This window comes from Sceloporus occidentalis, unplaced genomic scaffold (assembly GCF_023333645.1).
Source record: "Sceloporus occidentalis isolate IW3139 unplaced genomic scaffold, rSceOcc1.0.p SCAF_417, whole genome shotgun sequence".
Classification (NCBI taxonomy): domain Eukaryota; kingdom Metazoa; phylum Chordata; class Lepidosauria; order Squamata; family Phrynosomatidae; genus Sceloporus; species Sceloporus occidentalis.
The window spans coordinates 227,015-363,634 of NW_028317397.1; the positions used below are offsets into that span (position 1 = coordinate 227,015).

Here is a 136,620-nt window from a genome sequence, read left to right on the forward strand (position 1 = left end):
CCAGCAACATCGGGGACTGCCTGAAGGAAGAGGCCCCTCCCTCCTCAACTGTCATCTCGGCCTCAGAGGGAGCCATCAGGCAGACCCAGCAACATCGGGGACTGCCTGAAGGAAGAGGCCCCTCCCTCCTCAACTGTCATCTCGGCCTCAGAGGGAGCCATCAGGCAGACCCAGCAACATCGGGGACTGCCTGAAGGAAGAGGCCCCTCCCTCCTCAACTGTCATCTCGGCCTCAGAGGGAGCCATCAGGCAGACCCAGCAACATCGGGGACTGCCTGAAGGAAGAGGCCCCTCCCTCCTCAACTGTCATCTCGGCCTCAGAGGGAGCCATCAGGCAGACCCAGCAACATCGGGGACTGCCTGAAGGAAGAGGCCCCTCCCTCTTCAACTGTCATCTCGGCCTCAGAGGGAGCCATCAGGCAGACCCAGCAACATCGGGGACTGCCTGAAGGAAGAGGCCCCTCCCTCTTCAACTGTCATCTCGGCCTCAGAGGGAGCCATCAGGCAGACCCAGCAACATCAAGGTCTGCCTGAAGGAAGAGGCCCCTCCCTCTTCAACTGTCATCTCGGCCTCAGAGGGAGCCATCAGGCAGACCCAGCAACATCGGGGACTGCCTGAAGGAAGAGGCCCCTCCCTCTTCAACTGTCATCTCGGCCTCAGAGGGAGCCATCAGGCAGACCCAGCAACATCGGGGACTGCCTGAAGGAAGAGGCCCCTCCCTCCTCAACTGTCATCTCGGCCTCAGAGGGAGCCATCAGGCAGACCCAGCAACATCAGGGACTGCCTGAAGGAAGAGGCCCCTCCCTCCTCAACTGTCATCTCGGCCTCAGAGGGAGCCATCAGGCAGACCCAGCAACTTCAAGGTCTGCCTGAAGGAAGAGGCCCCTCCCTCCTCAACTGTCATCTCGGCCTCAGAGGGAGCCATCAGGCAGACCCAGCAACATCAAGGTCTGCCTGAAGGAAGAGGCCCCTCCCTCCTCAACTGTCATCTCGGCCTCAGAGGGAGCCATCAGGCAGACCCAGCAACATCGGGGACTGCCTGAAGGAAGAGGCCCTTCCCTCCTCAACTGTCATCTCGGCCTCAGAGGGAGCCATCAGGCAGACCCAGCAACATCAAGGTCTGCCTGAAGGAAGAGGCCCCTCCCTCTTCAACTGTCATCTCGGCCTCAGAGGGAGCCATCAGGCAGACCCAGCAACATCGGGGACTGCCTGAAGGAAGAGGCCCCTCCCTCTTCAACTGTCATCTCGGCCTCAGAGGGAGCCATCAGGCAGACCCAGCAACATCGGGGACTGCCTGAAGGAAGAGGCCCCTCCCTCTTCAACTGTCATCTCGGCCTCAGAGGGAGCCATCAGGCAGACCCAGCAACATCGGGGACTGCCTGAAGGAAGAGGCCCCTCCCTCCTCAACTGTCATCTCGGCCTCAGAGGGAGCCATCAGGCAGACCCAGCAACATCAAGGTCTGCCTGAAGGAAGAGGCCCCTCCCTCCTCAACTGTCATCTCGGCCTCAGAGGGAGCCATCAGGCAGACCCAGCAACATCAAGGTCTGCCTGAAGGAAGAGGCCCTTCCCTCCTCAACTGTCATCTCGGCCTCAGAGGGAGCCATCAGGCAGACCCAGCAACATCGGGGACTGCCTGAAGGAAGAGGCCCCTCCCTCTTCAACTGTCATCTCGGCCTCAGAGGGAGCCGTCAGGCAGACCCAGCAACATCGGGGACTGCCTGAAGGAAGAGGCCCCTCCCTCTTCAACTGTCATCTCGGCCTCAGAGGGAGCCGTCAGGCAGACCCAGCAACATCGGGGACTGCCTGAAGGAAGAGGCCCCTCCCTCTTCAACTGTCATCTCGGCCTCAGAGGGAGCCGTCAGGCAGACCCAGCAACATCGGGGACTGCCTGAAGGAAGAGGCCCCTCCCTCTTCAACTGTCATCTCGGCCTCAGAGGGAGCCATCAGGCAGACCCAGCAACATCAGGGACTGCCTGAAGGAAGAGGCCCCTCCCTCCTCAACTGTCATCTCGGCCTCAGAGGGAGCCATCAGGCAGACCCAGCAACATCGGGGACTGCCTGAAGGAAGAGGCCCCTCCCTCCTCAACTGTCATCTCGGCCTCAGAGGGAGCCATCAGGCAGACCCAGCAACATCGGGGACTGCCTGAAGGAAGAGGCCCCTCCCTCCTCAACTGTCATCTCGGCCTCAGAGGGAGCCATCAGGCAGACCCAGCAACATCGGGGACTGCCTGAAGGAAGAGGCCCCTCCCTCCTCAACTGTCATCTCGGCCTCAGAGGGAGCCATCAGGCAGACCCAGCAACATCGGGGACTGCCTGAAGGAAGAGGCCCCTCCCTCCTCAACTGTCATCTCGGCCTCAGAGGGAGCCATCAGGCAGACCCAGCAACATCGGGGACTGCCTGAAGGAAGAGGCCCCTCCCTCTTCAACTGTCATCTCGGCCTCAGAGGGAGCCATCAGGCAGACCCAGCAACATCGGGGACTGCCTGAAGGAAGAGGCCCCTCCCTCTTCAACTGTCATCTCGGCCTCAGAGGGAGCCATCAGGCAGACCCAGCAACATCAAGGTCTGCCTGAAGGAAGAGGCCCCTCCCTCTTCAACTGTCATCTCGGCCTCAGAGGGAGCCATCAGGCAGACCCAGCAACATCGGGGACTGCCTGAAGGAAGAGGCCCCTCCCTCTTCAACTGTCATCTCGGCCTCAGAGGGAGCCATCAGGCAGACCCAGCAACATCGGGGACTGCCTGAAGGAAGAGGCCCCTCCCTCCTCAACTGTCATCTCGGCCTCAGAGGGAGCCATCAGGCAGACCCAGCAACATCAGGGACTGCCTGAAGGAAGAGGCCCCTCCCTCCTCAACTGTCATCTCGGCCTCAGAGGGAGCCATCAGGCAGACCCAGCAACTTCAAGGTCTGCCTGAAGGAAGAGGCCCCTCCCTCAACTGTCATCTCGGCCTCAGAGGGAGCCATCAGGCAGACCCAGCAACTTCAAGGTCTGCCTGAAGGAAGAGGCCCCTCCCTCCTCAACTGTCATCTCGGCCTCAGAGGGAGCCATCAGGCAGACCCAGCAACTTCAAGGTCTGCCTGAAGGAAGAGGCCCCTCCCTCTTCAACTGTCATCTCGGCCTCAGAGGGAGCCATCAGGCAGACCCAGCAACATCAAGGTCTGCCTGAAGGAAGAGGCCCCTCCCTCTTCAACTGTCATCTCGGCCTCAGAGGGAGCCATCAGGCAGACCCAGCAACATCGGGGACTGCCTGAAGGAAGAGGCCCCTCCCTCTTCAACTGTCATCTCGGCCTCAGAGGGAGCCATCAGGCAGACCCAGCAACATCGGGGACTGCCTGAAGGAAGAGGCCCCTCCCTCTTCAACTGTCATCTCGGCCTCAGAGGGAGCCATCAGGCAGACCCAGCAACATCGGGGACTGCCTGAAGGAAGAGGCCCCTCCCTCTTCAACTGTCATCTCGGCCTCAGAGGGAGCCATCAGGCAGACCCAGCAACATCGGGGACTGCCTGAAGGAAGAGGCCCCTCCCTCTTCAACTGTCATCTCGGCCTCAGAGGGAGCCATCAGGCAGACCCAGCAACATCGGGGACTGCCTGAAGGAAGAGGCCCCTCCCTCTTCAACTGTCATCTCGGCCTCAGAGGGAGCCATCAGGCAGACCCAGCAACATCGGGGACTGCCTGAAGGAAGAGGCCCCTCCCTCTTCAACTGTCATCTCGGCCTCAGAGGGAGCCATCAGGCAGACCCAGCAACATCGGGGACTGCCTGAAGGAAGAGGCCCCTCCCTCCTCAACTGTCATCTCGGCCTCAGAGGGAGCCATCAGGCAGACCCAGCAACATCGGGGACTGCCTGAAGGAAGAGGCCCCTCCCTCTTCAACTGTCATCTCGGCCTCAGAGGGAGCCATCAGGCAGACCCAGCAACATCGGGGACTGCCTGAAGGAAGAGGCCCCTCCCTCTTCAACTGTCATCTCGGCCTCAGAGGGAGCCATCAGGCAGACCCAGCAACATCGGGGACTGCCTGAAGGAAGAGGCCCCTCCCTCTTCAACTGTCATCTCGGCCTCAGAGGGAGCCATCAGGCAGACCCAGCAACATCGGGGACTGCCTGAAGGAAGAGGCCCCTCCCTCTTCAACTGTCATCTCGGCCTCAGAGGGAGCCATCAGGCAGACCCAGCAACATCAAGGTCTGCCTGAAGGAAGAGGCCCCTCCCTCCTCAACTGTCATCTCGGCCTCAGAGGGAGCCATCAGGCAGACCCAGCAACATCGGGGACTGCCTGAAGGAAGAGGCCCCTCCCTCCTCAACTGTCATCTCGGCCTCAGAGGGAGCCATCAGGCAGACCCAGCAACATCAAGGTCTGCCTGAAGGAAGAGGCCCCTCCCTCTTCAACTGTCATCTCGGCCTCAGAGGGAGCCATCAGGCAGACCCAGCAACATCGGGGACTGCCTGAAGGAAGAGGCCCCTCCCTCTTCAACTGTCATCTCGGCCTCAGAGGGAGCCATCAGGCAGACCCAGCAACATCGGGGACTGCCTGAAGGAAGAGGCCCCTCCCTCTTCAACTGTCATCTCGGCCTCAGAGGGAGCCATCAGGCAGACCCAGCAACATCGGGGACTGCCTGAAGGAAGAGGCCCCTCCCTCTTCAACTGTCATCTCGGCCTCAGAGGGAGCCATCAGGCAGACCCAGCAACATCGGGGACTGCCTGAAGGAAGAGGCCCCTCCCTCCTCAACTGTCATCTCGGCCTCAGAGGGAGCCATCAGGCAGACCCAGCAACATCGGGGACTGCCTGAAGGAAGAGGCCCCTCCCTCCTCAACTGTCATCTCGGCCTCAGAGGGAGCCATCAGGCAGACCCAGCAACATCAAGGTCTGCCTGAAGGAAGAGGCCCTTCCCTCCTCAACTGTCATCTCGGCCTCAGAGGGAGCCATCAGGCAGACCCAGCAACATCGGGGACTGCCTGAAGGAAGAGGCCCCTCCCTCTTCAACTGTCATCTCGGCCTCAGAGGGAGCCATCAGGCAGACCCAGCAACATCGGGGACTGCCTGAAGGAAGAGGCCCCTCCCTCTTCAACTGTCATCTCGGCCTCAGAGGGAGCCGTCAGGCAGACCCAGCAACATCGGGGACTGCCTGAAGGAAGAGGCCCCTCCCTCTTCAACTGTCATCTCGGCCTCAGAGGGAGCCGTCAGGCAGACCCAGCAACATCAAGGTCTGCCTGAAGGAAGAGGCCCCTCCCTCCTCAACTGTCATCTCAGCCTCAGAGGGAGCCATCAGGCAGACCCAGCAACATCGGGGACTGCCTGAAGGAAGAGGCCCCTCCCTCTTCAACTGTCATCTCGGCCTCAGAGGGAGCCATCAGGCAGACCCAGCAACATCGGGGACTGCCTGAAGGAAGAGGCCCCTCCCTCTTCAACTGTCATCTCGGCCTCAGAGGGAGCCATCAGGCAGACCCAGCAACATCGGGGACTGCCTGAAGGAAGAGGCCCCTCCCTCTTCAACTGTCATCTCGGCCTCAGAGGGAGCCATCAGGCAGACCCAGCAACATCGGGGACTGCCTGAAGGAAGAGGCCCCTCCCTCCTCAACTGTCATCTCGGCCTCAGAGGGAGCCATCAGGCAGACCCAGCAACATCAAGGTCTGCCTGAAGGAAGAGGCCCCTCCCTCCTCAACTGTCATCTCGGCCTCAGAGGGAGCCATCAGGCAGACCCAGCAACATCAAGGTCTGCCTGAAGGAAGAGGCCCTTCCCTCCTCAACTGTCATCTCGGCCTCAGAGGGAGCCATCAGGCAGACCCAGCAACATCAAGGTCTGCCTGAAGGAAGAGGCCCTTCCCTCCTCAACTGTCATCTCGGCCTCAGAGGGAGCCATCAGGCAGACCCAGCAACATCGGGGACTGCCTGAAGGAAGAGGCCCTTCCCTCCTCAACTGTCATCTCGGCCTCAGAGGGAGCCATCAGGCAGACCCAGCAACATCAAGGTCTGCCTGAAGGAAGAGGCCCCTCCCTCTTCAACTGTCATCTCGGCCTCAGAGGGAGCCATCAGGCAGACCCAGCAACATCTGGGACTGCCTGAAGGAAGAGGCCCCTCCCTCTTCAACTGTCATCTCGGCCTCAGAGGGAGCCATCAGGCAGACCCAGCAACATCGGGGACTGCCTGAAGGAAGAGGCCCCTCCCTCCTCAACTGTCATCTCGGCCTCAGCGGGAGCCATCAGGCAGACCCAGCAACATCAAGGTCTGCCTGAAGGAAGAGGCCCCTCCCTCCTCAACTGTCATCTCGGCCTCAGAGGGAGCCATCAGGCAGACCCAGCAACATCAAGGTCTGCCTGAAGGAAGAGGCCCCTCCCTCCTCAACTGTCATCTCGGCCTCAGAGGGAGCCATCAGGCAGACCCAGCAACATCAAGGTCTGCCTGAAGGAAGAGGCCCCTCCCTCCTCAACTGTCATCTCGGCCTCAGAGGGAGCCATCAGGCAGACCCAGCAACATCAAGGTCTGCCTGAAGGAAGAGGCCCTTCCCTCCTCAACTGTCATCTCGGCCTCAGAGGGAGCCATCAGGCAGACCCAGCAACATCGGGGACTGCCTGAGAGCTGATGGAGGACTACTTCTGCCGCTGCCCCCCCCCCCCATGTCACCTGGGAAGAAGCTCCCCAGAACTGCGGAGGACTATCTTGCCGCTGTGGTGGCTTTTTACCAGGGGGAGGGGTCAGTGAGAGAGGGGTGTTTTTATGTATTCTTAATTGTTTTATTGATATTTGCTGTGAACCGCCCTGATCTATGGAATGGCAGTATAAAAATAAAAAATTTATTATTATTATTTATTATGATCAGAGAGAACTCATCCCAAGAAGAACCAGGATTGCTCCAGCAACAAATCATTCACAGGGAAATCCCAGGATAATGTCTCAATGGAGATGTTAGTCAGAGGCCCGCATGCTGCTGTTTCAGTCCTTAGTAAAGATGTTATGCTGGGGAGGATATCTTTTGCAGGAAGGCCCCCATGGCAATAGGAAGATTTGCAAAGTCCCTTTGCATCTCAAGAGGGACCCCTCTTTTGAAATCCAATCGGTCTCCATCCCAGTGAGATATTTACATTTATTTATATGGAAATATATTTACATCTATTGGGGATGCTTTGATTTGGATTTCCTGCATGGCAGAAAGGGGTTGGACTGGATCAGGGCCCTGGGGTCTCTTCCAACTCTTCTATGATTCTATGGTTTTCTGAAATAGTCCCGTGAGGCATTTCCGGTTTTCTGTCTTGTGAGATACTGCGTTGTAGCAGCCATGGAGAGTGGCCTGTGGACTGGGACTGCAACCAAGGTAAAACATTTCTTCTTCTTCTTCTTCTTAAATTTGGACTGAATGTTCATGTTCTATCTCTCCATCACCAAAATGTTCCTGATGCAAAGACATTGTCCTCTGCCTACTAAGAGGTCTAACTGGAATGGAGACCGATGGGATTGCAAAAGAGGGGTCCCTCTTGAGATGCAAAGGGACTTCCCTGGACTTTGCATGACTTTAGTATCACTAAGAGAAGTCTTTGGAATTGGAAGTTCCTGCATGGCAGAAGGGGGTTGGACTGGATCAGGGCCCTGGGGTCTCTTCCAACTCTGTGATTCTATGAAACCACCCCCAGCCTTCTCTATTCATGGCCAGCTGCCTCCATAGATGGCGATTTAATGTGCGGAGACCTCTTTCTCATCTGGGATGAGAAATTGCTATCAATCCATCGCTGGACCCCCGGCGTGTTCAGTAAATGAATGAGTCCCTCGCACAGACTTCTGCCGAAAGCAGTAACATATCTGTTTCCTTCCCTGGCGAGCGTTTGCTCCATCTTCCCCTCCGCCCCAGAGACAGCCATTTCAGGGAAGACTGCTGCTTTTCATCATCTATTTTTATCAAACATTGATGTAATTGCAAAGGAAATGAACCAAAACAAATCTTTCTCAGGGAAGTAGTTTTCTCTAAGGTTTGGAAGGTGCATTTGGAAGAGGGAATAGGAAGCTGGCAGAGGCTTCCCTACAGATGCTCCCAATCCAGGAGCCAAGATGGACGCAACTGGACAAGCCCCTTAGGGAGGGCCAGGAGACACTTGAGGGGGTCAACAGAGATGGGGGACAGAGAGACCCCTCCCAACTAGGCCAGACCCATCCAGCCAGTCCTTGAGAGTAATCACTGAGGAGGGATCTAGGAGCCCTAGTAGACCACAAATTGAACATGAGTCAACAGTGTGATGCGGCAGCTAAAAAGGCCAATGCAATTCTGGGCTGCATAAATAGAAGTCATAGTGCCAATGTATTCTGTTTTGGTCAGGCCCCACCTGGAATATTGTGTCCAGTTCTGGGCACCACAATTCAAAAAAGACATTGAGAAACTGAAGCATGTCCAAAGGAGTGCAACTAAAATGGTGAAGGGTCTGGAAACGATGAAGCCCTATGAGGAACGACTTGGGGATCTGGGTATGTTTAGCCTGGAGAAGGTTAAGAGGTAATATGATAGCCCTGTTTAAATATTTGAAGGGATGTCATATTGAGCAGGGAGCAAGCTTGTTTTCTGCTGTTCCAGAGACTAGGATCCAATGGAGCAATGGATGCAAGGTCCAGGAAAAGAGATTCCAGCTCAACATTAGGAGGAACGTCCTGAGGGTGTTTGACAGTGGGACACACTCCCTCAATGGAGAATTGTGGAGTCTCCTTTCTTGGAGGTCTTTAAGCAGAGGCTGGATGGCCATTTGTCAATGGGATGCTTTGATTGAGAATTCCTGCATGGCAGAAGGAGGCTGGACTGGATCAGCACCCTTCTTGGAGTCTCTTCCATCTCTAAGGTTCTAGGAGTCTAACCCTCATGGCTTGAATCAGCTCTGTGATAGCAGCAGTGCCATGTTCTGTGTGGGTCCATAGGCAGCTGTGTGGCTGTGCCCCCAAAGCACATGGCGCACAAACCCCCTCAACCTATCCTGGCTGCCCTTTTGCCACCCTTGGAAGGAAGCTCTGCTGGACACACACAACGTGGGCAGCATGGTGCATGCTCTTTGCTGCCATGGCTGTGGGGAGAGGCATGAAGGGCCATGTGCTCCCACTGGGGTCCATCTTGGGAGCCTGGGGGTCACCACACAAGCCCCTGTCCAGCAACAACACCCTTCCAGAGAGGCAAAGGGCAAAATGCAGAGCTCACCCGGTGGGCAGCCAGACCTGGGCCTTGCAGCTTTTCCGCCTCTTCTCTCAAGGGCAATGCAAAACTTCCGGTGACTTTAGAGCGTGACTCTCCCAAAGGGACCCGGGGGGGGAGGGCAGTCATGGCCGGCCTGTTGGGCACAGGTCAGAGGAGACCTGGGTTCAAATCACTGTCCAGCCACACTGTCCATCCAAATCACTGTCCCCTGCCTGGCCTCAGGCCCACCTCCATTGACCCAACAGCCATACAGAGGTGGTACACAAAGACTTTCCTGCGACAGCAAGGCCATTTGCGCTGTGGGGGGCGGGAGGCAGGTAGTGGGAGTGGCTGTCCCAAAAGGAGTAACTTTTCTAAGGTGTGACGGGAGGTCACAGGTGAAAAGGGGGACCAGGGAGCAGCCAGGTTCTCCTGAATGGGGACAGTAGGGCAGGCGGCTCTGGTGGGGGGGGCACGCACCCAACACAAGCATGCTCCGGTGGGGTAAGACTCCCTTCCCAAAGTCAGGCTGGGGAGAGCAAAGGTCCCATGAAGCTTTGCTTGTGGGTCACCCATGGGGCCGGGATGGTGGCACTTCCGAGGAAGGAAGGAAGGAGAGTGCCAGGGGCTTCCAGAGTCCTTCTTGTGAACTTGGATTAATGGGACCATACACTCTCCTGCCTGAAGATGCCCAAGAGCAGTGGGTCTCAACCTTCCTAAGGCTGCAACCCTTTAATACCATTCCTCATGCTGTGGTGGCCCCCAATTTCCAATTACCATTGGAAATACAGTACACTCACGCCATACGCGGGCGCACTATACATGGCTCCCAGCTTATGTGGAAGCTGCATGGTGAGAAAAACAATGGCTGCCATGCCATCACATGCATGTGCCCCATTGTTTCCAATGGGACACAAGCATACGCAGATTTCCCCTTATGTGGGAGGATCCGGAACAGATCCCCTACATAAGGGGAGGGCTCACTGTATGTGTTTTCCGATGAGCTTAGGTGCCCCCTGTGAAAGGGTGGTTCGACCCCCAAAGAGGTTGTGACCCACAGGTTGAGAACCGCTGCCCAAGAGGGTTTAAATTTCCCTTTGATTTCTCAGATCTTGTGGGAGAGGTCTCTTGTTCTTCCTGTTCTGTCGCTGCCTTCTGTTTCTCTGCATTGATTATTACAGTGATTCTCTTTGTCCTGTGCCCAAATTGTTCAAGGTGTTTTGACCCTATTTCCGTCCCCTTGTGCTTCTCATCTGTCCTTGACAGTTTTAAGAGTTTCGACTGCCATCCACTGAGGTTTCTATTTCTTTCTTTGGCTGCAAATAAGGCCTTTTTCCATTCCCCCGGACAACGTCTCTGGCTTCAGTCCAGACTTCTTCTGCCTCCCAATCCATTGGGCTCAACAAACCTTTAGTCTTTGTCATTTTAATTGCTAGAATCGTTTAATCCTTTTTAAGGGGGGGGATTGTTTATATTATTGTATCATTTTAATGTTGTACACTGCTTAGATTGTCAAAACAAAAAGCGGGATATAAATAAAAGTTTTAACATAATAATAATATATATTAAATCTTAAATTCATAAATGAAACTGCTATTCTATTGTTAAATCTAATATTTACATGATCTTTAAATTCTACAGCGACGTTTTCAGGTCGTATTTGGCACAATGTTTGGTTTAGTGTTAAGTTTAATTGTCTTATATTAGAAGTTCACAGCCTTTGGCACAATGGCCTCCTTTTTGCAAAGAGAGTGGAGCTTCTCCATCTTCTGCTTCCATTTATGTAGGCTATTCGATTTCTATATTGGTCATCAGGTGATGCCCATCTACACAGGCACTTCTTAGGTTGCTTGGATAATGTTTTTGGATGATGATGCCAAGAAGACTAACCACCACCATCACCACCAGCCTTAGTTTATAAACCCCTCGTTTCCAATGCTGGACTCAGAGCCCTGAGACATCCATTTCTTGGACTCAGACCCCCCCCCCCCGAGTCCATCAAGCGTTTTAACGCATACGGAGCTTCCTTCTTTACAACTGTTAATGCTATTCCTTAATTATATTCCTTGTTCAAAGTGAGAGATCCTCTGTTGTAAGGAACCCAAGTTCCAGCTGTAATAGAATGTAAGCAACCGGAAGCTCCTGCTGCGAGAGAGCGGACCAAAGGAAGGCGCATAGAAGCGCAGACAGGTGGCAGACGGAGAGTATGTGCTTTGAGCCAAGTTAACTAGGGCTGCATCCACACTGGAGAGATAACCCGGTTTGGCACCACTTTAACTGCCTTGGCTCAAGGCTATGGAATTCTGGGAGTTGGAGTTTGTTGTGGGCCCAGAGAGGAGCGGAGCTCCACTCTGGACCCCACAACATACTCCCACTCCTTGAATTTCATAGCCTTGAGCCAGGATGCTGAAAAGCGGTGCCAAGTCAGGTTATTTCTCCAGTGTGGACACAACCTAAGTGGCTTCCTCTGGGCCTGGAATCTCAATGCAGCCACCATTGTGGGCCAAGATCCTCATGTGGCACCTCGAAGAAGTCTTCCTCCAGACCACAACTGACCCTTGGGTTCTTTGGCTGCCCCATGGCCTTCCCATGCCCCCTGACCCTTGGCTGTCCATACCGTCTTCTTTTGGGATCCTCTGGCTTCCCAACTGTGTCCTCCTTCTCCTCCTGGAAGCAGCTTCCATCCTCTAATAAAATGTAGGGCAGAGATGAGGGTCCAACCATTGCTGGTGGGGCTGAGCCATGTGGCCACAGAAAGACCCTCTTGCCCTTCCCAGGGGCAGCTCTTGGGAAGGCTGGCTCTGGACAGAGAAGATCCGTGGGAGTGTGGCCCAAAAAGGGACGCAAGGCCCTGCAAAAGAAATGCAGGTGAGGAGGCCACTGTAAGGGATGCAAAGAGCCACAGCTGCTGGAAACGCAGAAGAAGGGGGAGATGGGGGTGCAGCTCCAGCAGCCCAGGAAAGGTCCTGCAAAACTGAGGGAGGGAGGGAGGGAGGGACATTGGGGCCTGGCCCTTTGGCCCATGGACCTACCAAAGTGGCAGCAAAATTGACAAAACTGTTCTTTAAGGGATTTTGGACTCCAGCTCCCAGAATCCCAGACTATTGGTCAATAGGGCTGAGGCTTCTGGGAGCTGAAACCCAGAATCTCTTAAAGGGCACAGTTTGGGGACCACTGGGTTAAGGCAAAGCACCCCAAAGTTACAGGGAACAGCCTCTTGCGCAGATGGAGCGTCCTTCACCAGTGAAGAAAAGGGTTAAAAAGCTTAGTTAAACATTAATAAGCTGAAAAGTCCCATTCAATTACTTTTAGATTAGAAGGGAGACATGTCAGTATTGCATTTCTGCTTAAGTGCCCCTCAGTTCAGGGGAATCACAGAGACCACAAGGGCTCTTAACACAGTTAGCGGTGGTTTCACTCCTTGTATCCCCCCCCCCCGAAGCCTGGAAGGGAAGGAAGAGCCCCACCAGCAGGGATTTTGGGACCCCCCCTTTCCCCTCCATCACTCCCCTCCCCTCAGACCCCTCTGGCTTTCCTGGACCCCTCCCTGACCATCTCAGTCCCCCCACCCAAAGTGAGCACTATGTTTCCCAAGCTGCTCTTTCTATTTGGCGGCTTAAATTCTTCTACATCAAGGAACATGCTCTGGCTGCGTCTGTACTGCAGAAATAATGCAGCTTGACACCACTCTAACTGCCAAGCAATGGAATCCTGGGATTTGTAGCTTTCTGCGGCACCAGAGATAGCCTACAGAGAAGGATAAATAGCTCACAAAACTACAAATCCCAGGAGTCCATAGTACTGAACAGTGGAAGTTAAAGTGGTGCCAAACTGCATTATTTCTGCAGCAGAGACGCAGCCTCGGGCCACAAACTACAATAAGGATTCCTGTTGCTGTTTGCATTTCTTAGAGTAGCAGCTGAGAAATGTGAGGTGGCTTGGCTCTTAAGCAGAGGGTCTGGCTTAAAGAATTGATGGTTTAATCCTGGAATTAGGTCACTGCTCAAACTCCAGCATCATCAGTGACATTAAAAATACATTGAATGTAATTAAGTTGCCCCTTTTCTTTAGGGGGCCAGCGTGGCCTGAGCACTGGACAAAGGCTCTGGAGACAAGAGTTTGAATCCCTGCTCAGCCATAGAAACCTACTGAAAGACCATGAGCAATAAGTCACACTCTCTCAGCCTCAGAAGGCGGCAAAGGCAAACTCCTTCTTAAGAAATAGAATCACAGAGTAGGAAGAGACCCCAAGGGCCATCCAGTCCAACCCTGTTCTGCCATGCAGGAATTCTCAATCAAAGCAAAAAAGTCCTGCTATTAATCCTCACAACAACCCTGCAAGATACATTTGAATCATAGAATCGTAGAGTTGGTAGAGACCACAAGGGCCATCCAGTCCAACTCCCTGCCATGCAGGAAATCCAAATCAGAGCAGAGAAGTAGCAATAGTAGAAAGGTGTTGTGGTAAATTTCATGCCCAGGTAAGGACTTAAACTTGGGTCTCTCTATTGCAAGTTCAGCAATATAAACATTATGCCATTAGCTCTCTTAGAAGGGAGATTCCTATGCTGTGTTTGCATCATTAGAATCAAAGCAGCATGCATCATCATGTGCAAACTAGATGCCTGGATTGGAGGGGCTGGCATATGGCAACCCCATCCAGCCCAGACTCTTTGAGGGATAAAAAGTAACTCCCAAGGAGCCTGCGAAGGCAACACCAAGCCAGCGGAGCAGAGACGCTGGAGGAGGATGCCCCAGGAGAGGAACACCCTGGGAACGTTCAACTGGGCTGGGAGCCAAAGGCAGGTCCCCTCCCCTCCCCATTCCTCCCATGAAGGCACCGGAGGACGAGGGGGCAGTCCGAGGGGCAGCCAGGCAACCCATTGGGACAGTCGCCAGGGGGACAGTGTGTGCTGACCCACAACATCTATGTGTGCGCATGATCAAGAGGCACCTGGATACACACAACACAGCACACACACACATGGATCAAAGGTCTGGACTCCAGCTCTGAGGAATGGCTCAGGGAGCCAGGCGGGCTTAGCTTGAAGAAAGCGGACAGCTGGTATGATGGAAAGCCATCTTTAAATATCAGAAGTGGGCTCATCATTGGGGAAGGTGGAGCTGGATGGTCCTCTGCAGCTCTGGAGGACTAGTATGTGGGCCAATGAGGTCAACTGACACAGAAAAGAAGAACATGCTGACTACAAGAGTGGTTTGACGGAGGAATAGGAACTGCCACCTCGGAGGGTGATGGGTGGTGGGCTCCCTTTCTTTGGGGGGTCTTTGAGCAGAGGATGGGTGGGTTTCTCAGGGCTTCCTAGACCAGCATTGTGCTTGTAAGAGGAGCTCTGGGTAGGCAGACCTCATTGGATCAGTCTTCCACCACTTCCTCCTCCTCGGCTGGGCCCCAATCCCTGCAGAGTGGGGGGGCTCTACAGCCTCAGCCCAATGACCCCCACCTTGGACAAAGTAAGACCCACGGCTGCCCTGACTGGAAGGAGGGAACTATGGCCTCCCAGTTGCTTCTGTCTGCTCTCCTCTCTTCCCTCCCCAAAATGTTCCTTGGGGGGCAACCCTGATGTTGGGTGTGGAGAATGTGTGGGCTTGCACATATGCACAGCAGTGGGAGGCACTTATGGAAGTTCAGCACAATTAAGTTTGCACACTGCAGTAATTTCAAACTAGGAGAAAGCCTGCCTAGGGGTCCCCAAATGTCCCCCTCTGGGCCTGGCATCCTCTGGCTCAGTGCCCAAAGGGCTCTCTCCCAACCACAGCTTGTGGGGGAAATGGTGGCCACTTGGCACCCAAGATATTTCTCCTCCTGGGAGGCCAAAGGGGTCCCATGTGCCTTCTTATTTTTTGGCAAAGTGGGCTGCAAACCATACGGAGGGCAGGTGGAAGAGGGAGAAAGGAAGGGGCCAGGCTGGACGGACACAGGAAAGCTGGACCCACACAGAGGGGACCACTGGCAAGATGGGGGGATGCCACTGACACCCTACCCACTGCAGCTGACCCCCGGCCCCAGCCAGGGGCTTACAGAACCGACTTGTGCCGCCGCAGCTCTTCAGGCCAAGAAGGAAGACTAAGCGACTCAAGAGCCAGGCGCTGGACAGATGGCTTTTTCCTTGCAAATATTTATTGGGATCTCACTCACCCACCAAACACCACGAGACTGACCAGGACAGGAAAGAGGGCAGCTGGGTGAAGGCGACACCGAGGACAACTTTTCTGTCATGAGAACCGAGAGATGGCTCTTTTTGGGATGCCCTGAAGACAAACAAAGCTCTGAAGATGAAGCTCGAGGAGTCCCAAGGAAGAGAGAGACAGCATCCCATGTGTGGCACCGGCTGGAGTGGCACCACTGGTCCCCAAGGTGCTCATCTTCCTGTCGCCCAGAAAGCAGCCCCCTAGCATTCGCAGCCGCTGCCCCACTGCAAGAGAGGAGCGGCAGGACCATTTCCCCTCTTTCTGCCAGGAACAACCTCAGTTGCCTTCATCGCAGGGCAGGAAGAGGGCACCCTGCCCCAGTGGCAGCAGCTTCTTTTTTCCTTCCCTCCTTTCTTCTTCTTTTCCTTCTTTGCCTGAGGGCCCAGCTTTTTCAAACCTTTGGGGAAGAGCAAAAGGGAAGGGGAGAAAAGAGGAAGAAGCCCCGAGGGGGAGCAACCGCAAGCAGCAAATAAAGCCCCATAAAGCCCTGCCAGGCTCACAGCCCAGCAAATTTCCAGCATGTAGCCCCTTCCCAAAAACAAAGCCCCCTTTCAAGTCCATAGCCCCCACATACCAGAAAGGCCCCCCTGCAAAGCCTAGTCAGGGGGCCAGGACCGGACCCCCCTCTCCCAAAAAGGCAAAGCGGAGGCTTCCAAATGCCCCGCTGGGAGCCCAGAGGGGAAGAGAGGAAGGGAAAGGGGCACATGGGGCTGGCAGAGGAGACCCCCGGCCACCATCTTCTCTCAGCAAAGAGATGGAAATGCAATCCCCCCACCCCATCCCACCCCGGGCTCCAAAATGTCTAGACGGCTCCAAGGGGGCTGTAGTGGCCATAGGGTAAGTGAGTGCCCTCCTGCCTTCCCCACCTCCCAAGTGCCCCTCTATGGGCAAAGGGACCCCCTTAGGGATGTGCCCCCTCCCCTCCCCTCCAAGTCTTCTCCAGCACAGAGCCAGGCGAGGTCAGTGGCTGGAGAGAGGCCCTCCAAGGGAAGATCCAGGGAGAAGGAAGGCCACCCCTTTTGCCCACAGGGAACACGGCAGCTCCCCACTTCACGCAAGCAGGGGGCCAGGGAAGAGCGGGGGTCCAGCTTGCAGTGCCACCAAGCAACAGGAAACAGTCACAGAACAGAAGGGCCGGAGGAAGGGGCAAGTGGATTGCAGGGCTCCTGGGGGGGGGGGTCAGCGAGGGTCTGCAGGACTCCGCTCGCCAGGCTCTTCCTCCGTCAGGGTCTTGAAGTCCATGGAGAGGGCCATTTCTTCACCCCGGGGGGGGCGCCGCCACTCCTCTCGGGTGAGGATGTAGCCCAGGATGGCCCCAAATGCTGCCAGTAGGAGCCCCAAGGCATTGGCCAGGACCCCTTCGGGGGCAAAGGAACCATAGGTATCCCTGTGAGGAGAGTCAGAAAGCAAAGGGGGGCTGTGTTAGCACATCCCTCACCCCCCATCCCCACACCCTGCAAGAGGGGACCCCAGCAAAATCCCTTTGGGACCAGCACAGGGCCCTGGACTGCAAGCCCCATCAGCTCCAGCCAGCAAGAGCCATGGGAGATGCAGTCCCAGACACATTGGGAAAGCCACGGCTAGACCATATTGGCCAAAAGGGGAGTGAAATCTGAAGTTATGTGGCGGGACCACAGGCCCAGGGGGCTTCCTGCCCTGGCTGACAATCCCCCCCACTCCACCCACAGCCTCGAAGGAGCAGGAAGAGGAGGACTTGCTTGATCTTGAAGAGAAGCAGCTCCAGGATGCCCAGGAGGGCCGAGGCAACGGAGAGGAGGAAGATGGCGGCCCCCAGGAATGCGTGCTGCGGCTTATACCAGCTGCGGAGGGAGAAGGAGGCCCCCGGGAAGAGGAAGAACCCCAAGCCCACCAGCCACTGTGTGAGAAGGAGAGAGGAGGGCATCAGCAGCCACGCATGGGGGCACTCTGCCCCCTGGAGTCCCCATGCCGCCCGTGAAGGGCAGGAGGCCATGAGGAAATGGAGAGAGGGGAAGGGTTCCTTCCACCTTCACCTGTGGCCCCATGGAGGGCTGGGGCACTGGCCCAATTTGGAGCCCAAGCTACAAAACCAGCTGCCACAAAAAAAAAAGCCCCAGGGATTCTTCCACTCCTGCAGACTCCCAAATAGCAAGGCAGCCCCTCCATCGAAGGGGAGGCCAGGCAGGCAGAAACCCAGCGTTTGTGTGTGTGTGTTTTTGTGTGTGCTAAAGAGGGGGCTGTCCCACCACTGGACCCCCCCCCCCCCGCTGCCTCACCTGTAGGAAGTAGAAGCTGAAGGCCAGAATGCCGCACCAGCTGTGGAGGCTGTAGAGGTCAGGGAAGTTCTGCTTCTTGTGGTATTGGAAGACGGCCACCAGCCCTGCGGGGAGAAGGGGGATGCTGGGAAGAAGGGAAGGGGTCACATCTTCCCTCCGCCCCCCCCACTCTTCTTCTGCTTAGTGGGGGGCAAGAGCGTGAGGCATGGGGGGAGCACCCCACCCCCTCCTCTGATACCTGGGGCCTCCTCAGCTCCCCTTTCCCCATGGGGATGTCCAGGCCCCCTCCAGCTGCCAATGACTCACCCACCAAAGCGACGACAAGGGCCAGGCTGTGAAGGAGGCCATGGAGAATCTTGGTGGCACGTTTGCTCTCGCTCCTGAACACGCGGAAGACCAGGAGGGCTGTGGGGCAGAGTAATGAGAGGTGTTAGCAAGGGAGAAGAGGGAAAGCAGAGCCCCCCATCAACCAGGCAAAAGAGCTGGCCCCTAGGGGAAACCCTCCATTGGCCCCTAGACCAAAGGTGGTCCCTGGCCAAGCGTGGGGTGGGGAGGGGAGAGGAGCGAAGGGCAGCCCCCCTTCCCAATTAAGGCTGCAAAAAGGAGGACCTCAGTGCCTGGGGGAGACCACCCAGTCCAACTTGCCAGCCATGGCCACAGCCACGGAAGCCACACGCTCCCCCTGTGCAATACTCACCGTCCGCCTGGAGGAAGACCATCCCGAGGGTCATGCAGAGCGGGTGGACGTTGAACTGGAGCTGAGGGCTGTCCCAGGCCAGGCCTCCCCGAAAGTGACCCATCCAGGCCCCCATCATGGTGACCACGGCCAGGCCCAGGATCTGTGACGCTGCCACCGCATAGCTGAGCCCCGTGGGGCTGTGGGAGCCAGTGGTTGAACCCTCCATCTTGCCCTCAGCCAAGGCCGCTTCCTTGAGTGGGGGGGTCTCAGGCTGCCAGTGAAGGGGAGGGGGCTGGTTGAGCAAAACCAAGGAAAGCAGGTTGCCCCTTGGAGCTTGCAGAGGGGGGATGTAGGAGGCACGTGGTGGCCCCCCTGCCTTGCCCCCTCCTCACATGCGCATGCACACACGCAGGGCGGCTCTGCCCCGTTTTGGGAGCCCAACTGCCTCCCTCCAGGTAACCTGGCCAGCTGCACTCTGTCCAAACCCAGGCGGTCTTTCTGGCCAGAGCCTGCTGCACTCATGTACGGAAGCCCTAGGAAAAAGCCCTTTGGGAGGCTGCAACAGGTAGGAGAGAACCCTGGGGACTGCCCTCCCACTCTTGGGCCCCCTTCCTTTGCCACCCCCCACCTTTTGGGGTTCAAGCCTCCTTCGGTCGCCCTGGATTTGGAAGCCCCTGGTTTGGGCTGAGGTGCTCTTGGTGGCAGCTGCTGGGCTGGGCTCAGGGCAGTACCAAGGAGGCGGAAGAGGAGGACCGTCGCAGGTGCCAGCCAGCCTGCCAGCCAGTGGGTCTGCTCTTTCTGTGCCCGCTCCTGGCCAGAGAGGCAGCCTTGATTCGATCAGAGCGCAGCTAACCAAATTACCAAAAGGGAGGCAGCTGGAGTCCTCTCTCCTTGAAATGGAAAATGGCCCCTGGGCAGAGACATCTGTCCTTGGAAAAGCAGCCCCCTCCCAGCAAACAGGAGCAGCAGCTGCCCTTTGAAAAGAGAGGGGGCCAGAAGGCAGGCAGGCAGGCAGGCAGCCCCCCCCAAGCCTCCTGGGGGTCTGAATGTTCCCAAGGTGCCTCCTCCCAGGCTGGGTCGCCTCCCCATCGCTAGAAGGAAAGCTGTCCTGAGGGTTGGGAGAGGGCAGGGGACAAGCATAAAGATCTTACCTGCTCAATAACTCCCCCCCATCCTGCAAGCCCCCCCCCCTTGCCACCTCCACCAAGAGGCCCTGATCCCAGGAGCCCACAGAACATGGATGGCAATGGGGAAGGGGGGCACAAGGCCCAGGTACCAGCTCTGCCACCCCCCATCTGCCCCAGGAGCAAGGCCATTGCAGGGCCAACATCAGAGGTGCCATTACTTGCCCTTCCTCCAATGCAGTCCATGCCACCCTACAGGCAAGGAACTGAAAGCACAGCAGCCAAGCAAGAGGAGACATGCTCCACATGCTCCAAGATACTCAACTGCTCAGTCGGTGCCTGTGAAGTCGAAGGCTTCCATGGCTGCCATCCATAGTATTTGTGGGCTTTGGGGGGCTCTGTGGCCATGTTCTAAAAGAGTTTGTTCCTGACGTTTTGCCAGCATCTGTGGCTTTGGCATCTTCAGAGAATGCTGGCATGGAAGTGGGTGGGCTAGGTCCTCCCAACATAGGGCCACACAGTATATATACCCCCACACACACACAGTGTACATGGACCCTTCTCTTCCATGCCGGCATTCTCGGAAGAAGCCAGCCACAGATGTAGGAGAGATGTCAGTCATAGACTCTTCTAGAACATGGCCACGTGGCCCCCAAACCCCACCAGCCGCAATTCAGTGTTGAAGAAGCCCTGGGCATTTCGGGCCCCAGGGCCTTCCTCAGGAGCTGAGAACACAAACAGACTGAACCCATCATGGGCAGCGGCGAGCTTCTCCTTGCTGCTGCCCTGCCGCCCAGGCCTGGAAGGAAGGCCCCTCTCGGCTCTCGGGGGAGGCAGCCCTGGCCAGAGCCATTGGCAGAGAGAGCAGAAGGGGCCCAGCTCTCCCTCCCAAGGCAGGATGGCCAAGGGAGGCCGGGCGGATCCACAGCCCCGAAGCCTGCCCCGTCCCGTCCCTTCCCTTCCCTTCCCCGAGGCAGGGGCCCAAGGCCTCTGGAACCCTCCTCCGGCCCTCTCTTGCTCTGAGCCTCCTGGGGCCGCCCTCGGGGCCTTGGAGGAAGTCGTGGCTGTCGATCCGGGAACCGCAGCCTCCAAAGCCACCTTCCCTCTTCCCCCTCCTCCTTTGGAAGGGCTGGGCCTGGGGGGGCACACTCCCTCGCCCCTTCCCTGGGGAGCCCCCTCCTCCTCCTCCTCCCCCACGGGAGGAGGGGGTCTCGTCTACCCCCCCTTCTCTCTCCAGGGCCCCCGGGGGAGAGGCAGGCAAGGGCCAGACCCCTCCTCCCTCTTCTCCAAGCCCTTTCCCTCACCTGCGCCTGGCTGGCCCAAGGAGTGGCCGCCCGACGCCCGCCCTCCGCCCAGAACGGACCCAGGAACAGCAGCAGCTGCAGGAGGAGGAGGGGGGGGGGGACAGGCCGACGCCCCGCCCCCACCTGGAGGGACCGAGGGAATGGGCTCGGCGGCGCCCCCGGGGACACGCCCCCTCTGCACCATCATCATCATCTTCGGCGTCGTTCCCTGGGGAGAGGCAAGGCAAGGGTCTCTCGGGGCCAGCACCTGTCCTACTTGCGGAACTCACCGCCACGAGGCCAGAGCTCCCCCCCCCCGTAAAAGTGGAGAAGGAAGGAGCCCAGCCCCCAAGCCACGCCCTCAGGGTTGCCCCTGGTTCTCTCAGGTGGGGGGAGTCAGAGCCTCTTCCTCTCTCTGGCAGTGAGGGAGACCCCTCCTGCGAAGGAAACAACCCCCCGCCCTTCCAAGAGCCAGACTTATGCCCCCCCATTGTGTCTCCATGGGTCCCCCTTTCACCCCCCTCCTTGGCCCTGGGATCCCAGAGCCCCAGTTAACACACACACACACACACACACACACACACACCATTTAGGGGGCAGGCCCTCCTTCATACCCAGCAGGGCTGTGCCAAGGATAGGCTGCTGCAAACAGATGTGTAACCAGATTGGAACCCAGCACTCGTTTGAGAGCATTGCTTTATTTCTGAATGTCTCTGGAAAACCTCTCCCTGCCCCCCCCCACACCAACGGGGCCTGTCTTCCACCCCTCCATTGCCTCCAATGTGGGGCGTGCCTTCTCCCATCAACCTCCCCCCCATACACCCCCAACCCGGGCGGGAGGAAGGGGGCACAGCACAGTGTCCTTCTGTGCCAGAGGCTCAGAACTTCTTCCTCCTCCTCCAGCCTTCAAAGGCCCGGGGGGCTCCTTGCCCAAAAGAAATGGTAGCTGGGACTCTGGAAGGCAAAAGGCAAGAAAAAGGAGGATGTCAAAGGCCAGCCGGTGCCCACTCTCTCGCCCCCCAGCCCCTCCCAGGTGACCCCCATGACCCCCTCCCCATCACTCTGCTCCCAAGGTGAGGCTACGCAGAGGGCTCTCCCTCCATCTGCTCCACTGAAGGGTCAGGGTCCAACCTTCTGCTGCCTGGTGACTAGGGTCCTACCGTCCGTCCGTCAGCCCCCAGGTCCACTGGGCCACCACCACCACCACCCCGCAGCCACAATCCAGAAGCCAAAGGGGTCTCTGCACTTGCCTGGGAGGCCACTTGCAGCGTCCACCCTCCCTTTCTCCCCAAAAGGAGAACAGAGAATGCAAGCGCAGGAGTCCGAAGGCATGGGCCAGAAACACAATGCAAAACAAACCAATAATACAGCAGCCAGAGGTCAGTTCACTTTCTGGAGGCTGCCTGAGCATTGTTGCCCTTGTTTGAAAAAGATCTTTGCCCAGCAACAGAATCCTAAAGGAAGGGCAGACGAAGCCCCAGGATGGGATCCCCCCCAAAGGCCCCCCAGGAATGGGGGACAGAGGGAGGGTCCTCCTCCTCCTCCATCCTGGGAAGAACAGCCCTGTGCGGCTCCTCTGGGACTCAAGCTGCTTGCAGGGATGGCGCGCGTGTGCTTGCGTGTGCGTGGGGGGGATCAGTGCTGAGTCCTGTCATGATGTGCAATTCAGGAGCCCACTGTCCCCTGCTTTTTCACCCGTTCTCTTGCTCACCCCATCCTCCATGGGGCCCTTAGTGTGGAAAGTGAGGAGCGGCCCCCAAGCCCACTTCTAAGGCCTGCCAAAGGTCTCAGGAAGCTTTGCCCCTCTGCATTTCAAAGGTGCCCGGGATCAAGCCACACAAAAACATGGAACCCGTGTGTCCTCCCCACCCGGACAAAGAAACCCACCGGGATCTGTAGACCCACTTCTCTGATGCCACAAAGACGCTGGGCGGCACCTGCTGGAAGGTGGCCACCTCCTCCTCGTCTTGCTGCTCCTGTGCACTCCCGCTGGGACCCACTTCCATGGCATCTGTGGCAGCTGGCAGCACCTCTTCCTGGCCCTCTGCCACATCCATGGGGACAACGCTGACACTGCTGCTTCCAGCGCTGTCTTTGCCGTGCGTGGACTGGACCTGTCTTCCCTTTGTGCTAGTGCTGTCAAAATGGAGGCCGAGAGACAGTCCAGAAGGTTCTTGAAAGAGTGGCGCTAGCTGACCAGAGAGTAGGCAGAGAACTGAGGAGGGGTGGGGACCCCTCCCTGTGGGTGGTAATGCAGGGGGTCCCCAGGGAAACCCCCCCTGAGAGGTAGGCCACCCTTCCTCTGGCCAAAGGCTCCCAGGAAAGGAGAGAAACAGTTCCTTTGTGGAGCCACAGCCAAGAGGGTTCTGGGCCCACACCTTCTGCACCTGGGCAGCCCCCAGGCCTTTGTGGTGAGCTGTGTGATTATGCCCCTATTGGCCTACCTCCCTCCAAAAGCAAAGCACACTCCAGCCCCACCCCTCACAATAACGCAATGGGGGGTCCTGGGGGTTAGCAAAAGAGGCACAAATGGACACATAAACAGAGAGCCCCCCCCCAGGGAGGAGGAGGGCAGATGGAGGGAGGGTGGTGCTTCCTTTGGTTCCTGGTCCCCTCTTCTACTTTGGGGGGGGGTTGGAGAGGCGACCACCATGACATACCTTTTGGGCCCCTTCCTCCTCCTCCTCCTCCTCGGGGCTCCTTCCTCCTCCTCATGGAAGCAGAAGTCTTCTGGGTATTGGTGTTGGGCGACCAGGTGCTCCTTGCGTTCGGAGGGGCTCCGGAAGGCCTCTGGGCAGCCCTCCACCAGGCAATGGAAAGGCAGCTGAGGAGGAGGAAGACAGGGAAGGCAAAAATCAAATAGAAAAATAGCCACTGTGTTTTCTAGCTAGAATGCCTGAAGCTGAATTAGGGGAATGGACTGCTTTTGTAATAGATAACAGAACAGGCCAAAGAGACATCTTCGCGGCTCTTCTAATGTTTAGTTGTTTGTGGGTTTTTTGGGCTATGTGGCCTAAATGTCGTTGTTTGGAGGGAGGGAGGGAGGGAGGGAGGGAGAGTGGGTAAGGGGGAGGTGGGAGAAAAATAAAGTGTTATTATTGTTATATTATTATTATTAGTATTATTATTATTATTATTATTATCATCATCATCATCATTCCTGTCATTCGAGGCTTGTTAAGGAATGCTGGAATGCCATGCTGGGATAGTGAGTGAAAACAGTCCTGATAAGGGGATTGACCGACCCATTGACTTCCCTGCCTTGTCTGTTTTAATAATTTTAACGGTATTGTTTTATTGCTATTGTTTATAATTATGATTTATTGGTTATAGTGGATGGATGGGTTTCTGGGACATTGTATTTTATTGTATTGTAATGTTTTAATGTTGTTAGCTGCCTCAATCTTAATGGAGAGGCAGAGTATATATTTTATTGTTATTATTGTTATTGGTGATGCCCACGCAAGGCTTCAAAACAGGGGTAGGCAACCTGCGGCCCGCGGGCCGGATGCGGCCCAGTGAGGCCTTGGGACCGGCCCCAGCCTGGTCCTGCCACTGATTGCCACCGGGGCCTTTGGCCTATCAGGAGGAGGCGGGCAAGGGGGGCAAGGGGGGCAAGCAGCAGGCAAGCGGGGGCAAGGGGGGGCAATTGTCTATAGAAGCCTCAGAAACATGCATTTATATTAACATTTTTTTAAAAATTAGCAATTTTTTTTGTGTGCTCTCCATTTTTTTTAAAAAAGTGTTCTCCATTTGAAAATTTTGTCCTACATTTGTCCCGGTTTATTTATTTATATACTTTTTAAAAAATAAATTATTTAATTATTTATTTTTTTGGCTTCGCGCCCCCCCCCCCCCCCCCCCCAGTTGTCTGAGGGACAGCAACCCAGCCCCCGGCTCAAAAAGGTTGCCTACCCCTGCTTCAAAACATGTGTTTCTGTAACCAATGAGTGAATGAAACGTATCCATGTTTAAATTCTCAGTAGCAATCAATATATAGCTTGGATGTTCTTTGAATCCCTATAAAAGGGCATGTCACCTCTTGGGCTGGGCTTCAGGCCTTCGGAAGATATTCCTCTTGAAGGATTGACATTTTTACTAAGCTCAAGAGCTGCAAATTATAGTACTGAAATGAGGGCAAGGGCTGCTAGGATGCTGGGTGCCAGGTCAGGTCAAGTGCTCTGCTCTGCAATGCAACAACCCTGAAGCGGTTCCTGCTGTAAGCTGTAAATCCAAATAAAAGGAAGCAACGCAGAAACAGTTTGGAGGCAGTGAAAGAAAACAAATAGATATTAGCTTGATTGATGGATAGCACAAGGGCGAGAGAAACATATATGTTAGAGGTAGGCTTGAACATCCAGTCAGTACAGAGGGGTGTAAATGTTCAATTTATATGTAACCAGTGAATGAAATGCATAGTTTTCTTTGTTTAAAATGACTTAAAAGACCATGTCTCTTGTAAATCAGGGCTCCAGAAATTGGGAAGCTTTTCCCCTCTGGAGACGCTGCTGCAGCTGAAGAAACGCGTTTCCTTTTCGGTTGGGCTCCTGGTCTCCCTGGTTTTAAATGATACTGAAATTAAATCTGCAAGAGTGTCACCCGTTGGTCTGGGCTTCAGACCTTTGGAAGACATTCCTCTGAAGCCACCTGGCTAATAAAACCTGCTGGCTTTCTTGCCCTTCTGGGTGTCCCTGGTTGGATATTCTGCAATGGCTGCAATGCTGGGAGTGTTGGGATGGGAGTCAGCTTCAGTGGCCTGGGCCTGTCTTCCTGTCCTTCCTGCCCCCCAAGTGCCCACCGTTGTCTGTGGCAGGAGGAGGGGGTCGTGCTTCTCCCGGAGGTGGAGTTCGAGGAGGCGTTGTGAAGGGAAGGGCCGTCCTCTGCAGGCGGTGCAGGCGCTCCGGTGGGCCGAGGCGTAGTGGTGCTCCAGGGAGGGCAGCGAAGAGAAGGGCCCCGAGCCACAGCCCTCCCAGGGGCAACACAATGCAGGACCCACACCGCTGGCCAGAGAGAGAGGAAAAGAGAGACAGAGGGTCAGTCAGGGGCAAGAGAAGGATAGGGGGGTCCTCTGGGGGTGGGCCATCCTCCCCCCCGCTCACCAGCTCCCCTTTTCCTCTTCCTTCTCCGGGGCCACAGGGCTGGCCAGGAGGCGGAGGTACAGGTGCCGCTGGACGTCGCCCTCCTGGACAAAGACAGAGAGAAAGGGGTCGGGGTCACTCTGTCCTGGTGGGCCCTTCCGCCCCCTCCATAGTCATAATAATACACTTGTCCCCCGTATTCGCCAGGGTCAGGGGCACATGACCCCCACTGGGAATATGGAAGAGCCCCAAATAACAAAAATGCCATTGCTTTTCCTGAGAGGACACTTCTCTAGGAATCTCTAGGTCCTCCGGGGCAACTCTGTGGCCAACCTCTGCCAGACGCTGACCATAGAGTTGCACCAGAGGAGCTGCAAAGGCCTAAAGGAGTGTCCTCTCTAGGAATCTCTAGGTCCTCTGGGGCAACTTTGTGGCCAACATCTGCCAGACGCTGACCATTGAGTTGCACCAGAGGAGCTGCAAAGGCCTAGAGGAGTGTCCTCTCTAGGAATCTCTAGGTCCTCCGGGGCAACTCTGTGGCCAACCTCTGCCAGACGCTGACCATAGAGTTGCACCAGAGGAGCTGCAAAGGCCTAGAGGAGTGTCCTCTCTAGGAATCTCTAGGTCCTCCGGGGCAACTCTGTGGCCAACCTCTGCCAGACGCTGACCATAGAGTTGCACCAGAGGAGCTGCAAAGGCCTAGAGGAGTGTCCTCTCTAGGAATCTCTAGGTCCTCCGGGGCAACTCTGTGGCCAACCTCTGCCAGATGCTGACCATAGAGTTGCACCAGAGGAGCTGCAAAGGCCTAAAGGAGTGTCCTCTCTAGGAATCATGTCTAGGTCTTTCAGTGAGACTTTGTTAAAGTTGACCATAGAGTTGCACTGGAGGAGGACCTGGAGATTCCTAGAGAGGAGCATATTAATCAGACCCATGAATGACCAAAGCCACAAATACGGAGGGAGGAGTGTAATGATAGTGAATAGTGTTTTATTTTTAGCCCGCCTCTCCCAAAGGATCGAGGCGAGCTGCAGCATAAAATACCCAAAAGGCCTCTTCCTCAGAACTAACTCCATAAACAAACAGCGACGGCGTCATAAAACCCACTATTATTATTATTATAGGTAAATAATAAACACCTTTATAACCTTCAGTGAATTAAGTGACTGCTGTCGCTGCTATTCTTACTATCCGTCCCTTGTTCTGTACCTCGAAGAACTGGTCTCCGGCGGGGAAGGAGAGCCGGGCCGGCCGGAAGCGGAAGCGTGGCGCCGCCATTTCCCCGGCGGAAGAAGAGCGCGCCCTCTGACCTGGGGGAGCCCGAGGGGCGGGGCTTGGGTCGGTGGGCGTGGCCTCCTCCTCCTCAGTGGGCGTGGCCTCCCCCGCTGCCGGCCTGTGCCTGGGTCCGCCATGAGCAGCAGCAGCAGCAGCGGCGCTGGCGGCGGCAGCACTAGCGGCAGCCATGAGTTCCGCGTGCACCACGACGTCCACGAGCTCCTGCGGATCCTGCGGCCCAGCGCGGCCGGGGCTGGGTCCGGGGGTCTGGGGTCCGAGGGCGCCTCCTTCGGGGCGGAGGGCTTCGCGGAGCTGCTGCTGAGGAGCCGCGGCGGAGGCCCCTTCCCTTCCCCGGCCTCCTCGTCCTCGGCCTCGTCGGCCTCTCCCTCAGCGGCGTCGGCGCGGGCTCGGCTGGCGGAGGCCTCCCGCTCCCCGGAGGAGTTCCTGCGCAAGTACGAGGAGCTGAAGGCCCGCAGCGCCCGCGGCCTGGAGCCCCTGCTCTGCCTGCTGGCCAGCCTCCACGGGGAGCCGCAGGTGAAGGCCGCGGGGAGGGAGCCAGGAGGAGGAGGCAGGGAAGCAGGCAGGCCCCGCGGCCCTCACCCTCTTCCCCCTTCTCCCCCGGCAGACGCTGCGCTTCCTCCAGCAGAACGCCCGCGAGAGGGCCGAGGCGGCGGCAGCGGCGGCCAAAGCAGCGGCGCCCCCGGGGCAACAGCAGCAGCAGCAGCCGAACCCAGCCCCCAAAATGAGCGCCAGGGACCTGGAGGAGCTCCGCAAGCAGCTGGGCTCCGTCGCCCCCGGGAACCCCCTCCTCCTGCGGCAGCAGAGCCAGGTCGGACCCCTCCCCAGGGGAGCCTCCCCAGCCACAGCAGCCACTAAAGCCCCCCTCCGAAAGGGGTCCCCACCGTCCATGGGAGAGCCCCCAGCCCCTTCCTTCTCCCGGGGCCCAGAGCAGGGGGCTTCGCGGAGACCCCACCAAAGTCTCCCTCCCCCTGGAGAAGGGATCAATGGGAACCGAGGGCAGGTGGGCAGTGGCTGCTCTTCCTCCGCCTCCTGGAGGGAGGTGTCCAGGGGGGCTCTGTCCTGGGCCCAGTTTGGATGAAGGAAGCCAGGGCACGCTTCTCACATTGGCAGATGACCCCAAACTAGGAGGAGTAGCTAAGGCTCCAGAGGACAGGATCAACATTCAGAATGACCTGAACAGACTAGAAAGCTGGGCCAAAGCCGACAAAATGAACTTCAACAGGGAGAAATGCCAGGTCCTGCACTTGGGGCAGAGATATAGGATGATGGGGGAGACCTGGCTGAAGGAGAGACTTATCCGTCTGAAAGGGATCTGGGAGTCCAAGTGGGCCAGAACACAACAGTGCAATGCGGCAGCCAACAAGGCCAATGCGATTCTAGGCTGCATCAATAGAAGCATAGCATCTAATAGTACAGTCTGTCCTCGCCTTACGCGGGGGATCCGTTCCGGATCTCTCCGCGTAAGGCGAATTCCGCCTATGCTCGAGCCCCATTGGAAACAATGGGGCTCGTGCGTGGCGGCACGGGCGCGCGCGCATATTCAATTGAATGGGACACTGCCCCGCGTGCGCCCCGCGGCTTGAGCACATACGCTCAAGTCCGCGTATGTCAAGACAGCGTATGGCGAGGTTCCACTGTAGCTTAGAAGCCTTGACAATGGCACTCCTCCTCTGAATAAACTATCCCCACGAAAGCCCAAGGATAGGATCGCCTTTGGGCACCATAAGTCAGAAACAACCCAGAGGCACCACAAGAGCCGCGTATTGTGGATGGAGCAAGCGTGTTTTTGGCAGCTCTGTTCCATGAGCAGCGCTTTGCTGCGGTCACCTCCCTCCTCTCTCCTTGCAATGCCTATCTGGGATATCCATGTGCTTGGCCTGACCAAAGGGGCGCATGGATAATAACTTTATGTATGACCCGCCTCTCTGCCCACGAGAATTGAGGCGGCCTACAGATTAAAAAATACACACAACCCTCATATCCGAATAACCCCCACCCTCCCCTAAAACATAAAGTTAGACAATTAACTATGAAAGCAAACATTAAAATACCCCACATGGATGATGGGCAGTGGATGCTCCTGGGCTTAGCTGACAGCCCAGAGGAAAGGATCCAGTTTCAAAAGGACTTTAATAGGTTAGAAAACTTGGCAATGGTAAACCTCCTCAGAATAAAACCTTGCTAAGAAAACCCAACAAGAGGGTCGCTTTAGGATCGCCATGAATCAGGAACACTATTAAACATCATATTGAGGCTAGAGCTAGCTTAGCTTCTGTAGCTCCAGAGAATAGGACACGAAATCATAGAACCATACGGTTGGAAAAGACCCCAAGAAGGGCCCTGATCCAGTCCAACCTTCTGCCATGCAGGAACTCTAAATCAAAGCATCCCCTGAGACAGATGGCCATCCAGCCTCTGCTTAAAGCCCTCCAAGGAAGGAGACTCCACCACAATCTCCATTGAGGAAGGAGTGTGTTCCACTGTCAAACAGCCCTTACTCTCAGGACGTTGCTCCTAATGTTGAGCAGGAATGGATGCAAACCACAGGAAAAGAGACTCCACCTCAACATGAGGAAGAACCTCTTGATAGCAAGAGCCACTTGAGAGTGGAAGATGCTGCTACCCCAATGGAGTAGTCTGGTGGAGTCTCCTTCCTCTTTGGAGGTTGTTTTGGGCATCTGTCCCAAGGAGGGCTTGGACTGCGGATTACTGCATGGCAGTAGAAGGGGCTTGGATTGGGTGGCCATTGGGGGTCTTCCAACTCTGCGATGCCACAGTTGTTGCAGGTGACTGTAGGAGCCCCTCACGGTCCATGTTCAAGAGTCTTAAGCAGGTCCTGCAGCAGAACCCAGGGCCTCCCTCCGCCACTGAGCTCCTGCGCAAAACAGTCCTATTGGCATCCCCTGTTAGCCAAGCTCTGGTTCCTGAGCAGTAATTTGCTGCAGCGATTTTCATAGAATCATAGAGTTGGAAGAGACCCCAAGGGACATCCAGTCCAACCCTATTCAGCCATGCAGGAACTCTCAGTCAAAGCATCCCCATTGACAGATGGCCATCCAGCCTCTGTTTAAAGCCTTTGTTCCTCCTTCTTCTCTGTGTAATATTTCCTCATCCTCCTCACCTTGCAATGGGTCATCCCTGTCTGTCTTCTGCAGCCCCTGGAGCTGGTGCGAAAGGTGCTCCGAGAGAAGCAGAACAGGAGGAACTGTGGGCAGCCTGTCCCCTCCTTCCCCTCCTGGGTCTACGAGCGGCCGGCCCTCCTTGGGGACTTCCTCACTGGCTCTGGCTTGAGCACGGATATAGCTGTGCCTATAGGTGGGTGCGACTCAAGGGAGCGGCTGTGCCACAGGGGAGTGTGGGTGCCTAGCTTCTCTTGGAAGTGGGGGCAGAGCGGCACTTGGCCCTGTGTCCTCCACTGCCGCTTAGGTCCTGTGCCAAGAAACGGGGCATGGAGCCTGTGAGCAGCCGGACCATGGGTCCCGGCCAGCAGACCCCCAGGGCCCTGTGCTGTGCCACTTGGGGTGTTTGTGCTCCCGTTGGGGGCTGTCAGCCCCACAGGAGCCATGAAGGGGAAAAACAGTCCTCCGGCTGAGTTGGGGGGGGCTTTCCTTCCACAGCTGGCCCTTTTCCTGCTGAGCAGTTACTCCCAAAGTAATGTGGTGTCTTCCCCCTCTCTTTGTGTTGATGTGTTTTCATGCTCCCTCTGTCAGGCACGCTGCCACTGGCAGCCCAGGAGTCAGCAGTGGTGGAGGACCTGCTCTATGTCCTGATTGGGGTGGACGGGCGGTACATCACTGCGCAGCCGCTGGTGGGCAGAGAGGGCCGGACCTTCCTGGTGGACCCCAACCTGGACATGTCCGTCAAAGAGCTGGTCACCCGCATCCTTCCCGTTGCCGCCAGTTACTCCGTGGTTACCAGGTATGTGCTGCTGCAGTGGCAATTCTTGGAAGAGCTGCTGCTAGGCAGCTCCCTCCTGAGCTAGGCTCCGGAGAAACTGGCTAGGGGCCTCTCTGTTCCCTTTCCCTCCAGTTTGAGCTGAGGGTTAGCCCTTGCAGTGGGGCTTCCTCCGGAGGGGGTGAGGTGGGGCCCTTTATCTCTGTGTTCCTTCCTGGGCTGCATTTCCTGATCACTCGCATGGCTTCTGGGGCTGGCAGCGGCCTTGTTCTGCAGAAGGGAAGGAAGGAAGGCTTCCCAGGATCCCAGCCACTGTCCAAGTCTGCATGGGCTGGGGGTTGCTGAGGGTCCCAGCAGACACCCCTTTCTCCCTGCACCCACCCACCCGCCCTCCTGCCCCCTTTGCAGATTCATTGAGGAGAAGGCATCCTTTGAGTATGGGCAGGTGAACCATGCCCTGGCAGCGGCCATGAGGACCTTGGTCAAGGAGTACATGATCCTGGCCACCCAACTGGAGCACCTCCAACGCCAGGGGCTCCTGTCCCTCCAGAAGCTCTGGTTCTACATCCAGCCCACCATGAGGACCATGGAGATCCTGGCCTCTCTCGGTAGGAAGAATAGCACCAGGGGTGGAGTGTGGTGGGGTGGGTGTGTTACACCTGGGGAAGGGGTCTGGGGGACAGAGCCCAGGTGCAGCTGTAGTGAGTCTACACATTTTGTGCTCATCTCCTGCCTCCTAAAAGCCAGTTCCTGACTCAACGGACCTTGTTTTATCAGGCTTAAGGTTCAGTTTGGCCGTGAGACACCCTCCTTCCCGGGAGCACAGCAGTAGAGGAAGCAAGGCTCTCTCAGCCCCCCACAGCCATGTCGCCTTTTAAGGGGCACCCTGTATTTGTAGGGGGAGTAAGACCCGAGGGCCTGGCCACACTCCACGGTGCGCCCTTTTGAGAAGAGGGCCCAGTTAACTGGTCTTATGTAAGCTCTTATGGGAGCCACCTCAAGGACAAAGCGGAACGAATTCAAACAAATCTAGACATATACACAGATGCCTATTAGGATTACGCCAAGCAGAGCAGATCCGTTAGTGCTTGTCTGTAAGGGCCGTTTGGTTTGCCATGCTTCTGCCTGCAGGATCGTTCCAGGTAAATTCCTGGCAAAGTCTTTTCATTTCTTCTCCTGGGCCCTGGCCCAACATGGCCCTCAGGAGCCAGATCTTTGATTTTGATGCAGCAGTGGCTTCGTGAGCTCGGTGAGCCTTTATGCGGTTGCTCTGTGTTGTGAGTCTAGTCTCCTGAGGAGTACAGAGGCAATGTGTATCCTGTGTGGTCTTCATTTAGGAGGCTGCGGAAGGGGAGGGGAGTCTTGTGCTGGCTAGCCAACTGGCCTGTCCACCTGGGCAGCCGTTCTCTCAGCAGAACCTGGGGCTTCTCCTCACCGCTTGCCTCTTCTATTCCAGCAACCTCGGTGGACAGAGGCGAGTGCACGGGAGGCTCCACACTCAGCCTGCTCCACGACAAGACCTTCAGCTCCACGGGGGACAGCCAGGCCCAGGAGCTCTGCCTCTACCTGACCAAAGCCGCCAGCGTTCCCTACTTTGAGATCCTGGAGAAGTGGATCTACAGAGGCATCATCAATGATCCCTACAGGTGCGTGGAGGGGAGCAGTCACTCTCTTCCTTTGTCACAGGGTGCCCTGGCCTGGCCAGAAGAGAGCTCCCCAGGAAACCAGGGACGCCCCACACACACGCACCCCACTGATTCTTCCCTGGTTTTGATCCCGCAGCGAATTCATGGTTGAGGAGCATGAGCTCCAGAAGGAGAAGATCCAGGAGGACTACAATGACAAGTACTGGGACCAGAGGTATACCCTCGTACCTGAACAGATCCCCTCCTTCCTCCAGAAGGTGGCCGACAAAATCCTCAGTGCAGGCAAGTCATTCACCCTGATTGGCGGGGGGGACAGGAAGCCCTCCTCCCCAGTATCTGTCTCCCAGTAGGGCATGTGCCCCCTGCGCTCCCGGTGTGGGTGGGTGAGTGAGCGGCTGCGGTGGAAGAAGCCAGGCCTTTCATTGCAAGGTGTTGGCAGTGGAGTTGGACTGCCTTCCCAGTCGTGCACATTTGCGGTACTCTTTTTGCCAAGCCTCTTCCCTCACAGAGCCCACAGGATTCCCTCTTCCTTTGCTCTGGGCCCCTCATCTGCCCAGGAAACTGCATGAGAGGCCCATGGAGGGGGTCTGTCTCCCCAGGCATCTCCCAGTGGCCAGAGTGCTTCCCTGTGTTGACGCACCTTTGCAAACTGGTTTTTGCTTTAAAATAGATATGTAACAAAAACATAGGCAAGTACAAACTCAAAAAAATATGTACACAACAAACATTTTTACTGTATTCACAATACTTATCTCAGGTCTCTAAGCAAATAAGATTAAACAGATTTAATTAGTAATTTCTAATATCTTTCAAATTCATTTTACTATTCCATCCTTTTATCTAAATATGAGTATTTGCTAAATTATTCCATTGTAACCATAAGGGTTGTGGGGAAAAAGCAGCAACGGATAAACCTCCTGATTATATTTATTCTTTCGTAAACCATGTACTGTTGACATATTGTGCCTTTTCTCCCCATTTGTTAAACCTTCTAAGATTTCCAATAATTTTTTACACTTAATTTTTTACTCTGGTTTTTGCTTTTAACTGGGTTAAATATTTGAAACATGTCCGGTTGATACGCGTTTCCATTTTTTATGCCACACTCCTGTTTTTCGCCTGGGAAAGGGCCCTGCAGTGGCCCAGGGGCTCCAGGCTGAGCAGAGCCGCTGCCTTCTCTTAGCAACCCTGCTTTCTTTCTCCCTCCCTCCAGGGAAGTATCTGAACGTGGTCCGGGAGTGTGGCCACGACGTGAGCTGCCCTGTGGCCAAGGAGGTCATCTACACCCTGAAGGAGCGGGAATATGTGGAGCAGATTGAGAAGGCCTACAACTACGCCAGCAAGGTCCTGCTAGACTTCCTCATGGAGGAGAAGGAGCTGGTGGCACGCTTACGGTGGGCCCCGCTCTGCCCTGGCCTTCTTGGGGCATAGCTTTTGCTTGCCAAAGGGTCACCCGATCTGACAGCCGACAGCCAGAGACCTTTCTGGCAAATCTTCCCTCTGGGACCAGGGGTTGGGAGTGGATGCCCAGCTTGCCCTGCAGTCAGGGGAGCAAGTGGGTTTTCTGCCTCAAGCTCTCCTGCCTCCTCCCTGGGAGCAGGAAAGGAGTCTGAGCTTCCTGGTTGGGCAACTAAAAAGCCATCTTTTGCCAGGGAGCAAGACGAAGGAGGATGCACACATGTCCTGATTACAAGAGCTTATTTTTGCTCTTCTCCCTCTTTGTGAGTGTCTGTGCTTCACACCCCAAAAAGGAGCCTGCCTCTGCCAGGCCTCTGGAGGATGAAGGCCCTTGCCTTTCCAGTGTGCTCCTGCAAGAGTCTTCGACCTTTGAGGCTAAAAACCCAGAAGTTTGCCCAGCGTGGTTGGCAGCCCCGTCATTGTCTGCTTCTCCTCCTCTTCTTCCTTTCCTGCAAGAAGGGAAGACAGAAGCTGGACAAAAGAAGGGGACAGCTCTTCCTTTCCTTTCCGTTCTGCCATGACAGTGTCTTGCTCTCCCTCTGGGCAGATCGATCAAGCATTACTTCCTGATGGACCAGGGCGACTTCTTCGTCCATTTCATGGACCTGACAGAAGAAGAACTGAAGAGGCCGGTGGACGACATCATCCCAACCCGGCTGGAGGCTCTGCTGGAGCTGGCCCTGCGGATGAGTACAGCCAATACGGACCCCTTCAAGGACGACCTCAAGGTAAGCAGAGTCCCCCCATCTACGATGGGGCCCCAGGAAACAACAACAACCAGCCAGCCAAATGGCTCCTCTGCCTAAAGGATGCCTGAGAGCTGTCCTGGGTGTCTGCCTGTCTCTCAGGCATTAGGCCATTTCCCCCTTCTTCCCTTTCCAGATTGACTTGATGCCTCACGACCTCATTACGCAGCTCTTGCGGGTTCTGGCCATTGAGACAAAGCAGGAGAAGGCAATCCTCAATGCCGACCCCACGGAGCTCTCACTGAGCGGCCTGGAGGCCTTTTCCTTCGATTACTTGGTGAAATGGCCACTCTCCCTGATCATCAACAGGTAGGCCAGGTGGAGTGGGGCAAGGGGCCTTCCACATACTCTGACCCCGTTCCCCTGAGGATGGAGGATGGGGTGGTAGGCACATCCCTGGGTTGTCTCCCTGCAAAGGGAAGGTGGCTGGGAAACTGCCACCCTCAGGCCATGAGCAGGAAGTCTGCCAACCTCGGCCCAGCAGCCAAGGTTCCCTGACCGGCTTCTGCCTGACTCTCAGGAAGGCCCTGACACGCTACCAGATGCTCTTCCGGCACATGTTCTACTGCAAACATGTCGAGCGGCAGCTGTGCAGCGTCTGGATCAGCAGCAAAGCAGCCAAGCGCTCCTCGCTGCACTCTTCCAAATGGTGAGTTGGTGGGCAGAGCAGGGAATGTTGGCCGCCAGATGGATCCCAAGGGGCCATGGCTCCTCTTTCCAAAGAAGAAAAGGTTTCCCAGCAGAGAGGGTCCTGTCCTCCTGTAATCTGGGTTTAGCTCCTCCTATTTGCTCCTGTAGGCAGGGACAATAAACAAAAGACCGGCCCCTATATAGGGAGGAGCTAGCCCCCCTGAGCCTCAGTCTTGTTCCTGCCTAAGCTCCTAGCAGGATGTTCTCTTTGAGCCAGCGAAGTTTTTCCTTCCCTTCTTCTCCTCTCTCCTGCCTTTCCCCCCTTCCTTGGTGGTGGCTATGGCAGAGAACCCTGAGAGCATGGGTGAAGGGCCATCCTTAACCCAGGCTTCCCTAGCTCAGGGTCTGCCAGCTCAACAGAGGGAGCTGGCTTAAGAGGGAGACCCATTGGGATGTGTTTGCTGTTGCTCTGCAGCTTCTTTACTACAGCCTTGGAAGCATGAAGAAGACTTAAAATGGCAAGGGCTCCCAGGATTGGAGAAAGGTCTTGGCTTTGCCAATGACTCTCCCTCTCCTCCAAAGCTGCCCCCTTTCATGGTGGGAGCACAGGAGATCTCTGCAAACAGCACTGTAGCACATGGGAGCCGTGGGAAGAGATGGTGAGGGGTTTCCCCTCCATGTCTCTGTTTCTCCACATCACCTCTGCCCAGCCTGTTTAAGGCCAGGGATCAGTGAGGAAACTGGCCAGAAGTCATGGAAACTTCCCTCCTCAGCATCTCTGCCCAGCCAGAGTTCAGAGGACAGGCCAGCCAAAGCCATGGCAAAGGATTTCTCTGCACCACCTCTGCCCAGCCTGTTTAAGGCCAGGGATCAGTGAGGAAACTGGCCAGAAGTCATGGAGACTTCCCTCCTCAGCATCTCTGCCCAGCCAGAGTTCAGAGGACAGGCCAGCCAAAAGCCATGGCAAAGGATTTCTCTGCATCACCTCTGCCCAGCCTGAAATGGCCAAGGTCAGAGAGGCAAGCCAGCCAGAAGTCACAGGAGAACGGTGAGTACCAGGGGCCCTCTCTCTCTAGCCACCAAAGAACCTTTGCCAGATCTAATGCCCTCGCTCAGAGCAGGCATTGCCATGAGGCCTCTGCCATGGCCATTGCAGGCACTATGCCTAGCATAAGGTTTGGGACTCTGCCAGGAGGGCAGATGGGGGCATTAACCCTTGGTCTCCCCCTTCCTTCCCATCTCTGGCCCCAATGGCACCCAGGACCCTAACAGGTGTGGGGGATCCTTTTGCAGACTGGGAAACACATGGTGGTGTTGCCAGGGCTCCTGCACATTCCTTTTGAATTCTTATAATGAGATGGTGTGTAAGGAGGCAGAGGATTCCTCCTCTGTGTTGCACAGACACATGGCTCTAAAGGAAGCTGGACTTGGCCCAGCAGGAGCTGAAGCTTCCAACTCTAAAATGGTCTTTTTTGGCTGCCACAGAGCATCCCACAAAAAGCACAAAATGGCTTCATGTCCACCCCAGAGAGAGCATGGCCTCTGCCACCCACTTCTAAACAGAGGCTGGAGGGCCATCTATTGGGAATGCTTTGATTGAGAATTCCTGCAGGGCAGAATGGGGTTGGACTGGATGGCCCTTGGGGTCTCTTCCAACCCAGGGATTCTTTGAGAGACCACATGGATACAAATCCTCCTGTGTTCCCTCCCCAAAAAATTACAACAACAAAAAAGGGATTTTATGGTTATAAGGTTAGCTGCTGTGTGGGTGAGTGTCTTATCCCTGATTGGGTTTTCATGGCATGGTCTGGTCCAAACAACACCATTGTTTACTACCTTTTGGGGCTGGAAAAATGGACTTCCTAGTGCCTTTGCCTTGTTTTCTGCTAGCAAAAACGCTCAGATTTAATATACCATACAGCTCCACATAGAGACTTACACCAGCCACCTATATGCCCACAGCCTATATATATATATATATATATATATATATATATATATATATATATATTCCAAAAACAAACAAAACAAAAATACAACACAGCAAACTATGATTTTACTATTTTCTATAGGAGACTCCGTTTTACTATGCGATTATATTTTATGTGCCTTGAGCTTCCATGGATTTGGTATCCATGCAAAGTCCTAAATCCAACTCCATATCGAGGGCCCACTATACTATTTTAAATTTAGGTTTGTGTTCCTTTGACAGATCCCTTTTGTGGAGAAAATTCTCTCCTCAAAATTCGATACCAGAGGGCTATCCTTGCCAAGCCCCCTGTTCCCATTTCATGACTCCTTAATCAGCAGTTCATTTAGCCGGGAGACCCCTCAACCTTCATACAGGTTGATGATAGTCTGCTACATGGAGTTGGGGTGATTTTTGAAGTCTCTAGACAAGTTCATCCTCAAAAGAAATCAGACTTAATTCTGACCACATGCCCTGTTAACACAGAGTGCATCTATGCTTCTGCATGGACTCACCAATGTCTGCGAGATAAAGGTTAATCCAGTGTCTTCTTTGCCTAACCATGGGATTAGTCTTATTTTACACAGGTTCACAGATGTTCCAGTAAAGAACTGCACATTGTTTTGAAATTTTAATTGGAGGTCAGACATTAACATTCCTCTTTCAGAGTGGTAAGTCTTAATTACTACAAATGAAATCACCTTAATATCACCTTCATTGCTATAACCAGTTGACAAGGTGATCAGTGATAGGCTGGAAGCTGCCATAGGTCCAGATTAGATCAGGTTCTATTCTGATTGATCACATAATCCACTGCTTAGGCAAGTTCTCATCAACTGCTTCAGGTTTTTCAGTGGCTGACCTGCTATAGTCCATCCAAGAGGATATTAAGAAGGGACTTGACCCAACATGGTTATAAGGCAGGTGTCTGCCATCACGTCATTTCTGCTCCATACGAGAGCAGCTAGAATGGCAGCCATCCTCACATTAAGAGGCTGTTGAGGGGAGTTTTCCAACAGGGCCTGCCCACCAGACATCATTTTCCATCTTGGGACGTAAACACGGTCTTAAAGGCGCTGACGGTTGGGCCGATCCAGTCCCTTCGGGAGGCCTCCCTCAAACACCTCTCCCTCAAGGCCATCTTCCTCATGGCCATTACCTCCGCCAGATGGGTGTCAGAGCTGGGGCCCTGTCGGTACGTAAAGACTTGTGTATTTTTAGGCCTGTCTCAGTGTGCCTTCGTCCAGACCCTACCTTTGTGCCTAGGGTCAACTCAGCCTTTCAGGTGTCACAGGACATTCTCCTGCCTTCATTCTGCCCCGATCCTAAGAAGGACTTGGGAAAGACCTGGCACACATTGGATGTGTGCAGAGCCCTCAAAATCTACATCAAGAGGACTTCAACCTTAAGGTCATCTGAGATGTTCTTTTCCTTTCGCCTGGGCTCTTTGGGGTGCAAGGTACCAGTCTCGACTCTCAGTAGGTGGATCAGGTCTTTTATTCAAAAGAGCTACTGAACTCTTGATCTCACTCCACCTGAGGGGTTGATGGTGCACTCAACCAGGAGTGCATCTACCTCTGTGGCCTTGACCACTAGCACCTCCCTGTCAGATATTTGCAGGGTGGCCACAGGGAAGTCGCCTTCGACCTTCATAAGACATTACAAACTGGACATCTCTCAGTCCGCAGAGGCGTCATTTGAAAGGAGGTTCCTCCAACAGATTGTGTCGGGGGCCACAGTCTCCTAGCAGCACCTCCCTCCCATTTCGAGAGGGCTTTTGTAAATCCCAATTACAGGAGGACAGGACCCTCTCTGCTGGGAAAAGGAACGTTGGGTACTTACCGTGACACGTTCATTTCCTGCAGAGAAGGGTCCTGGCATCCTGCCCACCCGGGTGCTGCCTGCGGCCTCCGACCCTGCCTGCCTGTTGGTGGACCTGCCTTGTTCTTCTTCTTGTTGCTGGATTGGTTTTTCTGAGTTCTTGTTTGTTCTTGGACTAGTTTTTTCTAAGGTGTTCTAGTTAACCCTTAGCTGATGTTACTAAAGTTCAGTTCCTTGAGTACCTTTCTAGTCGCTTGGCTTGTTATTGACTGAGACTCAGGGGGGCTAGCTCCTCCCTATATAGGGGCCGGTCTTTTGTTTATTGTCCCTGCCTACAGGAGCAAATAGGAGGAGCTAAACCCAGATTACAGGATGCCAGGACCCTTCTCTGCAGGAAATGAACGTGTCACGGTAAGTACCCAACGTTCCTTTTCCACCCAGGCCTCTTCCTGGCCCACGCGGCAGTGAGGAGCAGGAGGGAGGTGACCAACTGTCTTTCTTGCCCGTCTTGCTTCCAGCCGGGAAGGTGCCAAGCAGGGGAACGTGTGGGGGGCAGAAGGGCAGGTGGAGGGGCACATGTGTGTTCCTGCCCCTCTCTGGCGAAATCACTGGGGGTGCCACAGTGCCTTCCAGAGTCCCACAACTCTGGGGTCTTTGTTGCATGAAGCTCACGGCCTCTTATCCTGCCCCAAAATTCTCCCCCAGGTTTGCCGGGGCTTTCACCCTCCGCCAGCGGATGCTCAATTTTGTGCAGAACATCCAGTACTACATGATGTTTGAAGTGATGGAGCCAACGTGGCACGTCCTGGAGAAGAATCTCAAATCGGTCTGTTGGGGCCTGGTTGGGGGGGGGCATTGCCAGGAGGTGGGGCATGTGGCATATGGGGAGGGATAGGGGTCTTCCTAGGGCAAGTCAGGGTCTTTGTTCAGGGGAATGGGGAGAGGAGCATGGGCGCAGCATGGCTTTCCCACCTTGAGAGCCCTCCCTCCCTCTGTTGCTGGCACTCTTCAACTCCCGCTGGGGACAGAGGTGTGGGAGGGCGGTGTGGGTCACTCAGGGGCTTGTTTGTGTCTCCCGTCCAGGCCTCTAACATTGACGACGTCTTGATCCACCACACCAGCTTCTTGGACAACTGCCTGAAGGACTGCATGCTCACCAACCCAGAGCTGCTGAAGATCTTTTCGAAGATGATGTCCGTCTGCGTCATGTTCACCAACTGCATGCAGGTAGTGGGGTGCGTGCCCCCCCCCCCCCATTTCTTCTGCACTTAAGAAGGTTTGGGGCCCTTTGCTCTTGGGGACTCCCTAGAAGAGTCTCCTTCTTTGGAGGCTGTTTTCCAGCAGAAGCTGAACGGTCACTGGTCACAGGGAGGGCTTGGATGGTGTCTTCCTGCATGGCAGAAGAAAGGGGGCTAGAATGGATGGCCCTTAGGGGTGTCCTCCAACCCTTCTATGAAATGCCTGAGTGTGCCCCAGAGAGGTTGCCACACTGTATTCCGGGCAGGCAGTTTTAAGGGGAAAAGAAGAGGGAAGTCATTGGTATTATTTTTAGATCGTGGGCTTGAGTAATCCAGTTGCTAGAGGAGATCTATTGAATCGGAGGCAATTCCCATTGACTGGAAGGACTTCCCTCCACTGTTTGTGCTGAACAGTTGGATTTAGGGTCGGTGGGCTTGTGGGACTTCTGTTATAATGTTTACACACATATAGATATATGTTTATGAACACACACAGATATGCTGTTTTAATAATCTCCTTTTCCTTCAGGTCTTTGTTTTTGTATGTTTTATGATGGTCTGAAGACTCAGTAAGGTTTGGCCCTCCTTCCCTTCCCTTCCCAGAGATTCTCCCACAGCATGAAGCTGGACAGCGAACGGGGTCGGCTGGCGGCGGAGCATGGGACCATGCGGGGACCCCCGACAGAGCAGGAGCGCCTGGAGGAGGCCACTCGGAAGCAGCTGGCAAACAAGGTGCCCCAACTAGGAACCCCCTGACCTCCCTTTCATGGTCCCCCTGGAAGTCACTCAGGGCTGGACCTTTTTGCAGCCAGACGGTCGGGATATGGTGGGAGCAGTCCTCTGCGGGGGAGCACCTGATCTTTTGGCTACTGAGCTGCCTGGGGACCCCCCCCCCCCGGGCGGATGGAGGGAGGGGGCTGCCTGGCTCACCTCTGTCCTGCCTTTTGGCCCAACAGCTGCTGGCGGAGCACGCCGACTCCCTCCATGTGACAGCAGGCTTTGAAGCAACCATAAACAAGTTTGACAACAACTTCTCTGCCCACCTCCTGGACCTGCTGGACAAGCTGAGCCTCTACAGCACCAGCGACTGCGAGCACAGCATGATCAACATCATTTACAGGTGAGCAGGGAAGGGGGCACACAGCTTCTTCCTCTCCCAAAGGCCTTGAGCAGGGAAGCAGGCAAGCAGAGCAGCCCTCAGGGCAGGAGAATGGCTCCCATGGGCCCTTCTTGGCCTCCCAAAGGGCACCCATTGTCCCCGTCTCAAGAAGGAGGGAGCCAGGCCAGAACAGTCTTGGACCTTGGTCCAGCAAAGGGTTCCCTCCCCTCAGGACCTCACTCTCCCCCCCCCCCCCACTGCGCTTGTAGGTTGGACTTCAATGGCTTCTACACAGAGAGACTGGAGCACATGTCTGCGGAGAGGCGCCAGAAGTCCGGCCCATAGGCAGCTTCCCCCAGGGTGGCCGTGCCATGAGCAGTCCCACATCCCCTATCATTACGCAGACAGACCGTGGCTTGTGCAGTGGAGACTCTTGAGCGCATTTGAGCATTGCGGCTGCTCACTAGCAGTTTGTAAGGCTTCCTGTTACCAAACTCATATGCTTTTTAAAGCAAGGAGGTATGGAACTTTAAAAATAAAATCACCTGCAAGAAAAACTGTGAAAAGTGGCATGGACATTTAGTTTCAGATGACAAAGTGGATGGATCACACTAATTAGAACTTTAAGGGGCAAAGCGAGGGTTGTGATTTAGTTCACAGCAGCAGAAATCCAGAGAGAGGGGGGGGCAGGTGTGTGTGTATGTAGTCTGATCCCTGACTCTGTGCCGATGTTTCCCAAGACAAAGAAAAGTCTGGGGAAAGTCCTTGCTCCTCATCTGGATTCCAGGCTTGGGGAGAGACAGGATCACTCAGGTGCTTCAGCATGCCCCCAAACCAAGCCTGGAGCAAAAATCCAGCTGCAAAGGAGAGGCGGTGGCCAGAGCTGCAGAGCAAAGGCCTGGCACTTCTACAGCTTGTCCACCACCAGTAAATCTTAGTGGAGTCAGTTTGTTTGGCTGGAACATTTAGAGCTGTGTAACATTTAAGGAAGGAAATCATTTTGTATGGAACACCAAGTACCTGCCTGCCTGCAGAGAGTGGGTCCTTCTTAAGGCAGGCACACTGAAGGGTCAAGGCAAGACATCAGGGTGCCACCCCTGTCAAGCCTGCCCACCTGTGTCCAGTCTACTGCTGGCATGAGAGGAGCTCCCTAAGCTGCCCTGTGGACAGAAGGTCACCCGAGACCCTGGCCCAGCCAGGAGACTGGCAGGACTTCCAGGTACCCTGAGATGGCACTTCGGTGAAGAAAAAGAAACCCCTGTTTAATCAGTCGATGAAGAAAGGCCAGCTTGTGGCCCTGTTAAGATCACTCTTGAATTTCCAGGTGGAGACTTTTGGTCTTCCAGATGCAGACGCATCTCCCATTGCCATCATGCATCACCACTGGGGAGGCTGATGGAAGTGCTGGAAAACTGCCATCTCCATTCCTGAGCGCCATCAGGCAGAAGGGCTGAGTTGACTTAATCGCAGTGGACTAGGCAGGCCTCTGCTTCTGTTAAATCAGAGCATAAATCCTGCTCTGGTTGGGACTGGCTGGTTGAAAGCATCCAGGGAAGGTTTTTGTGGGTTTTTCAGGCTATATGGCCATGTTCTCGAAGAGTTTATTCCTGACCTTTTGCCAGAATCTGTACCTGGCACATTCAAATCCTTCTCTGAAGATGGCAGCCACACATGCAGGCGAAACGTCAGACATAAACTCTTCCAGAATATGCCCACATAGCCCAAAAAACCCACAAAATACTATGGATATTGGCTATGAAAGTCTTCGACTTCACACGCAGGGAATGCTGATTTCAAAAGCATTACATGGAAGGGAAGAAGGTGGTCCAACAGTGGGCAGACACTGTCACTCAAGGAAGGGCTATGAAAATAGATTTATTTTCCCTTATTCCAAAGATTGATATTTTGCATATATAGAATTTCAGATACAAGCTTTTATAAAACCCATTGCAGAGAAATAATTTCCAGTCAATTACGGCAACGTTGCTCAGTTACGCCGCAGCAGTGCCATCCATTTCCAGTTGAGTGTGTGACAAAAATCATTTCCCATTTTGGCAGCTGAGCAACCAGTGGCTCAGATATATTGAGTGTGCACGCCCAGCAAGAACTGAGGGCTTATTCAGCCCCATCTGCACACGGGGCACCATAGCCGCCCTGGGTCCGGTTCTAGGAACCACCCCTGACCCCACAGACACCAAGGCGGCACACTCGGGAGGGGGGGGTGCCTCTGCAAAGGAGAAGGGTCCTAGTCAATCCCTGCATTAAATTGCCCTCCAGCTACCTGGAGGCAGTGGGGCAGCAGCAGAAGCCCCCCTGTGAAAACATCACTAGCAGGAAGGTTTGGGGGGAGCTAGGCTGTGCTGTCCCTGCCCTGCGCTCCTCATGGATTGCTCCTGCCAAGGGAAGAGGAGGAAGGTTCCCCCTTCCACAAGTCAAAACCCCAGGGCTGAGCAACCCACTTCTTCCCAGGCAGTGAAAATGGCTTCTGGGGACTTTGAGCAGAAGCGTAGGGTGGGAGGGGGTGGCCTGCATGCCCCCTTGGTGAGGCGGGGTTTGCTGCATGGGGGGCAGCCAGAGATGGCAATGGTGGCTCTGCCCTCTGAGTGGTTCACAATCCCTGTCCCGGTGAGGAGGGAGAGGGAGGAGAAACAGGGACCACATACCCCTGTGGACTCTGCTGCTGCTGAAAGTGTTTGGCTGCTCTTTGTCCCTGAATAAGGCAATCTGAGGAGGAGGACTGGCCATACTCCCACGCCAGCCCAAAGATGGACAAGGGCCACGCACGGTCAGGCAGTGCTGGCGGGGGCCCGGAGGTGCAGTCTGCCTGCTGCTGCTTTTGAGAGGCAGTGGGCTTCTCTGGCCACTCTGGCAACGGTGGGCCCAAAGGCACAGGAAGAGGGGCCCAGGAAGAGGCCGGCAGGGAGGTTGCCCCCGAAGTAGAGCTTGCTGTTGGTGGTGATGGCCCGGTATTTCATCAGCTCCAGGTAGGCCGGCGTGAGCTTGAGCTGCCAGGAGGGAAGAGAGGAGCCCTGAGACTAGCATTCGGGAGGCTAGGAGGCTTCAGAAGAGGGAGCCCACTCTCTTCAGCTGCCAGGCCAAGAACGGCCAAACCCCTCCCCACTCAAACAGCTGGGGCAGAAGCAAAACCTACCTTGTTTGAGTGGGCGGCCTTCTCTGCTGCGTAGAAGTCTGCATCCGCCTTTGCCTTTGCCCTCGCCAAGAAAGCTGCGTCTAAGAGAGCAGAAAGGAAGGCCTGAGTTCCAAGGGCAGCGGTGAATGGGGGGAGGTGCCCGTTTGGGGCCCAAGCCCTTGCCCACCCTTCTTCAGGAGCAGATTTATGGATGTATTTATTTGATTTATATCCTGTCATCTCCCCCTGCCCAGGAGGTCCATTCCGCTTTACTCCAAGCCCTACACATTTGGGATGCCTCTGCAAAGACGGAGGGTCCCAGCTGGCCCCCTTTCAAACCCCGAAGCATGGAGGGTGGTGTGGCCTCTGGCCACGAGGCAGAGGGGGCTCAGCCCTGGCAGGAAGGTCTGGGGAGGCCTGAGCCCTCAGAGACCTCAACTGTGGGGAGGGGGGCTCTGTGCCAGCCTCCTTTCTTACAGTGGGCAGCTATCTGCTCTGCCCCACTCCACCAGCAGCCATGGACAACGCAGCACCCTCTGGCTTGTAAAGAGAAACATCCTGCTTGGCAGCCCTTGGCAAGCCTCTCTTTCAAGCCACTTTCCCCTCCAAAAACCATCCATGTTCAAGCCAGGGAGGAGAAGTAACACCTACAACTTGGGGCAGTGAGTTCCAGGGTTTAACTCTGTTGTGAGCCCTTCCCTCCTTCTCACCGTGCGGGGAGGGGAGTTCATTGAGTCCTGATCTCATGATGGGGGCAGGCCCCATGTTCCTCATGGCTGTTTTGCCCCACCTGCCACTCTTCTAAGCTAAAAGGTCCTTCGTGGAGAGGCAGTCTCTCTGGCTCCTTCTGTCATCTGGGCTGCTGCTCTCCTGCTTTACAAACCCCTTTGTGAGGTGGAATCAATGACCATAAGTGCTCACACACGCTATCACACCCGCGCTTTGGGCTACCTTCCAGCTCAGAGATGTGCTTCTGCGTCAAGGACTTCCTGACCTTCTGCCGGAACTGAATCTTGGCCACTTGCGCTGCCTTCTCAGCTTCTGCGGTTGGAGAAGAGTCATAGGAGGGACCCCAAAGGTCATCTGCTCTAACCTCCTGCCCCACAAGGCCAGTCAGGCCAAAAGCAAGCCAGGAACCTGGCGCCTATTGGTCTGGGTGGGTCCCATGGGACGGCTCAGTCCATCACCCCCATCCCAATGGAGCAAGACATCCCATCATCCCCTCATGGGGCTGTATGTCATCCGAAGGCTCGAAAGATGGAGGGCTTCTGCTGTGCTAGCCTTCCCACTTGCCGCAGGAAGGAAGTCTCTTCCCCAGAGATGGTAAGGGTCCACTGAAGGGGCTGCTGGGGGGGGGGGGGGCATTTACCTATTATGGCCTTTCGCCGCTCTGTTTCGGCCTCCTTCTCCACCACTCTCTGCTTCTGAGCTGCTATCAGGAGCTTTGTTTTCTCTGCCTCCCTGCGGAGCAAAGAAGAAAAGGTTTCTCTGGGGCACCTTTTGAACCTGGCTCTGCCTGGCCTTGACATTGTCTTGCCAAGAGTTCCACTGGCTTTTGTCTGTTTGGCCTTTCTTCCCCTTTTAACCCCCCAGAGTTCTCTTTCAAATTATTGTGATGCAGGAGCTCCTCCAGATGCAGCTGGGTTGCTACTTCTATGGTCCCCTGCCAGTGTCCAAGGCTGAAGGGAGGGCTGGGGACAATGCCTGAACCAACACTAAGCCCCATCTTACAGTGGTTCTGCTCCCTCCCAGGCTCTTCTCATAAACATGCCCTCATGTCTCCCCCACCCCAGACTGCCTGCCTGCCCCAATCTCTGCCAGAAAGATGAGCTGACAGGGGGAGAATGGCTAGGAGGCGTTAGGAAACTCTGTGCTCACCCTGCCTCCCTCCTGACCCTTTCCAGCCAGGACCTCCATACTCCTCTTTCCCAGGCTCCCCCTGGAGCACAGCAGCCCCACTGCCCCAGAGCATGGCTGCAAACGGGGGGGGGGGGGGTGCTGTTCCTGGAGAAGAGGAAGGGGAGTGGAGGGAGCTGTGCCTGAATCCTGCAGGATGGAGAGGCTTCGTGGGCACCAATCCTTCGGCAGGGCTCTCCCGAGAAGCTCTATAAGTACTCACACAAGTTCAAAATTTCTTCGGATGGCCTCGGGGATTTTGGGCTTCGTTACACGAACGGCCTGTGAAGGAGAAAGGAGGATGCTCTGGGTCAAGGGGCACCCCCCCAAGCGCACAGTTCTGGAAAAGGGCTTCCCGCTGCTCAACCCACCTCTCCTGGAAATGGGATTCCTCTATCCCCCTGCTCTTGCACCCTCTGCTCCTTGCTGCCTCCCCTCCATCTCGACTCACAGGTCCTCCCTACACTTCTGGGGCAGCCCTGAGGGGCAGAGAGTAGCCAGAGCAGCAGGAAGACAACTGTGCCCTTCAAGATCCGAAAAGGGACCCTCCTCTCTCTCCTGCCTGGGAGCTCCTGACTTCTGTGCAAAAGCAACAAGGGGAGAAGTCTCAGAGGAGGAAAATGGGAGCACTGCCTCTTCAGCTCTTGCTGCCCCTGTGACTCTGGAGGACAGGGTTCAGATCCCAACTCAGCCATGTAAATCCACTGGGTGACCTTGGGCAAATCACCCTCTCAGCCTCAGAGGATGGCAAATGGCAAACCTTCTCTGAAGAAACTTGCCAAGAAGGGCCCATGATAGGATCGCCTGAAGTTGGAAAGAACTTGAAGGCACACGACAACATCAAACAACAGGAGAGCCACCTGCTCAGGTCAAACCCAGCACAATCCGCAGAGGGTGCATCCTGGGCCTGCTTGTTTGGCCCCTTTTCTCTCATACTCCCACCGCACCATTTGCAGTTCCCAACTCAGGTGACCCAACAGTGGGGGGGGGGGGAGGAATGGGAGCAGCAGCCGCCCCACCTGGATGGTGAGGCCCGGGGCCATCGTGTTCAGGTCCTGCTGCAGCGCCTGCTTCAGGTTCTCATCAATCTGATCTGAGGTCAGGAGAGAAGATATGGGGGGAGTGTCACATGGGGAGGAAGTACACCATCTTGGTCTGGCAGCTGCCCTAATGACTACAGGGGAGGGGTAGCTGCTCTGCCTAGCTGATGGTCTCCTAAGACAGCCCTGTCTTGTCTGTCTGGGAAGCCTCTTTCAGGGACTGCTGTGCCAGGCAGAATCTGGAGGTCTTCCAGCAAAGGAGCAACTGTATCTGCCTAAAGCCCTCACCCGGGATGCCATCCCAACTCCCTTCTTTGTGAGGGTCTCTGTGGAGGTGCCATTGCTGCTTGAGGGGCACCAACCTGTTCCCAGGCAGCAGCACTGCCTGGGAAAAGGCAGGGAAGCCAAGACTGGATAGCTTGAGGGCCTTGGCTTCCTCAGAGCTTGGCAGTGGAACAGGCGGCCTGGCGGGGAAAGTGAGGGGGGAGCCCCATCGTGACCACACAGAGGGAGGAGGTTGCATTGCCTTGAGCTGGGGCTTGGCTGCATGACCTCAAGGGTCCCGGACCCACAGCATCTGTCATGCCTCGCCTTGTGGGGAGCAGCACGGCCGAGGCAGGGTCCTGCTTACCGAAGAGCTCGATGTAGACCTCCTGGAGGGTGTGGGCACTGCAGAACTGGTTGAGCTCATGGTGGATTTTGTTGAAGATGAGGGCTTTGTCGTAGTCCGCAGTGTAATTCCGCACAATGTCATAAACTAGAAATGGGGGAATCAAAAGGAGCCTTGGAGGAACATCATTCCAATTCACCCACCTGGCGGTTCCTAGGCTCCAGAGCTGAGCCATTTACTGACTTGGGAGGGCGGGGGCAGAGCTCAAGACCCTCTGCGCTCCCCATGGCAGCCACCTCTCTCCTGCATGGCTGCAGCCTCTCTGGGCCTCCCCCCACAGGCAGCCACTTCCAGCGCTCTCTGGCAGGAGTCCCTGCAGGCAGCCCCCACCCCACAGACTCCACTGCAGGCACTCCAGCCCCTCTCCCCCTACAATGCCAGATCCCCCCCAGCACCCTCTCTGTGCACTTTCTGTCTCCTTCCCACCCAACCCTTGGAGAAGACCTGCTTCCAGCTAGAGAGAAAGGTGAGGTACCTGCGTGTGGCGATAACATATTCACCACCTCGATCCGATCGATGTAGATCATGACACCACCGCTGCAAGAAGGAAAAAGAAGGTGAGCTTGAGTCCCTTATACAGAATCATAGAATCACAGAATCATAGAGTCGTGCAGTTGGATTCTCCTGGGAGAAAGGCAGGGTGTAAATAATCTATAGGCTGTCCCAGAGGTCCCTCCCTTTCCTTCCCTTGATCACTAAGAGGTCAGCAAGAGGCAGCCTGGGGCAAAAATCACCCCAAAAGTGTCACGATCTGATGCACATTTCTTAGGGCTTTAGCATGCAGGTACGATCACAAGTGTCCAAACCAAGCGTATTAGAGGCATGTTTCTACACTTTGACGTTTTGCTATTTTAAAAAACTATTAACGACATGAAATTATTGCTGCATTGTGTATATGAAGTTGCTGATTTTGAGATTGCTACTACCTGGCAGGGCCTCTTAGATACAGACCAGGGAAGACTAAACTGGGTCCAAGGAGAGGGAGAGGAAAAGTACAAGAGAGCAAGAGAGAGAGAACTGCCAGAGAAAGAAGGACCAGCTGGGATGCAGATGTTTGCTCCAGGCCTTCAGGCACAAGAGCCACTTCAGGGGTTCAGGACCCAAGACCATGGGAGACCGCCGCTATGAGATTGTGTTCCCTAGAGGCCCCTGTGCCTGGTGTGCTGCTTGTTTTGCTATAGCAGCTAGGGGCTTCTCAAGCAAGTTCAGAGCCTCCAGAGCCAGGTGCATTCCTCAGAAGGCCAAAGACAGGGGTGGTGTGACATGCAGCCAGAGAAGACCCTAAGGATCAGCCCCAGGCCATCCACCTGAGAGAGAGGGCCACTGCCCTCCTCAACCCCCTTCCTCCCGTTGGGATGGCCATTGGGGACCGGTCATCCCAGCAGGGGCCAATGCTGGGACCCTTCCCTCGGAGCCAACCCTATGCTCCATCAACGCGGCTGGTGTCCAGAGTGGGCCGAACAGCCTGCCCTGTGGCTGTTTCCGCATTGCCCTGGAAGGCTCCGGGCAGCCTCTGGCCGTCTCCCTGGGTGTCCGTCTGTGGTCTTGCCAGGCTTCCTGCCCTGTCCCAGGCAGAGGGAGGCGGCGGGAAGAGGGGCCAGTGGGGCTGGGCTGGAGGAGGGGGCCAGGGGCCACTGTCCTACCAAGGCCTTCCTGGGCTTTCTGCCCAGGAGGCAAGGGAGCGCAAGGGAGAAGGCCGGCAGCGGAGAGCCCAGCGCAGGAGGGAGCCTTGGCTGTACTTGGTGGGCCTTGCTCCGTCCCTGCGGCCCCCTGCTCTCCCTGCCAAGGGACCCTGGGCACTCGGACGGACGGACGGACGGATGGAAGGGCCGCCGGCTCAAAGGTGGTGCCCTGGAGGAGGCCTCCTCCTTTGGAGGCTGCTTCTGGGCAGAGGCGGGAGGAGGAGGAGGAGGAGGGCTTGGGCCGGGTCCTTCTGGGTCCCTTCCAGCTCCAGGTCCCATGCTTCTGGGGGACGTACCTGGTCCCGCAGGGCACGTTCTTCACCTCGTCCGTCTGCAGCGTCGTCTGGAGGGAGAGCAAGAGGAGGCCGGGGGTGGGTCACGGGACCCCGGGGCCCCGTTTGCCCTTCCCTTCCCTTCCCTTTCCTCTCACCTGAACCGCGCGGAAGGAGGTGACGAAGGGCAGCATGACGTGGAAGCCGGGGCCCCCGAGGCTGGGAAGCAGCGCTCCTCCGCTGAAGAGGAGCAGAAGGAGGAGGAGGGGAGTGAGGGGACGGGCTCCTGGGCCCCTGGATCCCTCCCTGGCTCCCTCCCTGGCTCCCTGGCTGCCTGCCTGCCTCCCTCACCGGTAGTAGAGGGCCAGGTGTCCCTCCCGGACCTGGTGGACGGAGGCCCAGAGCAGGCCAAGCACCGACAGCGAGGCCAGGGCCAGCGCCGCCAGCGCCGCCCCCGAAGGCCCCGCAGGAGCCCCGGAACGGGAGCCGCCGCCGCCTCCGCCGGGGACCATCCTTCCGCCTCCCTCCCTCCCTCCCTCCCGCGGGCGGAACGAAGCAGAGGGAGGCGGCGCCGGCACGGGCCCAGGCAGGCACGGACCACTTCCGGCGCAGCACCGGAAGTGGCGTCCGGAGGAGCGGCAAAGAGACGGACCTCCTTCCTGTCCCAAGATGGCGCCGCCCGAGAAGCCCCTCCGCCTGTAAGGAAAGGAAGGAGGAACGGAGGAAGGGGGCCTCTCCGCCATCTCTCTCTCCCCTTCACTCTCTCCCTCCTTCTGTCTTCGCAGCCTGGCGAGCGGAGACGTCGAGGGCCGGCTGGGCTGCCTCTTCTCCCGCGTCCGCGCAGCGCAGAAGAAGAGCGGGCCCTTCGACGTAGGTCTCCCCGGAAGGGAAGGGAAGGGGACAGAAAGCAAGGGAAGGGAAAGGGAGTGGAAGGGAAAGGAAGGGAAGGAGAAGGGGCAGGGAAGAGGAGAGGAAGGGAAGGAGAAGGCGCAGGGAAGAGGAGAGGAAGGACAGGGAAGGGAAAGAGAGTGGAAGGGAAAGGAAGGGAAGGAGAAGGGGCAGGGAAGAGGAGAGGGAGGACAGGGAAGGGAAAGAGAGTGGAAGGGAAAGGAAGGGAAGGAGAAGGGGCAGGGAAGAGGAGAGGAAGGACAGGGAAGGGAAAGAGAGTGGAAGGGAAAGGCAGGGAAGGGAAGGAGAAGGGGCAGGGAAGAAGAGAGGAAGGACAGGGAAGGGAAAGAGAGTGGAAGGGAAAGGAAGGGAAGGAGAAGGGGCAGGGAAGAGGAGAGGAAGGACAGGGAAGGGAAAGAGAGTGGAAGGGAAAGGCAGGGAAGGGAAGGAGAAGGGGCAGGGAAGAAGAGAGGAAGGACAGGGAAGGGAAAGAGAGTGGAAGGGAAAGGAAGGGAAGGAGAAGGGGCAGGGAAGAGGAGAGGAAGGACAGGGAAGGGAAAGGAAAGAGAGTGGAAGGGAAAGGCAGGGAAGGAGAAGGGGCAGGGAAGAGGAGAGGAAGGACAGGGAAGGGAAAGAGAGTGGAAGGGAAAGGCAGGGAAGGGAGGGAGAAGGGGCAGGGAAGAAGAGAGGAAGGACAGGGAAGGGAAAGAGAGTGGAAGGGAAAGGAAGGGAAGGAGAAGGGGCAGGGAAGAGGAGAGGAAGGACAGGGAAGGGAAAGGAAAGAGAGTGGAAGGGAAAGGCAGGGAAGGGAAGGAGAAGGGGCAGGGAAGAGGAGAGGAAGGGAAGGAGAAGGCGCAGGGAAGAGGAGAGGAAGGACAGGGAAGGGAAAGAGAGTGGAAGGGAAAGGAAGGGAAGGAGAAGGGGCAGGGAAGAGGAGAGGGATGACAGGAAAGGGAAGGGAAAGAGAGTGGAAGGGAAAGGAAGGGAAGGAGAAGGGGCAGGGAAGAGGAGAGGAAGGACAGGGAAGGGAAAGAGAGTGGAAGGGAAAGGCAGGGAAGGGAAGGAGAAGGGGCAGGGAAGAGGAGAGGGAGGACAGGGAAGGGAAGGGAAAGAGAGTGGAAGGGAAAGGAAGGGAAGGAGAAGGGGCAGGGAAGAGGAGAGGAAGGACAGGGAAGGGAAGGGAAAGAGAGTGGAAGGGAAAGGAAGGGAAGGGAAGGAGAAGGGGCAGGGAAGAGGAGAGGAAGGACAGGGAAGGGAAAGAGAGTGGAAGGGAAAGGCAGGGAAGGGAAGGAGAAGGGGCAGGGAAGAAGAGAGGAAGGACAGGGAAGGGAAAGAGAGTGGAAGGGAAAGGAAGGGAAGGAGAAGGGGCAGGGAAGAGGAGAGGAAGGACAGGGAAGGGAAAGAGAGTGGAAGGGAAAGGCAGGGAAGGGAAGGAGAAGGGGCAGGGAAGAAGAGAGGAAGGACAGGGAAGGGAAAGAGAGTGGAAGGGAAAGGAAGGGAAGGAGAAGGGGCAGGGAAGAGGAGAGGAAGGACAGGGAAGGGAAAGGAAAGAGAGTGGAAGGGAAAGGCAGGGAAGGGAAGGAGAAGGGGCAGGGAAGAGGAGAGGAAGGACAGGGAAGGGAAAGAGAGTGGAAGGGAAAGGAAGGGAAGGAGAAGGGGCAGGGAAGAGGAGAGGAAGGACAGGGAAGGGAAGGGAAAGAGAGTGGAAGGGAAAGGAAGGGAAGGGAAGGAGAAGGGGCAGGGAAGAGGAGAGGAAGGACAGGGAAGGGAAAGAGAGTGGAAGGGAAAGGCAGGGAAGGGAAGGAGAAGGGGCAGGGAAGAAGAGAGGAAGGACAGGGAAGGGAAAGAGAGTGGAAGGGAAAGGAAGGGAAGGAGAAGGGGCAGGGAAGAGGAGAGGAAGGACAGGGAAGGGAAAGAGAGTGGAAGGGAAAGGCAGGGAAGGGAAGGAGAAGGGGCAGGGAAGAAGAGAGGAAGGACAGGGAAGGGAAAGAGAGTGGAAGGGAAAGGAAGGGAAGGAGAAGGGGCAGGGAAGAGGAGAGGAAGGACAGGGAAGGGAAAGAGAGTGGAAGGGAAAGGAAGGGAAGGGAAGGATAAGGGGCCGGGAAGAGGAGAGGGAGGACAGGAAAGGGAAGGGAAAGAGAGTGGAAGGGAAAGGAAGGGAAGGAGAAGGGGCAGGGAAGAGGAGAGGAAGGACAGGGAAGGGAAGGGAAAGAGAGTGGAAGGGAAAGGCAGGGAAGGAGAAGGGGCAGGGAAGGGAAAGAAAGTGGAAGGGAAAGGCAGGGAAGGGAAGGAGAAGGGGCAGGGAAGAGGAGAGGGAGGACAGGAAAGGGAAGGGAAAGAGAGTGGAAGGGAAAGGCAGGGAAGGGAAGGAGAAGGGGCAAGGAAGAGGAGAGGGAGGACAGGGAAGGGAAGGGAAAGAGAGTGGAAGGGAAAGGCAGGGAAGGGAAGGAGAAGGGGCAGGGAAGAGGAGAGGAAGGACAGGGAAGGGAAGGGAAAGAGAGTGGAACGGAAAGGCAGGGAAGGGAAGGAGAAGGGGCAGGGAAGAGAAGAGGAAGGACAGGGAAGGGAAGGGAAAGAGAGTGGAAGGGAAAGGGAAAGGCAGGGAGGGGAAGGGGTCTCCCACTCACTCACTCACTCACCCTCCTCCTCCTCCCTCTCTCCCTGCAGCTGCTGCTCTGCGTGGGCAACTTCTTTGGCTCTGCTGGCGACCCGTCCTCCGACTGGGAGGACTTCCGGAGGGGCACCAAGAAGGGTGAGTCGGGGGCAGACCAGAACCGCCCCCAAAGCCCCTCTGGTGGTACCTGCCTGGCGGAAGGCCCTTGGCAGAGAGCACAGGCTCCTCCGCTGCTGCTCCGGGAAGAGCCTGGCTCTGAAGGTCTTTGGCAGGGATTGCCTTCCAGAAGAGCCATGCGTTTCAAAGGCCTTCTTCCCTCCAGCCAGACAGGAAAGGGCAGCGGTTCGCTTATTTACAGCATTGATACCCCACTCTTCAGCCACAAAGGTTCTCAGGCGGTTAATGAGACGGTTCTCTGCCCTCAGGCTTAAATAGAAGATGGGTGGGGAAGGGGATCGGGTCCAGCATTTCTTCTCTTCCTCTGAGGCCTGGACCAGGGCAGGCAGATTGGAGAGAGGGCCCTGCTTCTCGGTCCAGGCCAGGCCCAATAGAGCTGGGCCTACATCTCTCCCTTTGGAAAGGCGTTTGGGCAGAGCCTTCCTCTCTGGCCCTCACGCAGGCTGGCCTCTGTCTCCCGCAGCTCCGATACAGACGTACGTCTTGGGTGCCAACAACCATGAAACGGCACACTATTTCCCGGATGCCGGTGGGTGTGAGCTGGCTGAGAACATCACTTACTTGGGTGAGATGGAAGCCCTGGAACCAAAAGCACAGGGCAGGGTTTCCCTGGAGAGCAGGCAGCCCCCGCTTGTGGGGTTCGGTGGGGCTGCCTGGGGGTCCCAAGTGCGGAGAAGAAGGGACTCCTAAGCTGCTGCTCTTGGATGCCTGGGGGGCAGGGGGGTTGTGCAAGTTCTCTCTTTTGTCTTCAAACCATCACGGTGGGGGTTTTGTCAGTTATGTGGCTGCAGCTGCTTAGAAGCCAAGACCTGGAGGAGGCCAGAAGGGCTACCCAGCCTATGCCCATTCTGCCATGCATTAACCAGGATTGTTTCTTTGGTTTTGTGAAGGACCTTCAGGCTGGAGGGAGAGGGGTGCCCCTGCCCATTGCTTAGAGGGAGGTTTGGGGGCAAGATTTGCTCCTCAGGCTCCTGCTGGAGAGACCAGGAGGGGCTGCCAGAAGCAGTGTTCCAGGCCGCTTCCCACCCAGGGCCCTCCTGGTCCTGCATCCCCAGGCTGTTCCTGAAGAGGTCTGGTGCTTCCTTGGACTCTTCATCAAGCACCAGTACCACCCACCTGGTTCCAGGCCATCTGACAGGGAGGACCATAGCTCCCTCCCTCCTCTTTATCCCTTCCTCAGTATCTTCCGTGGGCTGGAGAAAGGCTGCCTTCCTGCTCGACCCCTTCTCTCTCTGAGATCAAGGGTCCAGTTGCCCAGGGCTCTGGGGCATTCACCGCTTGTGTTTTCTGTTTCCTTGTGTGTAGGGCGCAAAGGCATCTTCAGTGGAGCCTCTGGGTTGCAAATTGCCTACCTGAGTGGGACCGAGTCCAGGCAGGAGCCAGCTCCAGCCCACTGCTTCAGCGCCCAGGACGTGGCTGACCTTAAGGCCTCCTTGCTCTCCACTTCCAAATTCAGAGGTGTGGACATCTTGCTGACCTCTCCTTGGCCCAAAGGCATTGAGACTTTTGGAAATGACCCTGTGAGTGTTTAGCCTAGAGGGGAAGGGTGGAGCTGGGCTCTTGTGCCGTGCTCTGCAAAGCTTCTCCTGCTCTGGTTATCTGATGATGCCTTAGATGTGGCCTGGGACTTCCCAGGGGATGAGGTGGGCAAGTAGTAATAGCAAGTATGTTTCTGTACCACTTATCAATATTTTAAGCCAGTGGTCCCCAAATTTTTTGATTTTGGACTTCAGCCCGCAGAATTCCAGACTATTGCCCAACATGACCGAGTCTTCTGGGGGGTGAAGTCCAAAATCTCTTAAAAGGCACAGTTTGGGGATCACTGCTCGAAGTGGTTTACAAACTGTAAGTTAATTGCCCCCAACAAGCTGGGGGCTCATTTTAGCAACCTATGGAAGGATGCCAGGCTGAGTCGACCCGGAGCCCTTGGCTGGTATTGTGGTTTGTGAGTGAGTGGCTGTAGGACAGGTATTTAACCATTGTGCCACCATGGCTCTTTAGTAGCTTCTTCAGGAGGGCAGTTCTGAAGTCTGGGGAGGTGTCCTTATGTGTGCCCAGAATTTTGAGCCCTGAGAAGCTGAATATTTCCCCATATATTCTATGATTCCCTCTCCAAAGACCCAGGCAGGGAGCCAGGCACATAGGGCAGAGGGTTAGCCAGATGAGGAATGGTGCTTCTGGCCGACTGTGACTAGCAGTAGATGTTCACTTGCAGCTCAGTGTTCAGTGGGAAGGTTGTCTAGTTGTGTTTCATAAAACTGGATACTTTACCTGAAATATAATGTTCTCTGTTGTTCACAAGTGTCTGGTGTTCTGGGCTGGCTTGCTAGCTTGCTTTCTTCCAGTGAATTCTAGTCAGGCTTGGAGCTTAATGGGCATCTTTCTCTCTCACCTGGAGTTTTTGGGGACCAGGGAGCTGTCGCCTGGCACTCTGTCCCTGCCTTTTCCTTAACTTCTCAGAAACACAGAAGGGAAGTCTTGTACACGTGTCTTTGGTTTTTCTCACAGGGAGTTGTCAACAGCAAGACATGTGGCTCGGAACTGGTCTCTCTTTTAGCTACAAGCCTAAAGCCAAGGTACCACTTTGCTGCCTTGCAGAAGGTATATTACGAAAGGCTCCCTTACAGGTGCGTAGAATGTTGGAATGCGAGTGGAATTTTGTTCCCACCAAACCATGCCAACTGGCATACCTTAATGCAGAAGGAGGGGACATTGGCAAGACTAGCTCTTTCTCCTTGGAGCCCTTCTCTGCCCAAAAGAAAGGAGATAGTCCAAGAGCAGCCCCTTGCTCCCATTTTTTGTGTCTCATGCATCTTCCTCAGTGGCCCAGAGAGGAGAGCATCCCTGTGCTGCTTTGGGGCAGCCTCTGCCCTCACTGTGGGGGCAATGCATCCACCTGTGGCCCTTCTCTGGACCTCCTCTCATCCTGTCCTAGCCATCCTGGAACTCCTGGAAGCTGAATTTTTCCAGAGCCATGCATGACTTGGGGCATCTGGAAGGTGGGGTGGGATCAGGCACACAGAGTGTAAGGGAAACATTAATGGGCATCTCAGTGAAAGGGGTAGATTGTTTTTGCCATTCGTAGGAAACTTTGCACAATAATAATAGGATTTATTTATTTATTTATATACCGCCCAATCACTGGGAATCCGAGCGGTTTACAACAGAGGGGATAATAGACGGTTCCCTGCCCTCAGGCTTACAATCTAAAAGACATGACACAAAAGGAGAAGGGAATGGTGAGGGGGGGAGGGGATCAGGTCCAGTAGTTCTTTGCTTCCTCTGAGGCCTGGACCAAGGCAGATGGACTGAAGGGAGGGCTCTTCTTCTTCAGGCTAGCCCTGGTGGAGCCGGGCCAGCCTATTCTCTCCCTCACCAATGACAGTTATGGAGGGAGGGCGCTCTATCTTCAGGCTAGCCCCTGATGACACAGGTAGGCTGCCATCTTGGTTCATGTGACAAACTACTGGGGTCAAAATGGAATGGAGGAGCCACCCTTGGTTCTGGCAACGACAATTGCAGAATTTCACAGAGACAGACATTTCCACAATTGGGAGCTTTTAGTGTCTAGATTTTCCTGTAGGCCTGGCCTGGTTGACAGCCTGATTTCTCGAGGTTCATGGGATTCTAATATCTGCTTACTGTACCAACTGTTCCAAGCTGCCACCCCGCTTCTCTGTCCCCTCCACTGCTGAAAAGTAGTCCTGAGATGTGGAGAGAGTTTTAGAGGACGTTCCTTTGATTTCTGTTGCCATGGAGTTGAATGAATAGCCAGAGGAAGCCAAGCTCAGTCTGGATTTCTCACAGTGTGATCCTTGGTATGTGTTGTCGTTTTGCAGTCCTTGCAAAATGCATCTTGGTTGCCTCCTGCAGAAACCATGTTGTCCTCCAGGAGACTGCCCAGCATGTCAGCCGATTCATTGCTCTCGCCAACGTGGGGAATACAGAGCAGAGGAAGGTAAGAATGGGCTCTCCCTGATTACCTCTCTGATTTGAACTGGCATTTGTGAGTTGGCTTGGCTTTGGGATCAGTATTTTGGAGTCCTACCCTTTGGTCCCAGGAGGTGAGCGCTTCCCCTCATCTGTCCTCACCTCCAGTGCTTGGCAAGGTTATTCTTCCCTAGCTAGCCAGCAGCCACCTGCCTCCCCCTCCGGGACACATGGACCCTTCTCTTTTGTCCTTTGGGACAGCAGGAAAGGGCATCCCATCCTGCTGCTTTCATGGATTCTCTTCTCTTGTAATATTTACTTTCTTCCAGTACCTCTATGCATTCAACATCCTTCCAATGGCTTCCATGGATTCAGCAGAACTGGTCAAGCAACCTCAAGATGTCACAGAGAACCCCTACCGGCAGCCTGGGGGCAGAGAGATTGGGGCCCACTTGCTGTCAGGTGCAAAGGTACTGGGGGGAGAGGGCAGGGAGAGGGTCTGCGCTGGCCCCCTTGTTCAGTTATGGAAGCCCTTCTTTCTTCAGGGTATTGGAGCATGGAAAGTGGTCTCTCCCAAACTGCACTCTGGAGCAGCTTGTGGGATAGCTGCCTTGGATCAGAGGAAGATCTTATACTGAGAGAAAACATCAGCCATTTGGCGCAGGTCTTGGGCATAATAGACAGTCAAGAATTTTAAGAGCTGAGTAAGAAGTTGTTAGAAAGACTGGAATAAGATGAAGGGGCAGGAGAGGAGATAAACACAGCAAAAGCCATGAAACTCAGACACTCTCAAACCTAAATAGTCCACTCCTAATCCAATTTAATGACCATAACTAAATTTTAAAATTTCATTCAAATACTTTGGATTTAACAATGCACACTGGTTTTCTATACCTTGGCCTTAGGGCAAAAGAGTGCTTTTAAAGCAAAGAGATATCCTACTCTTCCTTTTGTGGCAAATGAGCCGGAGGCGTGAGGAGGCTGCTGAGACCAGGCCCTTCTCTAGCCTCATGCCTGATCCCAGCCCACCCTGGCTCTGGCCCTGGCCTGTCCAGAGGTTTCCCGAAGAGGGCAGCGCTTGCCCAATTACTGTAGTTCGCAGCAGAGATGCTGGTGCTGGGGGAGTGATGGGACAGTGGGCCTTTCTGGGGGGTGAGGGTAAGGGAAGACCTACTTCATGCTCCCATTTTCAGTTTCTTACTTGCTTGAAGTCCTTGTTGGTCACGTGCGTATCTCTTTTCTAAGCCATCTCTTTCTGTGCAAGAGGAAGGCCTGCTCTGCTTTTCTCTGGCAGAGGGGCTGGTGCAAAGTGGAGGAATTCTGTGACTTTCTCATGGTTGCCTGCCAGGGGTGGGGGGAGGTGGGGGGAGGCTGGCAGGTGCAGGAGGCATACAAGCAGGTGAAGAGGCAAGGAGGCAGGTGGGGCGGGGGCCACCAGGGCTATTAATGGTCCTTGAATTTTCAGTTATTCTTTGCGTGGACTACTGTTCTCTCTGATCACACAAACTCATCAGATGCCTCACACCTTCCATAAAGGACTCTCATAAAGAGCATGGAATTGGGGCACGATTTTTGACCAGAGGTGTGTGCTGCCCCACTACCACTGCCCTCTTTTTGTGCAACTAATAATAAGAGCTCTTTTTCAACATTGCATTGCATTGGGATAGTTTTGTAGATTTCCTCAGAAACCCTGATGAGCAGGCTGCCTCCCTGCCCAAATGGAAGCCAGCGTGCTCTGCATTACAGTGTTTCTTCTCCCCTTTGCTCTGGGGCTCTTTGGGGTCATGTTTCAGCCCCTTTGGAGCAGGGCTTAGTATGGGTTGTTCAGAAGGGTTGCTGCTTCAGCCAAAACAGTGAGAAAGGCAAATTCCCTGTGCCGCAGATGCTTCTAACTAGAGGCCTTCCTTCCCTTCCCTTCCCTTCCGTTTCTTTCTTTTCCCCCTTCCTTCCATTTTCCTGTATGTGGTCAGGGGGATGAGCCAGTTTCCCAGTTTTTCTTCGATTTGAGCAGCAAGCCCAAAAGCAGAAAGCGACAAGGAGAAGGAGGGAGAGGAGGCCGACAGGCCAAACGGCCCCCAGGCAAACCCTGTGAGTACCAGTCTGATCTCCTGGGGAGGAAGGTGCCTTTGACAGTCTCAGTGAGGCATGGGCTGCGGAGCAGTGACACTCTGGTGGAGGGTTCTGGATTTGCTTCTGCAGCTGTTTTGTTGGGCCCAGAAGCCTTCCTGGGTTGTGGACAAAAGTGGAGGGGAACAGGTTGATCTCTCCCCCGCCATCTCTCCTGGAGAAAGGGAAGGGAACTGGATTCCTTGGTAGCCCATGGGCAGTATTGGGCTGGCTGGGACCTGAGAAAAAAGAGGTCAGTGTGTTGAAAGCGGTGAAATCCCTGGCTGGAGACAAGGGTGGACAGGGCACCTCTCCTGCCTGGGCTTTAGAGAAGAGGAAGAAGAAGAGAAAGCAGAAGCGGGGCCTTTGTGTGGGGACTTTGGTGGCTCTAGGAAGGAGCAGGAGGTGCTGATGGTGCCTGCAAAAGGGCAGGACCCAAGAGAAGAGGTGCTGGCTGGGCTTCCCCGGAGCCCCTTCTTCTTGGGAGGAGATGCTCCTGGCTCGGCCTGCCACCACCCTCCACATAATGTCAATGTGCTATTACATCCCAAAGCCTTGCCGACAGCTGCCTGCTGGTTTTGCCTGGCAAGCCCAGAAGTGGAGAAGCACCTGGTGGTCAGCATTGGTACCCACGTGAGTCTCTTTTCCTGCACTGTGCTGTTGAGGGTTCAAGGAGAATGTGCAGAAGGGTTAGGGTTGGGGGAGGTGCCCCTGAACCCCCTCTCTGGGCTCCCAAAAAGGCCCTGTGGAAGGAAGGTCCAGCGCCCCAAGCTCCTCCAGTCCAGGTGGAATAAAGCTTCCCTGGACCTGATCCACAGTCAGGGTAGGAGGCCCTCCTGAGGGCTATTTCCTTCTCCTCCCTTTAAAGGGCTGGCTTTCTGTCAGCTGATCTCTTCTCCCCTTTGGGTCATCCGTTGATGCTGCCTCTGAATCCCATCATTGTCTCAGGAGCCCTGCTTTTTGGCCTCATGTTTGTGAGCTGGCTAGCAGGAGCCAGGCCAGCAGCCTCCCAAAGACAGGGGTCTAATCCCATGTCCTTGCCCCTTCACTGCTGTTCTCTGCTTTCCCGTAGGCTCAGGGAGGGCTGTGGGGAAGGTGACTGGCTGAGCACTGCCTTGTTTCTTTCCCCCCAGTGCTACTTGGCTCTGGCCAAAGGGGGCCTGACCCCTGACCACGTCCTCATTCTGCCCATTGGCCATTATCAGTCAATGGTGGAGCTGGCCTCGGAGGTGGTGGAAGAGGTCAACCAGTACAAGGCAGCCCTACAGAAGTTCTTCAGGGCCAGGGAGAAGAGGTGTGTGGTGTACGAGAGGAACTACCGGAGTCAGCACCTTCAGCTCCAGGTGAGGCAGCTCCTGGTTGGGTGCCAGCGTGGCTCTGGCTGCCCAATTCCTCTCTATTCTCCTTGGGCAGATCTTGGCAAAGGGGACAGAGAGGAGACAGTCTCCCCAATGCCTGCCAGTTATGGAAGGACCCTGGACCCTCCACCCATCTTGTCCCTTTCCCATTTTGTTCCCAGGCAAACTGGTTCTCTGCTTCTGCCAGGGTCTTTCTGGGGTGGGGGCAGTGTAATTGTGGCATTGCTCCTTGGCCACCCAGAAGCAGTGTCTGGGTGGCACCTGGCTGCCACAGAGAGCATCAGGGAGGGAGCAAACTGAGGGTCAGAAGAGAAAGGATTCCTCAGTTGCTCTGCTCCTACAGGGAGGAGGCATTATTTTCCTTCCTTCCTTCCTTCCTTCCTTGGGGGTGGTGATGTTGGTCCCCCCCCCCAAAAAAAAAAAGTTCATAAGTTTAAGCCTGCAAGCAAGGTGTTTGCCTTTTGCCATGATGAAGAGGTTTGCTGAGGGGTTTTCAGCCCCCGTGATGTGCTTTTGGCTTTCGGAGGGAGGAGGATGGAACGAGGCAGAACTTTTCACTTGCCTCCATGGCTTTGGTGCCCCTTTGTTAACTGTCAAGTGCTGCAAAAACACCCTCCAGGTGGTCCCAGTCCCCCAGCAGAGCTGTTTGACAGAAGACATTAAGGAAGCCTTCATCGTCCAAGCCGAAGAACAGCAGATCGAGTTGCTAGAGATCCCGGAACATTCTTCCCTTAAGCAGGTCAGTGGCAGGAGCCGATCTGGCTTCCTTCACCCCACGTTTGGGCCCTGGGGAGCTTCCTCCCTCCTTCCCTCCCTCAAAGGCTTCCCTGCAGTTTTGTGACTAGCAGCTGCACCTCCCAACCAGGAAAGCCCCTGCCTTTGTTTGCTTTTCATACAGCCAGTCACGCTGCAGTCCTTTTAGAAGGGTGCTTGGTCAGGGTCCTCTTTGTCCATCGCATACTTCTCAGTGGTGCCTCCTTCCCACACAGCTCTGCTTATGTTCCCAGTGGCCCGATCTGAGGAACTGTTTCTGTAGATGCTCCCTGGCACCAAGAGCAGAGAGAAGAATTTGCCTTTCTCACTGTTTTGGCTGAAGCAGCAACCCTCCTGAACTTCCCCTACTAAGCCCTGGGTTGGGCTGCCACCTTCAGACAGGGGGCTGCTGGACTCCTCTGCCCTGGTCAGGGGTCATGGGGGGCAGCTGGCTTTGCTAGACCCACTTCTGGCCCAGCCCAGCCTTTCTGTCCGGGGGGGTGGGGGTGGTTCAGGCTGGTGGTCTTTGGACCCATGTGGGGAAAGCAGCTCTGCAGGCAGAGGCTGTTCCAGTGAGGCCCCTCAGGCCCCATGTCCTCTGTTCCCTGGGCAGAGCATGCTGATCAGACCCTCTGCTGCTTCCTGCCCCCTCTGTATGTGCCTCAGACCCATCCTTGGGAGGAATCCCTAATCCTGGGGGATCCCATGCAGGGATTGGAAGCGTGGAGGCGGATGTCCTCTCTTTGTGCCTTAGCCCCCAGGCCACCCCGGTCCTGTAGGAACAAGGGAAGCCCCCTGAGCTTGCCCTGAGGGGCTGGTCCTTCCAGTCCCTCCTCTCCGCTTCTCCTCTCACACCTTCAGGGCTCCCTTAGCTTTTTTTGAGGGGGGGGCTGTCAGAGAGAGCAGGACCACCTCCTCTTCCGGTATGGGTGTGTGGATGTGAGACCTCAGAGATTGCTCCACATAAAGCCCATGTGGCTGGCCAGGGGGGGTGTTCTTGTTCACCTTCTCACTGCCCTCCAGCCCTTTTCGGGTGAACTGGAGGGAATTCTCAACCATAGAAATAGGCCTCCTTATTTTGTTTCTGCAGATTGTTCAGCCAGGGACACCATATTTTTATGTGGAGCTGGATAACGGAGAGAAGCTCTTCCATCGGATTGGGAAGAACTTCCCCCTGCAGTTCGGAAGGTTTGCCATTCAGTTTGTGTGGAGTTTGTTTATCTGGGGAATAGATACCCTCTGCTCCCAGCCCTGTGGCAGAGAGTGCCTGGCTGTGAGGGTGGAAGAGTTGTGTGGGGTGGGGGGCTCATCTCCTCCCTTCCCCTCCCATGGTCTTTGGCTCTCCACTTTCCCCCTTGGGCTTTCAGGCACTGCCTTCCCACCTGTCCACCTTGTCTTCCCAACACATCATCAGCCATGTCCCTTTGCGGGGGAGGTGGGATGCCCAGCCAGGAAGCCTTTGGGGAGAGTTGGGGTCTGTGTGACTGACCCCTGCCTTGTCTCCCTCCCCCAACACCCACTTTCCTCCAGAGAGGTGCTGGCCAGTGAGGCCATTCTGAGGATGCCCGCCCGGGCCGATTGGCGGAGCTGCCAGGCCGGGCGGGAGGAGGAAGCGGCGGCTGCCCAAGACTTCCGCCAAGCATTTGAACCCTTTGACTTTGCCCAGGAGGACTGAGGGCATGGGCCAGTCCTTCCTCTGCTGTGGCCCCGCAGCATCCATCCCCTGCCCTCCAGGGATGGGCAGTTTGTGGAGGGATGGAGCTTTTCTTGATGGGACGGAGGACGCTGGCCGCCCTTGGAGGAAAGGAGTATGGCCAGCCAAAGACACTCTGCTGGGCCCAGCCTTTCCATGACCAGGAGTGGGGGCAAGTGCGTTACTCTTTCTCACACACAGTCACTCATGTGGACCCTCCTCTGTCTCCTCTTTTTGGCTTGGGGCTTCCTGTGGAGTCCCTCCTCCGCCCCCACAAGTCCTGCTTGACGGAGGACCCCTGTGGCAACCAGATGGTGCACCACCCCTCCAGAAGTGGCGAGGCACATGCACAACCCCCCGTCCCACCACAGGACAGGAAACTTGGAAACACCTTGCCTGGCTGCTGGACGCCACCAGCATGTAGATGGAGAGGGGGGAGATTCCTTTTGAACCTACATTGGATTGTTTGGGTGCTGTACCCATACAAGTGTTTTGCAAGAGAAATGTTGTGAATAAAAGACTGGCTCTTACAGTTTAAAAACTCCCCATGAATTTCTTGTTGTTGTTCAGCCCCCCACCCCACCCCACCCCTTTGGTAAGCAGATGCCCCACAGAGTGCCAGTCCAGTGTTGGCCTTTGGGAAGAGCTCTGAGTGTGAGAGGTGGCTTATGCTGTGAAGATGTTTAGTGGCTCCAGAGGGGAGTGAGTGACCGTTGGGGGACAGACAGGAGGCAGAAGGACCCCTTTGCCCTCCGCATGGGCCGAGTGCGAGGGGGCGGCGTTGCCTCCTGGTGTGTTGGGGAAGGAGGGGGCTGGAAGGATAACAACCCACATCCCCACAGAATTCTTAAGGAGAACTCATTGGTTGCTGAAGTGGCCAGCCACAAAGGAAGGGAGGAAGTGACCGCCAGGGTGGCTGCTCCAAGTTTCTTGGCCTCTGACCTTCCGTTCTCATGGGGGCTTTGTGCCCCTTGGTGGTCAGCTTTAAGGGAGTTTAAGGGAGAAAATTAAGTAAAAGAATATTAGTGTAAGTGAGGTTAAGAAGGAAAGGCCGGGTTTAGAAGAGAAGAAATTAAAATGAATTGGGAAGAATGGATGAGAGAAGAAAGGAATGGAAGAAGGAGAAGAGAGAATGAAATGAAGGGAAGGAAGGAAGGAAGGAAATGGGAACAAGGGGGAATATGTGATGGGATAGATAAGATAAGAAAGTAGGCTGAATTCAGGAATTATAAAGACTTAACTATGATTTTTAAGATAATAGTTTATTGTAGATAGGTCTTTAAAATAAAATGTAAGAATAGTTATTCGTATATATGTAGGTAGATTTACGTATGATGAGATGTCGTTGATTTTGTATATTCTATGTAGTGTTTAACAATATATTTTTTAAAAAGCTTTAAGGGAGTTACACCAGATCAGAGGTCTTTAGCAAAACAATTTAGCTGCCTTGTTTTGTAGGACTGCCACTAATTGTTGTTAGACAGTGGAAGACGCTGCTGCCTCAATTATTTTCATTGCTATGTGCAAATATGTGTTTTCCAATGGCCTTAGGCAACCCCTGTGAAAGGGTCATTTGACCCCTGAAGGGGTCCCGACCCACAGGTTGGAAACCACTGCAAGGAACTTGGTGGTGTGTTCTCTGAATACTTTGCCGTCATTTTTGAGGAATCTTGGAGCATAGATGAGGTGCCAAAGGACTGGAGAAGGACACATTGTCTCTCTCCAGGAAAGAAAGGCAAAAAGGAACAGAACCACTTGGGGTCATTCTCTAAACTGGAGTTGCTGCAGGGTCCTTGCCCAGTGCTAAATGCAAGCGCCTCTTCTGTGGCCTGAGCTTTCCCTCCCTCCTTCCTTCCCAGCATAAACCTTTCTCAGTCCAGGTACACAAGGTCCTAAAGTGGGTTTTTTCGGACGGAGCTGCATTTCTGCACATAAACAGCCTGGAGACCAAGCTGCAGAGCAAGAAGGGGCCCATGTGTGGCCTGTGCATCACAGCAGCAAAGAGGCAGAGGCACCCCACAAATCCTGGGCCCCTCTGAGCAACCGAGGCATAAGGGGCAGCAACACAGGAGACTTAGAGGGGGTCCCCAGGGGCCTTTGGATCCAACTAGCCCCCCCCTGCCTATGATGGACCAGCCTCTTTTGGGGATGCCCAGAGAAGGAGACCCCCACCACCTCTCTAGGCCAGAAAAGGGGGACACTGCACCGCCCCCCGTCCCCCAGTGATTTCGGCCAGATTTTAGGCCTCCTCACCCACCCAACCCCACTCTGGATCCCTTTGTCCAATTCACTCAGGACTGGAGCTGGTCTGGCAGGTAATATGGGAGGCAGCATTGCCAGGATTCCTGCAGAGATTGCTCAGCTGATGCAGGAACCAGAAAGGCAGCATTGGGCCTGGATAGGGGGAAGGGGGGCACCTGGCCACCAGCAAAGGCTGCTGACCTACAGACCCTGAGGGCCCTTTGCCTCCCACCCAGGAGCCGCTCCCAGCCGCCTGGGACCTAGTTGGGACTGAGGATGCAGCGGGCAAGGAGGGCAACCACGGCTCTGGTGCACCAAGGTGAGACGGAACCCCCCCCCCCGCCTCTCTCTCTCTCTCTCTCTCTCTCTCCCTCTCTGGATTTCCCCCTCACCCCCCTTTGCCCCCCAAGAGCTATAGCTGCTCCCTTCCCACCTCCTGCTCTGCACAGACTCCTTTGACCAGCTGCCGTGCCCAAGGTCCTGCCAGTGCTGTCCCTGCAAGGTTGGCTTACTTCTTGGTCCAAGTGAACCCTGGTCCCCCTCCCCAAAAGGAGGGAAGGAGGGCATTGGTTCCACATAGACCCCTGGATTTCTGGACTATGCCCAGGGGGCGGGGCACTAGAAGAGGGGCAGGAGGCCTGGGGGGTCAGGGCCTGTGCCCCCCTTCTCTCTTTGGTCTGACTGGGGGGGGGATGCATGTGAGGGGGCTGTTGTTGATACTGGGAGCCCAGTGTCCCCCCCCCCCCAGGGTTGCCCTCCACCCCCCATTGGCCTCCTCTTCCTCCTCCCACCCCATGCCACCCAGAGCCCTTCTTCATGTGCTTTGAACCCACGTTACTTGTACATCTGAATACCCATCGATCACCATATGTTACGGCAACATAATATAAACAACCAACCACTTTAAAATTATACCTTTAAATTTCAATATCATGTGCGCAGCCTAAACGCAATGCTATTCCATTCTACCTTGGTCAGGCCTCAGCTGGAATTATCCTGTGTCCAGTTCTGGGCATCGCAATTCAAAAGGGAGGTTGAGAAGCTGGAGCCATGTGTCCAGAGGAGGGTCACCAAAATGGTGAAGGGTCTGGAAACCACAAAGCCCCGAGAGGAGAGACTTAGAGATCTGGGTCTGTTTAGCCTGGGGTTGGTTGATGAGAGATCCAGACCTCATGCTTTGTGGACTTTCTGGAGAAGAGAAGTGATACGAGAGCCCTGTTTAAATACTTAAAGGGATGTCACATTGAGGAGGGAGCAAACTTGTTTTCTGCTGTTCCAGAGACTAGAACACAGAACCATGGTTGCAAACTGCAGGAAAAGAGATTCCAGCTCAACATTAGGAAGACCTTTTAGGTCTGTGAGTAGTGGTTTAGGGAGCTGGGTGCGTTTAGCCTGGAGAAGAGATGGTTAAGAGGTGATATGAGAGCCCTGTTTAAGCATTTGAAGGGGAGGATGGAGCAAGCTTGTTTTCTGCTGCTCCAGAGACTAGAACACATAACAATGGATGCAAGCTCCCAGAAAAGAGATTCCAGCTCAACATTAGGAGGAATGAACTTACTGACAGTAAAGGCTGTTTGACAGAGGAACACTCCCTTGAAAAATAGTGGAGTCTCTTTCTTTGGAGGTCTTTAAACAGAGGCTGGATGTCCATCTGTCAATGGGGCTGCTTTGATTGAGAGTTCCTGCATGGCAGAAGAAGGGAGCTGGACTGGACCAGGGCCCTTCTTGGGGCTCTTCCAACTCTAGGATTCTATGTACGTCTTCATGTGCGTAAAGTGAAAATTTGCTTAGATGTGATATTTTAAAAGAAAACGGAAAAAGAATTTGAAAGAATTATTTTTATTTAAAATTTAATATTTTAAAAAGCATATTAAAAGGCCTCTTGTTTCTCCTCCCGCCGAGCCTCGCCCCGCTCTCGCCATCTCTCCCACCATTTTAAGGGGGTGCAGGTGAACCCCAGAGACTGTTTCTGGCCAAAGGCAGATGTTTGGGGAGCGGTGGGGCCACCCCCCCTTAGGCTGCCCCCTAGTGATGCCCGGGGTGAGCCTCAGGCTGTCTGTGTGCCCCAACAGTCCCTCTGGCTCCCCTCAAAAGACCTGACTGGGCAGCTGGTGGGGTAGCTGCCCCTCACTCCTGGGGCCAGTGGGCCCCCCTTCCTGCCATTTCCATGGAGCCCTACAGTGTTTGTGAGTTGGGGGGCTGCTGGGCTCTTCTCCCCTGCTCTGGCCTACCTGCCCCTCTCTCCTTTCAGGCTGGCGAAATGGGTCTGGGGGCCCCCGCCTCCCTCCAGGCCCCCGGCCGCTGCCCTTCCTTGGGAATATTTTGCAGGTGGATACCAAGAACTTCCCCAAATCTGTGGAGGAGGTGAGTAGGCAACAGCATGTGCGCATGGGTACTCTACACACAGAGCTCCTGGTTTATGTTGGGGATTCAGAGGGGATCCTCATCTTCTCCCCTCCAGGGATGTAGCCAGGATTTTGGGAAGGGGGGTCCAGACTAAGTGCCACCATTATACTGGGGCTTGGGTGCGGCGGCGCAGCAGCAGCACACACCATTCATTTTATCAAACGGAAGGGGGGGAGTCTGGACCCCAAGAACCCCCCCTTGGCTACGTCCCTGTCCCCTCCCTACCTCCCTTCCTTCCCTCCCTCCCTTCCTTCCTTTTATAGCCTGCCTTTCATTCCCTTCTTCCTCCCTCCTTTCCCTTGGAAAAGCCATAAGGGAGGAAAAGGCAAAGGATCAGCTTGAGTGGGGATGCAAGGCTGCAAGGGCTGGGAGGGGGTCGCACATGCCAAACTGGGGGGGGGGGGAGAATGTTTGCTGTGGGTGGGTTTGGGGAGGGGGCCCAGGAAGCCTGAGGGTGGGAAATTCCTGAAGGCCCAGCGGACCATCGTGGGAAGGAGAGGGGATGGAGGGGCTGCCTATATACCCCTCACCCCCAACCCACATGAAATGGCTGGGTATGGCTGGAGCAATGTCCTCCTCGTTGCCCTAGAGAAAGTGCAGGCAGCTGGGGGTCCTGCACATCTGGTGCCTGTGAGCAGTTCCCAGCCATCCATCCGTCTCTCCATCCACTGACCCCTGCCCTCCCCGCTGTGTTTCCCCCTTTGCAGCTCAGCCGGACTTTCGGGCCGGTGTTCACCGTCCACCTGGGCTCCCAGAGGGCTGTGGTGCTCTATGGGCAGGAGGTGGTCAGGGAGGCCCTGCTGGACCGAGGGGAGGACTTTGGTACCAGAGGAATGACCCCCATCCTGGACAAAATGGCCGGCGGGACAGGTTTGACTCCAGAAGGTCCATGGAGGAGGAGGGGGACAGGCCCAGGGCAGAGTCCAGAGGGGAGCTCCCATGGCCTCAGTCTGGTCATCTTGGCTTCTTCCAGGGAGGATTCTGGCTTGAGCTGCTCTAGGACCCATTGGTTTGTCCTTTTGGCTGTTGTCCATAGGATCCTCAGCACTCTTCTCCAGCCCCCCATCATCTCAAATGAATTGATTTTCTTCCTATCTTCTTTCTTGACTCTCCAGCTCTCACATCCATCCATTGGAATAGGGAATACCATGGTTTGCATGATTCTGACTTTTGTGCTCAGTTGTATATCTTTGCATTTTAGGATCTTTGCTAGTTCACAATCCTAGAGTTAGAAGAGGACCCAAGGGCCCTGACCCAGGCCAGCCCCCTTCTTCTGCCATGCAGGAACTCTCAATCAAAGCATCCCCATTGACAGATGGCCATCCAGCCTCTGCTTAAAGACCTCCAAAGAAAGAGACTCCACTGTTTTTCAAGGGAGTGTGTTCCTCTGTCAAACAGCTTGCATCCATTGCTCCATTGGGTCCTGTTCTCTGGAGCATCAGAAAACCATCTTGCTCCCTCCTCAATATGACATCCCTTCAAATATTTAAACAGGGCTTCATGTCACCTTTAAACCTTCTTTTCTCCAGGCTAAACATCCCCAGTTCCCTAATTCTCTCCTCAGAGGGCTTTATGGCTTCCCAGAACTTCCAACATTTTGGTGGCCTTTGTACATGCTCCAGTTTCTCCACATCCTTTTTAATGGTAGTGCCCAGAACTGGACACAGTATTCCAGATGGGGCCTGACCAAAGCAGAATATAGTGGCACTATTACTTCTCTTGATTTAGACACTATATTTTTACTGATGCAGCCTAAAATTGCATTGACCTTGTTAGCTGCCGCATGACACTGTTGACTCATGTTCAACTTGTGGTCTCCTTGGACTCCTAGATCCCTTTCAGACATAGAAGTCTCCTTAAGCCAGGTGTCCCCCATAATCCTATATCTGTGCATTTCATTTTTCCGCCCTAAGTCGAGTACCTAACATTTCTCCCTGTTGAAGTTCAGTGCTGCCATAAGCGCTTTTTGATGCCTGCCAATAAGTCTGCTGTAAACGCTGCTAGACATCCAGTGAAGGGTGTTCAGAGCAATCATTTGCGCAGTGCTGACTTCTCATGGCCTGTGCCTCTTTATTTGGGATGCGCTCAGTGCACTTTGGGTCTCTCAAACAAAGATCTTTCCCCTTGTAAGCAATCCTGGGCTTGGGTTACCAAATCCTTGGTAGCTCCAGTTTTGTCCTCATGGGGTGAAAGTCACCAGTTGCCCAAACTGGCCAGCCAGACCCATCTGGTTTCTTCTTTCCATGTTTGCAGCAACAGACCAACAGAAGCCAAACGTTGTTCTTTGTGTGGTCCAGGCTCTGGCATTTTGGCCAGGGGGGGGTCTCTTTCTTTTCGGGTTTCATCTTATGTCGGAACATAGTGCATTGCAGCAGCAGCAGGAGCAGCCTTGGTTTTCACTGGTCTAGCATTTAAACAGAGATACTCTTTTGGGGCTCTTTCTCCACAGGCCCTTCCCTGAGTTGGGCCAGCAATGGGGCCCTTGCAATGTGGGAGGCGGGTGGAGGGGGACCAGGATATCCATGGGACAGCAGCAGCTGTGGGGCAACAGTGCCAAGTGGGAGGCATGTGTGCGTGGGACATGGCTGTGGCTTCCATGGGCTCATGGCCACCAGCAGCCTTCCTTCCTCTTGGCCCCAGGCATCGGGTTCAGCAACGGGGAGACATGGAGGCAGCTCCGTCAGTTTGCCACTGCTACGCTGCGCAATTTGGAGAAATGGACGGAGGAGAGGATCCAGGAGGAGGCCAGGTTCCTGGTGGAGAGGCTCTGGAGCATGAAGGGTAAGGGGATGGAGGAGGCGCCCGGTGGCCCCATCCCAAAAGGCTGGCTCGCTGGAATCCTTTGGCCACAAGTGCTGCATGGCAGGGCAACAGTTGCACTGGGGCAAAGGGCTCCCTGTGGCTGCCATGCTTGGGGCAAGGGGGCTTGGGAAGGGTCCTCCAAGCAAGAGAAGGGGACCCCTCCTCAGAGCCACATCCACCCCACCCCATCGCCAGGCATGGCCCCACAAAGGCCACCCAGCGCGTGGCAATGGCCTCTGGGGCCAGGCTCTGAGTCCTGCCCAGTGGAGAGACCTCCAGGAAAGCAGTGGGTGAGGGGCAAGTCAAGGGGGCAATGCCCCGGGGCCTTCCCTGCCTCCCATCAACAGGGAGGGGGGCTGTCAGGTCAGCCTAGCTGACCCACAAAGACATAGCAACCATCCAGGGCCCTCTCTTCTTGGCTGGGGGTCACTTGGCATGCCCTCGGCATCCCTGCCCTCCAGCTGCTCTGCTCCCGCTTTGTCTCCCTGCCAGGAAGGCCCTTGGACCCCTCGCTCCTTCTCAGCCAGGTGACCACCAACATCCTCTGTGCAGTCGCCTTCGGCAGCCGCTTTCATTATGAAGACCAGGAGTTCCTGAGGTTCCTTCACCTTCTGGAGGAGAACGCCCGGCTCCAGTCGTCCACCATGACCAAGGCATGTTCTGGGGATGCCACGGGGGGAGCCACAGGTCAGTGGGTGGGTGGGTCTATGGGCCAGGAGGGTGTTGCCCCCCACTGCCCAGGTGGGAAAAGCCACAGGAGAAGGGGTGCAATGAGAACAGATCCAGCCCCCCAATGAGCTAACAAAGTGAAATTCAGCTGCACATAGGGTGGAAATATGAAATGGATATAGGATAAGAGGTGATATGATAGCCCTGTTTAAATATTTGAAGGGATATAGAATCACAGAATCATAGAATTGGAAGAGACCACAAGGGCCATCCAGTCCAACCCCATTCTGCCATGCAGGAAATCTCAATCAAAGCATCCCCAACAGATGGCCATCCAGCCTCTGCTTAAAGACCTCCAAGGAAGGAGACTCCACTACACTCTGAATAAGGAGTGTGTTCCACTGTCAAACAGCCCTGACTCTCAGGAAGTTCCTCCTAATGTTGAGCTGGAATCTCTTTTCCTGGACCTTTCATCCATTGCTCTGGGTCCTAGTCTCTGGAGCAGCAGAAAACAAGCTTGTTCCCTCCTCAATTTGACGTCCCTTCAAGTATTTAAACAGGGCATTCATATCACCTCTTAACCTTCTCTTCTCCAGGCTAAACATCCCCAACTCCTTAAATCGTTCCTCATAGGACAGGGTTTCCAGACCTTTCACCATTTTAGTTGCCCTCCTTTGGACACATTCCATTTTTTCAACATCCTTTTTAAATTGTGGTGTCCAGAACTGGACACAATATTCCAGGTGGGGCCTGACCAAAGCAGAATACAGTGGCACTAATAGTTCCCTTGAACTAGTCACTATACTTTTATTGATGCAGCCTAAAATCGCATTGGCCTTTTTAGCTGCCACATCGCACTGTTGACTCAAGTTCAACTTTTTCAACTGAGCTAAGTTTGAAACGGAACATGTATAAGAAATGGAAAAAGGGGGAAATCACAAAAAAGGAATTCAAAGAAATAGCAGGCATTTGTAGGGTAAAGTCAGAAAAGCTAAAGCGCAGAATGAACTCAGGCTTGCTAGAGAGGTTAAGAACAATAAAAAGGGCTTTTTCGGATATGTCCGCAGCAAAAGGAAGAAGAAGGAAACGGTAGGGTCACTGAATGGAGAAGATGGCAAAATGCTAACAGGAGATAGAGAAAAGGCAGAAGTACTCAACACCTTCTTTGCCTCCGTCTTCCCAGAAAAGGCAAAGGGGCTCAACCTGAGGATAATGGAGCAGAGGACAGAATAAGTAAAGAGATAGTAGAGGAAAACCTTGTTAATCTAAATGAATTTAAGTCTCCGGGACCAGATGAACTCCATCCAAGGGTATTAAAAGAACTGGCAAATGTAATATCGGAGCCATTGGCAATAATCTTTGAAAACTCCTGGAGAACAGGAGAGATCCCAGCAGACTGGAGGAGGGCAAACGTTGTCCCCATCTTCAAAAAGGGGAAGAAAGAGGATCCCAACAAGGATCCTCCAGTTAGTCTGACCTCAATCCCAGGAAAGATTCTGGAGCAGATCATTAAACAGAGAGTCTCTGAACATCTAGAAGGCAATGCCATCATCACAAAAAGTCAACATGGGTTTCAGAGAAACAAGTCATGCCAGACAAATCTAATCTCTTTCTTTGACAAAATTACCAGCTTGGTAGATGAAGGGAATGCTGTGGATATAGTATATCTTGATTTCAGTAAGGCCTTTGACAAGGTTCCCCATGACATTCTTGCAAAGAAGCTTGTAAAATGTGGGCTAGACAAAGGAATTGTTAAATGGATCTGTAATTGGTTGACCGGCCGAACCCAAAGGGTGCTCAGCAATGGCTCTTTTTCAGCCTGGAGAGAAGTGACCAGTGGGGTCCCACAGGGCTCTGTCCTGGGCCCAGTGCTATTCAACATCTTTATCAATGACCTGGATGACAGAATTGGGAGCATACTTATCAAATTTGCAGATGACACCAAATTAGGGGGAATAGCTAATACCCCAGAGGACAGGATCAAGATTCAAAATGACCTGAATAGACTAGAAAGCTGGGCCAAAGCTAACAAAATGAAATTCAACACAGAGAAATGTAAGGTATTGCACTTAGGGCGGAAAAATAAAATGCACAGATATAGGATGGGTGACACCTGGCTGAATGAAACTACGTGTGAAAGGGATCTAGGAGTCCAAGTAGACCACAAGTTGAACATGAGTCAACAGTGTGATGCGGCAGCTAAAAAGGCCAATGCTATTTTAGGCTGCATCAATAGAAGTATAGTGTCTAGATCAAGAGAAGTAATAGTGCCACTGTATTCTGCTTTGGTCAGGCCCCACCTGGAATACTGTGTCCAGTTCTGGGCACCACAATTCAGAAAGGACATTGAGAAACTGGAGCGTGTCCAAAGGAGGGCGACAAAAATGGTGAAGGGTCTGGAAACCATGCCCTATGAGGAACGACTTAGGGAGCTGGGGATGTTTAGCCTGGAGAAAAGAAGGTTAAGAGGTGATATGATAGCCCTGTTTAAATATTTGAAAGGATGTCATATTGAGGAGGGAGCAAGCTTGTTTTCTGCTGCTCCAGAGAACAGGACCCGGAACAATGGATGCAAGCTACAGGAAAAGAGATTCCACCTGAACATTAGGAGGAACTTCCTGACAGTAAGGGCTGTTCGACAGTGGAATGCACTCCCTCGGAGGGTGATAGAGTCTCCTTCCTTGGAGGTCTTTAAACAGAGGCTGGATGGCCATCTGTCAGGGATGCTTTGAATTGGATTTCCTGCATGGCAGGGGGTTGGACTGGATGGCCCTAGTGGTCTCTTCCAACTCTATGATTCTATGATTCTATGATTCTATGATTCTATGATTATAGTCTCCTTGGACTCCCAGATCCCTTTCACATGAATAAGTCTCTCGTTCAGCCAGATGTCCCCCATAATCCTATATCTGTGCATTTTATTTTTCTGCCCTAAGTGCAGTACCTTACATTTCTCCATGTTGAATTTCATTTTGTTAGCTTTGGCCCAGCTTTCTAGTCTATTCAGGTCATTTTGAATTTTGATGATAAAGATGTTGAATAGCACTGGGCCCAGGACTGAGCCCCACTGGACACCCCAGTGGTCACTTCTCTCCAAGATGAAAAGGAGCCATCTTGAGGAGGGAGGGAGTTTGTTTTCTGCTGCTCTAGAGAATAAGAGACAATGGAGCAATGGATGCAAGCTCCAGGAAAAGAGATTCCAGCTCAACATTAGGAGGAACTTCCTGAGAGTCAGGGCTGTTCGACAGTGGAAGACACTCCTTACCCAGAGTGTAGTGGAGTCTCCTTCCTTAGAGGTCTTTAAACAGAGGCTAGATGGCCAACTGTTCCAGGGAGTGCTTTGATTGCAACAGACTGAACATTTGACACAGACTTAGTTTTCAGGAACTTATTGTCATTTCACATATGGTTAGAAGCCCCAGAATCCAGCATCCAGACTGAACTCACTGTGGCTGCTTGATGGGCTTTACAATCATTGTCCCCAGCCACAACTGCCGCTCCACTCCTGGAACTTGCACCTTTTCCCTGCTTCTTTGATGCTGCAAACTTCCAACAGTTCTTTTGGACATGCCCTGGCTTCTTACAATAAAAACAAGACTTGGACACTGCAGCCTTCTCCTGCTGGCCATTCTCCACAACCTCCGGTGAGTTGAAGACCTTTGGTATCTGTCGCTGCTGCCTCTGGAGCCCTTCAGACTTCCGTCGCTGGCTCTCTTCCAAGACGCGCGCAGACACCAACTCAGCAGTCATCTGGTCTTCAGCCATCCCTTGAAAACTATGCAAGATGTGCTCATAGTCTTGGGACAAACTCCCAAGCAAGATGTACGCCTTTTGCTCCTCAGGCAAGGTGACACCTCTCAGCTGCACTTGTGCAAACAGGTCGTGCATTTCCTCTAAATGCTTCTCAGGATCCTGGTTATTTTGCATCTTGGATGCATATAACCTTTTGCAACAGAGCATGCTGGACAAGGCAGTGCTATTTTCATGCACATTCTTCAGAGTATCCCAGACAGCTTTAGCACTAGTCTTAAGCCTCACATGATTAATCTGGTTAGGCTCAACAGTGAGTAAAATTGTAGCTTGTGCCCTCGAATCATCAGCACGTGTAGCATCAGTAGGACCTTGTTCCACCACACGCCAGAGACCCTCACGGACCAACAGCGCTTCTGTGTAAACAGCCCAAGAGCTGTAATTGTTGTTTAGCTTGGGAAATCTTACTGCTGCCTCCATGACTCAAAGCAAACGGCAAAACAGCCAAGAGTCCCAGCAGAATGTCCAACAAACACTGTTATCTTCCCATTTGCCTCCTGGCACAGGACAGATGAACAACACAGAGCAAACTTACAGCTGGAAGAAAAACTCCACAGCAGACTCTCAGTGGAACAGGAACATCAGCAACAGCAGACCCTCCAGAAGACCATCTTGGGAACCATCCTCAGGCAAACCATCCTGGCAACCATCTCGGCAACCATCCTCTGCTACCACTTGTTAGAGAAAAAGATCTTTGGGATGGTTGATGTCTCGTGCTGCCGGTGGTTTGAACTGGTACCAACTGGAACAGATGCAGTCTTCTTAGCTACTCAGGAACAAAGTAACTTCCACACAGATTTTCACTCAAATGAGGGTTTATTGACTTTGTTGCTATTTACACTTTACAGCAGGCTACTATACATCTATACTCTTTCAGAGTCCATGATAGAAGCTTGAATGTGACATCAGTCTTTGTTCTCTCAAAAGATCAACCTTCCCACCAAGTGGACACACCTCTTTCCCATGAAGTCACCATACTACACAAGACCATAACAATAATACATTTGTTTATATTATGTCTCAGCAAATGTCCTTGAAGACTTGTTCTTCCAGGCCTAGGCTTTCTGGCCTTCGACAGAAACCATTTTAAACTTTAGTTAACCATTGACACATCTGAACATTTCCCATACAAATTAGAAATATATTTTAACAGCTCCTTGCTGGCGGCCGCAGGGAGGCTGTCCAGACACTGGAGGCCACTTTCCCCAGGGTCCAGCAGCAGAGAAAGACCCCCACTCTGTGTGTGTTGCATGTTGTGGGGCCAGCGGAGGCCAGTGTCCCTCTTCTTGGTGGGGTGACACGTCCATATGAGGAGGGGAAGGCCACCACTGACGCCCCTTACGGCTGCCCCCTTCATGGCACTGGGCAGCCTCTGCTTTCTCTCATGGGCAACCTCTGCCCCCAAAGCCGTCTGTGAGCCTTCTTTGCAGGAAGCCCCCAGACCCCAGGAAGGGAGCCCCAAATGGGTCCTGCTAGTGAGCCATCAAAAAGGGGGCCAACACATTTTGGACCCCACCAAGAGAAGGGGGTCTTCAGCCAATGGTGGGTTGTGATGGTTCACCCGAAAGTGGTCTTTGCTAGGAAAAGAGGGACCGTGGGAACGAAAGGAAAACCAAGGGCAGGGAATGACGCATGCACAGCCGTGCACCTGAGGCCCAGGTACTCACAAGCTTCTCCTTGTCTCTCTCTTCCCCACCCCCACCCCCACCCCAGCTATACAACGTTTTCCCATCGGTCCTGGATTACCTTCCAGGGTCTCACCAGACAATATTTAGGAATACCAGCGAACTGAGGCACTTCATCTCAAGGAGGGTGAAGAAGGAGGTCCCACATCCAGAGGCCCCTCAGGGCTTCATTGACGCCTTCCTCCTCAAGATGGAGCAGGTAAAGATGGAGGGGATGGAAGGGGATGGGGCAGCCTCTCTGGGGGCCTCTACAAAGGCAGTCGCAGATCCCTTGGCCCCACAGGGAGGACACGCAGCTACGTTTGGAGCATTGCGTGGGGCCGTGGGGCCATGTGCGCAGCCATGCTGGGGGCCCTCCATTGTGGGAGCCTCTCTTATCAACACTTTCCAGCAGGTGGTTGTATTGTGGTTGTGTTGTGCAGAGTCTTGTGCAAAGGTGTGCTCAAGGGGAGTCCCTCCCTCGGTCAGGTCCTTCTTTCCAGGTAACAAAGGGTTAAATGGAGAGGAGGTACAGCTACATTTTAATGGCGGTCTATGTCACAGGTGGGCGAGAGCCTCCCAGATGCTTCAGAGGGGAAAGTTTTACAAAGGCCTAAGGAACAAGGCCTCTCTGGCTCTGACCAGGTAGATCTCCAGCAGGACTACAAATCCCATCTGATGAAGCCATATGCCACTGTTGTGCCTTGGTCAGTCCTCACCTGAAATAATCCAGCATGTCCAGAAGAGGGCCAACAAAATGAAATGCACAGATATAGGATGAGGGACACCTGGCTGAATGAAACTACGTGTGAAAGGGATCTGGGAGTCCAAGGAGACCACAAGTTGAACATGAGTCAACAGTGCGATGCGGCAGCTAAAAAGGCCAATGCAATTTTAGGCTGCATCAATAAAAGTACAGAGTTTAGATCGAGAGAAGTAATAGTGCCACTGTATTCTGCTCTGGTCAGGCCCCACCTGGAATAATCCTGTGTCCAGTTCTGGGCACCATAATTCAAAAAGGACATTGAGAAACTGGAGCCATGTGTCCAAAGGAGGACGACTAAAATGGTGAAGGGTCTGGAAACCTTGCCCTATGAGGAAAGACTCAGGGAGCTGGGGATGTTTAGCCTGGAGAAGAGAAGGTTAAGAGGTGATAGGATAGCCCTGTTTAAATATTTTAAAGGATGTCATATTGAGCAGGGAGCAAGCTTGTTTTCTGCTGCTCCAGAGAACAGGACCCAGAACAATGAATGCAAGGTCCAGGAAAAGAGATTCCACCTCAACATTAGGAAGAATTTCCTGAGAGTAAGGGCTGTTCGACAGTGGAACACACTCCTTCCTCAGAGTGCAATGGAGTCTCCCTCCTTGGAGGTCTTTAAGCAGAGGCTCGATTGCCATCTGCTGGGGATGCTTTGATTTGGATTTCCTGCATGGCAGAATGGGGTTGGACTGGATCAGGGCCCTTGCGGTCTCTTCCAACTCTATGATTCTATGAAAAGGTGAAGGGCTACAAAACCATGAGGCCCTATGAGGAACGGCTTAGTGAGCTGGGGATGTTTAGCCTGGATAGGGTTGCCATATCCCGCCTGGGGGTGGGACAATCCCGCTTTTGAACTGGGCGGGGTCATCCCGTCCTGGTTCCTTCAGTGACCCGGGTTTGCCCCAGGTCAGCTGCCGCTGTGGGTGGCAATGACAGCTGATGCGACTGCCGCTCCATGCAGCTGTTGTGCTGCTCGCCGCACACGTGCTGCTGCGACCGCTGCACCGCGCAATGCCGCCGCTGTGAGCACCACCACCATGGTCTTACCGCGGCACGTGGCGTGGCAACAACAGCGTGTAGCGGCACTTCCGCTTGCCCTGCGCACTCTTGCAGGGCCTCACGCAGGGCTAAACCGGAGGAGTTCCTCCTCCTGAGGCTGGCTGGCCGATGGCTGTTGGCGAGGGGCAGAGCTCTTGTAGCTCCAGTCTGCCCCCATTGGGCAGCCAGCCTCAAGAGGAGGAGCTCCTCCTCTGGTGCTCACATGGGCCGGCCCAAGGCCGGCGAGGCAGCAGCAGCCAGCGGAGGAGGAGGAGGAAGGGGGGAGGAGGAGGAAGAAGAGTAGCAGGAGGAAGAGGAGGAAGAAGAAGAGGAGAAAGAAGAGGAGGAAGAGTAGCAGGAGGAGGAAGAAGGAGGAAGAGTAGCAGGAGGAGGAGGAGGAAGAAGAGGAGGAGGAAGAGGGAGGAAGAGTAGCAGCAGGAGGAGGAGGACGAATAGCAGGAGGAGGAGGAGGAAGAGGGAGGAAGAGTAGCAGGAGGAGGGGGAGGTGGAGGAGGAAGAGTAGCAGGAGAAGAGGGAGGAAGAGTAGCAGGAGGAGGGGGAGGAAGAGGGAGGAAGAGTAGCAGGAGGATGAGGAGGAAGAGTAGCAGGAGGAGGAGGAGGAAGAGGGAGGAAGAGTAGCAGGAGGAGGAGGAAAAAAGGGAGGAAGAGTAGCAGGAGGAGGAGGAAGAAGAGTAGCAGAAGGAGGAAGAGGGAGGAAGAGAAGCAGGAGGAGGAAGTGGAGGAGGACAAGGAAGAGTAGCAGGAGGAGGAAGAAGAGGAGGAGGAGGAGGAGGAAGTGTAGCAGGAGGAAGAGGAGGAGGAGGAGGTGGAGGAGGAAGAGGTGGGTGCCCATTTCCTAAGTTTTTTTTTCCAAAGTGCGTTTCTGTGTATTTTTGGTGCTTTTAATTCTAACAGGTCTGCCTTGTTTTAACAATGATAGTGATGATGATAATGATGATGGTGATGATAATGATGATGATGATATTGATATCAGCCAGCCTCTGAGGCACGGCCAATGTAAGTTGCTCTAATTTTTACAAACTCATGCGCAGTAAAGAAAAACCAAAGTCCCTTGACCAAGTACACACTTCTGAGGAGTACAGTTGAAACCGAGGGCAAATCCACATGTTAAATACGCATAGCCATGTGAACCCATGTTAAGTGTCAAACCCAAAGGGTTTGGTTATGCAGTAAGCCTCTGAAATATGCAAGAGGCCATGTTCAATAAAGCCATGTGAAATGCCCAAATGCGCTGTTGTGTTTTGAAATTGGGGGGGGGGAGGTTGTTTGGCCAGAAAGGGAAGTACATTTCTGGCATCTGTCTAGGAATAATGCCAAAATGTCCTCTATTTTGAGCATGCCTAAGAAACATGTGTTTGTATTAATGCTTTTTTAAATTATTAAAAAAAATTTGTGTGTCCTCCGTTCCAAAAATATGTCCTACATTTGGGGGGGGGGGTAAATTTTATCCTACATTTGTCCTACTTTTTTAAACATTTGTCCCAGTTTGGAGGTTGACAGTTATGGCAACCCTAAGCCTGGAGAAGAGAAGGTTAAGAGGTGACATGATAGCCCGCTTTATGTATTTGAAGGGATGCCATATCGAGGAGGGAGCAAGCTTGTTTTCTGCTGCTCCAGAGAATAGTATGCAATGGAGCAATGGATGCAAGCTGCTGGAAAAGAGATTCCTGCTTAACATTAGAAGTAGCTTCCTGACATTAAGAGCTGTTTGACAGTAGAACACACTCCTTTAGAGGATGGTGCACTTTCCTTCTTTGGAGGCCATCTGTTGGGTATGCTTTGATTGCGAGTTCCTGCATGGCAGAAGAAGGGGGCTGGACTGGATGGCCCTTTTTGGGGTCTCTTCCAACTCTATGATTCTATGATTCTAATCATTAGGAGGCACTTCCTAAGCTGTTTGACAGTGGAACACACTCCTTCCTCGGAGTGTAATGGAGTCTCCTTCCTTGGAGGTCTTGAAACAAAGACTGGATGGTCATCTGTCAAGGTGTTTTGATTGAGAGTTCTTGCATGGCAGAAGAAGGGGGTTGGATTGGATCAGGGCCCTTCTTGGGGTCTCTTCCAACTTTGTGATTCTATGATTCTCTGATTCTAACCCATTGCATGCCCTTAGGACACTTTACACAGCCTGGGGCAAAGATATACTAACAGGGCAGGAGAGGGAGGTTGCATGCCCCCCAAGACCTGCATCCCATTCCTGGCTGCCATGCTGCCCCCCCCATCTTCCCCTTTAAAGTAAGGAACTTGGTGGTCCCAGATGGCTTCCAGGAGTGTGATTTGGCCATGAAACAAGAAGCACAGCAACCGAGATTTAAGGAGAAGGGGCTACTTTTTCTGCACAGCTGGGCCACAAAAAAAGTGTTGAGGGGACCCAGGGGGCAGAAGCAGCCCCACACAGCCAGGCCTCCCCCCCCCCCCGTGGAAGGCAGCACTGCGGCCCAGGCAGGGCCCACCGGAGCCCCAATATGGCTCCAGGGAAAGGGGGCGCAGTGGGGTCAGTTCAGCCAGGAGCTCCACTCTCTCTTGGGGCCCATGGACAGGTGGCGGCCCCTCGCCACCAAGCCCCTTCGCCCGCCATCTCCTCCCATGGCTGCCCAGGAGGGCAAGGGGCTGTTGGGCTTCACAAGGGGGTCCCCATTGAAAGAGGTGGGGCACGCCAGGGCCCCTGCCTGTTTGCCTGTTTCCCCGGAGCCCCTTCCTGGTTGACCAGGACGTCCAGGCAGGGAAAGGACAGCATTGTCCAATGGGCAGATGATGGGCACCAACACCCCTCTCATCAAGGCCTTCTCAGGACTTTCGGGGTATTTTATGACAGGAAGGATGGCCGGTGTCTCCTTGTCTGATGTCCAGCTGGTTAGTTTAGTGGACTTTTGTGATTTATATAGTCTGCCCTTTGTATCTGCGGGGATCAGGTCCTGCGTGGATAAGGGAAAATGCGGGACCTCGAGTCCCATTGCACATGTTTTGGGCACCCATCCAAAGCAACGGGGCTTGCCATCTGCCTATGTTTAAATCCATGGCTGTCAACACAAGAGCCAATTGTGTTATAATATATTATTTATGATTTCTCTTACCCTCACCATTTGTTACCCCAGAAGTAAAGGTCTCTGGCTCTGGCTCTCTGCCATCAATCCTGGTTAAGGTGATGTGGGCCTCTGCAGTCTTGGTTTTTCCCTCTATAAAATTGCCCTTCCAGGTTTGTTCATATTGCTGTTACCTTGCAAGAGTGAAAGGCCATTGTTTCCTAAATAGCATTCATGATCTTTGTTCTACCAACCATTAATCAGCGTGTTATTGTTTTTAAATTTAACACTGTTTAACCTGTAACCCTGGACTCCCCCAAAGGAGAACCCCAAAGTGTGTCTGGGGAGGGGGCAGTTGTCTGTCTGTGTGAGAGTGTCAAAACTCCAAAGTCAATTAACACTCAAACCTTCTCAGTTCATTTATTCACTGCTTAGTTTGATATTAATAATTGCTTTAGCTGTAGTTCTGTCTATTGAGTAGAATGGGGGGGGGGGGAGGTAGTGTAGTGGATAGTTGGTGCTGCTTGCTTGCTTGCTTGCTAGGTTTTGGGGCCTGCTTGGGGATTGGGATGCTAAGAGATAAAGGCCTGGGCAGATGTTAGCAATTGCTCAAGGCCCTGCCTGGGTTCTCATGGACCTGCCCGGGGGGGGGGGGGGGGAGGTGTGCAGGAAAAAAGGGTGGGGGCTAGGGAATTAGTTTGGCTACACAGAGGCTTGGGTTTCAGATTCTGCAGAAACGCGTGTCTAGCTACATCTGCTTGCTCTTACAATAAACTTCAATTGCTATTTCAAGAAGTTGTTGTGGATCACTGTTTTGGTAGTTGTGTATCTCACAGAGAGAGAGTCTTTGACTCCCCCCCCCCCCCCCCCGTCCTTCCACCCAAAGAGCTGAGGAGGGTCTCCTGGCCTCAGGGAAGCCTCCCTCCCCATCCTTGCTCAATGGGGAAAGACTTTATGCCGCCCCCGCCCCATAAAGGCTGATGCTTTGTAAGAAGCCCACCCCCATTATTCTGTGCCAGGCCTCTGTCTTGCCCTGTTTGTGCCATTGTGGTTTCCATCCCTCAAATGCAGTGGATCTCAACCTTCCTAATGCCATGATTGTTTCATACAGTCCCTCATGTTGTGGTGACCCCCAACCATACAACTGCGGTGTCCAAGTTCCTAAGACCACTGGAAATATGTGTTTTCTGATGGTCTTAGGCGACCCCTATGAAAGGGCCATTCCACCCTCAAAGGGGTCAGGGCCCACGGGCTGAGAACCGCTGCTCCAACGACTGGATGTGGGGCTTCAGCCTGAGCCTTGGTTTGTCGCTTGTATGGCCCACTGGGTGCCACCCAGAAGGATGCCAGGTGCCACTTTCAGGCAAAGGGCTCTGCTCTCCTTGACACCACAAAAGAGCCAGACCCCTTGGTTGCCAAGGGAGCTCCTGGAGAGGAGAAGGGGAGATCTTCACGGCGGAGCCCTGGGGGTGCAGGGCTAAAAACAAACCTTCCCTGGTTGGCTTTCCTGATTAATTTACTTAGCCCCCGCTAATATGGATCCCAGGACTCCCATTGCCTTCTGTTATTTGATTATTGGCTATTATTTAGGTTGGAGGGAGGGATAACAGGTTTTGTTGGTTCTTTTATTGTTTTCTGTATTGTATTTTATTCTTACTGGAAGCCACCTTGATCCAACCGGAGAGAGGGATATAAAATTATTATTATTATTATTATTATTATTATTATTATTAGCCAGTCCTGCAGCCACAAGGTTGTGAGTCCAATCCCAGAGGAAGGCTCCACGGTCCACTCAGCCTCCCATCCTTTTGGAGGTTGGTCAGATGAGCACCAGCTAGTTGGGGACAATTGGCTTACAGACTGCAAACCGCTTAGGGAGTGCTTAAGTGCACTGATAAGAGGTATAGAAATGTAAATGCTATGGCTATGGCTGTTGTATGGGTATCTGTGTGAGAGAGACAATATGGTGCTGTCACAAAAGATGACATTTCTTTTGCCTCCTCCTCCTCCTCCTCCATCCTCTCTCTGACCTTCCTGCAGGAGAAGCAGAATAGCCAGTCCGTCTTCAGCCTCCAGAGTTTGGAGAGAAGCACGCTGGACTTCTTTGTGGCGGGAGCAGAGTCTACCAGCCTCGTCCTCATGTATGCCCTGCTGGCCCTCATGAAATACCCGGAGGTGCAAGGTGGGTGCTGTGCAAGCAGGAGCACAGCCCAAATGACAGCCCGGGCCCTTGCGGCTCTAGAGTGGGTCTCATTTCCCTCTGCCGAGGGCAGTCAGCAGCTCCTTGGCCAGCGGATGAGCCTTGGGGGCTCCAGAGGGCCCAGCCAGGGTGGCCAAAGGGGGACCAAACCACACAGAGGTGCCCCAGGCAGGGTCCTTTGCAGCCCCTCAACCAGCCCCCAGCCCCTCAGAGCAGCCATGGTCCCCCATTGGCCTCCTCCTTGATTTGAGGTTGAAGAAGCAGTGATAGCGGCAGCCTCTGCCATTCGAGGGAGTGGGGGGCTGTGTGGAAGGCCAGCTTCCCTTGGGGCCCACGGGGCTCTTGTTTGTTTCCGAGGCAAAGGTGGAGGGCCTGCCATGAGATGTCCACCTTGACCTGAAAGTGGACCATCCCCCCCTCCAAGAACAGCTGGTGTCCCCAGGGGGCCACAGGGGATCTCCTGCCCCGGCTTCAGAGCTCCCCTTGAGAGGAGGCCTGGGTGACACTGTCCGTTTTGCTCCAGAGAGGGTTTGCCAAGAAATTGACCGGGTGATTGGCCCATCACAAAGCCCATGCTTGGCAGATCTCAGCCAGATGCCGTACACGGACGCCGTGATCCACGAGGTCCACCGGTCCCTGGCCCTGGTGCCACTGAACGTGCCGCACGCCGTGACCAAGGACACGATCTTCAGACAGTATCTCATTCCCAAGGTCAGTTGAGCTCTACAGGTGGGCAGCAGGTGACCTACAGCTGGGTGCAGGTAGTCTCCTGACCCCGGCCCATGTGCAAAGGCAGAAACTATGGTGCCAGGGTGCAGGTGGGTCTGGGGCAGTGGGGCACCTGGCTGCTGGTCAGCCTGGTCTCTGGACAGAGAGGCCATGGCCGTGAGAGAGAAGCACACCACCTGGCAAGGTGGGTGGGTAAGAATGGCTTCCTCCATGCCAGGGCAAGGGAGCAAGGGATCCGCAGGCACAGCAGGCTGAGGAACTCTTCCTTTCTCTTTGCCTGCCTGCCAGCCATTGTGTTCCTGGTGCCCTCTCTGTGGCTCACCCTTCGACTTCTTCTCTTAGGCCCCAGAGGGGTCTCAAGCCCCTCCCCAAATGCCCCTCTGTCCAGCCGTGGCGGGTCCCATGATGCTCAGGGCCCAGCAGGGCAGCCTCATGGACGGAGAAAGGAGGGTGGCCATGGCTCTCCCTCCTTGCCTCCCCCACTGACTCTGTCTTAAAAAGTGGCTGATCCCTGGTTTACGGCACAACGGACGTAGCCAAGGTTTCTCACAGGACTCTGCTGCAGGTCCACTTCCCTCCATATCAAGGGCACCCAGGGAAGGACAAGTTGCTTACCCGTAACGGTATTTCTTCGAGTGGTCATCTGCGAATACATACAAATGGGTTGTACTGCGCCTGCGCAGTGCTGCTCAGAAACTTCTGGAATCACTGGGCAAAGTTAACTTTGCAACTTTTAGCAACTTTTTGGCGGTAGCTCCGTCCATCCCTTAAAAAGCCCCTGGTTTTCCGCTCTTTTCCCAGTTGCGAAATTGACGCCGTGTGAGCGACATGAGAATGAGCCAATGAAGAGCAGGACACTGAGGAGAGGACGGGCAGGATTTGTATGTATTTGCAGATGACCACTCGAAGAAATACCATTACAGGAAGGCAACCTGTCCTCTTACTTCGTGGTCTCTGTGAATCATACAAATGGGTTTAGACTGACAAGCTTAGGTCAGCGGCAGAGAGAGTGTCATGAGACCCAAGTAAGGTTCAAACAAAGTGCATTTATTTTGCACAATAAAGCTTTGAACCCAAAAAAAACTGTGTCCATCTTTTTTGGTACATATATGACAGCGCTTAAGCTGTACCATGTTAGGTACATACAGTAACATTAGGTCTGAAAGACCTTTCATTAGTAGGTCAATAAATAACAGTAACTTGATATTGAACCATGAGAGAAAAACAAGCATAAAGTCATGCAAGACTTATGTAAACCATGAATGTTGTAAACCCAGCCGTTTGGCCAAAATACATTCATTTAGAACATGTAAACAATTCAGAACATTGGAAAGCAGTGCAATCAATGTAACCCTGACACCAACACTGTCGTCCCAAAGGCTGTGTCCCTTTTCGCCCTGGTGTCCAACCTGTAATGGTTTATGAAAGTCAATGGCTGGGACCAAACAGCAGTTTTGCAGACATCCTCCAAGGGGACCCCTGAGAGAAAGGCGGAGGATGTCGCTACCACCCTAGTTGCATGGGACCCCACCCAGGCTGGAAGCGGCCTGCCCAACAGTTCATAGCAGAGGTGGATGGTACCAGCCACCCATTTGGAAAGCCTCTGCGCAGACACAGGCAGTCCTTTTTTCGGTTACAAGTAGCACTGAAAAACGTCTCAAACCCGCAGTCCTGTCCAAGTAGAAGGCCAGGGCCCTCCAAATGTCCAAGGCGTGGAGACTGTGTTCGACCTCATTGGTCGGGTTCAAAGCCAGGGTAGGCAGAACAATGTCCTGGCACATGTGGAAAGCCAACACCACCTTAGGCAGGAAGGTAATGTCGGTACGGAGTACCACCTTGTCCTTATGGAACCTAAGAAAAGGTTGGTCCTTCCGTAAGGCACAAAGTTCGCCCGCACGGCGGGCAGAGGTAATGGCCACCAGGAAGACAGTCTTCTAAGTCACTAGTCTCAAGTCCATTGTGGCCATAGGTTCAAAGGGCTTGGCTTGCAGAGCCAACAGCACAGCATCCAGGCTCCAAGCCGGTGCCAGTACCGAGACCGGAGGGTGAAGGTTGGAGCAACCTTTCAGGAAACTTTTCACAAGAGGGTCCCTGAAAAATGAAGGTTTGCCATCAAACTGGAAATGAGAACAGATGGCAAGAAGGTAGCACTTTATGGATGTAAGGCACAGCCCTGCATCCAGAAGTGCCATGAGGAACTCCAGTACCACCAGAGTCTTCACCTGGGTTGGAGAGAGGCCTCTCTCGGAGAGGAAGTGCAGAAATTTCCTCCATTTGGAGGCGTAAGACTTCTGGGTAGCCGGTTTCTGGGCAGCCAGGATCACCATCTGTACCGAAGGAGGGAGCGAGGCTAGGGACAGAGCCTCCAGGCCACCATCAGCAGATTCTTGATGTCCGTATGCCGGACCCGGCCGTTCTGGAGAGTGAGGAGGTCGGGACGGAGCTCGATCCAGAGAAACTCTTTCTTGGAGAGGTGAAGCAGGGACGGGAACCACGGCTGTCTCGGCCACCACAGAGTGATCAGGATGGCATTCAAGCGGTCCACTGTCATCTTGGACACCACCCTGGTGCTCAGTGGGAATGGAGGAAAGGTGTAGAGCAGTGATGGCAAACCTATGGCACGGGTGCCAGAGGTGGCACTCAGAGCCCTCTCTGTGGGCACATGTACCATCCCCCCAGCACAGAGTTTGCCAGAATTTGTTACTAGAAAGCCAGAGGGACATGGCACTTTGCAATAAATAAGTGGGTTTTGGGTTGCAGTTTGGGCACTCGGCCTCAAAAAGGTTCACCATCAGTGGCGTAGAGTATCTCTCCTGACCAAGTGAAGCCAAACACGTCTCCTAGGGAGTTCTCGTCTCGCGTCTGGGAGCAGAACTGGAGACAGTGGCTGTTGCAAGCGGTCGCAAAGAGGTCGATCCGGGGAGTTCCCCACAGACTGAAGAGGTCGCTGACCGTCTTGGGATGGAGCCTCCACTCGTGGCAGCCGATAGAGAACCTGCTGAACTGGTCTGCCAAGTCGTTTTATTCTCCAGGCAAGTGGATCGCCTGAAGGAGAACGTGCCTCGGGATGCACCAGTCCCAGATCCGGAGGGTGATGTCCAGGAGGGTTTGGGACTTCGTGCCCCCTTGTTTGTTGACGTAGTACATGACAGTGGCGTTGTCTGTCTTTAGCTGGACTACCGTGTTGGAGAGGCTGGATTCCAACGCTCTCAAGGCCTTTTCCACCACCAACATCTCAGACCGAGCGTGTGGGCCCCCCAGCCTTCCATTGAAGCATCCGTGGTGAGGGTGACCTGGGGCTGAGGCAGCGAAAAAGGCATGCCGGCGCAGACGTTGTGGGAGTCGAGCCACCCTTGAAGAGAGTGGGTGACGGGCCTCGGGATGGTGAGCCACTTGGAAGGCTGGTCCTCCATGGCATCAAAGACTGGCAGGAACCACAGCTGAAGCGGTTGGAAACGAAGCCTTGCCCATGGGGTGACGAACGTTGTTGAAGCCATGTGTTCTAGGGCTATCTGGACATCCCTGGCCTTCAGTCGTCTGTGCTTGAGGCTGGATCTGACAGCTGAGCAAAGGGAATGGAAACGGTCTGGAGGAAGATAGGCGACGTAGTCTTTGGAGTCGAGGATGGTGCCTATGAACTTTGTTCGCCTGGACGGGGTGAGATGGGATTTCTCCAGATTCACCAGAAGCCCCAGGGTTGAGAGGAACACCAGGGTGAATTCGACATCTTTTTGGAGCTCTTCCTCCAAGGGGGCTGCGAGGAGCCAGTTGTCCAGGTAAGGGAAGTTCCTGATGCCGTGTTGATGAAGGAACGCCACAATCGGTGCCATGCACTTTGTGAATATTCGTGGAGCCGTGGAGAGGCCAAAGGGAAGGCCGTTGTAGTGGTAGATGTCGGGCCCAACAGCGAAGGAGAGGAATCTTCTGTGACCTTCCTGGATCCCCACATGAAAGTAAGCGTCCTTCAAATCGATGGCCGCGAACTAAAGACCCCGATGAAGTAAGGGAAGGATGGAAGCAAGGGTTACCATACGGAACCGACGATATAACAAAAAGTCATTGAGGGATTGAAGGTCTAGGATTGGTCAAATGCCACCATCGGCCTTAGGTACTGTGAAATATCTAGAAAAGAAGCTTCTCAGGATGTCTTTGTCTTCAACGGGCGATATGGCGCCCTTACGCAAAAGAGTGCGTACTTTGTTGAGAAGGGTGTCTGAGAGGGGGGTGGAAACCACAGCTCCGGTTGGAGGGAGCTCTTCAAACTCGTGGGCATAACCCCTACAGATGATGTCTAAGGCCCACAAGTCGGTAGTGATAGAGGCCCAGGTGTTATAGAAGGGCCTAAGTCTATCCAGGAAGGAGGGAAAAGAAGAAGAGACGAAGCACGCGGGAACCCTTCAGGACCTCTTCTTGCCCTGGTCAGTATCCTGCCTGTGGTTCTTGCAGTATCGAGCCAGGGCCTGGCGTCAGCCAGAAGAAGAGGAAGACTGGGAAGGGTAGCGCTGCCTCTGGGTCTCTTGGTGCTGGTATGGATGGTCTTGTTGAAAGGACTGCTGCCCTTGGCCCTGCCACTGCCTTTGGCACTTCCTGAACGAGGCATGGGATAAATAAATAAATAAATAAATAAATAAAAGATTTATTTATATACCGCTTTTCTAAAAATCAAAGCGGTTAACACCATATACATATACAGTATTTAAAAAAAAACCATCAGAATACAAACATCATAAATACAAATTACAACAATAAAACCACATCTCATGCCAGCTCAACAATGCTGACGAGTGGGGAGAGCACATCGGGAATCAGGAGTCAGGGGTCAGGGGTATGCCTGCTCGAAAAGGTGTGTTTTTAACCCCTTCTTAAATTGGTTCAGTGAGGTGGCCGAGCGGAGCTCATCAGGAAGCGAGTTCCAGAGGTAGAGAAGGCCCTCCTGGTGGTATTAGCTAATCTGACCTCCGGAACTCTTAACAGTTGCTTCCCATTTGATCTGAGAGTGCGGGGCGGATTGTACGGAGAGAGGCAGTCCTCCAAGTACCCTGGGCCCAAGCCATTTAGGGCTTTATAGGTAATAACCAACACCTTGTATTGCGCCCGGAAGCGAATAGGCAGCCAGTGAAGGTCTTTAAGGACCGGTGTTATGTGACTGGTCCTAGGTGTATTAGTGACCAGTCTTGCCGCCATATTCTGCACCAATTGCAGCTTCCGTGTATGGTACAAGGGTTGCCCCATGAGGAGTGCATTGCAGAAGTCCAAACGAGAGGTTACCAGAGCGTGTACTACCGTTTCAAGGTCCCCCCGGCCCAGGTAGGGACACAGCTGGCGTATCAGCCTGAGCTGATAACAGGTGCTCCTGACCGTCGCATCCACCTGAGATGAAGTTGACATACTGTGCTTCCTTGCGGCCACCTTCATCCGGTACTTGTAATTCAGACGATCATCTGTGTCCTTATTGAACAAGCCAGAATCATCAAAGGCCATCTCTGTTAAGGAAAATGCAACATGGGATATACAGTAGAAGAAATAAAACATGTATGTGAGAGTCACTATGACTAAGCAAAAGCAATTAAGAAGCCACACAGGTGTAAAAGCTAATGTAATTTAGCAGTCCTAAATGCCAAGGACAGAAATGTAGAGTGTACAATTGAAAGCACCTGAGAATCATTAAGTGTACAAGGTGAAATGATGAAATCATTAAGTATGGGTTGAACTATGAGAACCAATCAAAATGAGTGTACACGCCCACTGGGTGGAAACTGACTTAGTGGGTGGTGTTTGACAATGGCTATAATAATTGCTATGATTGCCAATGTATTTTGTGGGTAGTTGGAGTAGTTTGGAGATATTTTGGAGATTGTAGAGATTGTGATTTGTAGGGCATATAGTTTTTGTATATAGTAGAATAAAGTAGATCTTTTGTATAAGACTACTGAGTTGTCTGGTGTCTTGAGTGAAGATACAAGAGCCAGCAGGATCCTGGAGAAGTTTGGAGACATCTGAGGAAGAAGAGTGAGAAGGCTTGGAGAGTTTGTCAGGATCTTCAGCCTATTCTCTGAAACTCTGCTGCTTTGGAAAAAAGCATTAAGCACTGGCCAAAGCTGGTCAGCGCCACTGCATAACAAGGTGATGAGTTAGAGCCAGAGGTGAAGAGCTACAACTCCCATCATCCCTGACAATCTCTTCAAGGGCTGCCTTGGCGCTCGGGCTGAGGTCAGAAGCACAGAGCCAGGCATGCCTGCGGAGAGCCACTGAAGCTGCCATAGGTCTTGCAGCACAGTCAGTGGAGTTGCGTGCGGAGGTAATCAGCCATCCACTGATGGAGTGGGCCTCATCTCTGACCTCTGCAAGTGTGTTCTGGCACTCCTCTGGGACGTCCGGATCAATGGTGAGATCCGCTCCATCAGGAACTGGACGTAGGTTCCCATGCAGGCTGTATAATTTGCCACCTTCAGGCCGAGTGCCGCAGCTGAATAAGCCTTTTTCGCTAAACCGTCTATCTTCTTCACCTCATGGTCAGCCGGCGAAGTTGACAATTTAGGGGTGAACGATTGTTGTGACCCCTCTATGATGGCCGAGTTTGGCTTCAGGTGGGACAATAGCCAAGAGCAGTGAGACGGCAAGATCTTGTACAGGGACTCTATCTTCCTTGAAGATCCAGATTGAAAGGCAGGTGCGTCCCTTTGCGATGTCTTCTAGGGACGGAAGCAATGGAATGGAAGGTGGAGTGGGTACCTTTGCATGGATTCTCCTCTCAATTGGGTCCTTGGCCTGTTCGTCCACGTAGGACAACTAGAGGTCCAAAGAATTTGCCATCTTTATGACGTGTTCAGAGAAGGTACGAACATCGTCCATGAGAGAAACCGAGCTGGGATGATGCAGCTGCTACGGTGATTGAGGGGCAGTAAACTCCTCAGACGACCCAGGTCCACCTGTGACAGATGAGAGTAGTCTGGTTCAGAGTCAGAATCGAGTTCAACTATGGCCCGAGACAGAGAACGGTGGGAGACGGCCCAAAGAGGAGGAAGTGACTTAGAAGCAGAAGCCGATGGCTTGGTTGTCGGCGCGGCTGAGGCCCTGGGAGCCGTAGATTTCTGGCTTGGTTTGGAGGCAGGAGACGGTGGGGCTGGAACGGGGGTCCTTTGAGCCCAACGGTCGAGGGCAACATCCTTGCTGACAGCAATGAAGTCTGAGTCCTCGGTATGGTGGACCTGGGCCGTGTGGACAGTTGTCTCGGGCATCGGTGTGGGAGAGCAGCGAAGGGACCGGATGGATGGAATGGAGTCATTGTCGTCCTCCAAAGGGATGAAACAAAGAGTCGCCTGGGCCGAAGGAGGTAGTGCCGACATCTGTCCAGCCGGTGTATCAAGTGTCGTCAGGTCCTCAGAAGGCCGGGGGGTGCAGTCAGCATCCCGGTGCTTCTTATGGGAACCCTCCTTAGAATGGGCCTTCTTGTGGTGGTCCGCAGATGGAGTAGAGCGCTTTGACTTCTTAGGAGGGACATCCTGGGCCGCAGACTTTGACTTCTTCGGTCCCGGTTGGTCCGTTGGGTCAGTGGACCAATGCCTCTTGGCAGCTGACTTAGAGCCCGAGTCATGTCTAGGAGCGGTATCGGCAGCAGAAGCAGGAGCAGAGTCCGAATCCTTGCCTTATCCTTCTTCTTGGAGCTCTGGCCCTCAGTAGAGGCCAGCTTGGAGCTTTGACCCTCTGTCCCACTAGATTTAGGAGGATGTTTTGAGGGTTTGGTGGTGGCAGTAGACTCAGTCTGTGAGCTGTGGGCCACTTTTGCACTCGTCCTGGAGGTAGCGCTTGGTGATAGGGCTCTGGGCTACGGAACCAGCTGGAGTCGGGTTTGAGGAGGTCGGGCGCGATGGTGCGAGGCTGCCGAGGCCGAGGCGGTCGGAGCGGCTTCCTGAGGCTTCAGGACCCCTTGATGGATGGCCGTGGTCAGGCGGGCCTCCCAGTTTTTCCTAGCCTGCAAAATCATCGACTTGCAGAGCGGGCAGTCCCTGGGGTTATGGGCCTCTCCCAGGCATAGGAGATTGGAGGAATGGGGGTCCTGAACAGGGATCTTACCCCCACAGACATCACACTTCTTAAACGATGCAGGCGACATCGTAGAACTCCAAAGCAAAGAAACCGAGAGTGAGGCGAAATCCGAAATCGTAGTGAGGTCCAGTCCGAAGGGTCAACAGTACATGGGGTGGGGGGTGGGGGTCAGAGCAAACGAAGTCAAAACGGTCTGAGTCAAAAGTCCAGTGAAAGTGCGAGTGAGCACAAGCAAAGTTCCCAAAGCAGCTAACGCGGCAGAAAAAAGGAACTAGAGAAAGAGCGGGAACGCAGGGGCTTTATAAGGGAAGGGCGGAGCTACTGCCAAAAAAGTTGCTAAAAGTTGCAAAGTACTTTGCCCAGTGATTCCAGAAGTTTCCGAAGAGCACTGCGCAGGCGGAGTACAACCCATTTGTATGATTCGCAGATATCACGAAGAAGAAGGACAGGGTCTCGCATCTGCCACCTGTTCTCCGCCATCACAGCATTGCTGCTGCATTGCCCTTACTGCTTTCATAGCTGTTTGGTGTTGCATGAGTGATGTAGAAACAACGATCCCTGGGTCAGACATGATGGGTGGCAAGAGGCGCGTGAGTCTTTGGGGTCCTCTGTGCCCCTGAGGGACCCTATGGACTGGGCTGTCCTTCCTCCTTGGGAAGAGCCTCCCCGGCCACCTTCCTGCCCACTTGACCACCTGGCATGTGCCCTCTGTCCCTCCAGGGCACCACTGTCTTCCCGGCTCTGAAGGCTTCCTTGTACGACCGGACCGAGTTCCCCTGCCCTGAGCGCTTCGACCCGGGGCATTTCCTGGACAGAAAGGGAGCCCTGAGGAGGAGCGAGTGCTTCATCCCCTTCTCCACAGGTAACACTCTCCTGGCAGAAATGCTGGAGAAACACACCTCCCACTGCCTCCTTGCAACTTTGATTGCATGAACAGACTGGGCAACAAGGTCTAAGGGCCTGGATTGGGGCACCACAGTAAGGGGGCACTTCCTGCCCAGTGAGCCATGAGGGTCTATTCCAGGCTCCTCTCCTATCCCCTCCCCTTTGCTAAGGGGGGCAAATACACCCCTTGAACCCCCACCCTGCCTTGCTCAGGGCACCCACCCACCCAGGGACCCCCTTCATGTTCCCCTTCGTTCCTTGCAGGACCACGGGCGTGCCTGGGCGAGCGGCTGGCCTCCACGGTCATATTTATATGCCTGGCCACTCTGCTGCAGCATTTCCAGCTGAGACCCCATGTGCCGCCGGACGAGCTGGACCTGTCCCCCACGGTGGGGTTCCTGACCGCTGCCCCCAAGCCCTACCGGCTCAGTCTCGAACCGCGATGGTGAAGAACTGCAGGCCGCCGGACGGGAAGGATCCCGCTCTCCTCCCTGGCACTGCTGCTGTTGACATGTGCCCCTCCTGCTGCCCATGAATGGATAGACAGGCTTGGCCTCCTCATTTTCACCTCAAATTATTCTCAAACCCCTTCGGGAGCCATGCCCTTGCACCTGCCCCCTCCTCCCTGTTTACCTGCCCTTGGCCTGAGCCCCATCCCACATCTTTGGGGTCCCCATAAGGGTTGCAAGGGGTCTGCCCACAGGGTCTCTCCCTGGCAGGGCCCCTAACGCAGGCCCCCATCATCATCATCATCATCAAGGCTCCTGCAAGCCTCCTGCCCCTTTGCTGCTGTCCTGGGGAGGAGGTCTCAAGGGCTGGGTTGCTCAAGGGCACGGCTGCCCAACTGACTGTTTCCGGCTGGAGGGCCGGGGGCATGCTTGCCAACCTGGCTCTTCTGGATTTCAGCGTAAAGGGAAAGGCAGAGCCCCAAAATGATGCGGCGGACGGAGGGGGATCTGCCATGTGGGATCCGTGGAATGGATCCATTCCCACCACAAAGGATCATGCTAAGATCCCAGGACCATGTACCCACCAAAAAGGAAATATAGGGTAAGAGACCCTTACACACAGAAGGTCTTTAAACTGACCAAAAAGACTAACCAGGGAAGTCTGGTATTTGTGAATACTAACAATAATGCAAAAGGATAGATAAACTCAATAGTACAATTTAAACATCCAGTGGAATAATAAAACCATATAAACCATCTAGAAAATAAGCATACATCAAAAATACTTTAAAGTAACCATAATGTAAGGTATCCCATCCCTAAAATATCTAACGCTATTAATAATCATGAAGGGAACAGCCAGATATGGATAAGATCGTGTCCAATGATTAAAATGTAAGTGCATTGAAAGAAGATAAGAAGTTCATATAGCTCTCGATGTAAGTTATATAGACCCCGAAGTGTGAAGGTCCTGCGGATGGAGGGTCACCTGTACAGAAAGTCAGGTGTAGGAACTTGAAGAGATCGCTGTTTCCCTTCCACGAAGTCTTTGTCCGTCTGTACCTTCATCTTTCTGTTTCATGACTCGGGTTTAATCCTGTAATGTTTTAATAATCTATAAAATAATTCATACATTACAGAAGTATTTCGTAATTCACCTAGAATAAATAAATGAAATACCAGCAATACTTTACAAGGTCAAAGCCGGTAGTTTTGTGTGTATTTTCTCCCTTCGCAACAGGAATGTGTTTTCAGCGCCTCACAAAATGAGAGAAAAGAGGGCCCAACGCTTGACTTTTCAGGGAGATTTCCATTTGTTTATGAGACAACTGACAGAAAGATTTACAGTTTCAGTGACTCATTTTGCTAATTAGAAACCATCGCTGGCTGCTATATAGGAGAGAATAGAATAGAATCCTAGAGTTGGAAGAGCCCCAGGAAGGGCCCTGATCCAGTCCAACCCCTTCTTCTTCTGCCATGCAGGAACTCCCCGTCAAAGCAGCCCCATTGACAGAGGGCCATCCAGGCCCTGCTTAAAGACTGCATCCAGAGACAGAGACCCCACTATCCTCCGAGGGAATGTCTTCAACTGTCAAACATCTCTTACTTTCAGGAAGTTCCTCCTAATGTTGAGGTGGAATCTCTTTTTCTGAACTTTGCATCCATTCTACCGGATACTATTCTCTGTCATAGCAGAAAATAAGGTTACTCCCTCCTCAGTGTGACACTTCTTCAAATATTAAAACAGGGCCATCATCATATCACCTCTTAACCTTCTCTTCTGCAGGCTACACATCCCCAGCTCCCTAAGTTGTTTTTCATAGGGCTTTATGGTTTCCAGACCCTTCACCATTTTTGTCGCCCTCCTTTGGACACATGGCTCCAGTTTCTCAATGTCCTTTTTGAATTGTGGCGCCCAGAACTGGACACAATATTATTCCAGGTGGGGCCTGACCAGAGCAGAATAGAGTGGCACTGTTACTTCCCTTGTTCTAGACACTATACTTCTATTGATGCAGCCTAAAATTGCATTGGCCTTTATAGCTGCCACATCGCACTGTTGACTCATGTTCAACTTGTGGTCCACTTGGACTCCTAGATCCCTTTCACACGTAGTTTCATTCAGCCTGGTGTCCCCCATAATCCTATATCTGTGCATTTTATTTTTCCTCCCTAAGTGCAGAACCTTACATTTCTCCCTGTTGAAGTTCATTCTGTTAGCTGTGGCCCAGCTTTCTAGTCTATTCAGGTCATTTCCAATTTTGATCCTGTTGTCTAAGGGCCATCTTCTTCTCCACAGAGCAACCTTTCCTTTCCTTTCCTTTCCTTGCCTTGCCTTTCCTTTCCCTGCTCTTCCTTTTGCTGCCGACATAACTAAAAAATCCCTTCCCATTGCTTTTAATCTGTCTGGCAAGCATAAGTCCATTCTGTGCATTAGCTTTTCTTACTTTCCCCCTCCAAATACTGACTTCTATGCCCAAATTCCTCTTTGGTGCTTTTTTCCTGGCTTAAGGGGGGGGGGCTGTATGAGGAGAGACTTAAGGAATGTTTAGCCTATAGAAGAGAAGGTTAAGAGGGGATATGATAGCTTTCTTTAAGTATCTGAAGGGGTGTCCTATTGCGGAAGGAGCAAGTTTGTTTTCTGCTGCTCCAGAGAACAGGACACAATGGATCAATGTATGCAAGTTCCAGGAAAAGAGACTCCGTCTAAACATTAGGAGCAACTTCCTGACAGCAGAATCATAGAATCCTAGAGTTGGAAGAGACCCCAAAAAGTGCCATCCAGTCCAACCCCCTTTTTCTGCCCTGCAGGAACTCTCAGTCAAAGCATCCCTGACAGATGGCCATCCAGCCTCTGCTTCAAGACCTGCAAGGAAGGAGACTCCATGACAACCTCCGAGGGAGTGTAAGGGCTGTTTGGAAGTGGAGGACTGTGTCTCTGAAGGTGGTAGAGTGTCTATCTTTTCAGGTCTTTTAAACAGAGGCTGGATATTCATCTGTCAATGGTGATTCTTTGATTGAGAGTTCCTGCATGGCAGAAGAATGGGCTTGGACTGGATCAAGGCCCTTCTTGGGGTCCCTTCCAACTCTGTGGTCCTCTGGTCCATTACTGCGAAGTCATGGCACATGTGAAAGAGGAATCCCACAAGTGTGGGGTTGGACGAAGACTACCAGCAGAGAATACAGATATAAGAGAGGAGCTCCAGTGCCCAGTGTGACGGTGTTGCTGTTGTCGATAGCGGATCAGCGTCAGTCATTGTAAATATGGGAACTGAGATGAAAAGCCTCCTTGAGAGTCCTGAGTCTGTTGTTGTTGTGTCTGCATCTTCTGTGTTTGGGAGAGAAGAAGTTCTCCATGTTGCACAAACTACAGAGCCTTCTGTGGCGCATGGTGTTCTTGGCGCAAAGATTCTGCGCGGGGCTTTTGGGTCACACTGCGCCAACCAGGGACCCCTGAGAGGGGGCTTCTAATCATAACTGCCTGGCAGATGCTGCCCACCTCCATCAAGGCCCGTTTTGGCCCCTCTTCCAAGCCACAAATCCCAGAGGAAGGAGCCAGGGCCATCACAATGGCACCCAAGCCACACTCTGGCTCTCTCCGACAGAAGCCAGGCGAGGTCTGGGGGATGCTGGGGGCTGCTGTCCAAGAGAAGGGGAGAAGTCCCTTCTCTGCTGGGGGGGGGGAAAATGCAACACCCAGAACCCCCCTGGATGGCCCTTAAGGTTGCAACACCCATCGTTCCCTGGATCCATGCTGGGTAGGGGATGCTGGGGACTGTGAGATTTGGAATCCTCTGTTCAATGATCCACAACCAACTGATTGTCAAAACAAAAAAGTTTATTGTAAGAGCACAGCGGAAGTGTCCTCAAGCCCTTTTTTGCAGAATCTGAAGCCCCAAAGGAAAAGCCTCACTTTAAACCAGCCCACAGCAACCCCCCCTTTCCCCCTTCCCTCCCAGATCCGGCCAATCCAAAGCAGCGGCCACCTTCTCCCAAGTGTCCTTGGCCAGTAATACTGACATCCGATTGCGTTTGGGTCACTAACTCTTTCTTTCTCTGGAAAACCAAAGCTAGCGAAACATACAGATTGACCAGTCTAATTGTTGACCAAAGGACTTCCCAGAATGAATCCACTGTCCCCCTTTTGTGTCCTCTCTTCCTTTTCCTCTCCGGCCTTCGACGCGGTCCTCTGACCCCTGTCTCTGGCTCCAGTCCAGAGGCCACCGCTTCCCAGGGCTGACCGGCTAGGTCCGGCCAATCCAAAGCAGCGGCCACCTTCTCCCAAGTGTCCTTGGCCGAGGGACAGTCCTTTATAAAGTGTTCTGTGGTCTCTTTGTACAGTTTTCCAGTCACACAAGATTGTTTCTGACACAACAGTCTAGGACACATTTGTTCTGCTTCCTTCAGCCAAGGCTGATTCCCCTTTAAACAAGATATTTGGTGGTAAAATCTCCATCGAATGTCCCAGAGAGCAAAGGGGACCCTCCGGTCCGTGAAACACTCGATGCTTTGGGGCCATTCTTTTAAATAGAGAGACAACTGGTCCCTCTTGGTGTCCTTTTCCATCTGCGGCTGAAAGAAAGCCACCCTCACCATTTCCCAATAGAGAAAACCCTTCAAGGTCCTGATGCATCCCGCCTTGGTCCGAAACCACTCTGCCAGGACTTTGTTCTGCTGAATCTGTCCATAGACCTCCCTGAGGAAGTTGGGGGCCGGACTGTTTCATGGCGGCCATCACCCAGAAAGGCACCGGTCCTTCCTCCCGCCACCATTTCTGGGCCCAGCTCTCATTCACCCAGTGATTGGCAAACATGGCCAGCCACCCCTCCAGGCCAGATCCATGATAAAACCATTGGCTGAGTTTCCCAAAGTTCTGGCTGAGGAAAGCTGAGAGGAACCTGAGTCTCAACGCGGGGAGGCCTAGCCCCCCTTGTTCCACTTTCCTATAGGCCACGGCCCATTGAGCCAAAGGGAAAAAGGCCGTTCCCCAGAGAAAACAGAAGACCAGTTTCTCTGCCTCCTTTAAGACATTTTGGGGAGGAGGGTACACTGCTGCGAGAGTCAAGGCCTTCGGCATCAGGTAAGTCTTTATGTACACTGCTTTCTGGTAAACATTTAACTGCCATAGTTTTCATCTCTCAAAACACGCCTTTATTTTTTCCACCCAGAGATGCCAGTTCTTTTCCCACCCGAAAAGTTTAATAGAGAACATTAAACCTAACATTTTATATTCCTCTAATTTTTCTGACTTTTCGCATTGCTCCTCCTGAATCTTATTAACAACTTCTACTGGAGTCACAATTAAACTTTCCTCTTTTCTGGAGAAGGAAACCAAATAACTTTTCTGCAAGTTTATCTGAGCCCCTGAAGCTTGCTGATATCTCTCAAAAATAGCCATAGCTGAAGCTATCTCCTTTCGATCGTTCACAAAGAGAGAAATGTCATCCGCGTGGGCTGCGTATTTCACCTGCTCAACCCTAGAAGCCTCTATGGGAAAAGGCATGACTCCTCTGCTGGGATTCAGGGTGACCCTCAAACCCTTCATGCTTTCTTCTGCCTGGATTTGGCAAAGGACCGAGTCTAGAACCATTTCTCCCACTCAGGACTGGATTGAAGAAAAGCTTTGTGAGGTGTGCGCAAACCGTGGCATCTCCCGGGATGGCCACCTGAGCCGGAAGAAGCTGGTCTCCATTTGCGTATAACAGTATGGCTTGCAGAATATTAACACACAGGTATCTGTCAAGGCATCCATCTACCTTCTCAGAGTATGGCCTCTCCACAAAGAGCCAGTCTGGTCTCTATGACTAGCTATGACTACAAGAGACATGGTCCCCCACCCGCATAGGAGCTGCCTTCTGAACAATCATATAATGTGGTCACATAAAAACAGGGCTTGCAAAGTTGCTTTCCTGGGTTGAGAGATTCTGGGAGACGTAATCTGGGGGGGGGGGGGGGGTCAGTTTTGTCCAAAAGGAACTGGTGAAGAAATAATGAGAGTCTATCTGGTTCTTTCTACAGTGATGTGAATCCCTTTTATTTCCTGTTGAAGTTTTTTGTTAACATAGTTTTCTAACTTTGCAAAACATCAGCATGGGCATATTCCCATAGCATTTGATTAGCCAGAGTAGCAGTGAGTCTCTCTAGGGGAATTTATACAAGTGGGAATTGTTTCCCACATGTATACTGAGATATAGGGCCAAGGATTATAGCGGCAAAATCATCTATATGAATTGTATTTTATTAAGGGAAGCATAGACCAGTGCGCACACATACCCTCACACAGGAGCTAAGGAACATTGGGAAAGGCTTCACTGACTGAATGATTACAAAAGGTCAGTGGCATCACTAGGATGCTGCAATGGGTGCACATCACACCAGGTGACACCTTCAGGGGGAGTGGCACCACCGCTCCTCAAACACCTGCTTTTGGGAAGAATGGGTTGTGGCCTTCATCTGCTTCCCTGTGAAATGCTATAAGCGATTGTGAGACTGGGGTGAAGAAAGCAGGGTCCAGAACATTTCTTCAAATTTAATTTTTTAAAAATAAAAATTTATCCTTTAAAATTTTCCTTTAAAAACATCACATTTTAACCAAATCTTCACTATGCATATGTAAATACATTTAGGTTGTGCATATGATATTGTAATTTGAAGGTATAATTTTAATTTTGCTAGTTGTTTATGTCACAACTATTAGCATTACACTCAGTGCTATATGGGAATTACGATTTATGAGTAACATTAGTGCAAAAACACATTTCTAAGGATTCTGAATGGTGTGAAATGGGAGGAGGTTAACAGAGGGGGTGACACCACGAGTTGCTGCACCAAGTGACACTGACCCTAGGGATGCCGCTGGCAAAGGTCTCGTTGCTCCGTTCCAGCTGTGATCTCATGGCTGGAATCGGGACTCAGCTGCTTGGAGCTTCAGGAAGGCAGCCTGAGTCGGAACCAGTTTGAAATCCAGGGAGACATGAGGTTCCCTGTACTCCATGCTAGCTGTGGGAACAAAGAAATTTGGGGGTGTTTTATAGGCCAAAACTAGCCTCAGGGCAAAGGTGTTTGTCGTACATCAAAAGAAATCAGATCTAGATTGTAAAAGGATCATTCTGTCTGGCAATGTCCAGAATGAGAATGAAGTTGTAAATAAGCCTTATCGGGCTTCTTCGTCAGAACATCATGCCTAAGGCAGTTTACAGACTGACCTTTTGGGGCGGCCTGTACCCGCCCCTTTCCCCGCCAGATCAGGGCCTCAGCTGCCACAGCGGCAGCCTCTGAGGCCCCGACCCGCCGCTTTCCAGGCCACGGGGAAGTGGATCGGGGCCTCAGCTGCCCCCCCCCCCCCCGACACAAAAGGTTTTTGCTTTATCTTGTCAGTCAGTGGAAAAATGGCTCCCCAGCCCCGGCGGTTGTCCTGAAAGGGGAAAGGGCCAACGGAAGGAGAAGGGGGAAATTCCAGCGCAGCATCATGGGAAATTTGTAACCGGTGGTCTTCAGGAGAACCAGCGGATTGGATGTACACACAGCCAAAGCAGCAGAGGTTTCACACTGGCCATCAATACGGATCCCGCTGATCCACTAATTTTGCGCACTCGCAAAATGGAAGAGCCGGCTGCCTTCAGTTCTGAACCCCGCCGTGAATACGCATTGACCAAAGCATATTCACGTTATATCACATTGGTCAATATATATTCTGAGCTCACATGTGTGGAACACCAATACAATATAACGCGAATATGCGTCGGCCAATGTGAACTGACCCTACTTCCGCGCTCAAAAAATCCCTGTGTGGTAAGGTCCCTTGTGTCCAGAGTTTCTGCCCCTGGGAGCGTTGCTGTTCGCTCACCAGGTGGGTCTCTTGCAAGACCACCACCTCATGCGCCATGGTTGCCAGAAGAGGAAGGATCTCCTGCCGCCTGTCGGCCATCCTCAGCCCTCTCACGTTCCAAGAGGTGATCGTTAGAGACAGCATGATTAATCTTGGCTTAACATTACCTTAACCCTGACTACCAAAAACCAAATAATAATAATAATGTCAATATTAAACATTTCTATAACCTTTAAACAGCTAATTGATTTTCCTTCCCAAACAAAGACTGACATTGTTATTATATTTCTTAATTTAATTTTAATTTTAATTTTAATTTTGAATTTTAATTTTGAATTTGACTTAATTTTAATTTAATTCTAATTTAATTCTAATTTTGAATTTGACCTAACTTTAATTTAATTCAATTAAAATACATTCAGATAAATTCTTTCCAAATAAAGGCTTCCCAACCATTCTAGTCTTGTTTGTTCTCTCCAGGATCCTCAGCCCTCTGGTCCTCCGATTCCAGCTGGGTCCTCTCTACCTCCTCCGGGGCAACCGGAGGTGTAGCCTCACCCATTTGGGGGGAAGAGGAAAGGGGTGAAGAGACAGGGGTTGGTAAAGAGGATATTGGGAAGGTGGAGACAAGGGAGGGAGCACTGGAAAGAGGAGGAGGAGGAGGAGGAGGAAGGGGGGAGGAGGAGGAGGAGGAGGAGGAGGAGGAGGAGGAATGCCTCCATCAGGGGCCAGGGGTAGAAGGGGGAAGGAAAGGGATTCTGCAGGGACGTAGCCAAGGGGGGGGGTTCTTGGGGTCCGGACCCCCCCCTTCCATTAGAAAAATGAATGGTGTGTGCTGCTGCGCCGCTGCACTCAAGCCCCATTATAATGGTGGCACTTAGTCTGGACCCCCCCCCCCCTTCCCAAAATCCTAGCTACGTCCCTGGATTCTGCATCTGTTCCGCAAGGCTCCACCAATCTATTACCAGATTCCTGTATTGAAGCTACTGTTTCTTCTGCAAACAACTGTGGTGAGTTCTCCGATGCTGCATTCCATGTGTTCTCTGCTAGTATTTTTACTAGTACTTCTGTCACTATTGGTTCAGCTGCTACTTCTATCAACATTGGTTCAGGGGGGTCTTTAGAAGGATCTTCAGGACTTTGGTTTGGGGGTTCAACCACCTGACCCACCTCCATCTGCTGTGTTCCTCCTATCCCTTTCTCCCCCTCTCCCTCATCCCTCTGTGTCTTATCTTCCTTTTGCTTTTTCTTCCTAGGGGTCTTTGGAGTCCTTTGCCCCTTCACTTCCTCTGTCTGCATGCGTTGTCCATCTGCTACCTCCTGGACAGCTACCAAGACTTCTCTATCGTGTGGCCTCCCCTCTTGTCCTCCTGCCCCTCGTCTGCGCACTACATTCCATTCAGCAGCTATTGTTTTGTCTTTCTTCCCTTGCAAGCAATGGGTCGCTATGCCTGCCCTTGTCCTCCTGCTGCTCTGAATTTGGTAACTTCTCTCTTGTCCTTCTTAAGTTCTCCCTCAAAACCCTCAAAACTTCTGCCCTTTCTTTTCCCGTTTTGGCTACTTGCTGGGCCTTCTGAAACACTCGAGCATCTTGCTGGTTATAATATGCCTGAGGGCACCAAAAGTAAGTGTGACCCAGTTCCCCACAAAAGTTGCACTTGATGCTGCTGTAGCACGCAGCTGTCGGATGGCCGGCTCATTCTCCTGCTATTTTCCCATGGTCCCCGGCACCTGCGGGAAAGCAGGGGGGGTCCGGCTCCCCTCCTGCTATTTTCTCACGGTCCCCGGCACCCGCAGGAAAGCAGGGGGGTCCCGCTCTCCCTCCGGCTATTTTCCCACGGTCCCCGGCACCCGCGGGAAAGCAGGGGGGGTCTGGCTCCCCTCCTGCTATTTTCTCACGGTCCCCGGCACCCGCAGGAAAGCAGGGGGGTCCCGCTCTCCCTCCGGCTATTTTCCCACGGTCCCCGGCACCCGCGGGAAAGCACGGGGGGTCCGGCTCCCCTCCTGCTATTTTCTCACGGTCCCCGGCACCCGCGGGAAAGCAGGGGGGTCCCGCTCTCCCTCCGGCTATTTTCCCACGGTCCCCGGCACCTGCGGGAAAGCAGGGGGGGTCCGGCTCCCCTCCTGCTATTTTCTCACGGTCCCCGGCACCCGCGGGAAAGCAGGGGGGTCCCGCTCTCCCTCCGGCTATTTTCCCACGGTCCCCGGCACCCGCGGGAAAGCAGGGGGGGTCCGGCTCCCCTCCTGCTATTTTCTCACGGTCCCCGGCACCCGCGGGAAAGCAGGGGGGTCCCGCTCTCCCTCTGGCTATTTTCCCACGGTCCCCGGCACCCGCGGGAAAGCAGGGGGGGGTCCGGCTCCCCTCCTGCTATTTTCTCACGGTCCCCGGCACCCGCAGGAAAGCAGGGGGGTCCCGCTCTCCCTCCGGCTATTTTCCCACGGTCCCCGGCACCCGCGGGAAAGCAGGGGGGTCCCGCTCTCTATCTATCTATCTATCTATCTATCTATCTATCTATCTATCTATGTAACCACTCCATTGCCATTCTCATGCCACCCCTAACCAACCCTCCCTTGGCTATGCTGGGGGTCCGGGGGCTGATGGGAATTGTAGTCCATGGCGACGATCTGGGCCTCTGCACTCGGGGTGCCGACCTTTTCAGACTGGCCTTACAGCCATTGGAATGAAAGGCCTGAGGCTCCAGGGCGCCTTCGGGTGTCTCCGGTGAGGCATAGCACCCTGAACGGAAATAAAAAGGCGCCTTTTAAGGTATATAGTGTGTGTGTGTGTGTGTGTGTGTGTGTATATATACCCGTAATATAAATATTATCTATATCTATATCTAATCTATAATACATAAAATATAAAGACTCTATCACCCTCCGAGGAAGGAGTGCATTCCACTGTCGAACAGCCCTTACTGTCAGGAAATTCCTCCTAATGTTGAGCTGGAATCTCTTCTCCTGCAGCTTGCATCCATTGTTCCATTGGGTTCTGTTCTCTGGAACAGCAGAAAACAAGCTTGCTCCCTCTTCAATATGACATCCTTTCAAATATTTAAACAGGGCTATCATATCACCTCTTAACCTTCTCTTCTCCAGGCTAAACATCCCCAGCTCCCTAAGTCGTTCCTCATAGGGCATGGTCTCCAGACCCTTCACCATTTTTGTCGCCCTCCTTTGGACACGCTCCAGTTTCTCAATGTCCTTTTTGAATTGTGGCGCCCAGAACTGGACACAATATTCTAGGTGGGGCCTGACCAAAGCAGAATACAGTGGCACTATTACTTCTCTTGATCTAGACACTATTCTTCTATTGATGCAGCCTAAAATAGCATTGGCCTTTTTAGCTGCCGCATCACACTGTTCACTCATGTTCAACTTGTGGTCTACTTGGACTCCTAGATCCCTTTCACACGTAGTTTCATTCAGCCAGGTGTCCCCCATAATCCTATATCTGTGCATTTTATTTTTCCGCCCTAAGTGCAATACCTTACATTTCTCTGTGTTGAATTTCATTTTGTTAGCTTTGGCCCAGCTTTCTAGTCTATTCAGGTCATTTTGAATCTTGATCCTGTCCTCTGGAGTATTAGCTATTCCTCCTAATTTTGTGTCATCTGCAAATTTGATAAGTATGCTCCCAATTCTGTCATCCAGGTCATTGATACAGATGTTGAATAGCACTGGGCCCAGGACAGAGCCCCACTGGACACCCCAATGGTCACTTCTCTCCAGGATGAAAAGGAGCCATTGTTGAGCACCCTTTGGCTTCGGCCGGTCAACCAATTACAGATCCATTTAACAGTTCCTTTGTCTATCCCACATTTTACAAGCTTGTTTGCAAGAATGTCATGGGAAACCTTGTCAAAGGCCTTACTGAAATCAAGATATACTATATCCACAGCATTCCCTTCATCTACCAAGATGGTCATTTTATCAAAGAAGGAGATCAGATTTGTCTGGCATGACTTCTTTCTCTGAAACCCATGTTGACTTTTTGTGATTATGGCATTGCCTTCTAGATGTTCACAGACTCTCTGTTTAATGATCTGCTCCAGAATCTTTCCTAGAACTGATGTCAGACTAACTGGACGATGATTGTTGGGATCCTCTTTTTCCCCCTTTTTGAAGATGGGGACAACGTTTGCCCTCCTCCGTTCTGCTGGGACTTCTCCTCTTCTCCAGGAGTCCTCAAAGACTATTATTGCCAATGGCTCCGATATGACATTTGCCAGTTCTTTTAATATCCTTGGATGGAGTTCATCTGGTCCCGGAGACTTAAATTCATTTAGATTAACAAGGTGTTCCTCTACTATCTCTTTACTTATTCTGTGCTGAAATTCGCCTATTCTGTCCTCTGCTCCATTATCCTCAGGTTGAGGATAATTTATTATTTACTTAGTTGGTGAGTGCAATTTTTTTATTATTACTTACTTTGATGGTGGACAGAATATGTATTTAATTTATATTCACTTAGGCTTCTTGTCCTGGGGGACCTCAACATCCCCTTCGTGGCCAGTCATAGTCCATCAGGTGCAGCTCGGGAGTTCATGGATACCATGACTGCCATGGGCCTGTCTCAACTGGTCACAGGGCCCACACATTCTGCAGGTAATACACTTGATATGGTCTTTTGCATGGACATGGAGACTCCGTGGGCGGAAGTAACAAATATTTCCGCCTTGTCATGGACGGACCACTTCCTGGTAGAGGTAAAAATCAAGGCATCCCCCCCAGATCCCTCCCGGGGGTGGCGGACCTATTAGGATGGTCCACCCTCGAAGGCTGATGGAACCCAAAAGGTTCCAAGAAGCCCTAGAGGGGTATATGGTTGGAACTGACGGCGATTCTGTTGATGCCCTGACTACCATCTGGGACACTGATCTCTCCAGGGCTATACACAGCATCGCTCCCAAGCGTCCTCTCAGGCCTGCTTCCAAACAACAGCCCTGGTATACGGAAGATCTCCGGGCAAGGAAGCGGGTGCTGCGATGACTAGAGCGCAAATGGCGGAGACATCAGGACTTAGCCGACAAGGCACTCCTAGACTCTCTTTTGGAGGACTATGGAGTGGTGATAAGCGCAGCAAAGAAGTCGTTCTATGTTGCGCGTATCGCGTCTGCGGAGTCGTGTCCGGCAGAGCTGTTCAGGGTAGTGAGGGAGCCTACTCAGCTTCCCTCCTCCCTGAACTCTATTTTGGAACCATCCAAGGCCTGCTGTGATGAGTTTAACAACTTCTTCGTGGTTAAAACCTCTCGGATAAGGGCTGATCTCGACGCCAGTATTTGTTCAGAAACCACAGCAGAGGTCTCCAGAGCTTCCGTGGACTCAATTGTACTGGATCACTTTGGGTTTGTACGTACTGAAGATGTGGACCTGTCAGAGTGTGGACCAGAATCCTGGACAATCAATCAGTCAGCTTGTTTATTGAAACAACAGAACTTTATTGAAGGTTCCAAGATCAGCGATGTCGCATCACTCAGCTTCTAAGCTGAGACTGACCCCTCCCAGCCAAAGCAATGCATAAGTCCCCCTAAGCCAAAGCACTCCACCCCCAGCAAAAGCCCGCGCAACAGGACCCCTCCTTCCCAGCACTAGTTCCCATCCTCCATCCCTATCCCCTGAGAAATGAAACTGCATTCCAAGTCTCTGCAGGCCAGCCTCTCAAGAACACTAGATAACTCACACCTGGTCCAGCCTAGTACTACCTATCACCATCTCTACAAGCTATGCCAAGTGCAACCCATCTCCCCATCATCCACAGTTAGAATACATCTGGTAGAATACTTCAGGATTCTAACAGGACAAGATCCTTAGAAGTGTTAGGAAGACAACTTGCTCTCTCAATCCCTGTCCCTCATGGCTAGCGGCTGGGGGGGGGCGGTAGTAACTTCCTTGCTACACCGCACAATCAATACATCATTCAGGGAAGGGCAATTTCCATCCAGCTTAAAATTGGCCATAGTAAAACCGCTGTTAAAAAAGCCCTCCCTAGACCCCGTGATGCATAATAATTATTGGCCTGTCTTGTTACTACCTTTCTTGGGAAAGGTAATCGAGAGGGCAGTTGCAATCCAGCTTCAATCGGTCTTGGATGATACTGATTTTCTGGATCCATTTCAAACTGGCTTCCGGGCGGGCTATGGAGTTGAGACTGCCATGGTCGCCCTGGTCGATGATCTCCGTCTGGGCATGGACAGGGGTAGCGTGTGCCTGTTAGTGCTCTTAGACATCTCTGCGGCTTTCGATACCATTGACCATGGTATCCTTCTGGAACGCCTGAAGGAATTGGGTATCGGGGGCACTGCGCTCCAGTGGTTCCGTTCCTACCTCTCGGGTAGATTCCATATGGTGCAGCTGGGGGACGTGTGCTCCGACAAGAGGGCACTTACATCTGGTGTCCCTCAAGGGGCCATTCTGTCCCCTATGCTATTCAACATTTACATGAAACCGATGGTAGAGATTATCTGGAGACACGGGGAGCAGTGTTATCAGTACGCTGATGACACCCAAATATATTTCTCTATGTCTCCGACTGATGCAGTGACCAGGGATGGCATCTCTCCTCTGGATGCCTGTCTGGAGTCAGTAATGGGCTGGATAAGGGAAAACAGACTCAGCTTGAATCCAGAGAAAACGGAAGTGCTCGTGATAGGTTCCCTGGGCCCGGGGATGGATATTTGTCCACCTGTCCTGAACGGGGTCACGCTCCCCTTGAAGGACTCCGTTTGCAGGTTGGGGGTGCTCCTTGACTCATCGCTCCACCTTACATCTCAGGTGGATGCAACAGTCAGGAGCACCTGTTATCAGCTTCTGCTGATACGCCAGCTGCGACCCTACCTGGGCCGGGGGGGCCTTGAAACAGTGGTACATGCTCTGGTGACCTCTCGGTTGGATTTCCGTCATGTGCTCTACATGGGGCAACCCTTGTACCACTCTTGGGAGCTACAATTGGTTCAGAACATGGCAGCCAGACTGGTCTCTGGATCCTCCAGGGCCAGCCATATAACACCTGTGTTTAAAGACCTTCATTGGCTGCCGATTTGCTTCCGAGCGCAATACAAGGTGTTGGTTATTACCTATAAAGCCCTAAATGGCTTGGGCCCAGGGTACTTGAAGGACCGCCTCTCTCCATACAATCCGTCCTGCACTCTCAGGTCGGCCAGGAAGCAACTGCTGAGAGTTCCAGAAGCTACATATTCTGCCACCGCACAGAGAGCCTTTTCCATCTCGGCCCCTAAGCTCTGGAACTCGCTTCCCTGTGAGCTCCGCTCGGCCTCCTTCCTTGACCAATTTAAAAAGATATCTTTTTCAGCAGGCATACCCCGAATGCCCCGATGTAGATTCTGCTCTCCCCTTCTGCTGCTTTACTGGTGCGAGTTGGATATTGCTATGTGTATTTTTAATCTGTCTAATTGTACTTTGTTTGCTGTTTTTATTATGTGTTATGTGACTGCCTAACTTATTGGAACCCGCCTTGATCTTTGGAAAGGCGGGCTAGAAATAAAGTTTTTATTATCTATTATTAGTTGTTTGGTGCAACATTTCTTTCCTTATTCAGTTACTCCGTGGGTGCAACCTTTCTTTTATCATATTGGTCCCATGCAGGCCTCTGTCATTAATGGGTCTGATAAAAACATCTTTTATTGTTTTTATTGTTAATTATTATTTAATTTTTATTTTCAATTCTAATTTTATTTTATTTGTTCATTTTTGACCATCTGCAAACGGAGTAGGGCTGCAGATTAAAGAGGAATCGTCCTCAGAGGATCAGCCTTTAAATTATGATTATAAAATTAAATGGAAAAAATAATGCAAAAATAACACATAAATTAAAATCCTAATAATAAATCACACGTGAAATTAAAATCGTAACCTGGACCTTGTCCGTGAATACTTTTATCTTTCATTTTATGTTATTTGTCATTTCATATTAAATTCAAATGCATGTTATAGTTTAATAATTTTATTTACATCATCTTGTCTTTTTAAATTGTATTTGTCTTTCCTTCTTGGATTTTTCCTTTTTAAAAAATTCTTTTAATTTTCAAACATTTATTTTATAATTTATATTATGTTATATACAGAATAAAATACAAATTAAGTAAGTTCGCTTTGAAGATAAGCATGAAATTTCCCTGGCCTTGAAAAAGGCGCCTGTCATTTCGCTTCAGGATGTCATGCCTCCATGGAGACACAGGAGGGCGCTCGGGAGCCCCTTGGCCCTTTAAATCCAAGGGCTGCAGCGGCAGTCCGGAAAGGCCGGCCCTGCGAGTGGAGAGGCCCAGAGAGCCATGTCTTACGGAGACATTCTAGGAGTGAATATCTTAGAGAGCCTGCCAAAGAGTGAGGAAAGGCTAGAGCGTCGCCATGGAGCTTCTCTAGGAAAATCATCTTAGAGGGCCAGCCCTCCGAGCGCGGATGGCTAGACCGTCCAGATGAGAGAGTGCGCCTGCGATGAGGACGGGGAGGCCCTCTGAGGCGACCTCCTAGATCGTCGTCATGGAGACGCTCTAGGTGTCCGTGACTCTATGATAAGCCCTCTGGGACGAACTCCTAGATCGTCGCCATGGAGACGCTCTAGCCCTCTGCGCCTCTGTGGTAGGCCCTCTTAGACGAACTCCTAGATCGTCGTGTGGAGACGCTCTAGCCCTGCCCGACTCTGTGGTAGGCCCTCTGAGACGAATTCCTAGATCGTCGGTATGGAGACGCTCTAGCCCTGCACGACTCTGTGGTAGGCCCTCTGAGACGAACTCCTAGATCGTTGCCATGGAGACGCTCTAGCCCTTCGCGCCTCTGTGGTAGACCCTCTGAGATGACCTCCTAGATCGTCGGTATGGAGACGCTCTAGCCCTGCCCGACTCTGTGGTGGGCCCTCTGAGACGAACTCCTAGATCGTTGCCATGGAGACGCTCTAGCCGTACGCGACTTTGTGGTAGGCCTTCTGAGATGAAGTCCTAGATCGTCGCCATGGAGACGCTCTAGCTATTCGCCTCTGAGGGCCGCCCCTTTCAGACCGAGGCGCTTCCTTGCGCCCTCCTGTGTCTCCTCTGAGGAATGACGCCATGAAGGGAAATAAAAGATCAATATCAGATTAAATATAATGAAAATAAAATATAAAATAAGTAGAATAAATAGAATAAAATGTAAAATAAAAATAATAATCAATAAAATAAAGTTACAATAAAGTTTATAATTGTCAGATTCTTGTGGGGTTTTAAGCATCTTTCAATGTTCTGTTCTTTGTATAATTTTTAAATAAATGTTTAATTAGAAATAAAGTTACAAATAAAGAAAAATTTAAAATAAAGTAATATAAAATATATAATATAATATAAAGTAATAAATAATAATAAAGTTACAAATAAAATAAATTTTAAAATAAAACAGTATAAAATATAATGTATAAAACAAAATAAAATATTAAGTATAAAATAAAATGTAGAATAAAACAATATAAAATTTAATGTATAAAATATAAATTATAAAATAAAATTTAGAATAAAACAATATAAAATATCATATATAAAATATAAAATAAAATATTGACTATAAAATAAACTTTAGAATAAAACAGTATAATATATAATATATAAAATATAAGCTATAAAATAAAATTTAGAATAAAACAATATAAAATATGATATATAAAATTTAAAATGAAATATAAAATATACACAATAGTGTATTCATATTGGACAGTTTTAATTTTTTTTAATGTTTAATCTCTTTTTATGGGTTGACCACTGTTTTTATGATTGAGGGGAGGGTTGGGGTTTTGGGGTTTTTGAATTGTGATGTTTAATTGTTTGACGTTTTATTTATAGTGTTGGAATCTGCTTTGCTTCCTTTTTGAAAAAGTGGATAACAAATAAATATTATTGTTGTTATTAGATGGCCTTTGTGGGTTCCTTTAAAATCCCAGGGTGCTACGTATCCCAGCATATCAGAAGGAGTTCGTACTAGATGGCCTTTGAGGGGTCATTTCCAATTTTAGTGTGCTCAATATCCCAGCCTGGCAGAAAGAGTTTGGACTAGAAGGACCGAGCGGTCCCTCCTTGTTCTAGGGTGCTGTGTATCACAGTATGGCAGAAGTGCATTTGAGGCTTGCCTTCCTAGTCCAGGATTCTATGTATTCCTGCCTAAATTTGGACTACAACTCCCACCAGCCCCCAGCATAGCTAAGAATGGGATGAATCGGAATGAGAATGTGATTGAAATGCTTTTGGGCAAACTGTTTCTTAACTGGTGGGAAATGTGGTCACGAGGCCTAGCAGTCATGGAAATGTCCAGAGGGCCTTGGCCTTATTCTTGTGGCCCTTAGTGGAACGTGGCCCAGCAATGGCTGTCATGGTGCAAGGAGTACATTTGGTCCTGCTGCTTTATTAGAACTATAGCTCCCAAGAAGGAATGCAGGAAAGTCATTTGCAGGGGTGCCATGACTGCAGCCCTGTTGGAAGGCCCCAGGCAGCCCAAAGGCAACCGTTTTGTGAGGGGAAATTGTCAGGGGCCATTGACGAGCTCTTGAAAAGCTCCTGACAGGCAGGAAGGGTGGCCAATGAGAAGCTTGTTGCGGGGCAGAAGAAGAAAAAGGCGGGCTCCTTCGTCGGCGGAAATGGCGCAGGCGCAGTCGTGAGGGAAGGCAGAGACCAGTCTGGGCCCTTGGAGATAAGGCAGCGGTGCTTTCCCGCACTTCTTCCTGAGTGGCTATTACCACGTGACGCGCAGCCGCCAGGGCCAATGGGATTCCAAGCGGAGAAGAGGGCGGGGTAGTGTGGACAATGCGGCTTTCCGTCGTGTGAGGGAACAGAACGTTCAGTGTAGCTTTGAAGCGGAGCTGGAGGCGTTTGGAAGAACTGTGGAAGGGTGAGGGAAAGGGAAGGGAGGGGGCTTCTCCTCCTCAGGGGGAAGGAAGGCCAGGTTTAAAATTAAATTTTATATATATAGTGTATATTTTCCATTTCCCCAGCAGAGAGGGTCCTGTCCTCCTGTAATCTGGGTTTAGCTCCTCCTATTTGCTCCTGTAGTCAGGGACAATAAACAAAAGACCGGCCCCTATATAGGGAGGAGCTAGCCCCCCTGAGCCTCAGTCTTGTTCCTGCCTATGCTCCTAGCAGGATGCGTCTCTTTGAGCCAGCGAAGTTTTTCCTTTCTACGAAAGCGGTTTGAGAGTTTCTTTGGCCTTCCCTTCTTCTCCTCTCTCCTGCCTTTCCCTCCTTCCTTGGTGGTGGCTATGGCAGAAGACCCCTAGAGCACTGGCGAAGGGTCATCCTTAGCTCAGGCTTCCCTAGGTCAGGGTCTGCCAGCTTAACAGAGGGAGCTGGCTTCAGAGGAAGAACCATTGGGATGTGTTCGCTGTTGCTCTGCAGCTTCTTCACTACTGCCACTTCAGTCCTTTTCTTCTCTTCGTTTCTCTTGCTGCCTTGGGAGCATGAAGAAGGACTAATTATGGCAAGGGCTCCCAAGATTGGAGAAAGGTCTTGGCTTTGTCCATGACTCTCCCCCTCCTCCAGAGCTGCCCCCTTTCATGCTGGGAACACAGGAGATTTCTGCATACAGCATTGCAGCACATGGGAGCCGTGGGAAAAGATGGTGAGGGGTTTCCCCTCCATGTCTCTGTTTCTCCACATCACCTCTGCCCAGCCTGTTTAAGGCCAGGGATCAGTGAGGAAACTGGCCAGAAGTCATGGAAACTTCCTTCCTCCACATCTCTGCCCAGCCAGAGTTCAGAGGACAGGCCAGCCAAAAGCCCTGGCAAGGGATTTCTCTGCATCACCTCTGCACAGCCTGAAACTGGGCCGAGGCCAGAGAGGCAAGCCAGCCAGAAGACACAGGAGAAGGGTGAGTACCAGGGGCCCTCTCTCTCTCCAGCCACCAACTGTTAGAATCCTGAAGTATTCTACCAGATGTATTCTAACTGTGGATGATGGGGAGATGGGTTGCGCTTAGCATAGCTTGTAGAGATGGTGATAGGTAGTACTAGGCTGGACCAGGTGTGAGTTATCTAGTGTTCTTGAGAGGCTGGCCTGCAGAGACTTGGAATGCAGTTTCGTTTCTCAGGGGATAGGGATGGAGGATGGGAACTAGTGCTGGGAAGGAGGGGTCCTGTTGCGCGGGCTTTTGCTGGGGGTGGAGTGCTTTGGCTTAGGGGGACTTATGCATTGCTTTGGCTGGGAGGGGTCAGTCTCAGCTTAGAAGCTGAGTGATGCGACATCGCTGATTTTGGAGCCTTCAATAAAGTTCTGTTGTTTCAATAAACAAGCTGACTGATTGATTGTCCAAGATTCTGGTCCGCACTCTGACAGTAAGCTGAGACTCCCACTAATTTCCTCTGAGGGCAATGTCGGAACAGAAGTCGTCAGAAGAGTCTACTTTAACCAAAACGGAGACCACAGCAAGAGCCGTGGGGGAGAGGCAAGCCCAAGGGACAGAGGCCGGGGCTCTTCCAAAAGCCACCCAGTTGACGCTGGCGCAGACACTGGGAGCTGAAGCCCCATGGTTTGGGCAACCATTGGTTCCTCTTTGCACGAGGGAGTGACGCCGAGCCGCCCGTTGGTCCGCTTGGGACACCGGTTTTACGCAGCCACTGCAACTGCAACCTGAGGATGAGGAGGACCTGCAGAAACAGGTACAGCAGCTCCAGGAGGACATGGAGGGAGTCCAGGGCGCGTTGGCCCAGATATTGGACATACTGAAGGGGGACACAGGCGCCAGAGGCGCCGGAGCTGGGGCCGGGGCAGCCCCCCCCCCAGCAGCTCAGGCAGCCCCAGTGCCAGGGCTGGCAGGGGCCCCACAACCAGCTCCCCCACCGGCCGGGCCGGCACCGGATCGAGCACAAGAGCCACAGGCCAGGAAGCTGGGCGTCAAGTATGATGGGGACCCGCAGACCCTGCCCTACTTTTTGTCGCAGGTAGTAGACCACATGGAGGAGTGGGGTCCCACGTTTCCCAATGAGGCAGCCAAAGTCAAATGTGTTGCCAGACACCTCAAGGGAGAGGCGGCGAATTGGCTAGTGCAACTGTATGATTGCCAGGCAGCTGAGCTGAGAAGTCTACCGGACTTTATGAGGGCTCTCAGAGCCAGATTTGAAGACCCTTTTAGAGCCAGCATAGCTCTAACCAGTTTGAAAGCACTGGATCAAGCATCCAGGTCTGTGTTGGAGTATGCTATGGAGTTCCGACGCTTGGTGGCACAGGTGCCAGATTGCACAGAGGGGATGAAGATCCAATATTTTAAAGAAGGGCTGCGCCCAGAAATAGTACGGTGGGCACTCACAAAAGACAACCCCCCCACTGCCCTAGAGTGGATTCATTTGGCTGGAGAGGCGGAGGCCATCCAGCACGAAGTCAAGATGCTGACTCAAAGAAGGCAAAAGGAGGCCAAAGGAAACAAGCCAGCCGGGCAAAAGGCCAGAGGGCAGCAGGGTGACACACCCGAGAGCGGGCGGCAACGCCGGCGAAGGCTCGGCCTATGCTTGGGATGCGGCTGCAAAGGACACCTAATTGCAGCCTGCCCAGAGAGGAGCCAGGAGGAAAAGACCAGCCCCCTTCCAAGCCCCACCGGCGACGGCTTCCAAAGGAGGGAAGAGCACAGAGAAAAAACCCTCAGGAGAACGGAGCCTGCAAGCAGCGGGGGAAGTGGAGGGAGAAGCTTGGACTCACAGCGACAGCTCAGGATCCGAAGAGCCGGCTTTAAACTACCTAAGCCTGCCTTAGAAAGCGGCAAAAGGCAGGCTGTGGGACTGGATGGCCGCAAACCTATGGTGAGTGGGGGTATTTCCCTGTTTGAATTAACTGTGACTCTAATGGTGGGCCCAGGCCGTAAGGCTATGGAACTGACCGCTGCCATAGACTCGGGGTGCACACGGTGCTTAATTAACCCTACAGTTGTAAAGACTCTGGGCATAAAAACCCAACCATTGGGGGACCCCATACCTTTCTTTCAAATGGATGGAACTATGATGGGAGGGCAGGCGTCAGAAAAAAAGACTGTCCCAGTTTGGCTGGGAATATCTGACCATTGGGAAAAAATCCAAGTAATAGTGGGGCCCACATACCGCTACCATGTGATGCTGGGGATCGATTGGCTGCACCACCATAATCCCACTACCAAATGGAGACTGAGACAACTCATATTTCATGATCCCATTTGCAGGGAACACGGGCTGGAGGCGTCTGTGAGGGTCCCTCTTTTGCTCAAGCCCGTGGTGATTCCAAAACCCCAGCAGGCAGATGCAGCAGCCCAGTTAGAGCCTGGACCCGAGGGGGCTACCCATTGGGAGGTGGGGAACGGCAGCCAGGAAGAAACTGCTACTTTCTCCCCCTGTTACCAAGACCTGAAAGAAGTGTTTGAGTCCAAAGACAGTGATGTCTTGCCACCTCACAGGGAAACGGACTGTGCCATTGAGATAGAGCCAGGGGCGCCCCTCCCTAAACCGAAACTCTCCTCGATGACCCCAAGGGAATTAACCACTCTGAAAGAGTTTGTTGAAAAGAACCTGGCTAGAGGGTTCATTAGACCGTCTACCTCCACTTTTGGCGCACCTGTCTTTTTCTGGGACAAGAAAGACGGCTCCCTTCGCCTGGTCACAGACTACAGGAACCTGAATGGGATTTGTAGTACCAAGAAATACCCCTTGCCTTTAATGAAGGCCATGCTGGGCTGGCTGGTCACTGGCAAGATATTCACCAAAGTAGACTTAAGGGATGCCTATTACCGGGTGCGAATCAAGGAAGGGGACCAATATAAGACTGCATTTAATTGCCCCTTAGGGGCATTTGAATACTTAGTTCTTCCCTTTGGTTTAGCGGGAGCGCCCGGCATTTTCATGAGGCTTGTCCACGAGGTTTTACATGATCTATTGTTTGATGGGGTCCTGGTCTACTTGGATGATGTCATGTTAAACTGGTGAGGGAAGTGCTGAAGCGGCTGTTAGAAAACCAGCTCTATGTAAAATTGTCCAAATGCCACTTCTACACTGACCGGCTGGATTTTTTGGGATACAGAGTGTCCAATCAAGGGATTGAAATGGACCCTGCCAAGGTACAGACTGTGTTGGATTGGGAGCCCCGAAAACCCAAAAGCAAGTACAAAAGTTCTTGGGATTTGCAAATTTTTACAGGCCATTTATCCCAGAGTTTGTTAGGATTGCCTTGCCAATAACGGACCTGCTTAAGACCAAAACGTTAGACTCGAAGGGGGTGGGGGCAGGGGCCAAAGAAAAGAAACAGCCCAGGCCTTCTACCCCCATTCTCTGGTCAGACAAATGTCAGGAAGCTTTTGATCAACTAAAGCGCCTGTTCAGCACTGAACCCATTTTGTTGCATCCAGATCCTGATAAGCCATTTGTGGTTCAAGTTGATGCCAGTGAGTATGCTATGGGGGCTGTGTTGTTGCAGAAAGACAACAATGGGTTACTAAGGCCTTGTGCTTACCTTTCCAGGAGATTCCAAAAGGGGGAGGTAGGGTGGCCCTGCTGGGAGAAAGAGGCCTATGCCATTAAGCATGCACTTGACAGCTGGAGACAGTTTTTGGAAGGGGCACCCCACCAGTTTGAGGTGTGGACAGACCATCGTAATCTGGAAGCTCTACAGGCTCCTCGAAAACTCACCCCCAAGCAAAGGCAGTGGGCCAAGGACTTCTACAAGTATAAGTTTAAACTGAAGTTCTTTCCTGGCTGAGAAAACATCTTGGCTGATGCTTTGTCCAGACTGCCCCAACACATGGGGAAGGAGACTGTCCACCTTGAGACTATGTTCACACCTGAACAGTTAGGCCTAGCGGTAGTCACACGCAGTCAGGCTAAGAAGGGGGGAGACAAGCCTCCTACAGAATTGGACATGGTGTTGTTAAAGATAAAGCAAGCTTCTGAAACTGATGAGTGGTTGATTAATAATAAAGGCTGTTTGGTCCAGAATGACTGAGGGCTTTGGGTCAAAGACTCCATGATCTATGTTCCAGCTGCAATGAGGGAAGAGATATTAAAACTGTGTCATGACTCCAGGGCTGCTGGGCATTGGGGATATTTAAAGACCTGGCACAAATTACGTAAATCCTACTGGTGGGATGGAGTTTTTGCCTAACCCTTTGCCAGATATAATGCCCTCGGTCAGGGCAGGCATTGCCATGAGGCCTGTGCCATGGGCATTGCAGGCACTATGCCTAGCATAAGGTTTGGGACTCTGCCAGGAGGGCAGATGAGGACATAAACCCTTGGTCTCCCCCTTCCGTCTCATCTCTGGCCCCAATAGCACCCAGGACCCCAACAGGTGTGGGGGATCCTTTTGCAGACTGGGAAACACATGGTGGGGTTGCCAGGGCTCCCACACTCTCATTTTGAATTCTTATAATGAGATGGTGTATAAGGAGGCAGAGGACTCCTACTCTATGTTGTACAGCTGCATGGCTGTAAAGGACGCTGGACTTGGCCCAGCAGGAGTTGAAGCTTCCGACTCTAAAATGGTATTTTTGGCTGCCACAGAGCATCCCACAAAAAAAGCACAAGATGGCTTCATGTCCTCCCTGAGAGAGCATGGCCTCTGCTACCCATTTATAAACAGAGGCTGGGGGGCCATCTATTGGTTATGCTTTGATTGAGAGTTCTTGCATGGCAGAATGGGGTTGGACTGGATGACCCTTGGGGTCTCTTCCAACGCAAGGATACTATGACAGAGCACATGGATACTAATCCTCCTGTGTTCCCTCCCCAAAAATTATAACAACAAAAAGGGGTTGTGGATATCATGGGTGGAGAGTTCCCTTCACCCCCAATTGTGTTTGGCTGCCCCAAACTATGGCACTCGAGGGCTTGGCCTCTCCTTTCCATCAGAGATTATCCTTTCTCAGCACACAGACATACCTCAGGTAAATGGGGGCCATGTCCCACAGCAGCCCCTCTGCCCTTCCTAGCTACCTATGCAAGTGGGAAGGGAGTTGAGGACCAAGTCAGCCTCTATAATGCAGCCAGGTTACTATATAGCCTGCCTGACATAAAATGGGCTAAGCTGTAAACCCCAGCTTGAAGTTGGGGCCGTTTCAAACATAAATAAAACAAAATGCCCTGTGAGTATCAGGGCTACACTACAGGCCATATGCAGCTATCTACCCATGATTAGCAATGGTCTTCAGTCACTGCTAACTTAAGAGTAGTTTCCTCAGTGCTTGGAAGAAGCCACTGCCCAGGCAGCCTCCCTTGATGGGGCAAATAAAGGAAGGGAGAGCCCCCACAGCAACAGGTCTGGGGGCTCAGATTTACAAGAGATACTGGTTAACTTTTTCTGGTGTTCATTTTATTACTGTTAGCCCATGAGGTTTGAGTTGTGCTGTTTCTGCTCACCCCCCCCCCCTCCTTTTTCCAGGCCAGAGAAGATGCCTGGAAACTAATTCAACAAGGGAAGGGGCTAGCCATAAAAGCCACATGATGATTTTTCTTCGTTCCTCATGGGCCTCCATCTCTGTCTCCATTGGGGCCAGAGCCTTTTTGCCTTTGCTGGAAAAGCCTAAGACACAAGATGAGCACATGGTTCTACCTCGTTTGTTATCCGCCATAGCACTTTGAGAGCATAAGCTTTAACAATACAGATTCATTTAAATGCTAATAAACAGGATGACTCAAGCAAGGAGAAGTCCTCTGGTCACTGAGCAGGCCTCGAATGCTTACATGCATTGAGGATCTTTGGTAAAAACATCTCATAGGAGGTGACAGATATATTGGATTAAGGTGACCAAGCAAGTTCCACTTTATTGGCAAAAGGGTTATGTTCCTGTTATAAAACACAGGGAACCTTGGTCAGCTATCCTCAGGAGAGGTGGCTCCCCTTGCCTTCCCTTCTTTCATAGGAGAGATGTCTGTTAAAGGGAAGAAAGTAAAAAATACAGTTTCTTCCATGAGATGGTTCTCACTAATACAGGGGGTTAAGAAAAACTCTTATCAAAAACAAACAGACAAACAGCCTCCTCTCCGTTGGGGGGAGAAACCTCCCTTCCTCCATGAGTGTTTTAAAACAATATAATCAGGTTTTTTGCTTCAAATCCCATTCAGACATCCTGCAGAGCCCTGAAGAGTCTGCCACAAAGATCACAATTAGCTCTTACCTTGTCTAGATAGTTACTTTTTAAATAACAATGCCTGCTGATGGACTTGCCATTCAGCTGCTGCCTGGCTTGGAAGACCTATTGTAACAGGGTCTATCATGCATATGATGAGTTGGGCTCAAGGCCATGAAGGTTAATGCTGCCAATCTCTTTCTTTTAGTGGTCACAGGGTGCTACAAGATTCCTTTGCATGCTGTTGGGCATGCTTTGATTGTGATTTCCTGCAGGGCAGGGGGTTGGACTTGATGGCCCTTGTGGTCTCATCCAACTCCATGATTCTATGATTTTATGGTTATAAGATTAGCTGATGTGTGGGTGAGTGTCTTATCCCTGACTGGGTTTTCATGCCAAGGTCTGGCCCAAACAACACCATTGTCCAGTGCCTTCTGAGGCTGGGAAATTGGACTTCCTAGTGGCTATGCCTTGTTTTTCTGCTAGCAGACCTTGTTTTATATATATATTCCAAAAAACAAACAAACTGTGATTTTACTATTTTATACAGGAGACTCCATTATATTTTATGTGACTTGAGCTTCCATGGATCTGGTATCCAGGCAAAGTCCCGAATCCAACTCCAGTACATATCGAGGGCCCACTATACTATTTAAAATTTAGGTTTGTGTTCCTTTGACAGATCCTTTTTGTGGAGAAAATTCTCTCCTCAAAATTCGATACCAGAGGGCTATCCTTGCCAAGCCCCCTGTTCCCATTTCATGACTCCTTAATCAGCAGTTCATTCAGCTGGGAGACCCCTCAGCCTTCATATAGGTTGATGACAGTCTGCTACATGGAGTTGGGGCGATTTTTGAAGCCTCTAGACAAGTTCATCCTCAAAAGAAATCAGACTTAATTCTGACCACATGCCCTGTTAACACAGAGTGCATCTATGCTTCTGCATGGACTCACCAATGTCTGCGAGATAAAGGTTAATCCAGTGTCTTCTTTGCCTAACCATGGAATTAGTCTTATTTTACACAGGTTCACAGATGTTCCAGTAAAGACCTGCACATTGTTTTGAAATTTTAATTGGAGGTCAGACATTAACATTCCTCTTTCAGAGTGGTAAGTCTTAATTACTACAAATGAAATCACCTTAATATCACCTTCATTGCTATAACCAGTTGACAAGGTGATCAGTGATAGGCTGGAAGCTGCCATAGGTCCAGATTAGATCAGGTTCTATTCTGATTGATCACATAATCCACCGCCTAGACAAGTTCTCATCAACTGCTTCAGGTTTTCAGTGGCTGACCTGCTAAGATGACATTAAGAAGGGACTTAGACCCAACATGGTTATAAGGCAGGTGCCTGCCATCACGTCGTTTCTGCTCCATATGAGAGCAGCTAGAATGGCGGCCATCCTCACATTAAGAGGCTGTTGAGGGGAGTTTCCAACAGAGCCCAGCCCACCAGACATCGTTTTCCATCTTGGGATGTGAACACGGTCTTAAAGGCTCTGACGGTTGGGCCGATCAAGTCCCTTCGGGAGGCCTCCCTCAAACACCTCTCCCTCAAGGCCATCTTCCTCATGGCCATTCCCTCCGCCAGATGGGTGTCAGAGCTGGGGCCCTGTCGGTACGTAAAGACTTGTGTATTTTTAGGCCAGTCTCAGTGTGCCTTTGTCCCGACCCTACCTTCATGCCTAAGGTCAACTCAGCCTTTCAGGTGTCACAGGACATTCTCATGCCTTCATCCTGCCCTGATCCTAAGAAGGACTTGGAAAAGGCCTGGCACACATTGGATGTGCGCAGAGCCCTCAAAATCTACATCAAGAGGACTTCAACCTTAAGGTCATCTGAGATGTTGTTCATTTCCTTTCTCCTGGGCTCTTTGGGGTGGAAGGTATCTGCCTTGACTCTGAGTAGGTGGGTCAGGTCTTGTATTCAAGAGAGCTACCGAACTCTTGATCTCTCTCCACCCGATGGGGTGATGGTGCACTCAACCAGGAGTGCATTGACCTCTGCGGCCCTGGCCACTAGCGCCTTCCTGTCAGACATTTGCAGAGCGGCTACATGGAAGTCGCCTTCGACCTTCCTAAGACATTACAAACTGGATGTGTCTCAGTCCGCTGAGGCGTCATTTGGAAGGAGGGTCCTCCAACAGATTGCGTTGGGGGCCACAGTCTTCTAGCAGCACTTCCCTCCAGGTTCAAGAGGGCTTTTGTAAATCCCAGAATACAGGAGGTTAGGACCCTGTCTGCTGCGAAAACGAACGTTGGTACTTACCCGTGATACGTTCATTTCCAGGAGACGAGGGTCCTAGCATCCTGCCCACCCGGGTGCTGCCTGCGGCCTCCGACCCTGGCTGCCTCTCGGTGGACCTGCCTTGTTCTTCTTGCTGCTGGATTGGTTTTCTGAGTTCTTGTTTGTTCTTGGACTAGTTTTCTAAGGTGTGCTAGTTAACCCTTAGCTGATGTTACTAAAGTTCAGTTCCTTGATTTACCTTACTAGTCGCTTGGCTTGTTATAGACTGAGGCCCAGGGGGGCTAGGTCCTCCCTATATAGGGGCCAGTCTTTTGTTTATTGTCCCTGCCTACAGGAGCAAATAGGAGGAGCTAAACCCAGAATACAGGATGCTAGGACCCTCGTCTGCTGGAAATGAACGTATCACGGGTAAGTGCCATCGTTCGTTTTTATTCTATGTTTATTTTATTTTAATATACTTTATTTTCTTTTATTATTATATTTTATTATATATATTATGTATTCCATATTTTATTTATTTTATTATATGTTTATTACATGTTTATTATAATTTAGTATATTGTATATATTATATGTATTGTACATTTATATTTATTTCTATTATATGCTTATTTTATTTTTTTATATATTATAATGTTTTAAAATATATTTTAATTATGTGTGTGTGTGCATATTGTATATTTTAATTTTCATTATATGCTTATTTTATTTTATAACATTTATATTATATTTATAATACTTTATTATTATTTTTATTATACCTATTATATGTATCACATATTTTTATTTCATAGAATCATAGAATCATAGAATCATAGAATCTTAGAGTTGGAAGAGACCACTAGGGCCATCCAGTCCAACCCCCTTCTTCTGCCATGCAGGAAATCCAAATCAAAGCATCCCTGACAGATGGCCATCCAGCCTCTGTTTAAAGACCTCCAAGGAAGGAGACTCTATCACCCTCCGAGGGAGTGCATTCCACTGTTGAACAGCCCTTACTGTCAGGAAGTTCCTCCTAATGTTGAGCTGGAATCTCTTTTCCTGTAGCTTGCATCCATTGTTCCAGGTCCTGTTCTCTGGAGCAGCAGAAAACAAGCTTGCTCCCTCCTCAATATGACATCCTTTCAAATATTTAAACAGGGCTATCATATCACCTCTTAACCTTCTTTTCTCCAGGCTAAACATCCCCAGCTCCCTAAGTCGTTCCTCATAGGGCATGGTTTCCAGACCCTTCACCATTTTTGTCGCCCTCCTTTGGACACGCTCCAGTTTCTCAATGTCCTTTCTGAATTGTGGCGCCCAGACCTGGACACAATATTCTAGGTTGGGCCTGACCAAAGCAGAATACAGTGGCACTATTACTTCTTTTGATGTAGACACTATACTTCTATTGATGCAGCCTAAAATAGCATTGGCCTTTTTAGCTGCCGCATCACACTGTTGACTCATGTTCAACTTGTGGTCTACTTGGACTCCTAGATCCCTTTCACACGTAGTTTCATTCAGCCAGGTGTCCCCCATCCTTTATCTGTGCATTTTATTTTTCCGCCCTAAGTGCAATACCTTACATTTGTCTGTGTTGAATTTCATTTTGTTAGCTTTGGCCCAGCTTTCTAGTCTATTCAGGTCATTTTGAATCTTGATCCTATCCTCTGGGGTATTAGCTATTCCCCCTAATTTGGTGTCATCTGCAAATTTGATAAGTATGCTCCCAATTCTGTCATCCAGGTCATTGATAAAGATGTTGAATAGCACTGGGCCCAGGACAGAGCCCTGTGGGACCCCACTGGTCACTTCTCTCCAGGCTGAAAAAGAGCCATTGCTGAGCACCCTTTGGGTTCGGCCGGTCAACCAATTACAGATCCATTTAACAATTCCTTTGTCTAGCCCACATTTTACAAGCTTGTTTGCAAGAATGTCATGGGAAACCCTGTCAAAGGCCTTACTGAAATCGAGATATACTATATCCACAGCATTCCCTTCATCTACCAAGCTGGTAATTTTGTCAAAGAAAGAGATTAGATTTGTCTGGCATGACTTGTTTCTCTGAAACCCATGTTGACTTTTTGTGATGATGGCATTGCCTTCTAGATGTTCAGAGACTCTCTGTTTAATGATCTGCTCCAGAATCTTTCCTGGTATTGATGTCAGACTAACTGGACGATAATTGTTGGGATCCTCTTTTTTCTCCTTTTTGAAGATGGGGACAACGTTTGCCCTCCTCCAGTCTGCTGGGATCTCTCCTGTTCTCCAGGAGTTTTCAAATATGATTGCCAATGGCTCCGATATTACTTTTGCCAGTTCTTTTAATACCCTTGGATGGAGTTCATCTGGTCCTGGAGACTTAAATTCATTTAGATTAACAAGGTGTTCCTCTACTATCTCTTTACTTATTCTGTGCTGAAATTCCCCTATTCTGTCCTCTGCTCCATTATCCTCAGGTTGAGCACCCTTTGCCTTTTCTGAGAAGACTGAGACAAAGAAGGTCTTGAGTAATTCTGCCTTTTCTCTGTCTTCTCTTAGCATTTTGCCATCTTCTCCACGCAGTGAACCTACCGTTTCCTTCTTCTTCCTCTTGCTGCGGACATATCCAAAAAAGCCCTTTTTATTGTTCTTAACCTCTCTAGCAATCCTGAGTTCATTCTGCGCTTTAGCTTTTCTGACTTTACCCTACACATGCCTGCTATTTCTTTGAATTCCTTTTTCGTGATTTCCCCCTTTTTCCATTTCTTATACATCTTCCGTTTCAAACTTAGCTCCGTTGAAAGTTCCTTAGTCATCCATCCTGGTTTCTTGAGACACCTCCCGTTTTTCTTTCTCACTGGAACTGTTTGAAATTGTGCCTTCAGTATCTCTCTTTTGAGAAACTCCCATCCGTCCTGAACTCCTTTATCTTTTAGTATTTCTGACCATGGAATCGCCCTCAATACTTCTCTAAGTTTACTGAAATCCGCTCTCCTAAAGTCTAGGATGCGTGTCTGACTCTGCCTGGCTTCTCCTCTCCATTGTATAACAAACTCCAGGAGAACATGGTCACTTCCACCTAAGGATCCCACCACTTGCACCCCATTAACCAAGTCATCCTTGTTGGTTAGAATCAGATCTAAAATAGCTGACCCCCTTGTTGCCTCTTCCACCTTTTGGACCATGAAATTGTCTTCCAGGCAAGTGAGGAATTTGCTAGACCTTAAGGATTTTGCTGAGTTTGACTTCCAGCAAATATCAGGATAGTTGAAGTCGCCCATCACTACTACATCTCTCTTTTCTGACTGTGTGGTCATCTGTTCTAGAAAGATATCATCCAATTCCTCAGTCTGACTTGGGGGTCTGTAGTAGACTCCCACCGTAACACCCTTGTTGTTTCCCTCCCCTTTGATTCTTATCCAGATGCTCTCCACCTGGCTTCCATGATTGATGTCCAGGATCTCTTCACTGGTGTAAATATCTCTGACATATAGTGCTATTCCTCCTCCTTTCCTGTTTGGCCTATTTCTCTTAATAAGGTTATACCCCTCTATTTCCACATTCCAATCATGAGACTCATCCCACCAGGTTTCAGTGATGCCTATTATATCATATTTGCTTTGTTGTACTAGGAGTTCGAGTTCATCTTGCTTATTTCCCATGCTCTGTGCATTAGTGTAGAGACATCGCAGACCATGGTTCCCTTTTACTTGCTGCCTGTGCAAGTTTTTTTGCCTCCCACTGCTGGGTCCTTGCACTGTTTGCCTTGTTTCCTCTATGTCAGTTTGACTATTTTCGCCATCCCTTTCGCCTTCCTTAATATTGTCTCCCTTCCCCTCGGAACTCAGTTTAAAGCTCTCCTGATCAAGTTCTTGAGACTGTTGGCAAAAACATTTCTTCCAACTGGCGTGAGATGCAACCCGTCTGTTGCAAGAAGTCCCTCCTCATGGAACCGCAGCCCATGATCGAAGAATCCAAATCCTTCTCGGCGGCACCATCTGCGAAGCCAGTTGTTCACATCTGCTATTTTCCTCTCCCTTCCTGGACCATGCCCTTCAACTGGCAGAAGAGACGAGATGACAACCTGTACATCCATTCCTTTCAGCTTCCTACCAAGCGCCTCGTAATCCCTTTTGATGTTCTGAATGCTGTGTCTTGCAGTATCATTAGTTCCCATGTGGACCAAAAGGAAGGGGTATTGGTCAGTAGGCTTGACCAGTCTTGTCAGCCTCTCTGTCACATCACAGATTTTTGCACCTGGAAGACAACACACCTCTCGAGACATCTTGTCAGGCCTACAAATCACTGCTTCTGTACCCCTCAGCAAGGAGTCCCCCACTACGACCACACACCTCCTCCGAGGCTTAGCACCGACTGTTCCCTCGGGTGGGACTCTCAGGCTCCCCTGCTCTGTCCCAGAAGTCTGTCCATGCTGCTCTTCTTCATCCTCCTTGATAAGGGAAAGAGCTTCAAATCGATTCTCTAGCTGCAAGCTCCCCGAACAATTCCTTCTTGGCTTACTTCTCTTTGTGACATTCCTCCAGCTGTCTGCCTCCTCTGTTTGGCAAGTGACCTCTTCCACCCTAGCATCTTCCTCTGCGTGGTACTCATCCAAGATGGTTAGTTCTATTGAGTCCAGGAAATCCTCTTGTTCCCTAATATGCTGAAGTGTAGCTACTCTGGACTCCAGCTGCTGCACTTTCTCCTCCAAGAGTGCTACCAACTTGCACTTGGTGCATGTGAAGTTCTCCACTTCTGTAGGCAAGAAGAGAAACATCCCACAAGAGTTGCAGGTGACTGCGGCAGATCCCTCGTTGTCAATACTGCAAAGTCTTTAGTAGTAAATATAACAGTCAATCTACTGGGAATACTTCTTTAAAGGTAAGTACTGGCTGCTATCTTACACTTAAAGGGAAGGTTCTGTTTCAGTATCTGATTCTAACCTGATGCCACTTGAGCAGAGTTGTTGAGTTTAAGAAAATGAAAATTCGCGCGCCATTAGGCGCGCGGCTCTGGATGTTGGTATATAAAGCTAGTCTGCTAGCTCCGCCCCCTTGTGACTCACAGATGTGACTCACAGAAGCTCCTCCCCTTCAGCAACGAGCACACGGTCTCAAGCACACGGTCTCAAAATGGCTGCCAAGCAGCTCCTCTCCTTCTCCTCTCTCTGGCCGGACTGTTCTGGAAGGCTCTGGATGTTGGTATATAAAGCTAGTCTGCTAGCTCCGCCCCCTTGTGACTCACAGATGTGACTCACAGAAGCTCCTCCCCTTCAGCAACGAGCACACGGTCTCAAGCACACGGTCTCAAAATGGCTGCCAAGCAGCTCCTCTCCTTCTCCTCTCTCTGGCCGGACTGTTCTGGAAGGCTCTGGATGTTGGTATATAAAGCTAGTCTGCTAGCTCCGCCCCCTTGTGACTCACAGATGTGACTCACAGAAGCTCCTCCCCTTCAGCAACGAGCACACGGTCTCAAGCACACGGTCTCAAAATGGCTGCCAAGCAGCTCCTCTCCTTCTCCTCTCTCTGGCCGGACTGTTCTGGAAGGCTCTGGATGTTGGTATATAAAGCTAGTCTGCTAGCTCCGCCCCCTTGTGACTCACAGATGTGACTCACAGAAGCTCCTCCCCTTCAGCAACGAGCACACGGTCTCAAGCACACGGTCTCAAAATGGCTGCCAAGCAGCTCCTCTCCTTCTCCTCTCTCTGGCCAGTTTATTATATGTTTATTTTAGTTCTTATTATATTTTTAATATTTTATTATACGTATTGTACATTTTTATTATTTGGAGGGAAGGAGAAACTGGTGCCAGTTTGCAGTGATTCTTACTAGAGAAGTGTTTCAAAGCTTTCTTTGGCCCGGTGAGAATTCCTAGCTCTTTTTAATAGGGTTGTTTGAAAGGCAGCTGGGAAGAAGAAGGTGTGTTCTTTCTGTCCCAGGAAACTTTAATTTGGTTGTAAGATCATTGATAGGGGTTTCTTCATAGGATTCTTTGCAAAGGTGGCCTTTCTGTGTTCATAGTAAGACTCAGTTCCCAAGCAGACAGATATTTTTTCTCATTGGCTCCTCTTGGTATGTGTGATGTTAATGATTTTAATGGCTTGCTCTGAGGCTGAGAGAGTGTGACTTAGCCAAGGTCTCCTTTGTTGTTGTGGGCCTTCACTTGGGTGTTTATGACTAAGGCTTTTCTTGGAGGGAAGTTTTCTAATAGAGAAAACATTTTCTTTCATGTTTCTTTTATTTTAATACAGTTTATTTCATTTTGTTAGCAGATTATACTTATTGTATATATTATGTGTATTGCATATTTTCATTTGTTTTATTATATGCTTGTTTTATTTTATAATATTTATATTATAATTTGTAATACTTTATTATTATATTTTATTATAGCCATATGTATGGATACTTCTATTTATTGTATTATAAGTTTATTATATTTTAAATATTTTATTCTATATATTCTATATTTTTATATATAATTTTTATTATATTTTGTTACATTTTGATATATTTTATTTTATATTTATATATTGTATATTTTATGCTTTTATTTTATTATAATGTTATTATATGTTATCATTACATTTATTATATGTGTGTGGTGTATATTTTATTTATTTATATATGTGTTTTATTTTATTATAATGTTATTATATTTTAAAATATTTTATCATTAAATTTTTATTATATTTACCATATATATGTATGTATGTGTGTGTGTGTGTGTGTGTGTGTGTATATATATATATATATATATAGTATTTTTTATTTTATTATATTCTATTCTGAGATATATATATACTGTATATATTGTATATTTTTATTTGTTTTGATATGTTTTTATTCTAATTTTATTTTATTTTGATATTTTATTATATTTATTATATATCTGTGTATTGTGTATTTTTATTTTTATGTCTTTTATTTTATTATAATTGTAAAATATTTTATTATTATATTGTAATTATTTTAATCATACATTTATTGTATATTTTTATTTATTTTATATCTTTTTATTTTATTTTAATTTTTTTATAATACAATATTTCATTATTATATTGTAATTATATTGGGCTATGGAACCCAATGGGCGACCTTTGGCTAGTCACACTCTCTCAGCCTCAGAAATGCAGTTTTATTTTGATTATTTGGACAATAATACGTCTTGTTCATTTAGATAGTCTTTGTTATTCTGTTTGCGTTCATTGATTTTATGCTCTCCTTTTCTCCCATCACAGGGCTTGAGGCAGAATGAAACCTGAAAGTCTTTGAAGAAAAAAGGAAAGGAAGAGGGAACAAAAGAACAGAGAAGGAAGGAAGAAAGGAAGAGCGAGGAAAGGAAGAGAGAAGAAAGGAGAACAAGAGAAAACAGTGCCCAGCTGAGGATGGAAGCTGCGTTCAACTTAGTGAAGACAAGGCCTTTTAGCATGAAGGACAATGCTTCACACACAGACACACAGGAACTCCTTTCTTTAGATTAAGCATAGATTAAATCTATTGTCAAAGGCGGGTTTCTCTCTACTGGGAGAAATCTTCCTAAAGAGAGAGGAAAGTTTGAACCAGGCCCAGGAAAAATGGAGGGAGGAGGCCTCTATAGATTGGGTTGCCTATTAAAGCAAAGCCTCGCTGACTTTACCTGCAGCCCTTATTGGAGCAGCTGAAGAGGATGACAGAAGCCAACAAAGATTTTTAATGTGGGAGTATGGGAGTATTACATAGAAGAGAAGAGTAGGACAGAATCTTTATCATGGTCCTCGACCAACAGAAACAGGAAAGAGAGGCTTAGTGTCAGCTATGCCCAAAACGACGCCTCATGCGCCTTCCTTGGGCTCTCCTTCCTTGGAGATTTCAGAGCAGAGGTTCTGTCATCTGTCAGGCCTCCTTCAGTGAGGATTCCTGCCGTCTTTGTCAGGGTTGGTCTGTATGACCTCCGAAGAGATTTATTCTTCTATAGTTGTGAACTCCGTGATCAGTTGAGAGAGAGATTAGCTCTAGAATAAAAGTAGAAATGACAGAGAGAGCATCCTTCATGGATGCTGCTTATTTAAAGATAAGGGCTTGGGTTAGTAGGGCTTTTTTATTTCACTTTGCTCTAGGCAGAGGGTGGCCATGGCTGCCACAAGCAAATGTAACTCACATCTGTGGAAGATTTGGTAATCCGATTCTTCCTGACCGTTGTTTTCGGAGGGATTAGGCCTAGTTTCGGGGGTCTTTCAAGGCCTCTCTCTTTATCATCCCTTGAAGATAGTGACAGGAAGGGGACTTCTAACTGCCATGGGACTTTTGTGAGCAGACGCAGCGCGCCGAGAAACCGTCGTCTCTGCCCATAGGTCTGTCCATGGGTTTAGATTCTGAGGGCGTGGCTCAATTCAGCCGTTTCTTTGTCCAATCGTCCGTCCCGTTGTTTCTCTTCCGAAACGCCCACTTGCAGCTTGGAGAGCTAATCTCCCAGGGGGGGCGAAACACCCTGCCTCCGTTTTGGGGCGCTGAAGCGGCTTCAGTCCCTTTGGCCTTCTGAGCGGAGACTTTCTGACCATTTGCCCAACGCAGAGCGCAGAGGGGCATCCCTGGCAGAGCATGCTTCGGGCCCCACCGGAGGGAGAGCGAGGGGACGCGCCCCTGGCGCCGTGGGGGACGCCGTGGGGACCCGCCATCTTGCTCCCAGACTTTTATGTTAAAAACCCTAAAATAAAATAAAATCCCCAGATGAAACGACAGAATTAAATAGTTTTCAGGGCCACCGTGTCTTTTTTTATTTTAGTTTATTATTTTCTTATTTATTTGTATTTAATTTGTTTGTTTTAAAAAAAACCCACCCCGATAAATAGCTTCCCTGCTTAAACCTGACAAGCCCCCTGAAACCAGGATGGCACCTTTGGGATTAACTGGAAGATGCCTCTTCCAGTCAGCCTCCAAGGTCCTCCCAGACCCCTCTCCCTTCTAATCCCGCAAGCCCTGGCAGGCCCCTCTGGCAACCAAGACGGCCGGCCTCCGTGGCGTTCCCCGCGACGGCGGGGGCGCCTTTCCTCGCTCCCCTCCAGCGTGGCTCTTGGCATCCTCCGCCAGGAATGGCTCTCTGTGGTCCGCATCGGGCAAACCTTTCTCTGGGCAGAAGGAGAAAGAGGCAGAAGCCGGACTGCAGACTCCTCCTTTGAAGGAAGTCCCTTTAAAATCCAGCCTTCCAGGAGCACCTTTGCTGACTGGACCTGCATGGCAGCAGGAGGGGTTGGGGAGGATTTCCTCTGGGGCTCCCCTCCGACCCCAGCGCCCCCAAACTGGTAGTGGAGCCTTTTGTCCTCCCTGGCCATTCGTTCTCTAAGCTGCAACTGGACCTTTTGGAAGAGAGACACTGGGAAGAATGGAGATAGGAAAGGGAAACAGCTGGACTGGGGTGCGTTCTCTAATCGGGATCCATGGGCAGAAGTACGGGGAGGGATTCCGGGTTTCCTGGTGCGTTGCATCTGTAGACAGGGTCCCATTGTAGTTAGAATTAGGCCAAGAGCACTGGCTGGCAATGAAGGTTAGGAGGTCAGTGAGGAAAGGGTTTCTGTGCAGTAGTCCGAACCAGGCTTCTGTGAACATGGTGGTTAAACACCCCCTGGGTTCCTTCTCTGCTGTTCTGGAAGGAGGATGACCCTCCCTCATTTTAAAAGCCAGTCGGGAGGGCCATGGTTCAGCTGGGGGGGGGGGTGTAAGACCCAGCAACTTCTACCAGAAATCCACAACAGCAACTTGCTTAAAAGCAGTGAAGTTTTATTGGAAATACAGATAGATGTGACTGGACAAACTTTTCAGCAGAATCTGGCAAGTCGAGCCCCAAGCACTAAGTTAAAACACCTACTCCTCCCCACCTTTTTTCCTGTGGGCTTTTTTTCCCCTCCTCCTTCCCAGGCCTGAGAAGCAAACCCCGTGGCCTTGAAGACTCTTACAGATGTTTCGGCCTTATTCCATTCCCAAGGAGCATCCATTCCCAAGCAGCAGCCAGCACCCCATTCCCCCAACCACAAGCAGGCAGAACTACAACCTAAAGCAATTGCTAAGCAAGATGAGCAGTAACTATAGGAACTGTGAAGATTGATTGGTAATTGACTTTGGAGTTCTGACAGGTGGCTTATAGAGCTTGAGCTAAATCCAATGTGTTCTTCTCTAGACCAGGCCAAAGTTAATGGGAGGAGGAGGCAGGTAAGGACTGAGGGTAGTGTCTGAGGCTGTGAGAGTGGCACCCAAGGGGCCTTGATAGAAATGGGAGCAACCCACTGAGCAGGATGTGAAGGCTAGGGGCTCAGGAGAACCAGCCAGGGCACCCCTTTGTCACCCCACAGCTGTACACTGAACACTGTTTTTCTCCCCTTCTCTTTGTCCCTATGCTTCGAGAGACAGCTGCATCCTATCCAGGCGGAGAAGAAGGCAAGGAAGGGGCCGTCCGAGGAGGAGGAGGAGGAAGACCCCGACCAATCAGCACCAGCCATGGTTGATGGAAGAGACAGTCTCCACTGGACTCGATCCTTTACTCAATTGTAAGTGTGTGTGTGTGTGTGTGTGTGTATGTACACTCATCCCTCCATACTTGCAGATTTCCTAATTTGTAGGTTTGATTAATCTGTTGTCTAGGACTATCTACTTCGTCCAGTGCAAATCTGTGGTCAACTTTACCTAAAAGTTGCACTAAAAGACCTATAGATTCCTAGAGAGGACATTCTACTAGGCCTTTGTAGCTCCTCCAGTGCAGTTCTATGGTCAGTGTCTGTCGGACGTTGGGCACAGAGTTGCCATGGAGAACCTATAGGTTCCTAGAGAGAACACTCTACTACACCTTTGTAGCTCCTCCAGCGCTGTTCCATGGTCAGTGTCTGTCGGACGTTGACCCCAGAGTTGCCATGGCGGACCTATAGGTTCCTAGAGAGGACACTCTACTAGGCCTTTGTAGCTCATCCAGTGCAGTTCTATGGTCAGTGTCTGTCGGACGTTGACCCCAGAGTTGCCATGGAAGACCTATAGGTTCCTAGAGAGGACACTCTACTAGGCCTTTGTAGCTCATCCAGTGCAGTTCTATGGTCAGTGTCTGTCGGACGTTGGGCACAGAGTTGCCATGGCGGACCTATAGGTTCCTAGAGAGGACACTCTACTAGGCCTTTGTAGCTCATCCAGTGCAGTTCTATGGTCAGTGTCTGTCGGACGTTGACCCCAGAGTTGCCATGGAAGACCTATAGGTTCCTAGAGAGGACACTCTACTAGGCCTTTGTAGCTCATCCAGCGCAGTTCTATGGTCAGTGTCTGTCGGACGTTGGGCACAGAGTTGGCATGGAGAACCTATAGGTTCCTAGAGAGAACACTCTACTAGGCCTTTGTAGCTCCTCCAGCGCCGTTCTATGGTCAGTGTCTGTTGGACGTTGACTCCAGAGTTCCCATGGAGAACCTAGAGATTCCTAGAGAGGATACTCTATTAGGCCTTTGTAGGTCCTCCCGGGCAGTTTTATGGTCGTGTCTGTCGGACATTGACTGCAGAGTTGCCATGGGGGGTCTAGAGAGAATATTCTACTTGGCCTTTATAGCTCCTCCAGTGCAGTTGTATGGTCAGTGTCTGTTGGACGGTGAGCACAGATTTGCACCGGAAGACCTAGAGATTTGTAGAGAGGCGTCCTCTCAGGTAAAAACATGGCGTATTTATTGTTTGCGGATTTTCCATATTCACGGGGGTCTTTTGCCCCTAACCCTAACGCGTGTGTGCAAACACACACACATATGTCACCGTATTGATTCCACTTTCAGTGCCATGGTTCCTTCTGTGGAAAGCTGGGATGTATAATTTGGGGAGAGCCTGGTGTTATGATGGTCCAGGGGTGCGGAATACCTGGAATATCTCTTATTCAGTTTATGGCAGTTCACCTTAAAAAGCCAGTGTGGAGTTGTGGTTTGGACGCTTGAGTATGGATGTGGAGACCAGGGTTCAAATCCTGGCTGAGCCATGAGACCTGTGGGCTGATCCTGGGCAGGTGACACTGTCTCAGTCTCAGAGGATAGCAATGGCAACCCTCCCTCTGAATAAAGTGGCTGAGGAAAGTTGCTCATAGGTTTGCCTTGGGCACTCCATAAGTCAGAAAGGACTTGGGTTTTCTTGGCAGGATTTCTTCAGAGGAGCTTTGCTTTGGTTCACTGACCGTTCGTTGTCCATCTTTGTTTTTAGTCAGGTTTCCCAGTTACAAAGGGCAATGAGATAACGACTCTGTTTTATGGCGTGCCTTTCATTTTCTATGGCTGCCTGGACAAGAGGGTCTGCTTCCCTTCTCTGTTGCAATTCTAATGTATGGGATTTTTACTCTGTATGATCATAGGAGTCCCCTGGACTAGTTTTGTACTTGATGTATGTCTGTATGTGCATCCATGATGCTTTATTTAGCAGAATGCCTTTGGAAGAGATAAAGCACACTTGATTGTGAAATTAATTGCTTTGGTTTTATTGTCATTCTGTGTCTTTCATTAATCTGACTGTGATGGCCGAAAGGCTTTGGACTTAATGGCATTTCAGGGGTCCCTCCAATTCTAGGCTGCTCTATGGAAGTCATTTATAGGTGAAAGGTTTCTTGTAATGTATTATTTAGTTTGTTGGGGCAGGCGCCATTTATTGTATTATTTCCTTCATCGGAGGGTGAAATGCTGATTTCATTTATTATTTAGTTATTGGTCTTATTATTTTTATTCTTTCTTTAGTTGGTGGGTGTAACTTCTATTTTCTTTCTTGCTTATTAAGTGGATGTAATATTCATATTGTTATTTACTTCGTTGGTGGTTGCAACGTTCATCTTGTTATTTAGTTGCTGGTAGAAGCTTTATTTCATTTATTAAATAAAATAAAACAAACAAAATAAAAATGAAACCCACCACTAAGTAAACCATACAATAAATGTGGCAGCAACTCTTTGAAGAATGCAATAAAGGGAGTCCGTAATAAAATAGCAGTCATTGGCCCCTTACAGACTGCCCAAATAAAGCTGCTTTGGGTCTCTTTGGATGCATGGGTCCTAAGCATCTGGAGGTTGCGCCAAAGCCACCCTCCATTCCTAAGCACTGGAGCGCAGCCTTGGTGCAGCTTCCGGATTCTTAGGACCCATGCATCATTTAAAGAGACCTGAAGCAGCTTCATTTTGGCAGTCAGTAACAGGCCATTGAATGAGTTGGAGGGCCAACCTTTCTTTTATGAGTTACTCAGTTGGTGGGTCTCATCATGGTGACTTTGATAAAGTGGCCCCATAAACGCATCTGTCTTCAGTTCGTGCCATTCGTATTTTAATTTATTATCATTCATAATTTATTACTCTTTATTTATTAATTTGTAAAAACAACAAATAAATAAAATAACTGTTATACCCAACGACTAGTAAATCAGAACTGAAAATAATGTTAATAATAAACCAAATAAAAGTTGCAGCCATGAAGGAAACAAACAATCACCCAAATGAATCTCGCACTGACCAATTATGTCAATCATGAATGAAATAAAAATTGCACCCGGCAAGTAAGCAAATAATAAAACAAATGAATGTTCCCCCCTCCAACTATGCAAATACTAAATGAAAAAAGGGTGGCACAAACCAAGTCAATAGAGCATAAAGGAAGTAAGCATTTCGTTCTCCAACTAAGCCAATAACAAAATAAATATATGGCACCCAGTGATGCCTAAACAAGAAATAAAGTACAGTTTGCCCCCACTAAGTAAATAATATAATGATCTAGGAAATAAATAATATTTTTATTTTTATTATTTTATTCTTTATTTTAATTTATATTTTATATTTAAATTTAATGTATATTTTATACTTCCTTTTTCTTTTCATTGTTTAGAATGCATCTTATTTAACTTGGTGTTGCTATGCCTCAGCCGAGACACAGGAGGGCGCCGGGGAGTTAACAGGCTCTGCCATGGCGTTTCATTCCAACCTCTGCGGCGCCAGTCTGAAAGGCCTGTCCCCGCCCCGACCCTCGGAAGAGCCCCCGCAAACCCCATCCTGAGCCGCTCTAGGAGTGAAC

At 52.0% G+C, this 136,620-nt stretch overlaps 6 protein-coding genes across 16 annotated transcripts; 3 read left to right on the forward strand and 3 right to left on the reverse strand.

Annotated features, from left to right (window-relative positions):
• Positions 1-15,255: 15,255 nt before the first annotated feature.
• On the reverse strand, positions 15,256-21,049 carry LOC149272798 (transmembrane ascorbate-dependent reductase CYB561-like). Of its 5 annotated transcripts, none has more exons than XM_089506727.1 (6): positions 20,705-21,049; positions 18,295-18,547; positions 17,904-18,002; positions 17,598-17,701; positions 17,061-17,218; positions 15,256-16,729 (listed from the first exon to the last, which is right to left on the reverse strand). In XM_089506727.1, the coding sequence occupies exons 2-6, from the start codon at positions 18,500-18,502 to the stop codon at positions 16,522-16,524; spliced, it is 777 nt and encodes a 258-aa protein (XP_089362853.1). In that variant the 5' UTR covers positions 18,503-18,547; positions 20,705-21,049; the 3' UTR covers positions 15,256-16,521. The 5 variants fall into 5 exon arrangements, with proteins under 5 accessions (XP_089362853.1, XP_089362852.1, XP_089362851.1 ...); XM_089506726.1 differs by having other exon boundaries at positions 18,295-18,568; XM_089506725.1 differs by lacking the exon at positions 20,705-21,049 and adding an exon at positions 19,726-20,696.
• Positions 21,050-21,425: 376 nt separating this feature from the next.
• On the reverse strand, positions 21,426-27,129 carry ZNF511 (zinc finger protein 511). 3 transcript variants are annotated; one of them, XM_089506722.1, is made up of 6 exons: positions 26,968-27,129; positions 25,783-25,865; positions 25,482-25,683; positions 23,344-23,507; positions 22,589-22,819; positions 21,426-21,637 (listed from the first exon to the last, which is right to left on the reverse strand). In XM_089506722.1, exons 1-6 carry the CDS (start codon positions 27,034-27,036, stop codon positions 21,562-21,564), a joined length of 825 nt encoding a protein of 274 aa, XP_089362848.1. In that variant the 5' UTR covers positions 27,037-27,129; the 3' UTR covers positions 21,426-21,561. The 3 variants fall into 3 exon arrangements, with proteins under 3 accessions (XP_089362848.1, XP_089362847.1, XP_089362846.1); XM_089506721.1 differs by having other exon boundaries at positions 22,571-22,819; positions 26,968-27,122; XM_089506720.1 differs by lacking the exon at positions 21,426-21,637 and having other exon boundaries at positions 21,740-22,819.
• A 10-nt stretch (positions 27,130-27,139) lies between these two features.
• TUBGCP2 (tubulin gamma complex component 2) lies at positions 27,140-42,111 on the forward strand. 4 transcript variants are annotated; one of them, XM_089506716.1, is made up of 16 exons: positions 27,181-27,567; positions 27,659-27,862; positions 30,210-30,369; positions 30,765-30,972; positions 31,357-31,556; positions 32,405-32,594; positions 32,731-32,876; positions 33,808-33,988; positions 34,600-34,780; positions 34,935-35,107; positions 35,319-35,447; positions 39,924-40,044; positions 40,302-40,445; positions 41,060-41,188; positions 41,413-41,576; positions 41,825-42,111. In XM_089506716.1, the coding sequence occupies exons 2-16, from the start codon at positions 27,776-27,778 to the stop codon at positions 41,898-41,900; spliced, it is 2,289 nt and encodes a 762-aa protein (XP_089362842.1). In that variant the 5' UTR covers positions 27,181-27,567; positions 27,659-27,775; the 3' UTR covers positions 41,901-42,111. The 4 variants fall into 4 exon arrangements, with proteins under 4 accessions (XP_089362845.1, XP_089362843.1, XP_089362844.1 ...); XM_089506719.1 differs by lacking the exons at positions 41,413-41,576; positions 41,825-42,111 and having other exon boundaries at positions 27,140-27,567; positions 40,302-40,453; positions 41,060-41,175; XM_089506717.1 differs by lacking the exons at positions 41,413-41,576; positions 41,825-42,111 and having other exon boundaries at positions 27,140-27,567; positions 40,302-40,453; positions 40,986-41,152.
• A 1,303-nt stretch (positions 42,112-43,414) lies between these two features.
• Positions 43,415-50,757, reverse strand: LOC149272801 (erlin-1-like). The gene is made up of 11 exons (XM_089506729.1): positions 50,597-50,757; positions 50,404-50,485; positions 50,270-50,316; positions 48,767-48,828; positions 48,253-48,378; positions 47,601-47,674; positions 46,805-46,863; positions 46,055-46,146; positions 45,637-45,726; positions 44,707-44,786; positions 43,415-44,560 (listed from the first exon to the last, which is right to left on the reverse strand). Exons 1-11 carry the CDS (start codon positions 50,755-50,757, stop codon positions 44,342-44,344), a joined length of 1,092 nt encoding a protein of 363 aa, XP_089362855.1. The 3' UTR covers positions 43,415-44,341.
• A 128-nt stretch (positions 50,758-50,885) lies between these two features.
• On the forward strand, positions 50,886-64,305 carry LOC149272802 (pre-mRNA splicing factor CWF19L1-like). 2 transcript variants are annotated; one of them, XM_089506709.1, is made up of 14 exons: positions 50,886-50,943; positions 51,031-51,115; positions 53,801-53,885; positions 54,388-54,489; positions 55,230-55,444; positions 56,433-56,551; positions 57,798-57,882; positions 58,184-58,324; positions 59,825-59,942; positions 60,514-60,593; positions 61,094-61,303; positions 61,938-62,057; positions 63,162-63,259; positions 63,602-64,305. In XM_089506709.1, exons 1-14 carry the CDS (start codon positions 50,915-50,917, stop codon positions 63,744-63,746), a joined length of 1,632 nt encoding a protein of 543 aa, XP_089362835.1. In that variant the 5' UTR covers positions 50,886-50,914; the 3' UTR covers positions 63,747-64,305. The 2 variants fall into 2 exon arrangements, with proteins under 2 accessions (XP_089362835.1, XP_089362836.1); XM_089506710.1 differs by lacking the exon at positions 51,031-51,115 and having other exon boundaries at positions 50,922-50,943.
• Positions 64,306-66,247: 1,942 nt separating this feature from the next.
• Positions 66,248-94,668, forward strand: LOC149272803 (cytochrome P450 2H1-like). Its single transcript, XM_089506715.1, has 10 exons — positions 66,248-66,324; positions 68,257-68,369; positions 69,119-69,281; positions 71,052-71,192; positions 71,706-71,866; positions 77,406-77,576; positions 84,239-84,380; positions 84,922-85,109; positions 93,894-94,035; positions 94,323-94,668. The coding sequence occupies exons 1-10, from the start codon at positions 66,282-66,284 to the stop codon at positions 94,505-94,507; spliced, it is 1,449 nt and encodes a 482-aa protein (XP_089362841.1). The 5' UTR covers positions 66,248-66,281; the 3' UTR covers positions 94,508-94,668.
• The last annotated feature ends 41,952 nt before the right edge of the window (positions 94,669-136,620 follow it).

Bases quoted from the DNA above. Each gene is read 5' to 3' on its own strand.
- TUBGCP2 (XM_089506717.1), top strand. From the start codon at position 27,169: ATGAGCAGCAGCAGCAGCAGCGGCGCTGGCGGCGGCAGCACTAGCGGC. The intron at 32,877-33,807 runs GCAAGTCATTCA...CCCTCCCTCCAG, and splicing joins CGACAAAATCCTCAGTGCAG to GGAAGTATCTGAACGTGGTC. The intron at 35,108-35,318 runs GTAGGCCAGGTG...CCTGACTCTCAG, and splicing joins CTCTCCCTGATCATCAACAG to GAAGGCCCTGACACGCTACC.
- LOC149272802 (XM_089506709.1), top strand. From the start codon at position 50,915: ATGGCGCCGCCCGAGAAGCCCCTCCGCCT. The intron at 59,943-60,513 runs GTGAGTACCAGT...TACATCCCAAAG, and splicing joins ACGGCCCCCAGGCAAACCCT to CCTTGCCGACAGCTGCCTGC. The intron at 61,304-61,937 runs GTGAGGCAGCTC...AACACCCTCCAG, and splicing joins GTCAGCACCTTCAGCTCCAG to GTGGTCCCAGTCCCCCAGCA.
- LOC149272798 (XM_089506727.1), bottom strand. From the start codon at position 18,502: ATGGAGGGTTCAACCACTGGCTCCCACAGCCCCACGGGGCTCAGCTAT. The intron at 18,003-18,294 runs GTGAGTATTGCA...TCTGCCCCACAG, and splicing joins GGTCTTCCTCCAGGCGGACG to CCCTCCTGGTCTTCCGCGTG. The intron at 17,219-17,597 runs GTGAGGCAGCGG...CTTCTCACACAG, and splicing joins TCAGCTTCTACTTCCTACAG to TGGCTGGTGGGCTTGGGGTT.
- ZNF511 (XM_089506720.1), bottom strand. From the start codon at position 27,036: ATGGCGGCGCCACGCTTCCGCTTCCGGCCGGCCCGGCTCTCCTTCCCC. The intron at 25,684-25,782 runs GTGAGCGGGGGG...CTCTCTGGCCAG, and splicing joins GAAGAGGAAAAGGGGAGCTG to CGGTGTGGGTCCTGCATTGT. The intron at 22,820-23,343 runs GTATGTCATGGT...CCATTTTGACAG, and splicing joins AGGAGGAAGGGGCCCAAAAG to CACTAGCACAAAGGGAAGAC.
- LOC149272803 (XM_089506715.1), top strand. From the start codon at position 66,282: ATGCAGCGGGCAAGGAGGGCAACCACGGCTCTGGTGCACCAAG. The intron at 85,110-93,893 runs GTCAGTTGAGCT...CTGTCCCTCCAG, and splicing joins GACAGTATCTCATTCCCAAG to GGCACCACTGTCTTCCCGGC. The intron at 94,036-94,322 runs GTAACACTCTCC...CGTTCCTTGCAG, and splicing joins CTTCATCCCCTTCTCCACAG to GACCACGGGCGTGCCTGGGC.
- LOC149272801 (XM_089506729.1), bottom strand. From the start codon at position 50,757: ATGGTCCCCGGCGGAGGCGGCGGCGGCTCCCGTTCCGGGGCTCCTGCG. The intron at 48,379-48,766 runs GTACCTCACCTT...CCCCATTTCTAG, and splicing joins TATGTTATCGCCACACGCAG to TTTATGACATTGTGCGGAAT. The intron at 46,147-46,804 runs GTGAGTACTTAT...TTTGCTCCGCAG, and splicing joins CGAAGAAATTTTGAACTTGT to GGAGGCAGAGAAAACAAAGC.